A 144,179-nucleotide genomic window follows, 5' to 3' on the forward strand; every position below is an offset into this window, starting at 1 on the left:
CCTCTTTCAGCCTCTGGAACCTCTACCAGAACATTTTTCTGACATAGGCTCAAGACTTCTGCTTCTAAAGCCGCTTGTTCGAGATGAGAAGATCTTAAGGGGGTCAGTTTAAAGGTGTCCCGCGGGATCTGGGTAAATTCCAACCTAAGCCCGGTGGATATTACCTTACGCGCCCAGTCACTATTCGTAATCTGTGACCATGCCGGGAAGAAGGATGACAGTCTACCCCCTACGGGAACCGCTAGTCATTGATTTGGTTTCTTTTGATCTCTCGACGAGCGTGTAAACATATAGCCCGTACCTCGTCTCCTTCTGTCTTCCTGGGTCGATCTCTAACAGGCGAAGAGTTGCGCCTTCTCCCCTGGCCAAATCTCCTTCTACCAAATGGGCGACGGTAGGACGCTGATGAAAGGTTTGGGAACCTTTTCTTGTCGTCCCCCGCCTTTTCAAGCAGCTCATCTAGGACAGTTCCAAACAAATATTCGCCCTCACATGGAATCGCACAGAGCTTTGCTCTGGACTGGATGTCTCCCTGCCAGCACTTTAGCCACAGGGCTCTGCGAGCTGCGTTAGAGAGACCTGCTGCTCTGGCGGCCATTCTCACTGCATCCGCTGAGGCATCTGCCAGGAAGGCTGCTCCCTCTTGGATGGTCGGTAGGGCCCCAAGAATTGTCTGTCTTGATGTACCCTGTTTTAGTTGTGACTCCAACTGGTCCAACCAGACCATCATGGACCTGGCAGTGCACGTTGAAGCCACTGCTGGTCTTAAGGACCCGGCCGCCATCTCCCAGGTGTTTTTCAGGAAAGTATCAGCTTTCCTGTCTAAGGGATCTTTAAGGGATCCCATGTCCTCAAAGGGGAGCGAGGATCTTTTTGATGCCTTCGCAATGGCAGCGTCTAATTTGGGGGCTCTGTCCCAAGAACTTACTGCCGGATCGTCGAAGGGGTATCTCCTTTTGAGGGCTGGTGGTAGCGACCCTCTTTTGTCCGGTTTTTTCCACTCTCTGTGGATCAGATCCTGTATCTTTTGGTTTAACGGAAAGACTCTCCGCTTCCTCTGTTCCAGCCCACCGAACATGACATCCTGCATGGATAAATGGGGCTTAGGCTCCTCTACCTCCATTGTCCCTCTGACTGCTTTGACCAGCTTGTCTACCCGGTCAAGAGGCAGACAAAATCGCCCCGAGTCCTCTTCTCCTGAGGAGGACGAGGGAGATGAAGCCTGGGAGTCTCTGCTTTTTCTCCACTCTACCGAGGAATCAGACTCCGCCGGGACCTCGCCCCTTAGACTTTGCAGCTGAGACAAGGACTTTAGGGTTTCCCTCATTTCTACCCTGACAATGTCTCTCAAACTCGCCGCTACTGCAGGCGACTCTTCTGCCACCGTCTGCTGAATACAGGGGGGGCACAATCTTTTGAGGCACGCGTCCGGTAATGGGCATGCACAGAGTGCGCATTCCCTATGCTTATTTTTATTTGTAGCTTTTTTTCCCTAGAAAAAGAAAAACACAGAAGGGGGGTCCCGTCACTGAGTGAACTTTCACGAAGATCACTTACCAGTGCCACAATCAAGTACCGGAGAACGAGGGGGATTTCTTTTGGTCGATGCTCCTGTCTGCCTGGAGGAGCTCTTACGAGTGGACTGGTCACTTCGTCCCGCATTACTGTCACGGGACCCTTTCTTTTTCTGTTTGACCTGTCGAAGGTCATCCAGGGGCGGCAGTGATGTTTGCCGCTGCTGCCCTTGCTTCTGCCGCTGCTGCTCTCGATCGCTTTCCATTACCACTGCTGCTGCACACTGCTGCATGTAGTAATGTGGCCAAGGCAAGGAACCCTGCCCGGGTCCCGCCTAAATACCCCTCCTCCGGTCAGCAGTATCCATGCCGCGCCCCTCCCCCCCCCTTAATGGAGCTCCCTACCCCAGCTGGCGCCCGACCCCGCGCCATCGGTGTTTCCGATGGGCGCCGCCATCTTGGGATCGCCGCGCATGCGCAGTAGCGTGCTGACCCGGAAGCGCCTCCTCCGCCCGCCCCCTGACGTCACCGCTACCCCGGAAACGCCGGAAGTCCCGCGGGACGCCCGGGAGCTCCGGAGCAGCGCCCGGTCGCAGCCCCCTGCACAGCGCTGCCAATCTATCTGCGCCGCCGGAGCCGGGAATCCCCGGGGGGGGTATACTTACCGGCGGCGGCTTAATTCCGGAGACGGACATCCTCCGGACGCCGCTCCCTGCGGTCCACGCCACCGCCGTGACACCCATCCTGGGCCACCATGGCGCCTTCCAGGAAATCCGAACCAGGCCGAGGTAGGGGACCCCCTCGCTACCGGTGTCGGCTGGCCGGCCTGGGATCCAATTCTTCTGTAGGATCCCGTCCCCTCAGGAACAGGAAACCAACTGATGCGTGGGAGAGGTGCCGCCCTTTTGTATCTGTAGGTTTCCTGTTCCTATAGGGCGGATCCCCTCTCTCGTGGTGCTGTCATGGGAGTCCGAATAAAGAGGCCTTACCTGTATGTAGCATGCCTGAAGAAGGGGAGGCTGATCTATTACTAGATGTGGAGGCTGAGACTCAGTATATGGAGTCCCTGGAGTTAGCAGCATTTAACCCTGAACTATCCCACAGTCAGAGGTCGGAGCTGATGGGGATGCTCAGCAAGTTCACAGACGTCTTCACAGGGAAGCCTGGGAGGACTCACTTAGCAACTCACCATGGAGACACTGGTACCAATCCCACAGCAAGACAGACTGCATATTGTGTGTCAGCAGAGAAGGCACACGAGGGAACATGTAGAGATGTTAAACCTCAAGGTACCAGGTACGCGCTTGGGAGCTGACCTGTAAGTCAACCCCCATGCACATTCATAAGGAGGGAGGTGTAGTGAAATATGTATATGTATGGATGTATGACTGGCAGTAAATTAATATCTGTCCTTAGATTGCAGTTCTCACAAAGGTCAGGACCTATGTTATCCTGAGAAGGCAGTCTCATGGTCTCCACTCACCCCAGGGGGGGATTTCCTGATAAAACACAAAGGGGAAACATTTCACACCACCTGACTCTTTTGAAGAGAAATTTCAAATGCAGCCAAACACTATTTACTACGAGAAAGGTCACACAAATAGTGTTCAAAGAAAAATAATATATGCATTGGTAAAATAGCCAGGATTCATTCACAAACAAAGGATTAGAATATTAACATCAGAGGCTGGTCTAGAAATCTGATCTCCAGGTTAATCTATAAATTAGGCCTCTACACATAGAAACCTGGCTCACAGACTGAGGGACAGCCAAGCTGGTGTGGGCCATTCCATATTCATCCCCCCCTCAGGGAGCAGAAAGCAGACCACAAAGTTCAGATATTTCTGTAAGTTTTCTCAGTTTTATTTTTATAACTGTTTTTGCATATTTGTATGTCACTTTTTATTTCCATTTTTTTTATATCTTTTTATTCTATTCTATTAAAGATTAAAACTTTAATAAGTTTGAACCTTGTATGCTCTAAAGAATCAATATCCTTAGAGTGTGTGACCCTGGTGATTGGCAGACAGCAGTAGTAATATTTCTGGGACTCATCGCCCGTGTGTTCGGTGAGTGGTGGCAGCGTGTATGAAGCGGGGTGCGTGGTCTGTGTCGTGGTGTGATTTATACAAAGAATCGTTGCACTCTATCATGCTAAGGCATGTCAATGTGAAATATATGTAATTAGAATTGCAATACAGCTTTAGAATTATAGAAAAAAATTATGAGACACTTAGCATAAAATTTGGCCAAATATTATCTGCCCACCAGCCAACGTCAAGGCGGCTTCAAATCAGATGGGTACCTACACTGTGTGAATACCTCTCTAAGGCTGATGTCTGAATTCCTGTGTGAATGTGGACACCTCTGTCAGCAATGCCTGCATTTATGGGTAAGTAGGAACCTGCTATAATTAAAATCACCACCAGGTGGAGGGCGGAGTGCTTGGTCAGTAAGCAGTCTCATGTGGTGTGATTTATGCTCCCACTGCAGCATAGGTTGAATGCTGGACTGAGTGAGAGGAGATAGCCTTAATCTATGTGCACACGTGCAGAAATGCTGCGGAAATTTCCGGAACTCCCGCTGCGGGTAAACCGCATGCGAATTCGCCGGCCTTTTTCCAGCAAAAAAACAGCGTTTTGCGCTTGCGGAATGCTTGCGCATTCCAAGCGATTTTAAGCATCACTTGGAAATGTGATAGGATGTAAAAAATAAAAAACATTGTTATTCTCACCTTCCGACGGCCCCAGATCTGCTCCACGGAGCTCACGGCACCTTCCGGTCCCAGTAATGCTTTGCGTGAAGGACCTGAGATGACGTCACGCTTGCGAGAGCGCGACATCATCAGCGGTCATTCGCGCAAAGCATTACTGGGACCGGAAGATGCCAGGATTGTGGTGAGAGGCGGGAAGGATTTCGGGGGCTGCCGGAGGGTGATTATATCTCTCTTTATTTTTATTCTACTTTTTACAGGATTGTGGTACCCAGGGCCTGGAGGAGAGAGTCTCCTCTCCTCCAGGCCCTGGGTACCATCCGCACATAATCGGCTCACTTTGCGCATGGTGGGCATAGCCACATGCGGAAAGTAAGCGGATCAATGCATTCCTATGTGTGCGGAAACACCGCGATTCTGCAAGAAGAATGAGCCTGCTGCATATTTTTCCGCTATACGATTCCGCAGCGGAAAAATCCGCATTAGCACAGCATTGCGGTATACCATAGGATTGCATGGGATGCATTTTCTTTGCGTTTTCAGGCCATTCCGCAGCGAAAACGCAAAAAAAGCAACGTGTGCACACAGCCTTACACTTGCAGGCGCAACCCCAAGTCAGGTGCTGAGAAGTGGGTACGTGACAGTGTGCATCCATTTCAAGCCTTTTGGGGCGTGTAAGACTTCAGACCACAATAGAATTGCATCCGAGTATAGTCCAATTTACGCGGACGTAGACAATGGAGAAGATGGAGAAATTATGTTCTCAGTCTTCCCCACCTGTTCTACATACGAGAACCACAGTAATCTGAGTTCTTACAGTTTGAGCTGAGTGTCATAGGCGTCAAGCCGATTCTCCCGCAACACTTGCGTGAGCGAGCACTTACTGGGTCATTCATACGATCCCCAGTTATAGGGGACGTAGCCTACTACAGATGCAGAAGTCACTGGCAGAACTGAACTGGGTCTGCTAGGACCCAGCAGTTCTGCTAGACTGGGCAGACTGTGACCACATGATCGCCAGGTTCTATAGAAGCATCAGCAGTGTTGTTGCTTGTATACAGTTCATATAGCTCACTGAGCGTTATGTAGCCAGCAGAAACTACTGTACCTCCAGTAGTGCTGTCCGAAGGGATGTACTGTAAAATAGATTTTTTAATATCGAATACATTTTAATACATACACTGTAAAAAAACTAAATCAAAAATGTTTTTTTGTTCTTTTAGAATTAATTAAAACGTTATAGCTGTTGCGGTATTAAAAGGGTTATCAGGGCAAAAAGAGAACTTCCCCAGAGATGTAAAAACGTCATGATTGTCCGCATTGTTACTCTACACCTGTGTAAAGATGAATAATGGGGCTGTCCTTTACTCAACTCGTAACCATTACTCACCTGTTATATTGTTCTGCCACTCAGGTGAGCTCCACCAACCTTTACCTCCTTACACGGATGAAGTGATGCAGCAAATCGCTGGCCTTGAGGCCCCCATACACTTTAGACTGTACGGATAGAGAACATACTATATGCCAGGGGTCTCAAACTCGGCAGAGTAAATGGGCCGCACATAAAAAAAAAAATTTGAGCTGGCGGCATTCCTTTCAAACTTAATACACCACGTACACACGCGGCTGCGTTCCGTACACCTCGTACACACACGGCTCCGCTCCGTACACCTCGTACACACGCGGCTGCTCTCCGTACACCTCCTGCACACGCTGCTCCGCTCACATCGCAAACATGGCTCCGCTCACCTCGTACACACGCGGCTGCGTTCCGTACACCTCGTACACACACGGCTCTGCTCCGTACACCTCGTACACACACGGCTGCTCTCCGTACACCTCGTGCACACGCGGCTCCGCTCCGCACACATCGCATACATGGCTCCGCTCCGTACACCTCATACAGACACGGCTCGGCTCCATACACCTCGTACACACATGGCTCCACTTCGTACACCTCGTACACACACGGCTCCGCTCCGTACATGCACGGCACTGCTACATCCATCCTGTAAACCCATCCTGACCCCACACATAACATTACCTTATCCAGCACCATGACAACTAGCTCAGACAGCAGCGTCCTGCATACACTGAGGCCCCAATCATGTGACCCCTAACTCCTCCCCCTCCTGTGACCTCATCACAGGTCCTGTGCAGTGTGCACACAGAACAGCCAATGCCATCGCCGCTCTTGAATGCGTGCCTTCCGCCTGCCTCAGGGAGTGAGACATGTGGTGCACCGCAGGCCGCAGATGCCTGCCTCAGGGGCCGCGTGTTTGAGACCTCTGCCGTATACGATAAGCTGGATTTTAAGCCTATAACACACAATGAAGGTCATTGTCCACCTCCTGCCACAAGCACAAAAAGCAACTAAACATCGTAGATATTCCGTAGAAAACAAGCCAAGCTGTTCCACATACAGATTTCATCAGGGCCGTAAGTAATGTACTCATAAATCACCTCTGCTCTTGGAGAGAGAGATGAGAAAGGGGGATGGGGTGGCGAGGAATCTAATCAGCGCCAGAAGCATCTGTAATCAGTATGCCCTGGGCACGTGCTGTGTGAGCGTAGAGTTTTTTAAAGGAAGTCCTTCAATAAATACACAAATTGAGTCTCCAAGTCTTAATTTTATTTCACTTACAAACAACTGGCTAACCACTGTGCACGGTCAATGCCAGTATATAGTCACAGAGCAGCGAGGTTGTGCTGGAGTATATAACTCCGCGTGCACCTGATCACCCCATACACAAGGTGTGCCGGCATTCCCTTTATTGATAGAAAGGCAACAATTGCTCAATTTAAAATGCCAGTGCAGTACAGACAATGTCCTTCTAGTAGTGAACGCTCTATTTGCCAGAAAGAAGACAAGGCACTGTTAAAGAGGACCTGTTACCAGCTCTAAAGTGGCCACTTTTTGCTCATATTGCAGTGTCCTGTTTTTTTTTCATTTTAACAATCCACCACATGGCTCCAAAGATATGGGTCTTTATACTGGGAAAACCTGGTGACAGGTTCCCTTTAAATAAAAAACAGTATGGCCACCATCTTTAAGGCCTCTTTTACAGCATTATAGTATGCTGTATATATGTCCCCAACCCCCTTTTATTATACTCACCTACGGCACAGTCCGGTCTGATGGGAGTCTCTGGTCTTGATCCGGCACCTCCTCTCTTCTTGCAATGGTCATCCTCCTTCCCAGCTTCATATGGATCACACGTCCAACGTCATCCGTACAGTGCTCCTGCGCTGGCGCACTTCTCTCTGCCCTTTTGAGTGAAGAACAAAGTACTGTAACGCGTATGTGCCGTGAAAGGCCAAAGAGCGCCGATAACACATAGGCAAAGCCGGCGCATGCACACTACAATGCTTCACTCTGCCCTCAGCAGGGCAGAGAGAAGTATGCCTGCACAGGAGCTCGATGAGGAGGCACCGCGTGGATGACATAAGACATGTCATTGACATGAAGCAGGGAAGGAGGACGGCAATTGTACCATGAGAAGAAGCACGAGATCAAGACCAGCAACGCCAGTCTGACTGGACCACGCTATTGTGGGAATAATAAAAGCTCTTTTTATTATTTAAGCAATGCAGAGGAGATTGAGGACATATATACAGCATACCGGAATATGTTAATGTTGGTGGCTGTACTTTACATTGAGAAAACCTGGTGACAGGTTCCATTTAATGCAAATTTTTTAGGTGTTTACCAAGGAGGTGGTGCCCTCAATATTATCTGGGAGCGTGTCTTTAGGCTGCTGTGTATTATTACACAGCGAGTCATGCCCGCTTGGTAAAAACCATAAAAATTAGCACTTAAAGGCCCACATCTCTGGAATTGTATGGCAGATTTAGAGAAAAAAAAAAACAGGAGAACCGGGAATAAAATAAGGGAAAAAACTGGTAATTTTTAATCTGGTGAAAGGGCCCTCTATACGGTTTTCAGGAAATAATTACTTTAGAATTAGAATTTCCTCTCAATCATTATAGCATAGGATATGTCTGGGAGAATGGGGCCAGCCCCAGCAAACTTGTGGCAGTATATAAGATAAAGGCCTTGTGTGTCCAGCACATAACCGCCTCGCTCACGGTTTGTAATGTTTACAGGTTAACATCAGTCAGGATTATGTTGGCGGTGACATATATAAAGCAGGAGAACGCCCAGAGGAGAACAAACCACACCCAGCCTACTTGTTTAAAAGGAGACCGGTGCTTGTTACTACTATCTGGTCCATACACTAGGGCAGAGTCTTTGCGACTGCAGAAAACGAGAAACGCTGGAATAACATACTGGATGCCATTTCCTGCATAGGCGCCTGTGACGCTCACTAGAATTTCTAGGTGGTTTGTACAAAATGCCACAATGATAGGTGGCACCAGCGTTATGAGCGGAAACACGATACGGTCCACGAGCCAGGGATATGTGCCACCATCCCGATGAAAGAGAGTCCTCCAATTGTTTCGCAGGGTGACAGCAATGATGGGGAAATTGGTGCTGATGGTGAACACTGGGAATAATCCGAGGAAGTAGCCAATCACCGTAGGCACAAAGGGACTACATCCACTGAAGTTAAGAGTGTACATGTCCATCAGGCTCCCGGAGGAGAAGCAGAATATAGCCGTGAAGCCCAGAAGGCTGTAGAAAGACAGGACCAGTACGTAGTCCAGGAGCACGAGTCCGGTCAGGTGCGTCTTCCTGGACACAGGAGTGATTAGTGAAGGCAGAGAATGTTGGCACATGAATGAATACACGCACACCCCAAAAAGATTTCGTATTCCAGAGACATCTGCCATAGGGGGTTTACCTTCCCCTTTGCCTTCGCCGATCCGGATGAGTGCCAGCACGATCATGATGATGAAAGCTGCAGCAAAATATAAAATAAAAAAGGGGTTAAGTTATGTGAATGACCCGAGTGATCTCGGTTTTATGATCAGAGGCCTTTCTGGCATGCACCCAGAAATCATATTGAGTGCATGAAGGCAGTCAAGAGTTAAACTGTTGTCTTCACGATTTATGAGACTGACTCAGATGAGAACAAAGTGGCAGTAAAGCTGTGAAAACTCATTACCCGCTTCATAAATCACTGGGAGGAGGCCCCTGACACTAGCACCTCTCCTCCCCATAGTGCTGCGAAGGACAGAGCCCCCTCTCTACCAGTGTTAGCAATAAAGGGTTATCAGCAGGAGTTGTGTGTGGGGGGGTTTCCCGAGCATGCGTGGACCGTGTGGGTGGGGTGGTTTGTGACATTCAAACGTGATCTGGTTTATGGATTTGCTTGAGGATTTTAATCTCCATTTGCCTGCGGGCACTCAGAGCGGATGGGATGCGAGTAAATGGATTTGTATAGCACTGAAGAAGGATCGGACCGAGTATTCACAACATTGCATTGTCAATCTCAGAATGGGACAGGCAACTGCTCATCACGGCATTTTGTTTTATTTAAACTTAGGGGCTTAATTCTGAACTCAATCAAAAATGTAATGTTTGGAACTTCAATCTTAAAGGCGAGGCCACAATCGCATGGCTGAAATGGCGGCATAGTTATAGGCCACTTCAACGTTCCCATATGTAATGGCACTGAGTCAGAGAATGCAAATTTATTCAGGATTTTGTCTGGAATTCTAGCTCAATCATATTTATTTTTACACTTATTGGGTTTCCGAAAATTCAAGGCCAAATAATTTCTTGTAGAGACCAAATCAGACAAGTACCAGCTTATGCTCCAAATGACAGAAGGATTTTTCCCCTAGATTTTTACAATAAAAATGGCATACATTATTAAATCTTCGCATGTCCATGTTTCCAAGGTGTGTGGCATTCGTTTTTTTCATGGATGCAACATGTAGTCAAATAGCTCAGGAGTCCTTCATTAAGGGGCTTACACCAGAATTCTGGGGTACAAAAAACATTAAGTTGCAAATTTTTTTAGCAACTCCGCAAAGTTGAGCAAACATATTGCGACTTTTCGCTTCTACACATGAGTCTTGGCAAGTTACGCCAATACGGGCATAGCATGGACAGAGCGTGGCTTCACCTGCAGTAAAATTCATGAAAAGTTAACTTACTCAAGACATTTATTGACAGCAGCACACGTCAGTTAAAAGACCCTAATTCATTAAATGCATCATACTCCAGCATGACTGAAAGTTGCAACTTGTAATGAGCTGTGTGAGATCTCAGCAGCAGGGAAGAAGGCCACTGAGGAGCTGTTAGTCAGGTTAATTGGGCGGTGACTAGCTTAGCTTTCAAGAAGTATTCTACACAAATGCGGACATGGCTTTTCAAAGTAATTACACCAGCCTAATAAGTTCTGACAGATTTATTTAGTAATATCTGTAGAATGAATTGTGAAAACTGGAAGATCCTCACAGTATCAGATTTAACAAGATAATTAATTTAAGACTTATAAACCGGATTACGGTCCTTTATCTATACACAATTGGTGGAGAAAGGTTGACCTTGATGGATCTAGGTCTTTTTTCAACCTATTCAACTATACTATTTACAGTGGGTACGGAAAGTATTCAGACCCCTTTAAATTTTTTACTCTTTGTTTCATTGCAGCCATTTGGTAAATTCAAAAAAGTAAATTTTTTCCACTGGAAAAAAAACAAAACAGAAATGTAAAAATGTTTGCGAATTAATTAAAAGAGATCGTTGTTGTGGCTCCACAGATGCAGTAGGGAGATGGGAGAAAGTTCCACAAAGTCAACCATCACTGCAGCCCTCCACCAGTCGGGCCTTTATGGTAGAGTTGCCCGACGGAAGCCTCTTCTTCTCTGTACAAGAGATATGAAAGCCAACATAGAGTTTGCTAAAAAAAAAACCCATGAAGGACTCCCAGACTATGAGAAATAAGATTCTCTGGTCTGATGAGACGAAGATAGAACTTTTTGGTGATAATTATAAGCGATATGTGTGGAGAAACCCAGGCACTGCTCATCACCAATACAATCCCAACAGTGAAACATGGTGGCAACATCATGCTTATGGGGGGCGTTTTTCAACTGCATGGACAGGACGACTGGTTGTAATTGAATGAAACATGAACGCGGCCAAGTACAGAGATATTCCGGATGAAAACAAGACAATGACCCTAAGCACACAGCTAAAATAACAAAGGGGTGGCTTCAGAACTCTGTGACCATTCTTGACTGGCCCAGCCAGAGCCCTGACCTAAACTCAATTGAACATCTCTGGAGAGACCTGAAAATGGCTGTCCACCAACGGCTCACCATCCAACCTGACGGAACTGGAGAGGATCTGCAAGGAAGAATGGCAGAGGAACCCCAAATCCAGGTGTGAATAACTTGCATCATTCCCAAGAAGACTCATGGCTGTACTAGCTCAAAAGGGTGCTTCTACTCAATACTGAGCAAAGGGTCTGAATACTTATGGCCATGTGATATTTCAGTAAATTTGCAAAAATTTCTACATTTCTGTTTTTTTCAGTCAAGATGGGGTGCAAAGTGTACATTAATGAGAAAAAAATGAACTTTTTTGAATTTACCAAATGACTGCAATGAAACAAAGAGTGAAAAATTTAAAGGGGTCTGAATACTTTCCGTACCCACTGTATATCAATATCAAATAAAACTAAGTTGCTCCAATAAATTAAACAAGTCTGTATAACTATTCCCAGTAATCTGTCATCTATTTAGCCCATAAGCCTTGCCAGTTGCCCTTCACACACAGCGCCCTACTAGCCGCTTGGCCCTGCCAAGAGCACTCACACACCATACTTCTTTATTCCATGTGACGGGCTCTTCAATTGTAGACTTAACATTCACAACAACAATCTTATTATCGACAGCGACGATGCAAAGAAATGCCATAAATGATGACTGGTATGTTGTTTGTGTAGACAAGATTTATGTCTCATGCATAAACGAGAATATAATAATGTCACACATTAATGCTGGTTTCCACCACTTACCTAACCATCTCATAAGTGACGTCAAAATCTGCAGATATTTGGTCTTCTGCACATTAAAGAAAGTAAAAGGGCCAAGGAAAAGAGTGAATATCGCCTAGAAAGAAAAGAGTAAAACTGAAATTACATCAATGCATTAAAGAGGACTGGTCACCAGTAGTGATGAGTGAGTATACTCGTTGCTCAGGTTTTCCCGAGTATGCTGGGGTGATCTCTGAGTACTTTGGCGTGCTCGGAGATTTAGTCTGTCGACGCAGCTGCATGATTTGTGACTGCTAGACAGCCTGAATACATGTGAGAATTCCCTAACAAATAGGCAATCATCACATCTATTCAGGCTGTCTAGCAGTCGCAAATCATGCAGCTACGTCGACAGAAACTAAATCTCAGAGCACGCCATAGTACTCGGAGGTCACCCGAGAATGCTCGGGAAAACCTCAGCAATGAGTATACTTGCTCATCACTAGTCACCAGGTCAAAAGTGGCTTTTTTTTTCCTGCTGCTCCCCGGATTTCAATTTGGTTTGTTTTTGTTAACTGCCATACAGATCTGGAAATATGGTCCTTTTTTATTTAGTGGGTCCAATATGCTAATTTTTATGGTTTTGACAAGCAGATTAACTTGGGCAGAGTTTTTAATGTTTCTCTCCATAACTGTCCTGTGAACAACACCTTGTTGGCAAAGCTCATAAAAACTACAATATTGAGTGCATTAACAAAAAGTCACATATCTCTGGAGCCATATGGCAGATTAAAAAATGAAATGCTTAGAAAAATTAAAAAAAAAAACACAAGTGAGAAATAAGAATAAAATAACAGGAAAAACGAACCACTTGACCTGGTGTTAGGACCTCCTCGGACACATGGATTGCATGGCCAGGGCTCCCTACTCGGTAGCAATTTTTGCTTTTGGCTTTCGTGGACGGTTACTTATTTGAATGCACGAAATACAACACAGGGAGACAACTCCAATTCCTGGCTCAGTGATCAAAGCACCGAATCAGTCATTTCTTATTCCATATGTCTACTTTTCATTAGCTCTGTCTTGCTAAACCATTGTGTGATACACAGTTAAACAGATGAACTCCATTTGTCTGGCACACGCAGTCAGAATTGTACTTAATAAATCGTTTATGCAAAATACCTGCAGCAAAGCCAATTCTGTATGAGACCCGACTGCCAAGTGACTGCTCCATTGTACAATTCTCAAACACATATGCAAATAGTCTAACGAGAAAGAACCAAGCCGGAGATGTGGAATAGACTTATAGGGCTTGCACTCAGCTAGCTCCATCAGTCCTACTGGCCAAGAACGGAGAAAGGGGAGCATGCAGGACCCTCACTCCATTCAGGTAGGTGACTGTAGAGACTAGAAGTGCTTTTTCCACAGGACCAAACATAAAAATAGTTGTCAGGGGTCATCCAGCCACTGGGACTCCCTCGGATATAAAAAAAAAAAATGGATATTCATCTCTTTTTGCACTTTTCATAAGCCCAATTGACATGTCACAACAGAAGCATAGGAAAATCCATTTAAAGATATAATAGTAGAAAATACCTCCAATGAGAAATAAAGTATAGTTCTTCTGATTAGCCATGTCGCCTATCCCATATGCAGGGTACTGCAGTAGCTTATGAAACGATGGTTACAGCTACTAACAACAACTATACGAGTGGTTGTAGCCATGCATACCTAAGCTGCTGCAATGCCCTGCAAGAGGGGTAAGCAAAATAGCGAATCAGAAGAACTATACTACATTTCAAATTGGATAATTTGCTAATATTATTATACCTACTACACACTGGGAAAGGAGGCTCTTGGAGATGGAAATACCCCTTTAAGTCATTGGTATGAATCAAAACAACTTCACACAGGAAGGTCAATTTAGAATCACATATCGCTGAATGTCTCCAAGGATCCGAAGATCTATAATTAGGAAGAATAACTTGCCAGATAGATCCTGTAAGCATCAATCCGTCTGATGTTTCCCCAACAGGGGTCGGTGTCATTTCTTTCTCCCGCTTGAGTTCCACATGATTCATTCCCAGTAAAACTGAATAAGGATAGAAAGTAACGTGATTAACGCTCTATAGGATGACAGACAAATGCCTACGTCCACATGATGGTGTAGTGAGGGCATCAGTTCCGCTAGTCATTAGAAGGCTGGTGAGAGCGTTGTGACAAATGGCCCAGACTATGAACTGTACAGCATAGCTGTAATATATGGGGCAGAGGTAATGGAGTCAGGACATTAACCGTTCAATAGGACGCAATTTCATCTATTTTCTGATTGGAAAAAAAAAACCCTAAACACTTCTCACATAAAAGTTTATAAAGGGATTACCAGCTCCTAAGAGGATTTAAGGCCTGTGAAAATATATGGAAAATAAATGCTGTAAGCTGGATGTGCTGAGTCTAAAGTTTAATCAGCGCTATTTTGCATGGAGATGCCCGTTTACTGCACCATGAATGCAGTGAAGGTGGTGGGAAACCCTTATTATTTAACAACATTTTTTTTAATTTTTTTTTTTTTACATTTTCCCCTTTATCTTCCAAGATCCATAACTTTTTTTTTTTTTACAACACCATAACTGAATGAGAACCCAATTCTTACGAGATGAGTTGTAGTTTACCATAAAATGTACTGAGAATGTTCTGAGAACCATAACTTTTCTCTTTTTCAGTCCATGGAACTGTGTGAGGGCTTTCTTTTTTGAACTTTTAAATTAAGTTTTAAAATCATACTATTTTGTGGTACTCCTAATGTTTTTATCAGTCTTTACAGCATTTTTTAAGGGTGGGGAGAAGTGGAGGTGTTCTCCATGTTCTCACCCCTCCCTTAAAGACATGTGTATAGTTAGAAAGTATGTGGATGTGCAATGTGTTTAGTGATGTGCGTTACATCTAATATATAAAGCTCAAGTTTGTGTGTGTGTGTGTGTCCGGGATTGGCATCCGCACCGTCGCAGCTACAAAATTTGGCACAGTCACACGTCTGGACTTCGAGAGTGTCCAAGGCTATATGTTGTGAGGCAAAATTTTAACCCCGCGCATTCCAATTCACGAAACAATTTTTCCCCTATCTACATAATGGGGAAAAAGTGTGTGTGCATCAAGCCCCGCCCTTCATTATGATTGTTGCCATGGCGACGCTGATTCATCATAGGTTGCAATGGTGACAGTTATGTCATAACGGTTGCCATGGTGATGATGTCATAATGGGTATATGGGCACGGGACTATGGGATGGAGGATATGTATGATGGGTATATGGGCACTGGACTATGGGATGGAGGATATGTATGACGGGTATATGGGCACGGGCCTATGGGATGAAGGATATGTATGATGGGTATATGGTCACGGGACTATGGGATGGAGGATATGTATGACGGGTATATGGGCACGGGCCTATGGGATGAAGGATATGTATGATGGGTATATGGTCACGGGACTATGGGATGGAGGATATGTATGATGGGTATATGGGCACAGGACTATGAGATGAAGGATGTGTGATGGGTATATGGGCACTCGACTATGGGATGGAGAATATGTATGATGGGTATATGGGCATGGGACTATGGGATGGAGGATGTGTGATGGGTATATGGGCACGGAACTATGGGATAGAGGATATGTAAGATGGGTATATGGGCACGGCACTATGGGATCGTGGATATGTATGATGGGTATATGGGCACGGCACTAAGGGATGGAGGATAATTATAATTTGCTATAACTAACCACAGTTAGTTACTATGCCCGGGCAGCGCCGGGCTCTTCAGCTAGTCTAATATATAAAGCTCAAAGTGTGTATGTATGTATGTACAGTATGTATGTATGTCCGGAATAGGCATCCGCACCGTCGCAGCTACAGCCACAAAATTTGGCACAATCACATGTCTGGACCCGAGAGCGTCCTAAACCGTGTTGTGAGGCGAAATTTTAACCCCGCGCGTTCCAATTCACCAAACAATTTTGCCCCTATCTACATACTGGGGAAAAAGTGTGTGCGCGTCAAGCCCCGCCCTTCATTATGATGTCATAATGCCCCTATCTACATACTGGGGAAACAGTGTGCGTATCAAGCACCGCCCCTCATTATGATGTCACAATGGTTGCCATGGCGACACTGAGGTCATCATAGGTTGCAAGCCCTGCCGCCGCTCATTATGATGTCATAATGGTTGACTATGGGATGGAGGCTGTGTGATGGGTATATGGGCACTGGACTATGAGATGGAGGATATGTATGACGGGTATATGGGCACGGGACTATGGGATGGCGGATATGCATGACGGGTATATAGGCACGGGACTATGGGATGGAGGATATGTATGATGGGTATATGGGCATAGGACTAAGATGAAGGATGTATGATGGGTATATGGACACGCGGCTATGGGATGGTGGATATGTATGATGGGTATATGGGTATGGGACTATGGGATGGAGGATGTGTAATGGGTATATGGGCACGGGACTATGGGATGGAGGATGTGTGATGGGTATATGGGCACTGGACTATGGGATGGAGGATATGTATGATGGGTATATGGGCACGGGACTATGGGATGGAGGATATGTATGATGGGTATATGGGCATGGGACTATGGGATGGAGGATGTGTAATGGGTATATGGGCACGGGACTATGGGATGGAGGATGTGTGATGGGTGTATGGGCACTCGACTCTGGGATGGTGGATATGTATGATGGGTATATGGGCACGGGCCTATGGGATGGTGGATATGTATGATGGGTATATGGGCACGGGACTATGGGATGGAGGATAATTATAATTTGTTACAACTAACCACAGTTAGTTACTATGCCCGGGCAGCGCCGGGCTCTTCAGCTAATATATATATATATATATATATATATATATATATAAAAACGAGTGTGTGCGTGTGTGTGTGTGTGTGTGTGTGTGTGTGTGTGTGTGTGTATCAAGCCCCGACCCTCAGTATGATGTCATAATGGTTGCCATGGCGACGATGTCATAATGGTTGCCATGGTGATGATGATGTCATAATAGGTTGCCATGGCAAAGATGATGTCAGAATGGTTCCCCGCCCCACATTATGTCATAATGGTTGCCATGGCGACGCTGATGCCATAATAGGTTGCAATGGTGACGGTTATGTCATAATGGTTGCCATGGTAAGGATGATGTCGTAACAGGTTGCCATGGCGACGATGTCAGAATGGTTGACATGGCGAACATGATGTCATAATGGGTTGCCATGGCTGCAATGATGTCATAATAGGTTGCCATGTTCAAGATGATGTCATAATGGTTGCCATGGTGGCTATGATGTCATAAAAGGTGGCCATAGCGACGATGTCATCATAAACGTTGCCATGTATGATGGGTATATGGGCACGGGACTATTGGATGGAGGATATGTATGATGGGTATATGGGCACAGGACTATGGAATGGAGGATAATCATTATAATTTGTTGGGACTATGGGATGGAGGATATGTATGATAGGAATATGGGCACGGGACTATGGGATGGAGGATGTGTGATGGGAATATGGGCACGGGACTATGGGATGGAGGATATGTATGATGGGTATATGGGCACGGGACTCTGGGATGGCATAATTTGTTATAGCTAACCACAGTTAATTACTATGCCTGGGCAATGCCGGGTTCTTCAGCTAGTTAGGAATAGAGTTGTGTCCAGCCCCACCACAGGTAGATACTATGGACAGCTAGGGATAACTGTTGGTACTAGACAAAAGTGGGAGGGGCTTAAGTGAAGGGACAGAGTATTTCCTAACAGGAGGGCAGAGAGGGCCTAGCTTCTAACGGAAGCAGACCTATGGTTTGACTAATCAGCAGCGGTGCATGAAGTGGGTGTTCCCGAAGTGGGAGGAGATTGAGGGAACAGACAGCATGACCCAGAATAGAGACCAGGAAAAGTGATAGGAGTTGTGAGTGATTCTCCTGAGATGGGACCTTGGGCAGCAAGCCTACAGGGACGGTTCCGAGTTTTCACGTCGATGGTAATGGAACAAATTTTTTTTTCAGGATAACAAAAACGGATTGCTGCTGGATCCGCTCTAAGGCCGGGGTCACACTAACCGATGCAGAATACGGTCAGTATTTTACATGCGTAATACGGATGAATGGCCCCTAAACAGTGCTCCGTATGTCATCTGTAATCAAGGAGTGGTCGCGTATTTTGCGCATGAAAGCATCCGTACAGTGAGATTTTCTCGCAGGCTTGCAAAATGGACATATAATGGAGCCCTATGACAGGGTTTCTAACAGAAACCAAAGAATAGATATAGACACATAGAATGCATATATATATATATATATATATATATATATATATACATACACACACATTCTATGTATTCTATGCGTATATATCTATTCTTTCGTTTCTTTATTAAAACTGTCAGTGTGAGTTTACTGTATAGCGCACTGAATTGCCGGCTTTGCTAAAAGACACCTGGTGCGTATTTCTCGCAAGTCACATGTGTGGTCCGTGTGTAATGCGTATTTTTTGCGCACCCATAGACTTGCATTGGCGTACTACAGCCGTAGTACGCTGACAATCGCAACATGCTGCGATTGGCACGGACCGTAGAATACGGATGAGAAATATACGGCTGGTGCGAGGGACCCCATAGAGAATCATTGGTCCGTGTCTAATGCGTGCTTTTAGCGCCTCTCACTCGGCCGTATTCCTCGCCAGTGTGACCCCGGCCTTACGGATGATTACTGGACATGAGCACTTAGCCTAAGTGTGCACATGCTGCGCATTCACCTGCGGATTTTTCCATGCGGATTTAGCAAAATCCGCAGGTAAATCTGCAGGTCAAAAGACCTGTGGTTTATCTGTGGATTAGCCTGCGGTTTGACACCTCTACAATGGAGAAGGTGTGAAACCGCTGCGGATTCCGCAGAAAGAAGTGACATGCTGCGGTTTTGAAACCGCAGCAAATCTGCGCTGAAAAATCCGCAGCATGTGCACAGCATTTTTTGTTTTTCATAGGATATAATGGTACTGTACACCGCATCAAAAACTGCTGCAGATCCACAGGGCCAAAACCGCTGCGGATCCGCAGCAGAATCCGCAATGTGTGCACATAGTCTTAGAATGAGTTCACCTGAGCAGTAAACATCCGTATGAAAAGGATACAGTAGACAAATGGATCTAGCTCAGTTATTTTAGCCAGATAAAATAGTTGTTTGCGCACAACTTTTGTGTCTGGTTAAAAAAATATTATTTTTGATTGATCCATTTGTTAAATCATTCAAGAACGTGAACTCAGCCTAGAATTCTTAATGCACCAGGTTACCAACCAAACCATCATAGTGCAGATACAAAAAGAAAAAAAAAAAAACCTAGTGCTACTGGAGCCCATTCATTTTCATGATCCCCAATGATCTAAAAAGTAATGGCGTATAGTAGCGATATACCAAAGCTTTATACAATGATAACAACACTTTAAAGGTGTTACACCATGAGATTCCATTCAGCGGTATTATACCTGATCTTTCCTTACTGGTTCTATCCCTGCATGTCAGATATGGCAACAGTCAGAACCAGGTTTGGGTCACACTCTGTCTACATGAGTCAATGGGAATAAACCTGTATTCCTCATTAATACAGCAGAATGTCTGATACGAAGAAAACACGAGGACAGTTCCACCCAGGCTTCTCATTGGGAGGGTGGTCAATCACATGATTAAATTACATGGACAGTTCCACACAATTAAACCAACACTGCTCTATACTTATAAAATACATTAGCGCTAAAGCCATAAAATCAGTGCAAAGTTTTGACTAGTGGTGGGAAGTGCAATGATGGAAAACTTCTGCCAGAGGTGTAATTTTACTTTCCTTCGTCAGACCTAAAAACTAACCTGCCTAAGTTTTATGATGATTGTTACTTACCATGTGACCTGAACAAGAGACAGAGGTACAGCGGTTGCATATATAGCCAAATCCCCATACAGATATACAATGATGCACAAATAAAACAGGTTTACTCCAACTGTAAGAAAAAGAAACTTTATTTAGCAACATGATTTCCATGGCACGGACATAATAGATTGATCAGTCCTTGAAGAAGCGGTGCGAAACGTACGTTGGAGTGGGGGCTCTCCCTATTAGATGTGTCTGATCATATGTTACCATGATAGAGCATTTTATTTAGATTGATACCTCTTCCTGGTAATCACTGGTATCCCTATTAATGTAGTATTTATATAAATTTCTATCTAGCACTTGGATTACCTTTCACCATTCATACATTTCTACAATCTCACCATGTACATCTATATAATTACAATTTTTGACATTAAGCGTTCTTGAGCGATTGATAATAATATATGTTCTGTCATTAGTGATGTGTGTGTAGGTCACAAATAAAAGGTTTACTCCAACTGTAGGAAAAGAAACTTAATTTAGCAACATGATTTCCATGGCACGAATGTAATAGAGGTGATAATGCCTAGCCCAAATTCAGGGAAAAAGGAGATTTTTGTGTACTCACCGTAAAATCTCTCTTAGCCTCTAATTGGGGGACACAGGACCTTGGGTGTTATGCTTTCTGTGCACTAGGAGGCGACACTATGCTTAATCTGAAAAAGATTTGGCTCTGGCTCCTCCTCCACAGTATACACCCCTGGGCGGCATCCGCCTTACCTCAGTTTTTGTACCCAAGCAGTAGGAGATAACAAATCCAACATAACCAAGCCTATAAACAAAGGCTACTATGTACAGCTCAAGGAACAATATGAGTACCCAACATAACAGCCCGCAAGGGCAACAGGGTGGGAGCTGTGTCCCCCAATTAGAGGCTAAGAGAAAGAGATTTTACGGTGAGTACACAAAAATCTCCTTTACTCTGTCGCCTCATTGGGGGACACAGGACCTTGGGACGTCCCAAAGCAGTCCCTGGGTGGGAAGCAATGGACGAATATTGTGCGGACAGGTCCATAGACTTGGGACACTGCCGCCTGCAGTACCCGTCTACCCAGACTCGCTTCCACTGAGGACTGAGTATGCACACTGTATTGTTTTGTAAACGTGTGTAAGCTAGTCCAAGTGGCCGCTTTACACACGTGTTGTGCTGAAGTCTGGCTCGAATGGCCCAGGAGGCTCCTACCGCCCGTGTGGAATGTGCCGTGATACCGGCCGGAATAGGAGAATTGTTTAGGCGGTAGGCGTCATGGATGGTGGACCTGATCCACCTGGCAAGGGTAGCTTTTGAAGCCGGTAAACCCTTGCAAATGCCTTCTGGAAGAAGGAAAAAAAGGAATCAGACTTCCGGAAGGGTGGAGTCCTAGACACACATATACGCAATGCCCTGGCAAGGTCAAGCGTATGCAGGGCCCTCTCCACTCTATGAACCGGAGCCGGGCAAAGGGTCGGTAATGAGATGTCCTCATTGAGGTGGAAATCAGACACAACCTTTGGAAGGAAGAATGGAACTGTATGGAGAACCACCTTGTCCTGGTGGAAGAATAGGAAAGGCTGTTTGCAGGAGAGCGCTGACAGCTCAGACACCCTGCGCAGCGAGGTGATTGCCACGAGGAAGACCACCTTTTGAGATAAAACTCGAAGTGGAACTTCCTTAAGAGGTTGAAAAGGAGGTGCCTGTAGAGCAGTTAGGACCAAATTAAGGTCCTACGTATCCAGTGGATGTCTGTAAGGAGGGACCAATCTGGAGACTCCCTGAAGAAACGTCCTGACTTGTGGTTTGTTAGCAATACGCTTCTGAAAGAGCACTGAAAGAGCTGACACCTGACCCTTAAGCGATCCTAAGGATAGGCCGGCGTCCAGACCTGATTGAAGGAAACCAAGAACTTTCGGAAGAGAGTAAGGGAACGGAATTCGCCCACGAGAGTCGCACCAAGTAAAATACGTTTTCCAGGTACGATAATAAACCTTGGCGGAAGCTGGTTTCCGTGCCCTGATCATGGTTCTAATGACGTCTGGAGCAAAACCTGCCTGGGTTAAAACCCAGGTTTCAAGGGCCACGCCGTCAAATTGAGAGTCCCTAAATTCTGGTGGTAGAACGTGCCGTGAGACAGGGGATTGGGACGGTCTGGAAGACACCAAGGGGTGTCTGCTGTAAGCTGAATGATGTCGGCGTACCATGTACGTCTGGGCCAGTCCGGCGCAATTAGGATGGTCGGAACTCCTTCCTGTTTGATCTTCCTCATAACTCTGGCCATCAGGGGAAGAGGTGGGAAAATGTGTAGAAGCTGGAACTGAGTTCAGTCTTGAACCAGGGCATCCGCCCCGAGCAACCTCGGATCGCGCGTCCTTGCCATGAAATTGGAGACCTTGGCATTGAGATGGGATGCGATTAGGTCCACGTCCGGAGTCCCCCAGCGATAACAGATCCGACAAAAAGATTTCGGGATGGAGAGACCACTCCCCCCGAGTCCATATCCTGTCTGATGAGGTAGTCGGCTTCCCAGTTGTCCACACCCGGACTGTGGACCACAGAGTACTGATTTCTTGTTTTCTGCCCAGCGAAGGAGACGTGCCACTTCTTTCATTGCTTGGGCACTACGAGTCCCACCTTGGTGGTTCACATATGCCACTGCCGTGGCATTGTCCGACTGCACTCTGATGTGAGAGGCATTCAACAGATGGCAAAAAACTTTTAGCGTCAGGAAGATAGCTGGTATCTCCAGAATGTTGATGGGCATGGTCGCTTCTATTGGAGACCACTTGCCCTGTGATGTAGGTGCACTGCACCCCATCCTGTTAGACTCGCGTCGGTGGTCAGGACTTTCCATCGACTGGGAAGAAAGGATTTTCCTTTGGCCAGTACGGGTGGTTTGAGCAACCAGTACAGTGATTTCCTGGTTGACTCCGTCAGTCGGAACTCCCTTTCGAGGGAGAAAGGGTTCCTGTCCCAGGATCTGAGAATGGCTAGTTGAAGAGGTCTGAGGTGGAACTGGGCAAATGGTACCACCTCCATTGCTGCTGCCATCCTGCTAAGGAGTCTCCTGGCAAACCGAAGAGATCGGCAAGGTATGTGGATTAACATACCTTGCCGATCTCTTCGGTTGTGAAGAAAAAACGGTTGTGAAGAAAAATGTTGTGAAGAAGAAACGGAGAGTGGTGGTCATGGGGGATTCCCTGTTGAGAGGAACTGAGGCCGCTATCTGCAGACCGGATATAACTTCAAGAGAAATGTGTTGTCTTCCAGGTGCAAAAATTAAAGATGTGTCTGACAGGATATCAGGACTCTTCAGACCTACAGATGACTACCCATTCCTGCTACTACATGTGGGGACAAATGACACTGCAAGAAACGACCTGGAAACCATCTGCAGAGACTTTGAAGACTTAGGCAAGAAAGTGAAAGAACTGGGAGCGCAGGTGGTCTTCTCTTCCATCCTCCCAGTGGATGGCCATGGAACAAGGAGGTGGAATAAGATTCTGCAGGTGAACAACTGGCTACGTCGATGGTGCCGTCAGCAACGATTTGGATTTCTGGATCACGGAGTGAACTACTTATACGATGGACTACTTGCTAGAGATGGGGTGCACCTTACGAAGACTGGTAAGCATGTATTTGGAAGTCGCCTTGCTACACTTGTAAGGAGAGCTTTAAACTAGAACAACATGGGAAGGGAAGCAAAAGACCAGAAAAAGCCATACACCTGACAAATGCTATTGAGAACTCTGCTATTAGAAGTGGAAAGGAAGAACAAAGACGAAAGAATCTAATTAATAAAAATATTGGAGAAAGAGAAACCAATCACAAACGAAAATGTTTCTATACTAATGCACAAAGCATGGGCAACAAACAAGGATAATTGGAACTACTAACACAGGAAAAGAAATATGATGTCATTGGAATCACTGAAACTTGGTGGGACAATACACATGATTGGAATACAAGACTAGAAGGATACAACTTATTTGCAAGAAACAGACTTGATAAACGAGGAGGGGGTGTCGCATTGTATGTTAGAAATGCGTATATCTGCACAGAGATTGAAGCTTCAGAGACTGGGAGTTCTGTGGAAACTGTTTGGGTAAGAATACAAGGACAGAACAATGGAAAGGACACCATTGTAGGCATTTACTACAGGCCGCCTGTGCAAGCTGAAGCTATGGATGAACTCTTTATGCATCAAATGGCCAAGTTCTCCAAAAAATATGACATAGTTGTCATGGGAGATTTCAACTATCCAGACATTTGTTGGGAATCTCTCTCAGGCAAAACTAACAGGTCAAGGAAATTCTTATCCTCTCTTGCTGACAACTTTATCTTTCAAAAGGTCAGTGAGAAAACAAGGGGAACTGCTACCTTGGATCTAATCCTTATAAACAGGGAGGAAATGGTTGAGGAGGTTAAAGTGGCTGGGACCCTAGGAGGTAGCGACCATGCTATTTTAGAATTTTGGATAACTAGAGGCGGAAGACCTGTGAAGACTCAGACGTCAAGGTTAGATTTCAGAAAGGCAGATTTTAAGGGATTCAGAAAGAGAATTGGAGGGATCCAATGGCTGGATATCCTTAAAGACAAAAATGTCCAGGAAGGATGGGAAATCTTGAAAAATGAAATTCTCAAAGCACAGTTGTTAACAATTCCGAAAAGAGGGAAGAATAGGAAGCAGTTAAGGAAACCAGGATGGATGAACACAGAACTTAAGCACATGCTAAAAAGGAAGAAAAAAATTTTATAAAATGGAAAGAGGGAGGCATATCTAAAGAAGAATATAATGCTGTCTGCAGAACCTGCAGGGCACAAATCAGATTAGCTAAAGCTGAAAATGAATTGAGGCTTGCAAGAGATGTCAAAAGCAATAATAAAGGATTTTGGGGATATGTCAAAAGTAAAAGAAAAGTCAAAGATGCTATAGGATTTTTACAGGATGAAAATGATGAAATGGTAAGACAAGAAGGCTGAACTTTTAAATTCCTATTTTGCATCTGTTTTCTCTCAGAAAGGAAATGTAACATCAACTGTTATTCACTGTCCTATTAAGGGAATAGAAGAATCCAGGATATCTATAAACAGAAAGATAGTGAGGAAACACTTAGCTAGCCTAAATGAATTCAAGTCTCCAGGTCCAGATGAATTACACCCCAGAGTACTGAAGGAGATAGCAGAAGAAATTTTTGAACCCCTCTCTATAATCTTTGAAAATTCTTGGAGAACAGGAGAAGTGCCAGAAGACTGGAGAAGAGCAAATGTTGTTCCTATCTTCAAAAAGGGGAAGAAGGTGGACCCAGGCAACTATAGGCCGGTGAGTCTGACTTCTATACCAGGAAAGATCTTTGAACAAATTATTAAACAACATGTATGTCAATACCTGGGTAAGAATGAAGTGATTAAACAGAGTCAGCATGGGTTTGTAACTAATAAGTCATGTCAGACTAACTTAATTTCCTTCTATGACGGTATCACTGATTGGGTGGATCAAGGAAATGCTGTAGATATAGTATATCTTGACTTCAGCAAAGCATTTGACAAAGTCTCTCATACAATCCTTATTGAAAAAATGATTAAGTATGGAATGGACAAGGCAACTGTTAGGTGGATTCATAACTGGCTTAGTGATCGGACCCAAAGAGTGGTCGTAAATGGCTGCACATCCAGTTGGAAGAATGTCTCAAGTGGGGTACCACAGGGCTCTGTCCTGGGCCCTGTATTGTTCAACATCTTTATCAACGATTTAGATGAAGGAATTGAGGGTAAACTGATTAAATTTGCTGATGACACAAAGCTAGGAGGGATAGCTAATACTAGAGAAGAGAGAGAGAGGATTCAAAAAGATTTAAATAAACTGGCGAAGTGGGCAGCAACTAACAGAATGGTTTTTAACAGGGAGAAATGCAAAGTACTACATCTGGGCAATAAAAATGGAAAAAGCATATATAGAATGGGAGGAATAGGGCTAAGTGACAGCACATGTGAAAAAGACTTGGGTATACTAATAGATCACAGACTGAATATGAGTCAACAATGTGATGCAGCAGCAAAAAAGGCAAATACAATTCTAGGATGTATTAACAGAAGCATACAGTCTAGATCACGTGAAGTCATTATTTCCCTCTACTCCTCTTTGGTCAGACCTCATCTGGAATATTGTGTCCAGTTTTGGGCACCACATTTTAAAAAAGACATCAACAAACTGGAGCAAGTTCAGAAAAGAGCGACCAGAATGGTGACCAGTCTGCAAACCCTGTCTTATGAGGAAAGGTTGCAGGATTTGGGAATGTTTAGTTTGCAAAAGAGAAGACTGAGAGGAGACTTAATAGCTGTCTACAAATATCTAAAGGGCTGTCACATTGTAGAAGGATCAACTTTATTCTCATTTGCACAAGGAAAGACTAAAAGCAATGGGATGAAACTGAATGGGAGGAGACACAGATTAGATATTAGAAAAAACTTTTTGACAGTTAGAGTGATCAATGAGTGGAACAGGCTGCCACGAGAAGTGGTGAGTTCTCCTTCAATGGAAGTCTTCAAACAGAGGCTGGACAGACATCTGACTGGGATGATTTAGCGAATCCTGCTTTGAGCAGGGGGTTGGACCAGATGGCCCAGGAGGTCCCTTCCAACTCTACGATTCTATGATTCTCTATGATTCTTAAGTCATTATTTCCATCTACTCCTCTTTGGTCAGACCTCATCTGGAATATTGTGTCCAGTTTTGGGCACCACATTTTAAAAAAGACATCAACAAACTGGAGCAAGTTCAGAAAAGAGCAACCAGAATGGAGTCCGGTCTGCAAACCCTGTCTTATTAGGAAAGGTTGCAGGATTTTGGATTGTTTAGTTTGCAAAAGAGAACACTGAGAGGAGACTTAATAGCTGTCTACAAATATCTAAAAGGGCTGTCACATTGTAGAAGGATCAACTTTATTCTCACTTGCACAAGGAAAGACTAGAAGCAATGGGATGAAACTGAATGGGAGGAGACACAGATTAGATATTAGAAAAAACTTTTTGACAGAGTGACCAATGAGTGGAACAAGCTGCCAAGAGGAGTGGTGAGTTCTCCTTCAATGGAAGTCTTCAAACAGAGGCTGGACAGACATCTGACTGGGATGATTTAGCAAATCCTGCTTTGAGCAGGGGGTTGGACCAGATGGCCCAGGAGGTCCCTTCCAACTCTACGATTCTATGATTCTATGACATGCGAACTGCACAGCGGATAGCTTGTACCTTGTCCTTGGAAAGGTGTACCAGACCCCTGGAGGTATCGAATAGGATCCCTAGGAAGATCAGTGACTGACTCGGGAGTAGTTGACGACTTCTTAAAGTTGACTAGCCAGCCTAGACGAGTTAGTGTGTTGATCGTGATCGAGACGCTGTCTTCGCAGTCTTTGACAGTAGGTGCATTGACGAGTAGATCATCCAGATATGGGACGACCACTATGCCTCTGGAGTGTAGGACATCCATGGTGGCTGCCATAACCTTGGTGAATGTTCTGGGAGCCGTGGCTAATCCGAAAGGCAAAGCCACGAACTGGTAATGATTCTGCCCTATTGCGAACCTGAGAGATCTTTGATGAGCAGGCGCAATAGGGATGTGCAGGTATGCATCTTGTATGTCTATGGAGGCGAGATATTCTCCCTGTTCCATAGCCGCAATGATGGATCGAAGGGACTCCATGCGAAACTGCCGAACTCTTACAAACTTTTTGAGTTGCTTTAGGTCCAGGATTGGCCGAACGCTGCCTCCCTTTTTGGGAACCACGAATAGGTTGTAGTAGAGTCCTCGGAATCTCTCGTTTTCAGGAACCGGTATTATGACTCCTGCTTGAAGGAGAGAGAGACACTATTTCCTTGACCCACCTGTCTTCTGTAATAGGCAGCCAGACTTGCTGAAAGATTAAAAGTTGACCGCCTACAGGTGGGGTGTCTTCCGTATTTCGTGAGTCATGACGAGGAGAAATTCTGGAATTTCCCTCCTTTGGGCTTTGCCTGGCCTGATGTTGACCGCCAATTCTTGTCCGTCCTCTGTGCTGTCCTTTGGTTGTCCCTGTGAGGGGGAACGGTTGTAATTTTGTGAAGGACGTGAAGCGGCCTAGCCTGAGGAGTTCCGAAAGGACCGGAACCTAGCCTGGTTACGTCGCTTAAACGTACGTTTAGGTTGCGGTTGGGGAAGAAAGGTACTGTTACCCCCCGTGGCATTGGAAATCAATTTTTGGTCTAATTTTTCCCCGAAAAAAATCTCCCACTGACGTACGGGAGATCCATAAGAGACTTGTTTGAAGACGCGTCCGCTTCCCATTCTCACAGCCAGAGGATACGTCTGATTGTAATTACATTCGCTGCTATACCTGCTACGCCTCTTGCAGAATCAAAAGCTGCAAGGCGTATGTAATCTGCCACCACCGCTATCTGAACTAGTTGATCGAACATCTGAGGAGCTGACTCTTGGAGGCTCTCCTGCAATCTTTTGGCCCATTCCAGAATGGCCGTGGCTGCCCACGTTGAGGTGAACGCGGGAGCTAGGGAGGCTCCTGCAGCCTCAAAAATTGAACGAGCCATGCGCTCAACCTGCCGATCTGCTGTATCCTTCAGGGTTGAGCTATCTGGCAGTGAGAGGAGAGACTGTGCTGCAAGCCTAGAGATACGGGGATCCATTTCCGGTGGATCTGTCCACTTCTTGGTCTTTTTGAGAAAAAAGGGTATCTAGCCCTCAATATTTACGGTTGGCGAATTTTTGGGCAGGCTGCGAAAAATGCTTATCAAGGATGTCCTGAAAGCTTGGGTGATCAGAAAAAAACTTTAGGGACTTCAGGGACCCCTCAAAACAGATCTTATGTTTTGGGGGTTCTTGGGGAGCATCGGCTAAAACCAGCACCCGATGAATAGAAGTGATAATGTCCTCAACTAGCGCTGTATTGCTAGGAGGACAAGGAGCCTGAGACTCCTATGTTTCCTTATCTGATTCGGAGTCACAGATGCCCTCTGAATCCTGCGCATAGCTGAGGCGTTGCCTGGAGGGAGATCTGGACCGCCGCTTTTCCATGCCCGAAGATCTCTGTGGAGATCTGCTGCGCCCGTCTCTGGAACGAAAAAATGAAAACCTTGAGGGCACTACAAATAAGCCACAGGGAGCTGCAGTCCACACACTTGAAAAGGAATTGCAATAAAAAAGAAGAAAGAAGTGTGCAATATGGACGCAAAAAACCCAAAATAAATGCAAATAAAGTACTAATAATCAATTATTATTTTTATTGAAAACATATAGAAACGAGACGGTCTAGGAGACCTAGAATTACGGTGTCTCTGCCTAGAGCGGGACGACCGTGAGCCATGGGAGGACGTAGCTGAACGCGACCTATGGGACTGTTCACTATTAGCATTGCCAGGGACTGCCTGTCCGCTTATAGCTGGGATATGACCCTGCATAGCCTGAAGCAATGTGGAAGTCAGCGTATCTATGGACTGTGACATAGATGCGGCCCATACCAGCATATCAGTGGAGTTGAAACAGTGACAGGAGCCTCTTGGGGCACTGACCCAGCATTTTGGGAACAACTCTAGCAGTACGGGTGCATGTTGGCACTGGGAAGATTGGCTTTGCAGGCTGAACAGACTGCGTAACAGCAGATAAACCTGTTTTTTTTTGTTTGTTTTTTTTGGACCAGGAGACCGACATAGTGCACTGAGTGCCAGCAGGTTATTCTATGACCAAAAACCTTACAGGGGTGGCTATGCAGAGGAGCGCTATAGGGAACCTATAGGGAGTCTGCGTCCACAGCAGGATAATATCCTGCTGTGCCTTACCCCACCGGTGTGCTCCTAGATCCGGCGCCAGCAGAAAAACTTTGGTTCTGCGCCCCCTGGAGACTGTGCAGTGTTCTTGAGCAATATAGCAGCGCTGCTCTCTTCCCTGAGGTAAAAAGGTGGGAGGGAGGAGGGGCGGAGAGCAGAAAAAGGCGTGCAGACAGGCAAAAACCGCGCCTTCCTGGCTCGATCTGCCCCCCTGTATGACGCTCTGCAGCGTCATTATCATCATCCAGGGGGGCAGGGCGGGGGCGGTAACAAGGGCGGCGGCTTTGGCTTAGGCCGAAGCCGCGGTCTAAAGTACAAATTCCTGCCCGGGAAGGGCTCCAGAGCGGCGCGGTAGTCCGGAGGGGGGCGGAAAACGAACCAAACCCCCCCCCCCGGATGAGTGCCATATCGCCCAGACGCCCCTATATACGCAGCGCAGCCCGGTGAAGGGTCTTTTTGACCCCTTTAGAGGGCTGACGCTGCCGCAGGGACAGGAATCCCTGCATACTGTGGCCCAAATATGACAGCCCCCGGCCCCATAGCAGACCACAGCAGTGCTGGGGCTACAATAAAGTTAGCGCTGCGAACGCAGCTCCTACCTGCGGCGTCTCAACCTAACATCCCTAGAGGGGGTTAGGGAGGGCGCTTCACCGCCATCAGGAGGAATTCTTCCTCACCTCAGCCTCAACCCAAAAGGCCCAGGGCCTGGGGAAGGAGGGGGGTTCTCGACCTCGAACCATGCACCCGAAGGGCTGGGGAGGGAGCGACATGGGGAAGAGCCATCTCTACCTCAACCGGGTACCGCTAAAAAGAGGACCGAGGAGGGAGCCATGCCGGGAGTCTCAGAGAGACCCTCTTTTCTTCATTTGTGTCAAGAAGAATCTTCTTAGGTGTGCCTCCTTGCCACACTAAGCAAAAACTGAGGTAAGGCGGATGCCGCCCAGGGGTGTATACTGTGGAGGAGGAGCCAGAGCCAAATCTTTTTCAGATTAAGCATAGTGTCGCCTCCTAGTGGACAGAAAGCATAACACCCAAGGTCCTGTGTCCCCCAATGAGGCGACAGAGTAATATAAAATGCTTTCAACAGTTGGTCCTACAGAGTCTTAGGTAGTTTGAAATCCAACCTCTATCTGAAGATCAGGCTTTTTGGCCTCCTGTTCCCAATGCTTTACACTGCAGGTTTGCCTGCTGATCACATGCATAAGCTGTGCAGTAAGACCAGTGCATAGAAAGTTAATTTCTACCACAGCAAGGATTAGGTTATTATAGACTATGAACAATGTTCATTTAAAAAAAAAAAAAGTTTAGCAGGCATCAATCAAACTAAAAAGCATACTGAATTGATAATAAAGAAAAGCTAAGGAGGATCTGATAAATAAGTGTAATATACATCATAATTCACAGAAGGATGAACCAAACACAGAAAAATCTACTATCCAATTTCACTGCTCAGTAATTCAGCCCATGGTGAAATAATGCATGTAACACAGATAAGTGCTGCCTCCTTTTGGCATAAAGAAGAATTACAGCAGATAAATTGCCAATAAATTATTTACATTATAATATACTGTAATGAGGAAAATCATATCTGTACGATGCCAAATTCATACCTTTATTAAAAAACAAGGAAGCCATCTGCCCCATTTCCACCCGTTCCATGATTTCATACGGGTCGGACAAGCCACGACGCTCTGAAAGAGAAAAAGAAATGTGAGAAATAATTGTTTAGCCTCCCAAAGAGGTCCATACATTTTCCAGACGGATACTCACGCACTGAAAGGATAGGCTGGACCTCAGAATTTTCATACCCATCAGGGGACAAAGATTCATTATCAGAGTTTTCAGAGGAGTCAGCTTCCTGAAATTAACAATTTGTCAAAGACAGATGTGGGTGGATTCGGAACGTCTGTTTCATGATCTGACATTACCAGGAAAACTACACACTAACTGGATGTATCATCGTTATACATTCCATGTACATCGTATGTACGGTACATATATATTACAGTACAAAAAAGGAAGAAAATGGAGTATCAGAGGAACAAAGGAATAGGAGACAAGACCCTAGGTCAGAGAAAAAAATAAATAAACATTCCATACATTTCATTACAGACATTTTAGGAGATCACCTTGTATTAAGGTTTTTTTGTTTTTTTTACTTTTAAACTCTTGTGTATGACAGTTTAATGACAGCTTAGCCCTTTTCATCACAAATGTTCACGTTTTGTTCGGCTCATGATTATCTTATGATCACTTAGGTTTCCCAAATGTCCAAACTGATTTTCTTTACACTCTGGAAGATAGGAAACAAAAGAGAAGATTGTTAATAAAAGACAATGAAACACAGACACAGTATATTTTACAACTAGGTTACAAAACGTAGATTCTAGTGATGATTTGCTCTTTGGTAAAAAAATAAATTAAACTAATCAAAGCAAACAAGCTTAACACCACACACAATTATATTTATATACAGTATATATTACATTTTGTGTGTTATAGCCACATTATACAGTATATTATATATACACACATACATACATATCGGGGACCACAGGCCACATCTCAGTACCAATGCTTTCTCGCTGATGTTTTGGTCACTTGAATGTTGGTTGTGCTTTCACACTCGTGGTGGCATGAGACGGACTCTAAAACCCACACAAGTGGCTCAGGTAGTGCAGCTCATCCAGGATGGCACATCAATGCGAGCTGTGGCAAGAAGGTTTGCTGTGCCTGTCAGCGTAGTGTCCAGAGGCTGGAGGCGCTACCAGGAGACACGCCAGTACACCAGCAGACGTGGAGGGGGCCGTAGGAGGGCAACAACCCAGCAGCAGGACCACTACTGTAGCCTTTGTGCAAGGAAGAACAGGAGGAGCACTGCCAAAGCCCTGCAAAATGACCTCCAGCAGGCCAAAAAAGTGCATGTGTCTGCACAAACGGTTAGAAACCGACTCCATGAGGATGGTCTGAGTGCCCAACATCCACAGAAAGGGTTGTGCTCACAGCCCAACACCGTGCGATCCTCCAAAGAAATGCCACCCCACACCATTACTGACCCACTGCCAAACCGGTCATGCTGAAGGATGTTGCAGGCAGCAGATCGCTCTCCACGGCGTCTCCAGACTCTGTCAAGTCTGCCACATGTGCTCAGTGTAAACCTGCTTTCATTTGTGAAGAGCACAGGGCGCCAGTGACAAATTTCCAATCCTGGTGTTCTGTGGCAAATGCCAAGCGTCCTGCACGGTGTTGGGCTGTGAGCCAGTGGTTTTGGGGATCTGCTTTTCCTCTCTCACCAAGGTTTTTCTCCCACAATTGCTCAGTTTGGCTGGACGGCTAGGTCTAGGAAGACTTATGGGGGTCCCAAACTTCTTCCATTTAAGGATTATGGAGGCCACTGTGCTCTTAGGAACCTTGAGTACTGCAGAAATTCTTTTGTAACCTTGGCCAGATGTGTGCCTTGCCACAATTCTGTCTCTGAGCTCCTTGGCCAGTTCCTTTGACCTCATGATTCTCATTTGGTCTGACATGGACTGTGAGCTGTGAAGTCCTATATAGACAGGTGTGTGCCTTTACAAATCAAGTCCTATCAGTTTAATTAACCACAGCTGGACTCCAATGAAGGAGTAGAACCATCTCAAGGAGGATCACAAGGAAATAGACAGCATGTGACTTAAATATGAGTGCCTGAGCAAAGCGACTGAATACTTACGACCATGTGATACTTTAGTTTTTCTTTTTTAATACATTTGCAAAAGTTTCTACATTTCTGGGGGGGGTTTCCAGTCAAGATGGAGTGCAGAATGTACATTAAAGAGGAAAAAAATGAACTTTTTTGAATTTATCAAATGGATGCAATGAAAAAAAGTGAAAAATTTAAAGGGGTCTGAATGTTTTCCATAGCCACTGTAATATATATATGGCTTGAGAAAGGATTACCATATCGGAAACGTCGCCACGCCACTAGGCTATTAAACAGTTCACACCACTACTATTTTGGTGGTTTTTTTTTCCTTGCTATTATCTAAGGATATTGAGGTGTCTGGAGACACGTGCACTGCTCTAGGGTATTCTGTGCTGTTCCTACTTTTTAAACATACATACACATATATATATATATATACACATATATATATATATATATATATATATATATATATATATATATATATAAAAATCCAACAATGTAGACCAGCTCACTCCTGTGAACCACCTGGAACCTCAGCTGACCTGGTTAACTCCATTGTGCCCGGATCTGGATGTAGGAGTCCATCCATACAAATGTGAACAACGACAAAGCAAAGTCCAGCAATAACGTGAGCAATCCAGGATGCTGTTAAAAATTTTTTTCTTTTTATTCATAAATCCATTAAAATGCAATGGTCCAAGCAGTTCAAAACAGCAATAACGCAGGAAAGTCGTGCAGATAGGACAAAGGATAAAGAGGTATGGAGAGATCCTAACAGGTGCGCATCCTGAAGAAAATCCCAATATCCCATGCAATACTGCTTACCCATATTAAACTCCACCAGGACAACAAGCAGCGCCGCAACCGACGCGCGTTTCACCTCTTTCTCAAGGTGCTGTCATCCTTAAGTATGGCCCATATCCATCATAAGCACTAAGCACTTTATATTGTAATCTGTAGGACTAATAAGCAGCGGACATTATCTGATCCTTCATTTTTGTCATATATGTATGTAATTTGTCAGTACTATATGTTTAATAAATCTTGTCATTTTTTATGATATTGGACTCGTACTCCATTTCTCCCTCTGTAATATGTCCCTATATGAGGTAATAACTCTGAAACGCTTCCATGGATCCCAGTGATTCTGACACTGTTTTCTCATGACATATTGTACTTCATGTTAGTGGTAAAATTTCATTCAAATAATTTGCGTTTATTTGTGAAAAAAAACGAAAATTTGGCGAAAATTTTGAAAATTTCGCAATTTTCCAACTTTGAATTTTTATGCCCTTAAATCACAGAGATAAGGCACACAAAAAACTTAACAAGTAACATTTCCCGCATGTTTACTTTACATCAGCACAATTTTGGAACCAAAATTTTTTTTTGTTAGGAAGTTATAAGGGTTAAAAGTTGACCAGCGATTTCTCATCTTTACAACACCATTTTATTTTTACGGACCACATCACATTTGAAGTCACTTTGAGGGGTCTATATGATAAAAAATTCCCAAAAGTGACACCATTCTAAAAACTGCACCCCTTAAGGTGCTCAAAACCACATTCAAGAAGTTTATTAACCCTTCAGGTGCTTCACAGGAAATTTTTGAATGTTTAAAAAAAAAAAAAAATGAACATTAACTTTTTTACAAAAAAATTACTTCAGGTCCAATTTTTTTTATTTTACCAATGGTAACAGGAGAAATTGGACTGCAAAAGTTATTGTGCAATTTCTCCTGAGTACGCTGATACCTGATATGTGGGGGGAACCACTGTTTCGGTGCATGGCAGAGCTCAGAAGGGAAGGAGCGCCGTTTGACTTTCTCAATGCAAAATTGGCTGGAATTCAGATCGGACGCCATGTCATGTTTGGAGAGCCCCAGATGTGCCTAAACAGTGGAAACCCCCCACAAGTGACCCCATTTTGGAAACTAGACCCCCAAAGGAACTTATCTAGATGTGTGGTGAGCACTTTGAAACCCCAAAGGCTTCACAGAAGTTTATAACGCCCGGGAGTGAAAATAAAAAAAATCATATTTTTTCCACAAACATGATTTTTTTAGTCCCCAAGGGTAACAGGAGAAATTGGACTCCAAAAGTTGTTGTCCAATTTGTCCTGAATACGCTGATACCCCATATGTGGGCGAAAACTAATGTATGGGCACACGTCGAGGCTCGGAAGGGAAGTAGTGACGTTTTGGAATGTAGACTTTGATGGAATGGTCAGCGGGTATAATGTTGCCTTTGGAGAGCCCCTGATGTACCTAAACAGTGGAAACCCCCCCCCACAAGTGACCCAATTTTGGAAACTAGATCCCTTAAGGAACTTATCTAGATGTGAGGTGAGCACTTTGAACCCCCAAGTGCTTCACAGAAGTTTAACACGCCCGGGCGTGAAAATTTAAAAAAATCATTTTTTTTCCACAAAAATGATGTTTTTGCCCCCAATTTTTTATCTTCCTAAAAGTAACAGGAGAAATTGGACGGAAAAAGTTGTTTTGCAGTTTGTCCTGAGTAGGCTGATACCCCATATGTTGGGGTAAAACACTGTTTGGGCGCATAGCAGAGCTTGGAAGGGAAGGAGCACCGTTTGATTTTTTTCAATGCAGAATTGGCTGGAATTGAGATCAGACGCCATGTTGCGTTTGGAGAGGACCTGATGTGCCTAAACAGTGGAAACCCCCCCAATTCTAACTCCAACACACACCTAACCCTAATCTCAGCCCTAACCCTAACGGGAAAATGGAAATAAATACATTTTTTTAATTTTATTATTTTTCCCTAACTAAGGGGGTGATAACGGGGGGTTTGATTTACTATTTATGGCGGGTTTTTATGTTTGGCAGCTGTCATACGCTAAAAGACGCTTTTTATTGTAAAAATAGTTTTTGTATCACCACATATTGAGAGCTATAATTTTTCCATATTTTCACCCACCGAGTCATGTGAGGTCTTATTTTTTGCGGAACGAGTTGACGTTTTTATTGGTAGCATTTTTGGGCATGTGACATTTTTTGATCGCTTTTTATTACGATTTTTGGGACGCAGAATGAACAAAAACCAGCATTTCAAGAATTTCTTTTGGGGGGTGCATTTACAACGTTCAGCGTGCGGTAAAATTGATTGTTTTGGCGCTTTTATACATTAAAAACAATTTTATTGCAAAAATAATTATTTTTGCATCGCTTTATTCAATTTATTAGGGAATATTTTTTTTTTAATTTATTTAGCGATTTTTTATAAATTATTTTTACACTTTTTTTTTTTTTTTCTAACTTTATTACAATGTCCCGGGGGGACATAACTGTCATCGCTGTGACAGATCAGCGATCTTTCACAGGCAGTGCTGCAAGCTTCCTCATTCCGGCGCTTTGCAGGCATGAGGAAGCCGCCTCCCTGCGGGCCCCTCGAAGGTCCCCACCACCATTTTGGATCCGGGGACCTGCAGGGAAGGAGCCCCCCGCAGCAGCGCTGCACATTGCGCTGCTGCGGGGGTCTCAGGGAAGCACGGAGGGAGCCCCCTCCCTGCCAATGCTTCCCTAAACCCCCGGTACACTGCGATCATGTTTGATCGCAGTGTGCCAGGGGTTAACGTGTCGGGGGCGGTCCGTGACCGCCCCTGACACATAGTGCTGGGTGTCAGCTGTGATAATCAGCTGACACCCGGCCGCGATCAGCGGCACTCACCAAGTGAGCGCCGCTGATCGCTATGACATACTATCCCGTCCATGGGCATAGGGGCCCGGCTCCCATGGAAGGGATAGTACGTCAGATGTCAGAAAGGGGTTAAAATGATACCTTGGTTGATGAAATCCGTCTTGTGGCTGCTGTTTAATCTTAATTTGTAGTTTTTAGTTTATGAGATTTTCGGGCTCCAGGGCGTCCTGTGGGGGGAGGGGGGTTATGTAGTGCTCTGGGGTGGGACTATGTAAGCAGAGCACCACGTGATTATGGGATTATGACAGGTCACTGAGCCCCTTATTTTACATACTGAATATTATATGTACTGGAAAAAAAAAAAACCATATAGCAGGCAGGTTGTAGTGCCCGCGCTGTAGCATGATCGCATCTATAATATTCATTTAATTATTTTATTTAGTGATATCAGTTTCTTCGGAAATAAAAAATTCTCTCTCAAAATGGTGCCAGAAGTGCCTTCGCAGTAGCATCTATTGGTTAAGTGGATAGATACTAGATACTACTGTGTATGCGCCATTTTGATAGAGGAAAAACTGTCTCCACCAAGATGGCGCATATGGCGCCTGCACAGTAGAATCTATAGGCTCGCGACCTGCGTTTTACCTGCAGATTACCCTGCGTTTTGACACTTGGTGATGGAGCAGGTGTAAAACCGCTGCGGATTACGCACAAAGAATTGACATGTTGCGGATTTAAAACCGCAGCTAATCCGCCCGGAAAAATACGCAGCATGTGCACTGCGTTTTTCAATTTCCATAGACTATAAAGATACTGTACAACACAGCAGTAACTGCTGCAGATCCGCAGGGCCAAAACCGCTGCGGATCCGCAATAGAATCAGCAACGTGTGCACAGACACTCTATGTATCAGAGCCGATCTGGCTATGGCAGTTTCTAGTCTCCCATGGAGGATATTGAAGCATGCCAAAAGTTAAAGAAAAATGTTTTTAAAAATATAAAAATAAAAATATAAAAAGTTCAAATCACCCCCCTTTCGCCCCATTCAAAATCTATTCTATTAATTCTAAACACTGCTTTTCGGTGATCACTTTGTATCTCCGTTCATACTGCACCCACACACACAAATGATACACCATTTCAAATGGTAAACTAGCCCCCTTCAGCAAGAAAATAGCCAAACAAACCACACATCCACAATTTGATCACAAAATACAGTTTAAATATTAATTTTCATAAACCTGCACTAAGGAAAAGTGACCTGCAGGTGGCACCACAGTACCCCAGAGCTGCTTACAGACATCAAACAAATCCAAATATTTGTCTTGGGGGCTTTCCAAACTGTTTGCGAGATTATTTTAGCCAAATTGGAGGATTTTGCACACTTCACTGCAGGTGAGGTACATATGCAAACACATTTGTAAACATGCACTGCCTATTGAATTGCACACTTGCTCCTTTCATACTCCACCCACACAAACAAATGATACACCATTTGAAAGGTCAAATGACCTGCAGATGGCAGCACACTACCCCAAAGCACACTACCACAAAGCTGCTTACAGACATCACAAACAAATCCAAACATTTGCCTTGGGGTCTTTCCAGCTTGCTCAAGTGCTTGCCCAGCCTATTTCAGGCATATTGGGGGATTGCACACTTCACTGCAGGTGAGTCACATATGCAAACACATTTGTAAACATGCACTGCTTTTTCGCTGATTACTTCACCCAACACCCACACATGATACACCATTTCAAAAGGTAAACTTGCTCCCTTCAGCAAGAAAAGAGCCAAACAAACCACACATTCATTTTAACACTAAAAATACAGTTTAAACATTCAATTTCATAAACTTGCAGAAAGACACAATGACCTGCAGGTGGCACCTCAACCGGAAAACATTTTTTGGCCTCTACTTATCAAACCAATTTATTGTATTACCAATCTACATATAGAAATAGCTGTCTGTGTTCATCAGCTCATGAAATATATTTACATTTGACCAGCCTGCTTTTTCTGAAATTGCATGCGCCCCCGACGACCAATGTGCAAAAATTTCGCACTGGCCAAGCTAGTAAAACAATAAAATTAAAATCAAACATACACATATTTGGTATCGCCGCGCTCAGAATCGCCCAATCAATAAAAAAAGGATTAACCTGGTCGCTAAACGGCATAGCGAGAAAAAAAGTAAAAACACCAGAATTATGTTTTTTGGTCGCCGCAACATTGCATTAAAATGCAATAACGGGTGATCAAAAGACTGTATCTGCACCAAAGTGGTATCATTAAAAACGTCAGCTCGGGGCGCAAAAAATAAGCCCTCACCCAACCCGAGATCACGAAAAATGGAGACACTAAGGGTATTGGAAAATGGCGCAATTTTTTTTTTCCTTTTTTCAACAACGTTTGAAATTTTTTCCCGTTTTCTAGTACACAACATGTTAAAACCAATGGATTCGTTCAAAAGTACAACTTGTCCTGCAAAAAACAAGCCCTCACACGGCCATATTGACGGAAAAATAAAAGTTATGACTCTGGGAAGGAGAGGAGCGAAAAACAAAAAATGCTGCGGGGGTTAGGGGGTTAATCAGTATAACGGCACCAACCTGACACTGTCTGTTGGTTACTCAGCACAATACTGTTGACAGGTTCCCTTTAAAGGGAATCTGTCACCCCTTTTTTGAGATATCATATAATGATATCATTCAATTGTGTGTCACATAAGGATTCTCTTAGTACTTTTGCTTCCCCCTGACCCCGCACCTTTCATGCATAAATACCTTGTTTATATCGGTTCAGATGTATGTAAACTGCCGCTGTCCGGTCCGCTGGGCGGGGCTTATTCAACTGCTCCCCCCCTCCCTGTCTTGCTCTACGCATTTCTTCTTGTGTAGAGCAAGACGGGGGGGGGGAGCAGGTGAATAAGCCCCGCCCAGCGGACCGGACAGCGGCAATTTACATACATTTGAACCGATATAAAAAAGGTATTTATGCATGAAAGGTGCGGGGTCAGGGGGAAGCAGAAGTACTAAGAGAATCCTTATGTGACACACAATTGAATGATATCATTATATGATATCTCAAAAAAGGAGTGACAGATTCCCTTTACGCAGGAGCAGGCGTGGCTGATCAGGGAAGAGAGCTGGAGTGACAGAGGCTTTAGATCTTTAGCCTTGTTTATTTATCAATTCAAATCCTGATTTGTCAGTAATGGAGGAACAGACTGGCCATGTAAAGGTACTGGTGGACTTGTCTTTAACAGAGCTATAGGCGCATAGAAGTAGTTTAGAGCACAAAATTCTGCTGACAGATTCCCTTTAAGAAACAAAACATTTGATTATTTTACAGAGACTGAACTCACCACCTCTTTCTCCCATCTCTTCCAGCGCAACTGAGCATTAGCAGCAGCCATAGCTTCAACAACAAAGGTTGTTGTCATATAGCTAGAAGAGAGAAATATCACCACGTTAGCAAGAAAGAGCTAATCTAAATGTGAAAGAGCCACCATCACATAAATGGGAGAGAGACAAAGGCCATCGTTCTACAGGATTCAAAGTAAAAAAAAAAAAAATTGGTCTCAGAAACAGCGCCCCACTTGTGCATGGGACAAGTCTGGTACTGCAGTCCAGCTTGAATGAAACAAACAGGGCTGACTTACAACAACCTACACATGTGTGCTGACATTTTTTTAAACAAAATCAGCTATGTTTTTCTAATTCTGAACAATCCTCCAATGCAACAAATTCATACTAAATACTGTATTTGTAAAAAGAGAATTAGACACCGGTTGCTAAAATTAAGCAATGTTCACAGGTTCACACCTCAATAGGCCTCCTTAGGATCTCTGTAGGGTGGTGCATTCACACAAGTAACATCAAGGTAAAGCATAAGAAATTGAAAGAATTGGAGCACTCACCCAGATCCTTCTTGATGTGCAATGTTATTCCATGGTAAAACGTGACATTAAACCATATTAAAGTGCGGAGTGCAGGTAGCAGGGCAGCTATGCAGATGAGAGAGCCTGACGGACTACGGCCGTTTAGCGCTTGCTTAGTGCGCTTCTACGGGACTCGTATAAGCACACTGCATTCACATATTCATAGACTTTTAAAAAAAGGGTCCATCATGGGAGGAAATCTATTTTGGAATCTGTACCATACAAACTGCCACCCGGACTCCTGTTTATGGTGGCACAAGATAAGCATTTGACTCCATATGGTGCTGGCACCCCGTGTACTCACCTCATAAACGCTAAGAAGATGATGAGAATAAGACTTATTAACCAGCCGGCGTTGGCAAATGCCTTGGGCATTGTGAGGGCACCTGTGCCAACAATTAAGTTAAACATGTATATCAGGCCGACCTGCAGGAAAAAAATAGTTGTATTTTTAAAAATAATTTGAACAGGAAATTAATATTTCAGATGACTTCATTTTGTAATAAGGTGTGAGACTGCTTAAATACTAGTTCCCAAAAAAAAAAAAAAAGATAGCATGGCAGACAGAGGAAATCTGGATTTTTACTGGCTGCCAGGGAAAATGCAGATTATGCAGTTCCCCATATACAGTGGGGAAAATAAGTATTTGATGCACTGCCGATTTTGCAAGTTTTCCCACCTACAAAGAATGTAGAGGTCTGGTTACACTCCAACCTCTTCATCATGGCCAAGACCAAAGAGCTATCCAAGGACACAAGGGACTAAATTGTAGACCTCCACAAGAATGGGATCGGCTACATGACAATATGCAAGCAGCTTAGTGAGAAGGCTACTACTGTTGGCACAATTATTAGAAAATGGAAGAAACACAAGATGACTGTCACTCTTTCTCGGTATGGGGCTCCATGCAAGATCTTGCCTTGTGGGGCAAGGATTATGCTGAGAAAGGTCAGGAATCTTCCCATGTAGTTCTGGGCTGACCTGGTCAATGACGTGAAGAGAGCTGAGGACAGCAGTCTCAAATATTACTGTTAGTAACACACTACGCCATCATGGATTAAAATCCAGCAGGGCACCCAAGGTCATCCTGCTCAAACTAGCACATGGTCAGTCCCGTTTGAAGTTTAACCAATGACCATCTGGACAATCCAGAGGAGGAATGGGAGAAGGTCATGTGGTCAGATGAAACCAAGTAGAAATTTTTGGTATCAACCGCACTCGCCGTGTGTGGAGGAAGAAGAAGGATGAGTACAACTCCAAGAACACTATCTTAACCATGAAGCATGGTGAGGGAAACATCATACTTTGGGGGGTGCTTTTCTGCAAAGGCGACAGGATGACTGTACCGTATTGAAGGGACGATAGATGGGGTCATGTTTTCTGAGATTTCGGCCAACAATCTCCTTCCTTCAGTAAAGGGGGTTTTACACTAAGCGATATCGCTAGCAATATCGCTAAAACATCACTGGTTTTGTGACGTTATAGCGATATTGCTAGCGATATCGCTATGTGTGATACTTACCAGCGACCGGCTCCCCCGCTGTCCATCGCTGATCGCGCGAGAATGTCCGGCTCCATTTCTCGTCGGGCGCTTCCTGCTGAGACTTCCTGCTGTGACGACGAGCGACGTTGGAGGCGGGCGGGAGGACGTCAGGATCGCTGTGTGTGAAAGGTGAGTATCGTGCGCTGCGTCGCTGCTGCATCGCTGTGAATCTTTCTGTATGAAAGCTCACTAGCGATCATTTAGCGATGCACCAGCGATCCTGACCGGGCCGGATCGCTGGTCGGATCGCTGGTGCATCGCTAAATGTAAAAGGGCCTAAATAAGAGCATTGAAGATGGCTCGTGGCTGGGTCTTCCGATAGATGGGGTCATGTTTTCTGAGATTTCGGCCAACAATCTCCATCCTGCAGTAAGAGCATTGAAGATGGGTCGTGGCTGGGTCTTCCAGCATGGCAATGACCCCAAACACACAGCCAGGGTAACTATGGAGTGGCTCCATAAGAAGCATTTCAAAGGTCCTGGAGTGGCCTAGGCAGTTTCCAAACCTGAACCCAATAGAAAATCTTTGGAGGGATCTGAAACTCAATATTGCTTAGCAACAGCCCTGAAACCTGAAAGATCTGGAGAAGATCTGTATGGAGGAGTGGGCCCAAGTCCTTGCCAACAAACTTGGTCAAGAAATACAGGAATCATCTGACCCCTGTAATTGCAAACAAAGGTTTCTGTACCAAATATTTAGTTCTGTTTTTCTATTGTATCAAATACTTATTTCATGCAATAAAATGCAAATTAGTTATGTAAAAAACATTCAATGTGATTTTCTATTTTTTTTATTTTTAGATTCTGTCTCTCACAGTTGAAGAGCACCTACAATAAAAATTGCCGACCTCTCCATTCCTTGTCTTTGGGAAAACTTGCAAAATCGTTAGTGCATCCGATTCTTATTCTCCCCACTGTATCAGTATATTGCAGCTGGAATTGTGATGGTAATATGGTCTTTGGGGGTCCATAGTAGCTGGCCATGCATGATGGGTTATTATGGGTTGTAGCACATGACTATTTTACATATTTCTTATGTTTCATCACTTTTCCTCTGCCAAGTTATTGATGTCAGCAAGACCAGTGATCGTACCTCCTTAGTCAGCCGCTTTACTCAACCTCTGGCCTTAGTCATGAAGCTGAGCCAGAAAATGTCTTGACAACAGTCGCTTAATTGGGGAAGTGTACATAACACGGCGTCCCATGGTTAGTAAGCTCTGCAAAACTGCCAGACACGTGCGTTTTGTCTGAAATCAGTTTCTAAAAATGCTCCGTCAATGGTGTTTAGGAAAATATCTGAGGAGCATGTGTCACCTGATACAGATCTTTATGTGGGGACAATGGACATCTATGAAACTGCACTTAAAAGCTGGCTGACAAATGGACCGATACCCTCCAAAAACCCTTGGATGAAAGATTAACCATGTATACAAGGATGGGCACGTGAGCCCTCCTTAAGACTCCCTGAAAACATGCAGTGATTGGGTGTGGACAAAGCAACAAACACTACTTTTGGAAAAGTGTGAAAAATTAGCAGAGGATTACAGTATCGGTAAAGTGCAGGAGATTTTACCAAATCTCATTAACGCTCTTTACAACAAAAAACATCATTTTTGTGACTCTTCACCTCAGATTCTCTGAGTATGGTAACATCCACATCAAACCCACACTTAACCCTGTGAGGACATATCCTAAAGCTCTCGTGTACCAATAAGCAGAGATGAGCGAATTTGATTGGGTCAGGGCTTATTCGGCAAGTTATAGCACTTACCAAATAGCTGCATCGGAATCCCGGATATCTGGAGCGATCCCGATAATCAGCTGTTCGGCGCCGTCTGCATGTGCATGTGTCGCGGCTGTGTGACAGTCACAACACATAGGCTCTCCATACATGTTGGAGAAGCCCTAGCCTGGTCAAATTCGCTCATCTGTACTAATAAGTAGCTGGTGGGTGGTAGCCACAAAGTCAGTTTAGGCCCCTACTTTGTGTAGGTCAGTACAAAACACTGGCACATGACTTATTCCTTCCAAAGACCATACTGAGGACCAGGAGGCACTCATTACGAGTGGAAGAAAGGCGATTCTGGCAGCTAAATAGGAAAGGGTTCTTTACAGTTAGAGCAGTCAGACTGTGGAATGCCCTACCACAAGATGTAGTAGTGGCAGACACTATAACAGCTTTTAAAAAAGGGCTGGATGATTACCTTGATACACATAACATTCCAGATTATAGTTAAAATTAGTGACGAAATGCACAATTGGTGGAGAAAGGTTGAACTTGATGGATCTAGGTCTTTTTTCAACCTATGTAGCTTTGTAACTGTGTGTTTCTTGTGGTCATGGTTATACCGATACATGTGATAAAATCTTAAGGTGGAGCTCCACAGCTGCTTCCTTTTCAAGATCTTCTATGATTCTATGATCTCTGATGGTCCAAGGTGGAGCCTCAAACACTTTATTCCTAGAATTAGTGGGCGTCCCATCGAGAAGTCCTGATAAGTCCCTGGTTCTAGTTTTCCATGTATGATGCACACATATTGAGATACATAACTGAAACATGATATATTGCATAATGACAGCATTTCTCAGGATGACCAGATGGCAGGACTCTCACGGGCTATATGATCTATTGTGATTTACATCATATAGGAACAGATTGCTCATGACGTCTGTGCTACAAATGACACAAGAAAATCACTATTATTCCTATCAAATGGGGGAAATCATATGTGGTCCGTGCGTAATGTAGAAAATGGAGACACTGGACAAATTCAGAAACAAACTGAATGAAATATAAACTGTTACCATTATTCACCTACTCCATGTCACACAAGCATAACTGTAATACTTACAAATGGAGAATAGAGCTCCCCCGTATCTGTGATTTCACCTGCCATGGCTGGGGTGGGGAGGGAAAGAGTGGGGAGAAGGGGCAGGGTAACCTAGAAAAGAAGTAGAAATAACCACAGTGAATTTTACATTAATAGAGACAAGTCAGCCTGCCTTACCCTGTAAGCATGACACCATACAACTTTACAGAGTAGGAATATGTGGTCAGAAAATGCGCGCTACGAATCACTGTAATCAAGGATTAGTTCTAAAGTGGTCGTTATTCGACGCGTTTCAGAGTTTCACAGAACTCCTTCCTCAGGAAAAACCATGTGTCCTCTGATGGCATATGTCCAGAGAATGGATCAGACACACGTGTCCACCAGTGACTTAAGGCCCCCCATACAAGTTAGACTAATGCTGGCGGAACCTGCTGATATCGACAGGGTCGGCTGACAGCATAATAGGTTTGGTGGGGGGGGGGGGTTCTTGAAAAATTATTGTCAGGGGTGATATGAAAATCAAAAATGCCAGCTCCTCTTTTTAATCTGTAAGAGATAAGCCGCCACCAGAGATGTCTAACAGTAGGTCCTTTATACAGAACAAATACCCCAGGGTATGGGAGAGGTGGGTGAAATAGACCGCTATCTAGCGTGTCTGGGGGCTCTAGTCCCATCCTTATGTTCTCCCCAACAAGCATTTCTCTCACTCTGGCCACCTTTACAGCTTACTATGCTAGTATTCTATGGCTGGCACCCCCTCCCATCGCAGACAGTATGGGACTGGGAATGAGGCATGGATTTTGTAGTAGGAGATTGGGGTAATAAATGCATAATAAGCACTGCAATACACAGTAAGGGATTTCTGCAAATGAACTGCTAAATATAGAGCGGGTTGTTTGAGGGTGGAGGGCTCACCTTTGTATTCCAGATATAGCATTTTTTCAGGTTTTAGTAGTGAATTCAGATTCATTGTTGAGCTAACATTGTGAACGTGAAATATGCGGGGCGATAATAATACATTGTGATCTTCTTATTATTGCCACTCACATTCCTTTTACTATCATAACAATACCATGACTGCCTGGTAATTATCCCACATTAGGACGCATAGTTCTTGCATTATCCATCACCCGGAGCTATATCTGCAGCACAACACCCGAGCGGCTGAATGTACTCATAAGCATTTACATACTGAACACAATGGCAGTCTGGGAGCGGTGTGCAGGCCAGAGATTTTAGGAATAAGGCTGCTGCAGTCCATTAGCCATACAAGGAGCGCTCCCATTATTCATATGGGTTGTCACCTATTTACCATATGAATAAACTATTACCAGGTTACTAGATACCTGGAGGTTACAGGTATAAGCCCTCTAGGTCTGGGGATATAGGAGGTGAAGAAGCAAATGAACCCATTCCAAAAGAGCAAAGTAAACCTCACAGAACAGGGAAAAAAGGAAACACCACACATCCAAAATAATATACTGTATGTCCCTTATCCCTCACAGCCATGCCATGTACTTTCCCCCATAATCACAGCAGTGCCCTGTCACCTGTAGCTCATACCTCCAACTGGCACAGCAGGTGTCCCCCCTCTCTCATTAAAACTTTGGCCCCAACAAAATATATTTTAGGGTCACCGGCTATCTGACCCGGCTTATACTGTACTGTGGAATAAGAGGAAGGAACATCCTGACACAAAGGGAAGCTAAAGATTACCTACAGCGAACATTAATATATGGACACATTCACTCATACATTATGTGTAAATGCAGATATGTATGTGACATACAGGCAGAGAGGGGAGAGCAAGATCAGACATGTTTGCGAAGATGTCCGAGAAGATAAGTGAGACAGAATGCACAGTCTCACCAAAACTGCATGAAAAGGAAGATGGCGTCTTAGTTCTTACAAATGCTCAAGCTCTGACACACAGTGATAGAGAACCTCACAGTATTCCCTGAAGGAGCCGAGCCTCACTACAGCATAACAGTGCGCACAGGTGTACAGCTCGGGTACTTGTACCCACACAGCGAGAGAGAGCCCCACTGCATTCCCTGAAGGAGTCGAGCCTCACTACAGCATAACAGTGCGCACAGGTGTACAGCTCGGGTACTTGTACCCACACAAGGAGAGAACCCCACAGCATTCCCTGAAGGAGCCGAGCCTCAGTACAGCATAACAGTGCGCACAGGTGTACAGCTCGGGTACTTGTACCCACACAGGGAGAGAGAACCCCACAGCATTCCCTGAAGGAGCCGAGCCTCAGTACAGCATAACAGTGCGCACAGGTGTACAGCTCGGGTACTTGTACCCACACAGGGAGAGAACCCCACAGCATTCCCTGAAGGAGCCGAGCCTCAGTACAGCATAACAGTGCGCACAGGTGTACAGCTCGGGTACTTGTACCCACACAGGGAGAGAACCCCACAGCATTCCCTGAAGGAGCCGAGCCTCAGTACAGCATAACAGTGCGCACAGGTGTACAGCTCGGGTACTTGTACCCACACAGGGAGAGAACCCCACAGCATTCCCTGAAGGAGCCGAGCCTCAGTACAGCATAACAGTAAGCACAGGTGAACAGCTCGGGTACTTGTACCCACACAGGGAGAGAGAACCCCACAGCATTCCCTGAAGGAGCCGAGCCTCACTACAGCATAACAGTGCATTCAGGTGTACAGCTCGGGTACTTGTTCCCACACAGGGAGAGAGAACCCCACAGCATTCCCTGAAGGAGCCGAGCCTCACTACAGCATAACAGTGCATTCAGGTGTACAGCTCGGGTACTTGAACCCACACAGGGAGAGAGAGCCCCACAGCATTCCCTGAAGGAGTCGAGCCTCAGTACAGCATAACAGTGCGCACAGGTGTACAGCTCCGGTACTTGTACCCACACAGGGAGAGAACCCCACAGCATTCCCTGAAGGAGCCGAGCCTCACTACAGCATAACAGTGCGCTCAGGTGTACAGCTCGGGTACTTGTACCCACACAGGGAGAGAACCCCACAGCATTCCCTGAAGGAGTCGAGCCTCACTACAGCATAACAGTGCGCACAGGTTTACAGCTCGGGTACTTGTACCCACACAGCGAGAGAGAACTCCACAGCATTCCCTGAAGGAGCCGAGCCTCACTACAGCATAACAGTGCGCACAGGTGTACAGCTCGGGTACTTGTACCCACACAGGGAGAGAGAACCCCACAGCATTCCCTGAAGGAGCCGAGCCTCACTACAGCATAACAGTGCGCTCAGGTGTACAGCTCGGGTACTTGTACCCACACAGGGAGAGAGAACCTCACAGCATTCCCTGAAGGAGCCGAGCCTCACTACAGCATAACAGTGCGCTCAGGTGTACAGCTCGGGTACTTGTACCCACACAGGGAGAGAGAACCTCACAGTATTCCCTGAAGGAGCCGAGCCTCACTACAGCATAACAGTGTGCACAGGTGTACAGCTCGGGTACTTGTACCCACACAGCGAGAGAGAACCCCACAGCATTCCCTGAAGGAACCGAGCCTCAGTACAGCATAACAGTGCGCACAGGTGTACAGCTCGGGTACTTGTACCCACACAGCGAGAGAGAACCCCACAGCATTACCTGAAGGAGTCGAGCCTCACTACAGCATAACAGTGCGCACAGGTGTACAGCTTGGACACTTGTACCCACACAGGGAGAGAGAACCCCACAGCATTCCCTGAAGGAGCCGAGCCTCAGTACAGCATAACAGTGCGCACAGGTGTACAGCTCAGGTACTTGTACCCACACAGCGAGAGAACCCCACAGCATTCCCTGAAGGAGCCGAGCCTCACTACAGCATAACAGTGCGCTCAGGTGTACAGCTCCGGTACTTGTACCCACACAGGGAGAGAGAACCCACAGCATTCCCTGAAGGAGCCGAGCCGCACTACAGCATAACAGTGCGCTCAGGTGTACAGCTCGGGTACTTGTACCCACACAGCAAGAGAACCCCACAGCATTCCCTGAAGGAGCTGAGCCTCACTACAGCATAACAGTGCGCTTAGGTGTACAGCTCGGGTACTTGTACCCACACAGGGAGAGAGAACCCACAGCATTCCCTGAAGGAGCCGAGCCTCACTACAGCATAACAGTGCGCTTAGGTGTACAGCTCAGGTACTTGTACCCACACAGGGAGAGAAAACCCACAGCATTCCCTGAAGGAGCCGAGCCTCACTACAGCATAACAGTGCGCTTAGGTGTACAGCTCGGGTACTTGTACCCACACAGGGAGAGAGAACCCACAGCATTCCCTGAAGGAGCCGAGCCTCACTACAGCATAATAGTGCGCACAGGTGTACAGCTCGGGTACTTGTACCCACACAGGGAGAGAGAACCCCACAGCATTCCCTGAAGGAGCCAAGCCTCACTACAGCATAACAGTGCGCTCATGTGTACAGCTCGGGTACTTGTACCCACACAGGAGAGAGAACCCCACAGCATTCCCTGAAGGAGCCAAGCCTCACTACAGCATAACAGTGCGCTCATGTGTACAGCTCGGGTACTTGTACCCACACAGGAGAGAGAACCCCACAGCATTCCCTGAAGGAGCCAAGCCTCACTACAGCATAACAGTGCGCACAGGTGTACAGCTCGGGTACTTGTACCCACACAGGGAGAGAGAACCCCACAGCATTCCCTGAAGGAGCCGAGCCTCACTACAGCATAACAGTGCGCACAGGTGTACAGCTCGGGTACTTGTACCCACACAGGGAGAGAACCCACTGATCTACTGGAAACCTCCAAGTGCAGGTAAATTACCAACAGATATGTAACCATTACTAATTTGTTCCCAAAGCCTAACTCCATGCCATCACTGAAAATACAGCATTTTTTGGGGGGAAACGGCGTGTGATATGAGTTTAGACAAGCATCTTTAAGTTACACTTGATCACAAGCAGTTGGTGAACAGGTCTCTCTACAGGTTAATGCACTCCTATCAAAGATGTAATCCCCTAAACCTTCCTAAATTTGTATGCTATGTAGTGTAATAATAGTATTAAAATACTTACTGATTGCAGCGCTGGTCATCTTCTGACTTATGTGACCTCAACTCAGACTCATCGATCACTCAGGAACCAGAAGTCACTTACAGACCACGTGCACACTCTCAGTATTTGGTCAGTATTTTACCTCAGTATCTGTAAGCCAAGACCAGGAGTGGGGGATAAATCCAGAAGTGGTGACAGGTTTCTATTATACTTTCCTCTGATTGTTCCACTCCTGGTTTTGGCTTACAGATACTGAGGTAAAAAACTCACCAAATACTGAACGTGTGAACGTGGCCTTACAATGATAGATTTACATTCTGGTCACACATAAATCCCTGTGTGATCTGGCAAGCTGATGTCACGTGACTCAGTAGAGGACCGGAGCAGAGCTGGAAACTGGGTAACATGGCAGTAACCAGCAGAGGATATTATTTTTACAACTACACTACATTGCATACATAAGACATGGACTGTGCGACTGCTGCTGACTAGCCCGAGGTCTGTGCCAGCCTGCGTCTCCCTGCCCCGCTTCATCTGACTGACAGGTCTCTATGTATGTGACTTAATGCCGCCAGGACCTGCCTCAGACTAGTCATCCGAGAAGAAAAATTCTCAAGCGGCGTTACAAAGTCTGATCACTCTGAAACACTGCGGCGTCAGCACAGACAGGCATGAATCTGATGAAAGGTTCCCGGTAATGTGGGGGGCAGAGTGGGCTGCTGCCAGACATATCTGACAGCGTCTCATCTCCATGAGAACAAAGTCAGCCCATCTGATCCTTTGTCTCTATACGAAGCACAGCAGGTCCAGTGTAGTATAGTCTGTACACCACTATTAAATCCGCTGTGCTGCTTTTATCTGCTGCAATGAAGCAGCCATGGAGATGTATGGCGCCCTCTCTGCAGCCCTGGATGACAGGAGCATCACATCTAGGGCAGAGGAGCTCTGCACATATGGGCCCTGTAGAGGTAGTGCAGATGAGCCAGATCCCAGCAGTTACAGGATCTACAGTGATCTGATCAGTGTCTGGGAATCAGAAGTATCGGTCATCAGAGCCCTTCTGCGGCGCTGTCCCTGAGCTCTGGGATATCCGGGGGTCATCTAGTAATGGCGGCCATACTGACTGTCACCCAACTTTCCCAACAGCAGATATGGAAAGACAGCCAAGACTAAGGGGAAGGATGCAAAACATGGAAAATCACACACATTGGTCCTGCTGTTGGAGAACTACATATCCCAGCATGCACTAACAGGCCAGTGGGAGAGAAGCAACAATCAGCAGTGACAACTAATCCCCCTGCTCCGCCAGTAGTCTGCTCCAGACTGGATCCCCTCTACCACCGTGCGCCATCACAGCCTCCTACTGCGGAACACTAAGCTACAAGTCCTCCAGGCAGAGACCCCCGTTACCACTCGGCCCCTCTCCTCCAGTACCCCGTCGCCCTTGGTTACCGCTGCTCTCGGAGTGTTCCGGGTGTGTAAATCACATGCGTGGCTTGCCCGCAGATCACGTGAGGAACCAACCAATCAGATAACTCGCGTCATCACACAGCCGCTTCCGGGCTTGTCTGCCGACTGCCGAGTGGAGGAGGCGAGAGTGGGCGGGGCATGAGGGGAGGCGGTGACGTAGTAAGTAGTTACGCAATCCTGACGTCATGTGACTGACAACGTTGTTCTTGTGTCTTCGAGAGCAATGCGTGTGAACGAGGACACGGTGCTGCGGGGGCACAGGGTGCTGCTGGTGCCGTATGACCCCCACCACGTGCCCAGGTACCAGGGTGTGAGCAGCCCATACTTTTCTTGTAGTAGTGTCAGGGTGTGTGCACACGCTGCGGATTCTGCTGCGGTGCCGCAGCGGATTTGGCTGCTGCGCATGCTCAGCAGTTTTTTCTGCGGTGTACAGTACCATAATATCCTATGGATATTAAAAACCGCTGTGCAGACGGTGCAGATTTTTCCGCGCGGTTTTCCTGCGGTTTCTAAACCGCAGAAAGAATTGACATGTCAATTCTTTCTGCGGATTCCGCTGCGGTTTACCATCTCCTCCATTGTAGAGATAAAAAATCGCAGGGCAAAACCGCAGAGCAATCCGCATCTTTTGACCTGCAGATTTACCTGCGGATTTTACAAAATCTGCGCGGCCCAATCCGCACTGCAATCCGCAGCGTGTGCACGTAGCCTAAGGGTGTGTGCCCACGGTCAGGAAGTGGCAGCGCTTTGGATGCAGCACATGTCCGCTGCCAGCTATTAAACGCAGGCGATTCCGCATGTGTTCATTGACCCGTGCTGGTTCATTGTATACATTGTACAGGTGACATTTATCTTGTGGAGACTTGCACCTCTGCAAGATAAATAGACATGTTGTGGTCTGGAGAGATGCGCTGCATGTCCGTCTCTGCACAGAAGCCGTGGGCATCTGTGGACGCATAGTGGGCATAGGATTTATTGAAATCCCATCCACTATGTTGTAACATCTGGACGCCGCCCAAGTACCCAGTGTCCAACCTACAGTGTTTACTGACCGTGTGCACGACCCTAAGGCTGGAGTCACACTAACCTGCGTAAAATACGGTCAGTATTTTACATGCGTAATACGGATGACAGACCCCTAAACAGTGCTCCGTATGTCATCCGTAATCAAGGTGTGGTCGCGTATTTTGCGCATGTCAGCATCCGTATGGCATCCGTATGGTGAGATTTTCTCGCAGGCTTGCAAAATGGACATATAATGGAGCCCTATGACAGTTTTAATCAAGAAATGAAAGAATAGATATAGACACATAGAATGCATATATATATTATAATATATATATATATATATATATATATATATATATGTATTCTATGTGTCTATATCTATTCTTTCATTTCTTTATTAAAACTGTCAGTGTGAGTTTACTGTATAGCGCACTGAATTGCCGGCTTTGCTAAAAGACACCTGGTGCGTAGTTCTCGCAAGTCACATGTGTGGTCCGTGTGTAATCCGTATTTTTTGCGCACCCATAGACTTGCATTGGCGTACTACGGGCGTAGTACGCTGACAATCGCAGCATGCTGCGAGTGGCACGGAGCGTAGGATACTGAGGAGAAATATACGGCTGGTGCGAGTGACCCCATAGAGAATCATTGGTCCGTGTCTAATGCGTGCTTTTTGCGCCTCTCACGCACCCGTATTCCTCGCCAGTGTGACTCCGGCCTAAGGCCACGTTCACACATTCAGTATTTGGTCAGTATTTTACCTCAGTATTTGTAAGCCAAAACCAGGAGTGGGTGATAAATCCAGAAGTGGTGACGTGTTCCTATTATACTTACGTGTAACCAGAGCCAGTTTTAGACAAGGTGGGGCCTTGGCCAACGTTTAAAGTGGGGCCCTAAATGCTCACATATTGCTCCATCACACAGAAACATTTCTGTTGTATTTACATGCGCTGAGTTCAGGCCGTTAAATCAGTGCGATCGACAGTATCGAAGTTTTGTTGACACTTGTTCCCGAGTTTCTTTACATCGGCTGAGGAAGAGTGATAGGCACAGAGCGATTACTAGTAAATCATTCTGTCCCCGTGCAGTATCATGTTACCAGCTGCATATCTGCAGTTTTCACTGGGCGATGTGCTGCTGAGAACAATGATTTCTGTTCGGGCATCAACAATACAATCACTCGATGAATAGGCAGCATTTTGCTTGTTTAGTATAATATATCCCATAGTCCTCCATATAGTTTAATGCACACCCCATAGGCCGCCATATAGTATAATGTGTCCCATAGTCTTTGATATAGTATAATGTGTCCCATATCCCTACATATACAGTTGCGGCCAAAAGTATTGACACCCCTGCAATTCTGTCAGATAATACTCAGTTTCTTCCTGAAAGTGATTGCAAACACAAATTCTTTGGTATTATTATCTTCATTTAATTTGTCTTAAATGAAAAAACCTAAAAGAGAATGAAGCAAAAAGCAAAACATTGATCATTTCACACACAACTCCAAAAATGGGCCAGACAAAAGTATTGGCACCCTCAGCCTAATACTTGGTTGCACAACCTTTAGCCAAAATAACTGCAACCAACCGCTTCCGGTAACCATCAATGAGTTTCTTACAATGCTCTGCTGGAATTTTAGACCATTCTTCTTTGACAAACTGCTCCAGGTCCCTGATATTAGAAGAGTGCCTTCTCCAAACTGCAATTTTTAGATCTCTCCACAGGTGTTCTATGGGATTCAGGTCTGGACTCATTGCTGGCCACCTTAGAAGTCTCCAGTGCTTTCTCTCAAACCATTTTCTAGTGCTTTTTGAACTGTGTTTTGGGTCATTGTCCTGCTGGAAGACCCATGACCTCTGAGGGAGACCCAGCTTTCTCACACTGGGCCCTACATTATGCTGCAAAATTTGTTGGTAGTCTTCAGACTTCATAATGCCATGCACACGGTCAAGCAGTCCAGTGCCAGAGGCAGCAAAGCAACCCCAAGACATCCGGGAACCTCCGCCATGTTTGAATGTAGGGACCGTGTTTTTTTCTTTGAATGCCTCTTTTTTTCTCCTGTAAACTCTATGTTGATGCCTTTGCCCAAAAAGCTCTACTTTTGTCTCATCTGACCAGAGAACATTCTTCCAAAACGTTTTAGGCTTTTTCAAGTAAGTTTTGGCAAACTCCAGCCTGGCTTTTTTATGTCTCGGGGTATGAAGTGGGGTCTTCCTGGGTCTCCTACCATACAGTCCCTTTTCATTCAGATGCCGATGGATAGTACGGGTTGACACTGTTGTACCCTCGGACTGCAGGGCAGCTTGAACTTGTTTGGATGTTAGTCGAGGTTCTTTATCCAACATCCGCACAATCTTGCGTTGAAATCTCTTGTCAATTTTTCTTTTCCGTCCACATCTAGGGAGGTTAGCCACAGTGCCATGGGCTTTAAACTTCTTGATGACACTGCGCACGGTAGACACAGGAACATTCAGGTCTTTGGAGATGGACTTGTAGCCTTGAGATTACACACAAGGACACAGGACAGAGGTGGAGTCAACTTTAATCCATGTCAACTGGCTGCAAGTGTGATTTAGTTATTGCCAACACCTGTTAGGAGCCACAGGTAAGTTACAGGTGCTGTTAATTACACAAATTAGAGAAGCATCACATGATTTTTCGAACAGTGCCAATACTTTTGTCCACCCTCTTTTTTATGTTTGGTGTGGAATTATATCCAATTTGGCTTTAGGGCAATTCTTTTTGTGTTTTTTCATTTAAGACAAATTAAATGAAGATAATAATACCAAAGAATTTGTGTTTGCAATCATTTTCAGGAAGAAACTGAGTATTATCTGACAAAATTGCAGGGGTGTTAATACTTTTGGCCACAACTGTATTCTCCATCCCATAGTCCCATGCCCATATACCCATCATACATATTCGCCATCCTATAGTCGAGTGCCCATATACCCATCACACATCCTTCATATCATAGTCCCATGCCCATATACCCATCATGCATATCCTCCATCCCATAGTCTCGTGCCCATATGCCCATCACACCTCCTCCATCCCATGCCCATATACCCATCACACATCCTCCATCCCATAGTCCCATGCCCATATACCCATCATACATATTCACCATCCTATAGTCGAGTGCCCATATACCCATCACACATCTTTCATCTCATAGTCCCATGCCCATATACCCATCATACATATCCGCCATCCCATAGTCCCGTGCCCATATACCCATCATACATATCCTCCATCCCATAGTCCTGTGCCCATATACCCGTCATACATATCCTCCATCCCATAGTCCAGTGCCCATATACCCATCACAAATCCTCCATCCCATAGTCAACCATTATGACATCATAATGAGGGGCGGGGCTTGATACACACACTTTTTCCCCATTATGTAGATAGGGGCAAAATTGTTTGGAGAATTGGAACGCGCGGGGTTAAAATTTCGCCTCACAACATAGCCTAGGACGCTCTCGGGGTCCAGACATGTGACTGTGCCAAATTTTGTGGCTGTAGCTGCGACGGTGCGGATGCCAATCCCGGACATACATACATACATACATACATACACACACTTGAGCTTTATATAATAGATAGCAGTGTCTCTCTGTTTCATTAAACCTCCTCTTTGGGACAGGCAAAGCAACAAGTACTTCCACTCCTTTATTGAAATGTCAGAAGTTAAATCCTCAGCTTGTAACTTTTTAGTCACTGTAAATGGGTGATGAAGCAATTTCTTCAATTCAGCCACCTGTGTCCACTGACCTTCATGTAGTGATACCTGAGGGTTCGCCATATCTACAAGGAAGGGTTTCACCTCAAGCAACCACTCAATCATTAAATAGGTGCTACCCCACCGAGTGGCTTGATCCACAATTGCCCCTTTTCCAGCACGTCTCTTCAAGATGGAATCAATTTTATTGGTTCTGGCAGCAATAGCCAATTTCCTCACTTTTCCAATCACATTTCCAGCATGTCCTTCTTGCAGATTCTCTCTTATTCCCAGCTGCAGCGTGTGCACAACACAGCGCATGTGGTGAATAGCAAAGGGGTGTGAAGCAGCTTCAACAAGATCATCTAATTGTAAAGAATTATTTTTCTGTTCTGTAGTAATATCTGTTTGTTCCTCCATTATAGGAACAGGACTGTGGCCTTCCATCTACAACATACTGAATATGAAATGTTCTTCTAGCTGCTGTTCACCTTCATTATTCTCATTCATCAGTTTAATTGTACTTATCATGCTCAAAGAATTATCAGTTACAATAGAACCTGTTCTTTTTTGAGTTCGTAATCTTGCAGAACTTTTTCCACTAAGGCCTGGAGAAACTGGCTGCTGTGATGAGCTTTAGTATCTTTTAATGACAGCGTCTTAGTAACAATTTTTTTGTCACAAACATATCGAACGTTGATAGCAAAATAGTTCACTCTGTGATGTGTGCAGGCATCCATTTTAAGAAACACAAAGCGTCTCTTGAATCTTTTTAAGATCTTCTTTTTGGTTAAGGGCTTCTTCAATCACTAACTTTCTAATACTTTCTCTTTCCAGAGAAACACCAAGTTTGCAGGCCATTTCGCCATTAAGAGTTGTAAAAGCTGGTCGTGCAAATAATGTTAATGGTACACCGTCCTTCACAACAAGCTGTATGAGCTGTCTTTTCAACACATCTGCTGTCATTTTTACAGTAACTTTGTCACTTACAAAATATCTTGTAACTGATGTTTGAGACACTCTTTCCTCCTCCTTTGCCTGGTGGGAAGTGCTGGGCTCTGGTTTCGTGGTGCTGCTGAGGTCATTTTCAATCACAGCTTTGTAAACTTCTGGGTGGCAGCAGCGTTGTAAATGTCTTTTTAGATTGGAAGTTCTTGAAGGAGCATGTTTATCACTGCCTGAGTATGCACTGATTTTGGCATAACAGCATTTGTTTTCATCTGGGTCACTTATACAGTGACACACAAAATGTTTCTTTGTCTTGAGTTACTGTGAAATGCTCAAATACAGTTGACTTAAAAAAAGATGCTTCTTAGACATTTTGTAATTATCTAAATTCACTCTAAAAATAATTTTGTCCTGTAAAAAAAATAAGGTGTATTGAAATTCTTGCAAAAATAGGGAATCATGCACTGTATAATTTAGGATAGAAATAAAACAATCTTCACATCATATTTCTTCACAGTCCATGAAGACGGGAGGAGGAAGGGAGAATATTTGTGCAGAATCATATTCCAGAACACAAACACACAAAAAAAAGTCCTCATCGATCCTGTTACTCTATTTCCGAATTTGAGATGTTAAAAGACAGATTTTCACCTTTTATTCTATGTATAGTGTATATAAGTCTTCAGAGAATCTAATTTCTCCAAACATGAGCTAAGAGGAAACACAAACTAAAACATCAAGTATACAGAGACAACATATACTGGACTATTGATTTATGCACAGTTTATTGAAAGTTTAGATATGTTTTAAGAAGTACCTTCTTCTTCTTATAGCTGCTTTCCTGTTCACTCCAGAAGTTCCGAGATAAATGTAGGCTTTCCTTCGCTGTGTGTTTGTTATTTTTTCCCTTTATTTGTGGAGGCGGAGCTTCACTACTTATCGTGAACATAAACTGTAGCACAGATTCATCTCAGCTAAAAGTCTAGACCTTGGATCAGGAATAGGACAGACATTTCATAACTTTCCCAAATTCTCATTAAAAAAATATTCCCACAAACTGCATTGAACTACTGTACCTAATCTATATATATAAAGCTGAGTGCATGTATTTAAGTATGTTTCAAGACCCGCCCACTCCACATAGCCCTGCCCTCTGGTGGCTGGAGAGTGGGGTTGCAGAGGGAAAGTGCGAGATGCGGGTGGAGAGCGGAGCTGCGAGGGAGAGAGCGGGACACGGATGGAGAGCAGGGCTGTGGAGGGATAAAGCAGGACAGCGTGTGGAGAGAAGAGCTGTGGATGGAGAGTGGGGCTGTGGAGGGATAGAGTGGGACGGCGCATGGAGAGTGGGGCTGTGGAGGAAGAGAGCGGGGCTGTAGAGGGAGAGCAGGACACGGATGGAGAGCAAGGCTGCGGAGGGATAGAGCGGGACGGCGCATGGAGAGTGGGGCTGTGGAGGGAGAGTGTGATGGCGGTTAGAAAGCGGGGCTGTTAAGGGAGAGCCCGGGACGCGGGTGGAGAGCTGGGCTGCTGAGGGAGAGAGCGGGATTGGCCAGTGTAAAGCAGGGCTGCAGAAGGAGAGAGCAGGGCGGCCAGTGGAGAGCAGGGCTGTGGAGGGAGAGAGTGGGACAGCCAGTGGAGACAGGAACTGCTGAGGGAGAGAGCAGGGCTGTGGAGGGAGAATGCAGGACGACTATTGGATAGTGGGGCTGCGGAAGGAGAGAGTGTGACGTGAAGGGATATGGCAAAGGGAGACAGCGTGGCTGCGGAGCAAAGGCGGGGCTGCTGAGGGAGAGAGCGGGACAGCCAGTGGAGACAGGAGCTGCGGAGGGAGAGAGTGGGATGGCCAGTGGAGACGGGCTGCTGAGGGAGAGAGCGGGACAGCAGTTAGTTACTATGCCCAGACAACGCCGGGCTCGTCAGCTAGTTTATTATACAAGGTGGGCCATTTATATGGATACACCTAAATAAAATGGGAATTGTTGGTGATATCAACTTCCTGTTTGTGGCACATTAGTATATGGGATTGGGGAAACTTTTCAAGATGGGTGGTGATCATGGCGGCCATTTTGAAGTCGGCAATTTTAGATCCAATTTTATTTTTTTCAATGGGAAGAGGGTCATGTGACACATCAAACTTATTGAGAATTTCACAAGGAAAACAATATACTAATGTGCCACAAACAGGAAGTTGCATGATTATCTCACTGTGTAAACAGGCTGCCAATCACCCTAAGAACAAGCAAAACACTCCTTCATCTGGGTACAAATATGGAGAGAAAAAAAAGGATAGTCAGCTCACCTATGTATGAGCTTTTCCTCATCTGTTCCTGCACGGATGAAGGTTGAGCAGCCAGTTCAGCAATGAGGAAGAAAAGGATGGTGAATCCAGCAGTAACAATAAATATAAAAATTATTATCCTTTATGGTAAACCACGTAAAAAATATTTTTAGAGTACAGCATAGTGCACATATAGCAGCGTTTTACCTACGCGTTTTGACAAACGTCTTAATCATGGCATGCATGGAGTGAGACTGAATCCTTTTTTTATCCTGCACTCTCAATGGTTGCCACAGCTGCTTGAAATTAATTCCCTATTGGGTAACACCTTATGCATGCTGCACTAAATATATTATAAGATTAAAACAAAAATGAAAAAATACAATAAATTCATACTGAACAACAATCTAATTATTAACCCCTTTCTGTCATGTGACGTAGTATCCCATCCATGTGCCCTGGGACTTAATTCCCAGGGACAGGATAGTACGTCACAGTGATCAGTGGCTCCCACGTGGTGAGCGCCGCTGATCGCGGCCGGGTGTCAGCTGACTGATTATCACAGCTGACACCCGACACAATGTGTCAGGGGCGGTCACGGACCGCCCCCGACACGTTAACCCCTTGCACACCGCGATCAAACAGGATCGCGGTGTACCGGGGGTTAAAGGGAAGCATCGGCAGGGAGGGGGCTCCCTCCGTGCCGTGCTTCCCTGAGCACCCCACAGCAGCGCAATGTGTGCTGAGGGGGGCTCCATCCCTGCAGGTCCCCGAATCCAAGATGGCGATGGGGGCCTGCAGGGAGCTGGCTTTCTCATGCCTGCAAAGCGCAGGCAAGGAGGAAACCTTGTTCAGTGCCTGTGACAGATCACTGATCTGTCACAGCGATCTGTGATGTGACAGATCAGCGATCTGTCACGGGACAGTGATGTCCCACCTGGGACAATGTAATAAAGTTAAAAAAAAAAGAAAAAAAAAAAGTGTAAAAATAATTTTAAAAAAATCTCTAAATAAATTAAAAAAAAAAATATTCCCTAATAAATTCATTTTTTGGAAATAAAAAAAGCAAAACAATAAAAGTACACATATTTAGTATCGCCGCGTCCGTAATGACCCGCCCTATAAAGCTGTCCCATTAGTTATCCCCTTTAGCGAACGCCTTAAAAAATAAAAATAAAAAAGGAAGCAAAAAATAATGATTTATTATCATACCGCCGAACAAAAAGTGCAATAACGCGTGATCAAAAAGACGCGTATAAGTATCCATGGTACCGCTAAAAACGTCATCTTGTCCCGCAAAAAACGAGCCGCCATACAGCATCATCAGCGACAAAATAAAAAAGTTATAGCTCGCAGAATAAAGCGATGCAAAAATAATTATTTTTTATATAAAATTGTTTTCATTGCATAAAAGCGCCAAGACATAAATGAGGTATCGCTGTAACCGTACTGACCCGAAGAATAAAAGCGCTTTATCAATTTTACCGCAGTTAGAACGGTGTAAACACACCCCCCAAAAGAAATTCATGAAACGCTGGTTTTTGTTCATTCTGCGTCCCAAAAATCGAAATAAAAAGCAATCAAAAGATGTCACGTGCCCAAAAATGATACTAATGAAAACGCCAACTCGTCCCGCAAAAAATAAGACCTCACATGACTTGGTGAGTCAAAATATGGAAAAATTATAGCTCTCAATATGTGGTGATGCAAAAACTATTTTTACAATAAAAAGCGTCTTTTAACGTGCGACAGCTGCCAAAAATAAAAGCCGCCATAAATAGTAAATCAAACCCCCCGTTACCACCCCCTTAGTTGATGAAAAATAATAAAATTAAAAGTAAATGTATTTATTTCCATTTTCCCATTAGGGTTAGGGCTAGGGCTAGTTAGGGCTGAGATTAGGGTTAGAGGTGTTTTGGGGTTAGGGTTGGAGTTAGAATTGGGGGTTTTCCACTGTTTGGGCACATCAGGTGCTCTCCAAATGCAACATGGCGTCTGAGCTCAATTCCAGCCAATTCTGCGTTGAAAAAGTCAAATGTGCTCCTTCCCTTCCAAGCTCTGCCATGCGCCCAAACAGTGTTTTACCCCCACATATAGGGTATCAGCCTACTCAGGACAAATTTCAAAACAACTTTTGGGGTCCAATTTCTCCTGTTACCCTTAGGAAAATTAAAAATGGGGGCAAAAATATCATTTTTGTGGAAAAAAATGATTTTTTTATTTTCACGCCCGGGCGTTATAAACTTCTGTGAAGCACTTGGGGGTTCAAAGTGCTCACCACACATCTAGATAAGTTCTGTGGGGGGGTCTAGTTTCCAAAATGGGGTCACTTGTGGGGAGTTTCAATAGTTTAGGTACATCAGGGGCTCTCCAAACGCGACATGACACCCGCAGACCATTCCATCAAAGTCTGCATTCCAAAACGTCACTACTTCCCTTCCAAGCTCCGATGTGTGCCCATACAGTAGTTTTCTCCCACATATGAGGTATCAGCGTACTCAGGACAAATTGGACAACAACTTTTGGGGTCCAATTTCTCCTGTTACCCTTGGGAAAATAAAAAAAATTGATGACTAAAAGATCATGTTTGTGGAAAAAATACGATTTTTTTTTTTTATTTTCACGCCCGGGCGTTATAAACATCTGTGAAGCACTGGGGATTTCAAAGTGCTCACCACACATCTAGATAAGTTCCTTGGGGAATCTAGTTTCCAAAATGGTGTCATTTGTGGGGGGTTTTCACTGTTTTGGTACATCAGGGGCTCTCCAAACGCGACATGGTGTCCGATCTCAATTCCAGCCAAAAACGTCAAATGGCGCTGCTTCCCTTCCGAGCTCTGCCATGCGCCCAAATAGTGGTTTACCCCCACATGTGGGGTATCAGCGTACTCAGGACAAATTGCACAATAACTTTTAGGGTCCTGTTACCCTTGGGAAAATAAAAATTGGGGGTGAAAAGCAGGGCTGTGGAGTCGGTAAGCCAAACCTGCGACTCCGACTCCGACTCCTCAATTTCCCTTACACCGACTCCGACTCCACGACTCCGACTCCGACTCCCACACATATTGCTTATATTTAAGTGAAAAATTTATTGTAGTACAATGTGAACCTCAGACATTTAATCATTTTTATGATCCAATAATCAAGATATTTAGATAGAACAGAATATATATTGGTGTACTACCCGGTTTTCATTCTTTTTGGTACAGATACGATATGGATAGACAGATATGGATAAATGGATAGATAGAGCAGATTTCTAATCTGTTTTTGCTATTGAAAACATTATCTATGAGCTCAAAAACCTTTCAGGTGATGCAGTTTTTTAAAAAGATGATCAACTTTTGCAGCTGAAAAACGTATCCTCAAAAAACACAGGAAAAACGCTGTGTGTGAATGTAGCCTTAGATCAGGAATAGAACAGCCATTTATAGGACATTTCATAACTTTCCCAAACTCCTATGAAAAAATATTCAGCACATCCTGCATTGAACTACTGTGCCCAATTTATTATATATTTTAGGAGTCGGAGTCGGTCCATTTTATACCGACTCCAACTCCGACTCCACCAAAATGAGCTCCGACTCCACGACTCCGACTCCGACTCCACAGCCCTGGTGAAAAGATCATTTTTGTGGAAAAAATATGATTTTTTAATTGTACGGCTGTACGTTATAAACTTCTGTGAAGCCCTTGTGGGTTCAAAGTTCTCACCACATATCTAGATAAGTTCCTTGGGGGGTCTAGTTTCCAAAATGATCACTTGTGGGAGCTTTCCACTGTTTAGGTACATCAGGGTCTCTCCAAACGTGACATGGCGTCCGATCTGAATTCCAGCCAATTTTGCATTGAAAAAGTCAAACGGCGCTCCTTCCCTTCTGAGCTCTGCCATGCGCCGAAACAGTGGTTCCCCCCCACATATCAGGTATCAGCGTACTCAGGACAAATTGCACCATAACTTTTGCAGTCCAATTTCTCCTGTTACCCTTGGTAAAATAAAAAAAATTGAACCTGAAGTATTTTTTTTTGTGAAAAAAAGTTAAATGTTCATTTTTTTTAAATATTCAAAAAATTCCTGTGAAGCACCTAAAGGGTTAATAAACTTCTTGAATGTGGTTTTGAGCACCTTAAGGGGTGCAGTTTTTAGAATGGTGTCACTTTTGGGTATTTTCTATCATATAGACCCCTCAAAGTGGCTTCAAATGTGATGTGGTCCGTAAAAATAAAATGGTGTTGCAAAAATGAGAAATTGCAGGTCAACTTTTAACCCTTATAACTTCCTAACAAAAAAAAAATTTTGGTTCCAAAATTGTGCTGATGTAAAGTAAACATGTGGGAAATGTTACTTATTAAGTTTTTTGTGTGCCGTATCTCTGTGATTTAAAGGCATAAAAATTCAAAGTTAGAAAATTGCGAAATTTTCAAAATTTTTGCTAAATTTCTGTTTTTTTCACAAATAAACGCAAGTTATATGAATGAAATTTTACCACTAGCATGAAGTACAATATGTCAGGAGAAAACAATGTCAGAATCACCGGGATCTATCAAAGTGTTTCAGAGTTATTACCTCATAAAGGGACAGTGGTCAGAATTGTAAAAATTGGCCCGGTCATGAACGTGCAAACCACCCTTTGGGGTTAAGGGGTTAAAGACCTAGAGAGAGAGAAAAAATATATATATGTATCTCCAGAAGGATTCCCTATTCAATAGTTTCCTTCTGTGATCTCCACCTCTATAGGGTTTATATAGTTTTTCAATTGCACAGAATGAAAATGCCGATGTATGACCTTTGTGAACACTGGCAAAGTGTTTTGAAACGTAGGAGGATGACACAGCTGCTGGATTATCCGCATCAGACAACTGTCTTCGGATTCTTGTTTTTAAAGTGCAAGTAGTGCAACCCACATATTGTAATTTGCATGTGGTGTATTCAATTAAATACACCACATAAGTATCACTACAATTAATAAAATCTTTGATACAAAATTCTTTCAAATTATTCCTTGATTGAAATACATTCGTTTTAGAGACAAATTCACATACTAAACACCAGGGCTGTGGAGTCGGTAAGCCAAACCTGCAACTCCGACTCCGACTCCTCAATTTCTCTTACACCGACTCCAACTCCTACTCCGACTCCACGACTCCGACTCCGACTCCCACACATATTGCTTATATTTAAGTGAAAAATTTATTGTAGTACAATGTGAACCTCAGACATTTAATCATTTTTATGATCCCATAATCAAGATATTTAGATAGAACAGAATATATATTGGTGTACTACCCGGTTTTCATTCTTTTTGGTACAGATACGATATGGATAGACAGATATGGATAAATGGATAGATAGAGCAGATTTCTAATCTGCTTTTGCTATTGAAAACATTATCTATGAGCTCAAAAACCTTTCAGGTGATGCAGTTTTTTAAAAAGATGATCAGCTTTTGCAGCTGAAAAACGTATCCTCAAAAAACACAGGAAAAACGCTGTGTGTGAATGTAGCCTTAGATCAGGAATAGAACAGCCATTTATAGGACATTTCATAACTTTCCCAAATTCCTATGAAAAAATATTCAGCACATCCTGCATTGAATTACTGTACCCAATTTATTATATATTTTAGGAGTCGGAGTCGGTCCATTTTATACCGACTCCAACTCCGACTCCGACTCCACCAAAATGAACTCCGACTCCACGACTCCGACTCCGACTCCACAGCCCTGCTAAACACCATCGGGCTCCAGATTTAAAAAACCCTGTGTGAATTAACCATTTTTTTTTCCCTATTTTTGATATTGTTGTAATCTTTAAATAGGCTTGGTGACAAAATAGAGCCCAAAGTAGGAGCTTTTCTAGCTACGTATCGTATATCATTTGAAATTATATGTTTTAATTTGTTATCCTGATTCAACATCGGGATATATTTTTTAATTACTGTGTATACTCGAGTATAAGCCGAGATTTTCAGCCCATGTTTTAAGGCTGAAAGTGTCCCCTCTCAGCTTATACTCGAGTTATATACGCCGGGGAGGAGCGGGGTGTCAGATCATACTTACCCCCCTCCTGGCGCGGTCTCTGCAGCCCCTGCTTCTCCCAAAGTCTCCGGCGCCTTCCTTCATCGGTCACGTGGTACGGCTCATTAAAGTCATGAATATGCGCATATTCATGACTTTAATGAGCGGTACCACGTGACCGATGAAGGAAGGAAGAGCTTCCGGAGACCGTGGGAGAATCAGGGGTTGCAGACACTGCGCCAGGAGGGGGCAAGTATATGTGATATTCACCTGGCCCCGTTCCACCATTGCACGCCGCTCTATCCTTCGCGTCCTCTGTGACATTCAGGTCAGATGGCGCGATGACGTGGTTAGTGTGCGCCGCGCCCTCTGCCTGAACAGTCACTGAGAGGACCCGGAAGACAGCGGTGGAACAGGGACAGGTGAATATAGCAGGTGCCGGGGCTCTGAGCCAGCGGTGACACCGACACCTGTCCCCCATAGTGCGCCGGTGTCCCCGCCTGCTCAGGACAGCGGCACCCGGTCCCCAGCGAGGAGAGGTGAGCATGTCATTTTTTTTTTATTTGCAGCAGCATATGGGGCCATAACCTTTATGGAGCAGCATATGGGGCATAATCTATTGAGCATCTTTTGGTGGCAGCATATGGGGCATAATCTATGGAGCATCTTATGGGGCAGCATATGGGGCATAATATGTGGAGCATCTTATGGGGCAGCATATGGAGCATCTTATGGAGCAGCATATGGGGCATAATCTATGGAGCATCTTATGGGGGCATTATTAACCTTTGTGCAGCATTATATGGGGTGTATTTTGTATGGAGCATCTAATGAGGCCATCATGAACTGTATGGAGCATTATATGGGTCTCCTGATTCAATATGGCTCTTCAAAAACATTTAACCTACTGATGTCTCAATTCATTTTACTTTTATTAGTATCTATTTTTATTTTTGAAATTTACCAGTAGCTGCTGCATTTTCCACCCTAGGCTTATAAGTGATTCAATAAGATTTCCCAGTTTTTTGTGGAAAAACTAGGGGGGTCGGCTTATACTCGAGTATATACGGTATGTCAACTTTAGTCTTAAACTGAGTACTATAATCCATTACAAATGTAATACAAGAGGAATTTTTATTTTTGTGTCAATTATCTTGTTTAAACAAATGTGTATTTCTATCTTCTCCATTAATTCAGGCTTTTGCTCTGTTTAAAATCCAATCTGGATATCCTCTGCTTGCAAGTCTATGACAGACTTTTTCCCTGTCTTGTCGGAATGTTTCTAAAGGCCCCGTCACACTAGCGAGATCGCAGATTTTGTGACTCCACAGCGATCTCACCAGCGAGATCACTGTGTGTGACGGGGATCAGCGACCGGCCCCCCTGCCGGGTATCGCTGATCGTGCTCGATCGGCCTGGGCCATTTTTTGATCGCTGGTATCCCGCTGGCCAGCACGCATCGCTGCGTGTGGCAGCGAGAGACCAGCGACGCTGGATGCTGGTTTCTAATGTAAACAGCGGGTATCCAAGAGCCATGGCTCCTGGATACCCGCTGTTTACATTAGAAACCAGCTAGCTTGCTGGTCCTGATCGCTGGAGGGGCTGTCTAACGATGTCCCAGCGATCCCATCCATGTCGGATCGTTGGTGTGATCGCTGGGACATCGTTATGTGTAACGGGGCCTTAAGTCTGAACAGTTGCGTTAATCTGGTGAAATAATCTTTAGTGCAGCATAAAAGATCATCCTATGGCAGCTTATGTGCACTGGGCGATCTAGTATAGATCACTCAGACCAAAGCAAATCATTTGCTTTGATCTGTGTAAATAGGCATTCAAACGACTGCCGATTGGTAAAAATTTAACGATCAGCAGTTGTATCTTGTCATCGGTCAGTCCGTGTTCATGTCGCTCCTGTCCTGTAAGGCTATCATTTCACATCTGGTGTTCCTAGGTATCATGAATGGATGAAGTCAGAGGAGCTTCAGAAACTAACAGCCTCGGAGCCACTGACATTGGACCAGGAATATGACATGCAACGCAGTTGGAGAGAGGACAGTGATAGTAAGTGTCTTGCATATGCCAGGCCGTGTACAATTTCCCATTCATTATTATTGGCCTTGACAAGTCACATTGGTGTTTGAGGAGTTACACTGAAGTTGGAAGTATCTAACCAGCTTTACCTTTCAGAGTGCACCTTCATCATACTGGATAGAGAACAGTGGGATCAGGGATGTCCAGAAGATCAGTGTATGGTGGGGGATGTCAACCTCTTTCTGGTTGATCCTGAAAACCCTTCATTAGCAGAGATAGAGATCATGATTGGAGGTAATTGTAATGAGTATATACATTATTTTACCAAAGATGGAACCCAATGGTGAGTGGACTAAACTGCCACTAGAGGCAACATTGTGATTTCATGGCAGCGTTGTAAAAACCTCAGATCACCAATGCCAAGCGCTGATTGACGTTTTATAAAAGAACCAATTGTAATAATCAGTTGCATGTATCTGTCTGCATAGATAGTTCTTCAAACTTGGGCAAGCTTAGAGACAAATTACAGGCAGATGTCTAAAAATGTTTCCTGCCAGAATACACAAGGCTATAATAGTAAGGTGGATATGAAACACTTATCTGGGCTTTTTTTTCTCTCAATTACAGTTGTATTTCTAAAAGGAAATAGAGCAGTATAATGTAGAGACAGAAATACTGATTTCAGCAATGTGTCACTTACTGGGCTGCTTGCTGTAGTGTGTTGTTTTGTTTTTTTTTTTAAATCGATGATTTTTATTGATTATTTGATTTTATAGACAATTAAATACATTATAGTACAAACACAATAAACTTAATAAACAAATTTAACCCTTAAACTTTATATAGTCTTATACCTGCCAAGGTAGTCCATGCCAAACAAAGATATTAATTTTGTCCAAATTAAGGTTTTCCCAAAGACTGGTGACGTGTTATTAAATACAGGAATTATACCAAAACTAGTATTGGTTGTATGTTCACTAGGGTGACCGCAAAAAATCGATGTCGGAATTTTGTCTGTCTGGACCCCACAAAACGATTCCCCTTTCCAGATATTGAGATAGCCAAAATTTGAGCTCGATCAAACGACGTTAACCCGTGCCGCTCGTCGCTCAAAGTTTGAAAAAATCCAAATTGAGGTATTTTAAGAATTAGGTATTTTGCATAGTCTGTTAGACTATAAAGAATGTGACAACAACATTGCAGAAATAGCCCTGACCAAATTTTCGAACCATTTGTGGTATTTGAATGCAGAGTTGGTGGGATTATCGTTTTTTGATCCCACCATTACAGACAATGAAAAGTTGTTAATGGCTAATAAATTGCTCAGTAGCACAGATGAACCATCAGAGCACGCTAGGGTTGTAAATCCAAAAGTTAGGAAAGAAAAATTAAAAGAGGTAGGAAGTAACCGACTTTAACGACCTTCTGACAAAAGATGAAGAACAAAAGCAATATGTCCTGCAAGTTGTAAGCAAATGCCGAGCATTATATTCTGACGTTTCAAAAACTACTTTAACAAAAGCTCTAGAATAGATTAGATAACTATGTAAAATTATCAACTCATGTAGGTTAGCGTGCTCTGATGGTTCATTCTGAGGGTTAGCAGAGACTATTGCCCCCAAATATTTAAGCCTTTACTATTTGAATTTGTGTATGCTCCAATGAGTATTCCTCTGGAAGAGGATCAACAGGCATAAGTACCGATTTGCTCCAGTTAATTAGAAGGCCTGACCATTGCCTGTATATTTTTATTAAGTCCATTACTGGTCCTATAGAAGTGCCTAGGTACCCCAAAAAAAGAAGCATAGCATCCGCGTATAGAGAGATTTTGATCTCTATTGACCCACACTGAAAGCCAGAGATTACAGGATTATTTTGTATCAAACAGGCAAGTGGCTCTGTGGCTATTGTCATGTCCCCTTCCCAGATCAAGCGATCCCGATATATGACCATTAACCTGGAGTTTTGCCCTAGGAGAACTATATAATAACTGGATCATTGAAATAAATTTATCACCAAATATAATGCCCTTTAAACACAGCCCACAAAAAAATTCCATTTGACGCTGTCAAATACCTTGGCGCTTTCTAAGGAAAGGATTGCCCTTGTTCCCGTGGATTTTGAACTAAGCTGCATACCCATATACAATCGTCTTATATTATTGGAGGTGGATTTGTTTGGTATAAATCCAGTTTGATCATCATGTATTACCCTTGTAATCACCTTGGATATCTATTTGCAAGAATCTTTGCCAGCAATTTGGTGTTGGTTTGGAGGAGGGAGATCAGTCTATAAGAATCAGGCAGGGATGAATCCTTTCCAGGTTTTAATATCAAAACCACGACCAACTCTTTCAGACAGTGGGAACGGAAAGTATTCAGACCCCTTTAAATTTTTCACTCTGTTTCATTGCAGCCATTTGGTAAATTCGAAAAAGTTCATTTTTTTCTCATTAATTTTACACTCTGCACCCCATCTTGACTGGAAGAAAACAGAAATGTAGAAATTTTTGCAAATGTATTAAAAAAGAAAAGTGAAATATGACATGATCATAAGTATTCAGACCCTTTGCTCAGACACTCATATTTAAGTCACATGCTGTCCATTTCCTTGTGATCCTCCTTGAGATGATTCTACTTCATTGGAGTCCAGCTTTATTTAATTAAGCTGATAGGACTTGATTTGTAAAGGCACACGCCTGTCTATAGAAGATCAGTTGGTTTGTGTAGTAAATCCCTCTCTAGATTTGATAATTGTGGTAATGAAACAGTTGTGGTAATGAAAAGTTCTCTTTCTTTTGAATTGGTGACGCTTCTAGAAGAATAAATACTAGAAAAGTAATTATGCAGAGTGTGAAGAATATGTCTATCCTCCGTAACCACAACCCCATTGTCATAGACTAGTCTAGAAATGTATGAGAACCCATTTTGAGCTTTATCAATAGTTGCTAGCAAGTGGTCCGGATTTTCACCCTCTGTAAAATGTTTATTTTGCAAAAAAAAAAAAAACGTTTTTGTGCAGCTAGTGATTTTTTTTATCAGGTTTTGAGATTCTTACATATTTTCCGCAGTGCTAGCTGAGCGGTTTGATCTACATTTTGATTCTGCTAGGCCGACCTGCTCTTGTAACTTTTGGGTGTATTGTCTTGTTTTAGTTTTCCGTTTACTTACTTCACTAATATAGAGCCCTTTAACAAATGATTTCATAGCATCCCATATTATGTCGAGTCCATATTAAAGGGAATCTATCACCCTTTTTTTTGACTATTTGCTGCCGGCATCGACATCAGGGGCTTATCTACAGAATTCTGTAATGCTGTACATAAGCCCCCCCCCCATGTAACCTGAAAGATAAGAAAAACAAGTTATATTATACTCAAAAAGGGTGACAGATTCCCTTTAATGTTAATGTGTTCCCGCAATCTGTCATGTAGAAAGCCCCCAATTGTCTGATTCCAAAATGTGTTTAGACGCCATATGTTCTTGGTGAACAAGTCCTCTGTGCACAACCTCAGTTGTACCCTTATAGGGGAATGATCCGACACGCTTCTTGGTAAATATTCAACCTCCCTTACCAGAGACCTAATATTCACATTTCCAACCGCCAAGTTAATTCTGGCTAATGAAAGGTAAGACATTGAACGACAAGAGTATTGTTAGATATTGGGGTGCTTAGTGCGCCAAATATCTATCAACTCCAGCTCCGATAGAACTCTGGATAGAGAGGTCTATGAAGGTTGACTCAGACATGGTTCCTGTATGAAATTTATCCCAGTACGGGTGTAAATACATATTGAAATCCCCCATCATGAAGAAAGGCAAGTGTGGAGGAGAGAGTATTTTTTTTCAGGACCTCACGGGAGTAAGGTGGAGGGATATAAATGGCTACTATAAGGATTGGGGTGTTATGTATAGTACAAAATATAGAGACAGAGCAACCCTCTGAGTCTACCATGACTTTGTGCACGTGAACGGGATGGCTCTATGAGGCAGAAGACTCGCTCCTCTTGAGTGTGTGCTGTAGACCGAATGACATCCATGACCTATGGAATAGACGCGTCTTTTCCTTCACCATATGTGTTTCCATTAAGCATATTATTTGTGGTTGGTAAGTACGCAACCATGAAAATATTGCGCATCTCTTGGATGGGTCACCCAGTCCTCTGACATTCCGCGCTATAAAATTTACGTTTTTGGAAATTTTGGACAAAAAGTAAAGTACGGTATCTAGCATATGATATCACTGTTGTTTTCACTTGCAGAGGGAGTACACTGGCAGGTAGCTGGTCATGCACACAGTAGTTCCCTAACCTAACTACATATAAAAAAAACTAATTACCCATATAAACAACTTAATAGAAATTCCTCTTATAATAAAAGGATTGAGGCTTTGTATGTTCCTGGAGCCGTGTGACGGGCTGCCTCTATTGTTGTTATATAGCACACCATCCATTTGAATTCCTGCCACTCTGCTTATCTAAACAGGTATTAAGTGGCTACCTGCCATAGAACAGACTGACATATATTAAAAAATATTATACACAGGGAAAGGGGAAAAAAGAAGCCACAACCGTCCTCTTGTGTCAGGATCATACAGCTGTCAGGGGCGCCTGTTCCGCAGGTCTTTTTCGTTATTGTCCAGCCACACCAAAGCATCATGCGAGGTCTCAAAGATGTGTATCTCCCCTTTTACAGCTACTCGAAGTTTAGCAGGATAAAGCAAGGAGCAGGGCACTTGACTTTCTCTCGGTCTTTTTTTAATATCGAAAAATTTTGCTCGCTTTTTTGTATTTTTGCAGAAAATTCCGGGTAGATGGAAGTTTTTTCTCCTTCGTCTCATTGGGGGACACAGAGACTGTGGGTGTGTGCTTCTGCCGTCTGGAGGCCGACACTAAGTGTACAAAAAAAGAGTTAGCTCCTCCTCCGCCGCATACACCCTCGCCCCCAGACCGGGCGTAACTCAGTTTTTGCTTAGTGTCTGATGGAGGCACACGCAGTCTGGAGTTCCAGACTAGATTTTTTTTTTTTTCCCTTCCCTTTTTTCTATGAAGATAAGATAGGGGCGACGGATCCTATAGAGAGGATCCGATCTCCCCAAATCACCAACGGGCGACCACGTGTGAGTAACCCTCCACGTGTCCTCTCCCGCACCGAGGGACACATCTGGGACTTTTTTCCAGACATCTATTTTTTTAACGAAAGAGGGGCAACGCGTCCTGATTAGAGGACTCGGTTTCCCCACAACTTCATCAGGCGCGTGTGAGCAGAACCAGTGGTCAGCCTCCACGTTGGTCCTCTCCTACAACAGCAGTGTATGGAGGCCCCGTCCACCCCTTGGTTGTGAGTCCAGGGGGCTGAATCGGAGGCGCAGGTGAGAGCGCGCCCAGGAGCGGGGGATCCGGTACAGGGGGAAGAGGCCGCGAGTAAAACCGACAGAGCCCCCCCCCCCCCCGCCGCCGCACGGCGGATGGTCCTGCTCACCTTTTAATATATGGGGGATCCGCTCCTGGAGCGCACCGCAAGTTGGCGCTGGTGGTAGCGGTAGCTAGGCACCCGGGCTCCGCACGCCGCGTGTATAGGAGCGCGGCCGGAAGCCCGCCGGCGGCCGCGGCCCCGCTGCAATCGCGCGAAGCCGCGCGCCGACTTCCGGTGGTAGCCGGAAGTCCCGCCCGCTGACTTCCGGTGGTAGCCGGAAATCCCGCCCGCTGACGCGGCGGTGGCGGCGGCGAATGCGGAGACGCGCGATATAGGTTCCGGAGAGACTTCCGCCCTAACACCTCGCATCCACGCAGGGGTACTGCAGACAAGAGCCGGTGGGTGAGTATAACTCCGTTTGGAGAACCACGCTGCTTGTCAGGGAAGAGGTTACCCTCCTCCTCCTTCTACTCTGCCTTCAGCCTGGCAAGTATGTCTGCCAAAGGGAAAGCTCACTCTTTCCTTTACGCGGTTTGCGTGTCCTGTGGGGTCAGGCTGCCAAAGGCACAGGCGGGTAAATATTGTGAAGCCTGTGAGTCGGAGCGCGCCCAGGAGCCCCCCACTGTTTCTGAACCCAGGGGTCAGGACCCCCCGGAATGGGCGGTGTCCTTATCGCAGTCTATGCTGTCCCTTACAAGGGCAATTGAATCCCTTCAGGGCCCGGGCGGGAACAGGGAGGGGGGTCTGCCAGCGGAAGAGAGCTCGTCCTCGTCTCAGGACCCTCCAACCATTAGAGGTCGCTCCAGTACCAGGCAGGCTCATATCAAGAGGGTTCGTTCCCCGTCGGCCGGACCCTCCGGGGCTTCGGCGGCGGGTATTAGGGCATCCCGTTCCCCGTCACTGAGCTCTGGGAGCGATCAGGATGAAGGAGAGGAGGAAGAGGCCTGGAATCTAGAAAGTCTGGGGTTCCAGGATTCGGTGGACAGTCTCATTGAGGCAGTCAACCAGACATTAGAGATCGAGGACGATGTGCCCACAGCCTCAGGTCACAAGGTCTCTTTTAAGGAATCCAGGCGACCCCATAGAAGATTTGCCACGCATCCGGAGTTTGAGGAGCTAGTCCAGAAACATAGAGATCACCCGGATAAGCGTTTTGCAATGCAAAAAGCGCTGCAGGCAAAGTATCCGTTTCCCCCTGAGCTCCATAAGGCTTGGGTAGAGTCGCCAGTAGTGGACCCTCCGGTATCACGTTTAGCATCGAGATCGCTATTGTCGATACCCAGTGTTTCCTCTATAAAGGACCCAACTGATCGCCTCATGGACGGGCTTGCCCGCTCGGTATATGAGGCAGCAGGGTCGGCTCTGGCCCCCTCCTTTGCGGCGACTTGGGTGGCTAAGGCCATGGTTTCGTGGGGGGACGCTTTGTATAAGGCCCTCCAGGACAGGGATCTCCCCGCGGAGGTCTTAGAGGTGGCAAATCAGATGTCAGGAGCAAGTGATTATCTTGTCAGCGCCTCACTGGACGCGGCCGAGTGCTCGGCGGTGGCGGCGGCGAATGCGATCGCCATTAGGCGTGCTTTATGGCTGAGACTGTGGAAAGCGGATTCTATCTCTAAAAAATCCTTAACCTCATTGCCGTTTCAGGGCAATCGACTGTTCGGTGAGAAGCTGGATAGGCTTATCTCAGAAGCCACAGGGGGGAAAAGTAGTTTCCTTCCGCAGCAGAGAAGTTGCCCGGCATTCAGGCAAACGCAAAGGCGTTTTCGACCCTTTCGTAGCCCCTGGGGGGGGACTTCGGCCAGGGCGTACTCCTCCGCAAACGATGGCCAGAGTAGGGAAAGACAAGTCTCTTACAGGGCCAATCCGCTGGGTAGAGGCCGAGGCCATTTACCCAGAGCGAAGGGGGCCAAGCCCCAAAAGCCTCCAGCTAAATGACTGGAGGCACTCCGTACCTACGGACGACAGAGTGGGCGGACGCCTACTAAGGTTCAGCCACGTTTGGGTCGCAGTGACACGCGACACTTGGGTGGCAGAACTTGTATCGTCCGGGTACAAGATAGAGTTTGTCGGACGGCCACCTCAGCGATTCTTCCGTTCGCGACTTTCCAAAACAGATTCGCAGGCAGAGAGTTTGTTACAGGCTGTAACATCGCTACAGCACAAAGGGGTCATCGCCCCAGTGCCGCAGGGCGAAGAGTCGCAGGGGTTTTACTCCAATCTTTTTTCGGTCCCCAAAAAAGACGGGACTGTGAGGCCGGTTCTGGATCTAAAGATCCTAAACAGATTCATCAGGGTCAGGCGATTCCGGATGGAATCCCTCCGCTCGGTCATTGCAGCCATGGATCCAGGGGAATTCCTGGCCTCAATCGATGTGCAGGATGCATATCTGCATATTCCGATATTCCCCCCACACCAGAGGTTCCTGCGATTTGCGATCGGAGGACGTCACTTCCAATTCGTGGCTCTGCCCTTCGGTCTAGCCACTGCCCCCAGAGTCTTTACAAAGATAATGGCGGTGGTTATGGCCATCTTGCATGCACGGGGCATAACGGTGTTACCTTACCTGGACGACCTTTTGGTAAAGGGGCCGTCGTTTCAGGAGTGCCAGGACAATGTCAGTATTACTCTGGATACCCTGGCCCGTCTGGGCTGCCTGATCAATTGGAGCAAGTCGTCTTTGGTTCCAGCCCAAAAAATCGTGTTCCTGGGCATGATTTTCGACACCTCCCGGGGGCTGGTGATCCTCCCTCAGGACAAGGCGCTAAAAATCAAGCAAGGGATACGGAACCTTCTACAGCCGGGCTCCAGATCCATCCGGTATGGCATGAGTGTTTTGGGCAGAATGGTGGCGGCGATAGAAGCAATCCCGTTTGCCCAGTTCCATCTCCGTCCGCTTCAGCATGCGCTCTTGACAGCATGGGACCGGAGGCTGCTGTCTCTCAGTCATCGGTGCAAGTTGTCTCCGCTGGTACGGGGTTCGCTCCGGTGGTGGACTCGCAACTCGTCTCTGGTCCAGGGGAAACCCTTTCCCCCGGAACAATGGTTGGTGGTGACGACCGATGCAAGCCTGCAAGGTTGGGGAGCAGTTTTCCAGAGTCACATAGCCCAGGGGCGGTGGTCCGTTCAGGAGATAGTTCTCCCGATCAACATTCTGGAGATACGGGCAATACGATTGGCCCTACAACATTTCCAGTGTTTCCTGAGACACCGGCCGGTGCGCATCCAGACGGACAATGCTACAGCAGTAGCATATGTCAACCATCAAGGGGGCACGCGCAGCCAGGCAGCCATGCGCGAGGTCGGACTGGTACTACGTTGGGCGGAGAAGAACCGCGTGGTAATTTCAGCGGTGCACATTCCAGGAGTCGAAAACTGGGCGGCAGATTTTCTCAGCCGACAGGGGGTCGCGGCAGGGGAATGGTCCCTGCACCCCGAGATCTTTCAGCGGATCTGCCAACGGTGGGGGACACCAGACGTGGACCTTATGGCATCCAGAGAGAATGCCAAAGTACTAAGGTTTGTCGCTCGATCCCTCGATCCGCAGGCAATCGCAGCAGACGCGCTGGTGCTCCCGTGGAGCCAGTTTCGTCTCCCGTACTTGTTCCCCCCGCTGCCGCTGCTTCCAAGAGTTATCAGGAAAATAAGGAGAGAGAAGGTTCCAGCAATTCTGCTGGCCCCAGACTGGCCCCGGCGGGCCTGGTACGCAGATCTGGTCCAACTAGTGGTGGACGTACCCTGGCGTCTTCCAGATCGGCCGGACTTACTGTCCCAAGGGCCGATCTGCCATCCGAACTTAGGGGCCCTGTGTTTGACGGCGTGGCCATTGAATCTTGGCTGTTAACACAGGCAGGATTCAGACGCGATGTGGCGGCCACGATGGTGAGTGCCCGAAAGCCTTCCTCGGCGAGGGTGTATCATCGGACTTGGGAAGTTTTCTTCCGTTGGTGTAGGGATCGTGAAGTGGCTCCTCTGGTTTTTTCGATCCCCAACGCACTGGCTTTTCTACAGGCAGGGCTGGACGCAGGGTTGGCCCCGAGTTCCCTCAGAACGCAAATCTCGGCCCTGTCGGTACTTTTCCAACGAAAAGTCGCTTCCGTCTGGCAGGTTAGGACATTTATGCAGGGGGTCGCACATTTAGTACCCCCCTATAAGGCGCCGACGGAATCATGGGACCTGAACTTGGTGCTCAGAGCCCTTCAGGAGGCCCCTTTCGAACCATTGCAAGAGGTCTCCTTACCTTACCTGTCCAGAAAGGTCGTTTTTCTAGTAGCCATAACGTCTATTAGGCGGGTTTCGGAATTGGCGGCCTTATCTTGTAAACCACCGTTCCTAACCTTTTATAAGGATAAGGTAGTTTTAAGGCCAGCTCCCCCCTTCTTGCCGAAGGTTGTGTCTGCATTCCATATCAACGAAGACATCGTCTTACCCTCGTTTTGCCCGGCACCGGTGCACAGGGTAGAGAAGGCTTTGCACACCCTGGATCTGGTAAGAGCTCTTAGGAGGTATGTGACAAGGACGGCGCCATTCCGCCAGACAGACGCTCTATTCGTGGTTCCAGAGGGACGGCGGAGGGGGCTCGCTGCGTCCAGAGCGACTTTGGCCAGATGGGTTCGCCTGACGGTCCAAGAAGCTTATCAAATCAGTGGCACGCCGGTTCCGGCAGGGATCAAGGCTCACTCGGCACGGGCAGTGGGTGCCTCATGGGCACTACGACACCAGGCTTCAGCGGAGCAGGTATGCAAAGCAGCTACCTGGTCCAGTTTACATACGTTTGTCAAACATTATAACGTACATACCCAGGCATCCTCGGATGCAAGCCTGGGAAGAAAGATTCTCCAGGCAGCAGTTGCGCACCTCTAATCAGGGGCGCAAATTAGCAGGGATTGGGTGAGCTAAGATCCCGCCCAGAGGACTGCTTTAGGACGTCCCACAGTCTCTGTGTCCCCCAATGAGACGAAGGAGAAACATGGATTTTTGTGAGTACTCACCGTAAAATCCTTTTCTCCGAGACGCTCATTGGGGGACACAGCACCCACCCTATCAGCCAGTTGGCATTTACTTATTTTGAGTTTTACAAATCCTTGTACAAGGTTTAGGGTGGCCCCCTTTTTCAGACATATAGTTTCTTGCCTGAGTTTAAGGCGCGTTCTCCTACTGCTTATGCACTAAACTGAGTTACGCCCGGTCTGGGGGCGAGGGTGTATGCGGCGGAGGAGGAGCTAACTCTTTTTTTGTACACTTAGTGTCGGCCTCCAGACGGCAGAAGCACACACCCACAGTCTCTGTGTCCCCCAATGAGCGTCTCGGAGAAAAGGATTTTACGGTGAGTACTCACAAAAATCCATGTTTATCCATTAATAGAGAGATCTTTAAGTTCCCTGTTTTTTTTTTTTTTACGATAGTGTCTCTGTCATGGTAGTGCAGCATACGGATAATGACTGGACGTGGGGGAGCACCTGGTTGGAGGGTCTGCTGAGCATCCTGTGCGCTCGTTCAACTGCAAAAACTGATGAGAGCGCCTCTTTTCCTATGGTGTTATATAGCCACGTTTAAAAAAAATCCCACCAGAATCTTTCCTTCGACTTTCGGGGACCCCCACCAGCCTTATATTATTTCTGCGCATCCTGTTTTCTAAATCGTCCGTTTTATCCAACAGTAGGGAAATGTTCTGCACAGATTTCTTAACATTGCTAATGATTTGAGGCATGTTATCCTCCATGCATCCAACCCTCTCCTCCACTCTCATTTACTGTATGGAGGTCCTGTTTAATACAGTGAATATCCTCCTTCATGCTGCCCATTTGTTCACTAATCATTGCTCATTGCTAGTGTAGTGCTAGGGTGTGTGCACACGCTGCGGATTCTGCAGCGGATTTTGTCCTGCGGATCCGCAGCAGTTTCTGCTGCAGTGTACAGTACCATTATAATCAATGGAAAACAAAAACTGCAGTGCACACGGTGCGGAATTTTCCGCTCGGATTTGCTGCGGTTTCAAAACCGCAGCATGTCACTTCTTTGTGTGGATTCCGCTGCAGTTTGGCATCTGCTCCATTGTCCAGGTGTCAAACCGCAGGGGAAAACCGCAGGCTAATCCGCAGATAAACAGCAGGTCTTTCGACCTGCGGATTTTGCAAAATCCGCGCGGAAGATTCCGCAGCAGAATCCGCAGCGTGTGCACACCCCCTTAGACAAGGAGACTGCTGCAAATACATGTCTCATAGTTGGCTCAGGGACATCATCCTGTGAAGGAGCACATAGCACAGACTTGCTCCCTCTTGTCTGCAGGGATGATCTTTCCTCACATGATGTGAGTGTGTGCACCATGTTCCCAGCTTGTGACTCTTTTTCCATCCCCAGGTGCTGCTCAGTGCTATTGTGAGCATCCTCCACGCCTGATTGTGCCTCAAGCTGCAGGGGAGTCGCAGAGTTCAGCAGTCAGAGAACTGCTAGATCTGCAGCGGAGAAAAACGTTTTTTATCCCAACTGAAGTGTCCAATAAAATAAGTGCTGCATCACTGGAATCAGGGTCCCTACATTATACTTCTCTCACATGGGGTATCAGAAACCTGGTGACAAGATTCCCTTTAAGGCTCCAGTACATGTTAGCTAGCTGTTGGTCAAAAGATTGTAAGGCTGACAGCCATCTCTGCCCACCCAGACAAAGATAGCACAAGTAAACACAAAATGCAGTTTTTAAATTAAGGTCTTTATTATTAACCGCTTCACACACCCCCGTCAAGGCTGTTTGCACCTTCATGACTAGGCCAAATTTTAAAATTCTGACCAGTGTCACTTTATGAAGTGATAACTCTGGAACGCTTCAACGGATCCCACTGATTCTGAGGTTGTTTTTTCATGACATATTGTACTTTATGATAGTAGTAAAATTTCTTTGATATGAATTGCGTTTATTTGTGAAAAAAATGGAAATTTGGCAAAAATGTTGCAATTTTCAAACTTATTTTTTATACCCCTAAATCAGAGTTATATCGCGCAAAATAGTTAATAAATAACATATCCCACATGTCGACTTTACAGCAGCACAATTTTTTTAAATATAATTTTTTTTATTAAGAAGTTATAAGAGTTAAAAGTTGACCAGCGACTTCCCATTTTTCCAACAAAATTTACCAAACCATTTTTTTAGGGACCACATCACGTTTGAAGTGACTTAGATGGGTTTATATGACCGAAAATACCCAAAAGTGACATTCTAAAAACTGCACCCCATCAAAGGTACTCAAAACCACATTCAAGGAGTTTCTTAACTCTTCAGGTGCTTCACAGGGATTTTTGGAATGTGGAAGGAAAACATGAACATTGTCACAAATTTTTTTTATTTTAGACCAACATTTTTTTTATTTTTACAAGAGTAACAGTAAAAAAATGGGCCACAAAATTTGTTGTGCAATTTCTCCTGAGCATGGCGATACTCCATATGTGGAGGAAAACCACTGTCTGGGCACACGGCAGGGCTCGGAAGGGAAGGAGTGTGCGCCATGTTGCATTTAAAGAGCCATTGATGTGCCTAAACAGTGGAAACCCCCTCACAAGTGACACCATTTTGGAAACTAAGCCCCCTCAGGGAACTTATCTAGATATGTGGTGAGCACCTTGAACTCCCAGTTGCTTCACAGAAGTTTATAACATTGAGCCTTGAAAATATATAAAAATCACATTTTCCTCAAGTTTTGCATTTTTACAAGGGTAACAGGAGAAATTGCACCGTACAATTTGTTGTCCAATTTCTCTGGAGTACGCAGATACCCCATATGTGGGGGAAAACTACTGTTTGAGCGCACAGCAGGGCTTGGAAGAAAAAGGACACCATTTGATTTTTTGACTGCAAAATTTGATGGAATAATTAGCGGACGCAGTGAGAGCCCCTGATGTGTCTAAACGGTGGAAACCCCCAACTAGCAACACCATATTGAAAACTAAACTCCTCATGGAACCTATCCACATTTGTGGTGAGCACCTTGAACCCCCAGGTGCTTCACATAAGTTTATAACGTAGAGCCATGAAAATAAAAAAATCTAATTTTTCCCTCAAAAATGTTATTTTAGCCCCAATTTTTTATTATCACTAGGATAGTAGGAGAAATGGATCCCAAAATTTGTTGTGCAATTTCTCCTGAGTACGCCAATGCCCCATATATGGTTGAAAACCACTTTTGAGGCACAGTGCAAAGCTCAGAAGGGAAGAAGTGGGATATTGGAGTTCACAGTTTGATGGACTGGTTTGAAGATGCTATGTCACATTGGCAGAACCCTCGAGGTGCCAGAACAGCAGAACTCTGCACCCCCCCATAAGATACCCTATTTTACAAGCTACACCTCTCAATAAATTCATCTAAGGGCACAGTGATCATATCAGGTGGGTCACGGTATTTTATACCATTGGGCAATGAAGAAGTAAATAACTACATTTGTAACACCAAACTTAAGTTTTAGCCCCAGATTTTACATTTTCATACTGGGAAATGGGTAAAAAATTGCACCATAATTTGTCTCACAATTTCTGCTGAATGTAGAAATACCCCATATGTGGCTGTACAGTACTGCTGAGCCATTCGGCAAGACTCGGGAGGGATGGAGCACTAAGTCCCTCTTGAGTCTCGCTGTATGGCTAAGCAGTACTGTTATACAGGAGGCATATTGGAGCGTGGAATTTTCTATAATAGTTTTCGGACACCATAAATAGAGCCCATAAGTGCTAGAAGAGTAGAATCCCCCCTCAAGTTACCCCATTGGGAATTTATCTACAGGTGTCGTGACAATTTTGACTCCATGGGTGTTTTACAGAAACAAGCAGCAGTGGATGTTGCTGAATGAAAATTGCAAACTGTCGTTGTAGTGACCAGTACATTGTAGTTCCCATACATTGTGCCCAGCTCATGCTCCCTTAAATTAAGCGGGCTCTTATTGCTACAGAAATGTCAAATATGTGGACTCTGAGCTTTAGGGTCCCGTCTCACTTAGCAACGCACCAGCGATCCCGACAACGATGCAACCTGGTCAGGATCGCTGGTGTGTCGCTACATGATCGCTGGTGAGCTGTCAAACAGGGAGACTCACCAGCGATCAGGACCAGCGAGCACGCTGGTATCCAGGGTAAACAGTGGGTAACTAAGCGTGCGCAGCCTTAGTTACCCGCTGTGTTCCCTGGATACCAGCGTACTCGCGCTGGGAGCTGGTATCCAGGGTAAACAGCGGGTAACTAAGCGCCCGCAGTGCTTAGTTACCCGCTGTTTACTTAGGATACCAGCTCCCAGCGCGAGCACGCTGGTATCCAGGGTACACAGCGGGTAACTAAGCGCCGTGCACGCTTAGTTACCTGCTGTTTACCCTGGATACCAGCTCCCAGCGACTGCTTACAGCGCTGGGAGCTCGCTGATCGTTGGTCTCCCACTGCCACATGCAGCAATGCGTGCTGGCCATCTGGAGACCAACAATCAAAAAATGGCCCAGGACATTCCTGCACGATCAGCGATACCCGGCGGGGGGACCGGTTGCTGATGCGTGCCACGCACATCGAGATCGCTGGAGAGATCGCTGTTGCGTCTCAAAATCGGTGACGCATCAGCGATCTCACTTAGTGTGAATTACCCCTTAGGCACACTGGGGTTCAGAACAGAGGGAGGTATTTTGGATTTGTGAGCACAGAATTTGCGGGATTTCTTTTGGGGGGCGAGGGCCATTTCACTTTTCCAGAGCCTTTGTGCTACCAGTAACATGAAAGCCCCTATATTTCTATTAACATATGACAAACCTGAGTGGGAACTTGCTTTTATTTGGAACATTTTACATAACATTTTGGATCACATTTATCTGGCGCTCTACGCTGAGCACTTACATCAGGGTTTCCCTTTAAATCTCAGGTTGATGTAATTCAGTTGAAACCCCGAGGCATCCATTAACTATAATGCAACAGCAGAGTTACTCTGGGCTTTTTCTGGCCTCAGTTCACTGGTGTCCTTTTTTTCAGAGGTACACAAAACTGTGTCCAATGGTTCCCTTATGCACAACTAATAAAAAGACGGACACCGCCGGATCATAAGTCAGACGGTGTCCACAGTGTCCCTATCTGCCTCATTATAGGGAATCTTCCAGGGGTTCAGTCTAAATCACTATCAGAGATTTTCACACAAAACCTGTGTAAGCGCTCAGCGCAGAGCGCAGGATAAATGTGCGCCGAGCCTTACTGAAATCTTTGGGAGGCAGAATGAAAAAAAAATCAACGGCAGGTGAAAAATTTGTTCTATTTATATTTTTAAGCCGTTCCTCGTGCAGTATAAGTGATTAGACGACTTTATTCTTCCGGTCTGTGCATTTATTGCGATACCAGATTTATATAGTTTTTCTCTTTGGCTGCTGTCACACTAAACGCTTTTTATTGCAAAAATGCATTGCCATGTTTTAAGAGCTATAGCTTTTCTATATTTCTGCTGACAAAGTCATGTCATGGCTTGTTTTTTGCAGGGCGAGTTGATGTTTTTATTTGTACCATTTTCTTCCTCATCACATTTTTTGATTGCTTTCAATTCCAATAATTGGGAGGCAGAATAAACAAAAAACGATAATTCAGGAGTTGTTTGCTTGTTTTTTGTTTTTATTAAATGCCGTGTTGGTAAAATTGATAAGGCAGCTTTACTCTTCGGGTCAGTAAGATTGCAGCGATACCCCATTTATGTAGGGGTTTTTTTATGTTTTGGCAATTTTACACAATCAAAACTTTTATAGAAAAAAGAATTTTTTGAATTGCTTCATAACTTTTTTATTTTTCGGCTTATGGAGCTTTGTGGTGGCTTTTTTTTTTTGCTGAACAAGATGACTGCTTTATTCCACTTTTTGTTCGTTTGTATGATGATAAAGCATCGTTTTTTTTGCCTCGTGTGTGTTTTGTTCCCACTCTATGGGACTTTCACTTTCAGCAGTCTGATCGCAGTTATAAGGTATAGCGATGTAGGAGCCAGCTAGCAGGTATTCAGAGTTGTCATAAGGATAACAAAAAAAACAGCCCTGAAAGAAAGTGCTCTGCTCTTAGACTACACCACTTTACATGAAAGAGGGTCATTATGACGATCATAACTGTGAGCCACAGAAATGTATGGAAGTAAAAGTAATCTGTATTTTTGTGAGGAACTGACTTCACTTTATTAAGAGTGATAGATCTTGGCCCTGCCTAGTTTATTTTGTTCAGCTGTAGACCTGTCGTTTATCACACAAAACACACCCCACATCAGTTCACACTCTTATCATGTCTTGTCTCTGAATCCTTCCTAATTGGCTTTTCCTTCACCTGACCGTGCACAGGCACCAGCCTTAATAAATGTCACTGCCAGACACTTCTGCTTCACCCATCAATCTCTTGAAAAATAGTTTTACAAAGTGCGAATACGACACCAAATAGGACGCATCATCTCTGGGGTCTGTCCACATTTATCTTTTCAAGATCCTTTTATACAAAGGATGAAACACGTTCATGTGCATCTGAATTAAGAACTCCTAGAAGTTTGGTGAATGGATCTTCTGTGCACATTGATAAATGTGGAAAGGAAAAAACTGCACAATTATTAGTTCTAGAAGTCACTGGGGAGAATGTTACAGTTTTCTATTTTGTAGCCCAGTGACAACAGTTCCTAGCTTGTTCTCCATTCGACCTCTGTGATCCCTACCAAAAAATTGAGAATGACGAGGCTGCAGCGGTTGTGTAAGGCTGTGTGCACATGCTGCGGTTTTTGCTGCGGTTCCGCTGCGGTTTTGGCCACAGCAGAACTGCAGCAGTTCTGCAGACAGTGTACAGTAGCATGTTATCCTATGGGATTTACATTCTGCTGTGCACATGCTGCGGATTTTTAACTGCGGAAAAGCTGCGGTTTTGAATCCGCAGAAATAATTGACATGTCAATTCTTTTCTGAGGATCCTGCTGCGGTTTGCCATCTCCTCCATTGTAGAGATGATAAACTGCAGGGAAAACCGCAGGCCAATCCGAAGGTAAAATCGCAGGTCGTTTTACCTGCGGTTTTACCTGCGGTTCCGCAGATAAAAAATCCGCAGACCAATCCACAGCGTGTGCACTTAGCCTAAGGCTGCATCCCCTTGACTGATTTTTTTTTTTGCACTGCAAGCGCCATGGCCACTGTAAACTGCCGTAGAACCCCATACAAGTCAGTGTAGAATGGATAATGTATGGAAGGCTGCCTGCATTTCATTATAGAAACCAATGAAATCCTGACTTCCACTTTCTATCTTTGGAGTTCTGATTTCCTTTGAGTACAGGGAACTTCTAGGATAGAGGTAGCACAGAAACAAAAAATGTTTGCTGATCAGGAGGAATAACTATGGAATTGCTAAACAAAGCAATGGATGGATTGGATTCCATCTCCATGTTGGGAGTCACATTCTGATGCAAGTGCTAATACTTGTACTCATAATTGCCCAAAGTCTGGTCCTCTCCCTAATCCATTTTTCCTGGTATTGCAGAGCACAAATCTCGTCGCAGAGGGTTTGGTGAAGAGTCTGTCCAGCTTATGTTGTATTATGGTGAGTACTTCAGTTTTTACTATGTTACCACAAACTCAAGCTGGTCTTGAGCTCAAGTCTCATCTCTGTCATAGGTGCCACGACACTTGGAATTTCTACGTATCAAGCTAAAATCGGAGAAGAGAATGTAACAAGTATTCGGCTGTTTAACAGATTGCACTTCAGTACGGTGGGTGTTTGTCTGAGCAGAGTAATATAAGGTCTGTATGAGCTTTGATCACTCTGTATATCCTGTTCTCTATTACCAGGTGTCCTATAGCTCAATATTTCAGGAGATGACTCTGCACTGGGAGGTGTCAGAGACTGAAAGGCAATGGCTCTTGGATTCACTTCATTTCACTGTGGAGTCTTATAGAGCAACGAAACAGAACCGAGAAACTGATGTTCATCGTTAGATGAGGTCACGAAGTGTAAACTGGCAGACAATTTAGTTACTCAAGTTCTTTGTCATGTGTGTACAGTTTCTTGGTCAGATATTGAATTTTCTCCTTTATCTAATGTTACTTGTGAATTTATGTCACAATTATTGCAGTAGGATTTTCTTGGACAATGGACCCTGTCGCTCAAGCTACGGGAACACTAGGCTATCCCTCTCTCCCAGAATACCCTTGATGGTGGGGATGCTGGGGTCTTACACCTTGCTATACGCCTATTTCCTCACCCACCCAGGAAATAATGGGACAGAAACGTATGGAATAACATAAACCAGACAGACAGTGGAAAACATACAGAGATAAAGGAAAACCACAATCATACAAATACAGGTGGGACAAACTAAAGAAAAGAGAATAAGGAGGAACACACACAAACCAAATCCACGCAGTAAACTCCTGAAAGGTACTCCATCCCGCCTGCTCCTAACTCTGAACTCTCCTTCAACACCAAACCAGGAAGTGGCAAGCAAGAAGGAGGGTTCTTAAACCTGTCCAGAATAACCAACTCAGAACAGCTGATATAATAAGACTGAGAAGTCCATGCATCCCACTAAGTAGTTTAACTTTTGCAGAAACAAGCCAAGGAAGCCAGAACTGCTAATGGGACAGTGAAGCCGTTCTACCTACTGCTGGTGTATGTGTCACCAAATGCTTTGATCACCTGACCCCACTCTTTTATAGTATCCCCATGAAAATTTAAAGGGGTGATCCTATTTCTGTATACAAAGCTCTAATATATTTTGTGTGTCAATTTATCAATTTCTACATTGATCTATATTCCATTGCAGTCACTGAGTCGGAAACCTCATTTTATTTTAACTCTGAAAGGTGAAAATCTGTCCTGGTCAAGTGATCACAATTGTAGGAGTTGTAAAGCTGTGATACACGTACTGTAGCAATCCAGGGTTAACAAGCCAAAAATCTGTAATCGATACATATATACACTCAGCTTTATATATATGTGTGTGTATGTATCAAGCCACGCTCACTTCACATGCAAAGCCACGTCCACACGGCCCATGTTGTTAGAGCACACAGGTGGAGACACATTCACCTTGAAAGCCACCCTGCAAAACTCACCAGCTGCGACGTCCCAGCTGCTGCGAGCTACTGTCTGGGCCGCTGCCTTCAGAGTATCAGTGCGTGGCAGGCATAGGCCACATATAGTTCTGTTGTGTCTAGAATGGAGTTGCTCCTGTGAGGCATGACGTCAAGGGAAAGGGATTACACCGCTGTACTCGTAACAGGAAGTTGCTGTGTGGTGCTACAGAAGAAGTAGGATGTGTATACGATAGGCTTCATTGCAATTAGTGCAATTTCTCTCAGGATCAAATGTTTCCAATTGTATATGGAAGAGGAGTGTGAGGTGCTGCCGGAGGAGGCAACTATAAAGGAGAAAAGCTGTGCTGCAGAAAAATGCTGTGTATAAAGTAGGACTGTGAGGTGCAGGAGGAGGCTGTGTAAAAAGGAGCATGAGGTGCAGGAGGGATAAGGCCCCTTAACTGCCGCCATTAAAAGTCGTATCAGCAGTCATTAAGGGGTTAATATTGCTTCAACAAAATGACGCCAGTTGTGTTCCATGTACCAGTGTGGGAGCGTTGCTGTGTTGAACAGCAACAATTTCTTTTCCTTCTGCATGTTTCCACACTGGTCCTCAGAACGCAGTGGGCTGCGCATGTGTAGATTGAGAGCGTTGCTTGCCGATAGATGCTATTGCGCATTTGATTTTTGAAGACCACAATATTAAAGGTGCAGTATTTAAAATGGGAAGCATGTCAATGAAGGTTCAGTGACCTGTCATTTAAGCCCAGAATGATCATGATGAGACCAGAGCACCAAAAAAGATCCGCATACCGGCACGTCCTGGAGCACCAGCATCTCATTAACATAAAAATTCAAACACCAATAACTTTACGTGCCCTGTTCAAAAATTGGAACTGCCAAAAATCTGTTTATCTATGCAGTGGAAGGAAAAAACAAAAATGTTGTTTATCAAAAGGCTCTTGAATGAGCTGAAAATAAAATACTATCAATACTTGGGTAATCGTTTAGTTAATTTGTGTTGCAAATCTGTAGTGGTGAATATATGATGTGAAATGTTTTTATCTGCAATATAATCATTATAATTTGTTATAACTAACCACAGTTGGTTACTACAGTTGTGGCCAAAAGTATTGACACCCCTGCAATTCTGTCATAATACTCAGTTTCTTCCTGAAAATGATTGAAAACACAAATTCTTTGGTATTATTATCTTCATTTAATTTGTCTTAAATGAAAAAACACAAAAGAGAATGAAGCAAAAAGCAAAACATTGATCATTTCACACAAAACTCAAAAAATGGGCCAGACAAAAGTATTGGCACCCTCAGCCTAATACTTGGTTGCACAACCTTTAGCCAAAATAACTGCGACCAACCGCTTCCGGTAACCATCAATGAGTTTCTTACAATGCTCTGCTGGAATTTTAGACCGTTCTTCTTTGACAAACTGCTCCAGGTCCCTGATATTTGAAGGGTGCCTTCTCCAAACTGCCATTTTTAGATCTCTCCACAGGTGTTCTATGGGATTCAGGTCTGGACTCATTGCTGGCCACCTTAGAAGTCTCTAGTGCTTTCTCTCAAACCATTTTCTAGTGCTTTTTGAAGTGTGTTTTGGGTCAATGTCCTGCTGGAAGACCCGTGACCTCTGAGGGAGACCCAGCTTTCTCACACTGGGCCCTACATTATGCTGCAAAATTTGTTGGTAGTCTTCAGACTTCATAATGCCATGCACACGGTCAAGCAGTCCAGTGCCAGAAGCAGCAAAGCAACCCCAAAACATCAGGGAACCTCCGCCATGTTTGACTGTAGGGACCGTGTTCTTTTCTTTGAATGCCTCTTTTTTTCTCCTGTAAACTCTATGTTGATGCCTTTGCCCAAAAAGCTCTACTTTTGTCTCATCTGACCAGAGAACATTCTTCCAAAACGTTTTAGGCTTTTTCAGGTAAGTTTTGGTAAACTCCAGCCTGGCTTTTTTATGTCTCGGGGTAAGAAGTGGGATCTTCCTGGGTCTCCTACCATACAGTCCCTTTTCATTCAGACGCCGACGGATCGTACGGGTTGACACTGTTGTACCCTCGGACTGCAGTGCAGCTTGAACTTGTTTGGATGTTAGTCGAGGTTCTTTATCCAACATCTGCACAATCTTGCGTTGAAATCTCTTGTCAATTTTTCTTTTCCGTCCACATCTAGGGAGGTTAGCCACAGTGCCATGGGCTTTAAACTTCTTGATGACACTGCGCACGGTAGACACAGGAACATTCAGGTCTTTGGAGATGGACTTGTAGCCTTGAGATTGCTCATTCTTCCTCACAATTTGGTTTCTCAAGTCCTCAGACAGTTCTTTGGTCTTCTTTCTTTTCTCCAATGTGGTACACACAAGGACACAGGACAGAGGTTGAGTCAACTTTAATCCATGTCAACTGGCTGCAAGTGTGATTTAGTTATTGCCAACACCTGTTAGGTGCCACAGGTAAGTTACAGGTGCTGCTAATTACACAAATTAGAGAATCAACACATGATTTTTCGAACAGTGCCAATACTTTTGTCCACCCTCTTTTTTATGTTTGGTGTGGAATTATATCCAATTTGGCTTTAGGGCAATTCTTTTTGTGTTTTTTCATTTAGGTAAAAATTAAATGAAGATAATACCAAAGAATTTGTGTTTGCAATCATTTTCTGGAAGAAACTGAGTATTATCTGACAGAATTGCAGGGGTGTCAATACTTTTGGCCACAACTGTATGCCCAGGCAACGCTGGGCTCTTCAGCTAGTTATAGTATAAAGTAATGGATTGTCCGTTTTTTAATTAGGGTCTTCTCTTCCTCTCCCGGAATATATGTGGTTATTCATGAGACATTAGGTACCAATTGTATTTTTTTATAATATTTAAAGAGGCACAAGTTATGGAACCAAAGAGTTGCTATGCTTGGATGTACCATTTCTGGAATATGCTCTATATGTCTGAAGATACAAAGAGACGTGAAGCAGTGAAAAAGCACCATAATCCTACTTTGGGTAAATTACAGTGCGTCGTTAATAACTTGGGTCACATGATCATGTTTCATAAAACTGCGCTTCTTGTTATGATTGTGGACTGAGGTGTAGATATATTTGTTGTCAGAGGATTGTGCCCACCAGAAGTTTTCATGTAACAAGCAATAGACCCCTTGTTTAGCAGTCTTGATAAAGAAGGTCTTTAAAAGCACAGCTTTCAATGCTTATGCCTCCAGGTTTTTATTTATTATTTTTACACCCACTGAATTCCCAGGAAATATCACTGCACATGTTCTACTGTGTCTCTGTATCAGGGGCACATAGTCCATATTTCCATAACTTCCATAGACCAGTATCAAGCTACCTGCCCAATGAAGACAGACCGATATATACTACTTCCGAACACAAGGACTTGACAATGAAGATAAGACTTTTGAAATGTCTTCAATTCGCACTCCCATAATTACCAGCATGTCCAAAGTCTCCTAGTGAACATGTTGGTGAAGATGAATTTGTAGGAGAGGGGCTTGAGCATGCATGTTGCGGTTTCACCACCACTACAGTTGTTATAACCATGTATAAGTATATAAGGGGACAATACAAATATCTCTCCTAGGATCTGTTTATACCAAGGAAGGTGACGGTCACAAGGGGGCATTCTCTGTGTCGGGAGGAGAAAATGTTTTTCCACCAACATAGAAGGTGATTCTTTACTGTTAGGGCAGTGAGAATCTGGAATTCCCTGCCTGAGGAGGTGGTGATGGCGAACTCAGTCGAAGGGTTCAAGAGAGGCCTGGATGTCTTCCTGGAGCGTAACAATATTGTATCTTACAGTTATTGTTAGGTTCTTTAGAAGGACATAGATCTGGGGATTTATTCTGACAGAATTTTATAGGCTGAACTGGATGGACTAATGTCTTTTTTCAGCCTTACTAACTATGTTACTATGAGTGACAGCACATTTCTGTGAGAAAACTCCTGTGTTCTTTACAACTCTGGCACTATGTAGTTAAGGCTCTGTAATTTTACACTGCCAGAATGGTGAAGGTACATGAGATGTGCCATCACCCTCCTCAGCAAGTGGCAGCTTTATATTATAGCGGATACTGGTGCAGAAGCCTGGATCAGGGATAACTGCAATCCTGGCAACTTAACCCCTTAGATTTGTGATAATAGCGGCTGATCCATCTAAGCCAGGGGAGGGCAATTAATTTTCTCAAGGGGCCACATGAGGAACTGGGACAGTTGTGGAGGGCTGAACCAATCGGCTGAACTTAATTCAGCTCAATATTTAATTGTTTTTAAATATATGTTTTTAATTAGATGTATATTCGGGTAAGTACACATTACAATAAGCTTTATAGTAAAATCTACTAGAAGCTAGTCAACATATGTTACAGCAAAGCAAGCACATTTTCACTACTTTGTCTTTTTAACATAACATACTTTAACAAATTACTTTAAAAGGCCCTGGTCAATAGGTTGGTGCCTTTGTTACCCAGGGTTATTCTTACAGATCAAGTAGGGTCTGTCAAGGGCCGAGAGGCCAGAGATAATACGTATAAGGGCTCATGCTCACGTGCGAGAGACTTGCACAATTCTCGTGCGAGTCACTCGCATGAAAACCTGGCACTGCCGCCGGCACTGGGACCTGCGCATGCGGCTACATATATTTCTATGCAGCCGCACACTCCGGTTCGAGTGCCGGCTGCAGTGCAGGTTCTCATGCGAGAGACTTGCACGATTCTCGTGCGAGTCTCTCGCAAGTGAATATGAGCCCTAAAACTCTTCTCCTAATGGCTCGGACTAGGTCCAGATTGCCCCCTGTTGTGTTTGCTCTCGGTTGACGCGGTGAAGGCCTTCGACCAGCTCAGCTGGAGCTTCAAGTCGGCTTCCTTTCATCAATTGGGCGTGGGTGCCAAATTTATCGAGAAGATTCACTCTACATATAGGAACTTTTCAGCTAGGGTTAATAGGTTCCTGTTCTCCCCTATCCACATCAATAACGGTACACGGCAGGGATGTCCCCTGTATTGATAATGGAACATCTGGCAATAGCCATTAAAAAGAACCCCAGCATTCACGGTATTCCAGTTGGAATAGGTCAATGTAAATCAGCTTTATATGCAGATGACCTCCTCATGTTTAAATCACAGCCTCGCACTTCCTTCCCCTCCATAGTCAAAGAATTTGAGACATTTGGCCATCTTAGTCTGAATGGTTTAAGGAGATGACCAGCCTTCAAAGTATGGAGGAATTGTCCGTTGAGGTTAATGGTTCAATGGAGAAATAGCAGGTTTGGAGTCCTTGGATTTTGTATATGGACTCTCAGGATTTTCAAATCCTCTTTTCTAAGCCATAAGGAAGATAGATCGAACAATATGGGCTAGATGGACATCATTATAGGCCATTAGGCATTATATGCCCCCTTTTATATCAGGCTTCATGGTTCCCCTCCCCCTTTTTTCATTCTCTTTCCCCCCCCCCCTCCCTTTCGTGTTTACACCATTATTATTTGGAGTGACCTAGCTTCTCTGGTTTGGGTCGCTCTCTTTCAGCGGATACTTCATATATATTCATACAGTCTCCCTGGATAGGGGATTCTTACATTCGCCATGGATTTAGTTTTCTTTTCAGATTTTGTTGGACTTGATTGGAAATGACTTTTGACCTGAAAGTTCTAAATTTCTGGACTTGTTGGCTCCAGGTCTTGATATACAGTTGTAAATGAGATTTCTTTTTGTACTCAGTTATCGTTATGTTGTTGAATCCTTTGTTGCTGGATTGTTCTAAATTTCTTTTCAATAAAAACCAGATTAAACATAACATACTTTAACTAGTGATGTAACGATTGCATATTGCATACTTGCACGTGCTGTGAGGATTCAAGTCTGCAGTCACATAGTGTCTGCAGACTTGTAACCAAAAGACTGGACATCTTCTTTCCTGATGTTTTCCATTTATAAGTTTCTAGCATTTATTCTCCAGCGTTGGATTAAAATAATAAAATATGATGTTATTCACCCCAAATTTAGCGCTACCATTTCACGACTGCACTGATCTCTATTTACTGGCTGCAGTAGTGACAGCCCAACTACAGCTCACATCACTGCTTCTGCCAATCACAGAGCTCAGCAGCTCATGCTGTCTACATGGAGCGGAGTCACTGAGCTCATTGGCTGTGGAGGTGATGTCTGCTGCACTCGTCCCGTCACCACTGCACTGATCTCTATTTCCTGGCTGCAGTAGTGACAGCCCAACTACAGCTCACATCACTGCTGCTGCCAATCACAGAGCTCAGCAGCTCATGCTGTCTACATGGAGCGGAGTCGCTGAGCTCATTGGCTGTGGAGGTGATGTCTGCTGCACTCGTCCCGTCACCACTGCACTGATCTCTATTTCCTGGCTGCAGTAGTGACAGCCCAACTACAGCTCACATCACTGCTGCTGCCAATCACAGAGCTCAGCAGCTCATGCTGTCTACATGGAGCGGAGTCGCTGAGCTCATTGGCTGTGGAGGTGATGTCTGCTGCACTCGTCCCGTCACCACTGCACTGATCTCTATTTCCTGGCTGCAGTAGTGACAGCCCAACTACAGCTCACATCACTGCTGCTGCCAATCACAGAGCTCAGCAGCTCATGCTGTCTACATGGAGCGGAGTCGCTGAGCTCATTGGCTGTGCAGGTGATTTCTGCTGCACTCGTCCCATCACCACTGCACTGATCTCTATTTCCTGGCTGCAGTAGTGACAGCCCAACTACAGCTCACATTACTGCTGCTGCCAATCACAGAGCTCAGCAGCTCATGCTGCCTACATGGAGCAGAGTCGCTGAGCTCGTTGGCTGTGAAGGTGATGTCTGCTGCACTCGTCCCGTCACCACTGCACTGATCTCTATTTCCTGGCTGCAGTAGTGACAGCCCAACTTCAGCTCACATCACTGCTGCTGCCAATCACAGAGCTCAGCAGCTCATGCTGCCTACATGGAGCCGAGTCGTGGAGCTCATTGGCTGTGAAGGTGATGTCTGCTGCACTCGTCCTGTCACCACTGCAGTCAGTCACCAGAGACCATAGCAGAGGCAGAAAGGTGGCCATGGTATAGGGGAGGGTGCATAACATCTGATTTTATTGTAACCTTCTACTGGCAATTAGAGGCCAAAAACTCAATTTGAAAATATAATGAAATGATAACGTACACTTCTACTTCCTTCACTGGCACCTTTCTTCCACTCTGAGCCCCGTGTACCCATGTCATTGTCACATGAAGGCTGCCGTTATCCGCAGCCACAAGAGACACATGGTTGAGAGCATCTGAATGATGCCGGTGTATTTTTTTTCTCGTTATTTTATGCAGCTGTTTACTGACATATAGGGGCGTTTAACAGAATTGAGGTTATCCACAGTGAGCCCGAATTGTTTGGCTGCACCCTTTACAATTTTGTCAGCGCAGACATCTACCCTGACAGAATATTGATCAGCTGCAGCCATGTAACATAACTCGCAACCAACAGCAGTGCCGACATTGCTAGAACAGTGTCACTGCTGGAGGGGAGGATTCATTGTTTCCATTTTAACTAGGAACCTAAAATGATTATGGGAACCTTTCATGCCAGATAATGCTATTTACTTGCAGGTATGGGGTTAATCTGCAGGTAAATAGCTTTAGGCTATGTGCCCACAATCTGGAAGTTGCAGCACTTTGGACGCAGCGTCCAAAGTACTGCCATCTATTGAACACCGGTGAATCCGCATGTGATCACTGAACCGCATGGATTCACAGCGTTCAATACATTCTATTGGTGAAATTTCTGTTATGGAGGCAATTTGTCTCTGCAAGACAAATTGACATATTGCGGTCAGTGTCAGTGTGTGATCCAAGGGCGTCTGTGGACACATAGTAAAAATGGGATTTCTTGAAATCCCCTCCACAATGTTGTAACATGTGGCCGCTGTGGTTTTGACGCTGCACAAGTATGCAGTGTCCAACCCGCAGCTATTACTGATTGCCTTCACATACCCTTAGAAAGCCAATCAGCTGCTACACTGTCAACCCAGCAACCGGGAAGAAATATTCTTTATTCCTACCGGCAGCATCTGACTTTCAGTCAGAGATGTGGCTTCAGTCACTGCTCAGTACATGGTGAGCGGCAAATGGAAGCGGTACAGCCAGGTGAGTACTGATGCACTGTAAAGCAAGCTGTCATAGTATCGGGACATGCTTCCAGTCGCCGCTCACTATGTACTGAGCGCTGACTGTAGCCGTTTCTCAGCCTGAGGCTGCCGGGAGGATTAAAGTTCATTTCTTCCCATAGCTGAGCTTTCAATGTGGCTGCACAGCTGTAGAACACTACTAACCTGCAGAATAAACCTTTATCTGCAGGTTAATAGCGTTTACACATTATGAATGTCATTTATATACATGTGACTTAAGGTCCTGTTACATTTAGCGATGCACCAGCGATCCCGACAACGATACGACCCGGTCAGGATCGCTGGTGCATCGCTAAATGGTCGCTAGTGAGCTGCCAAACAGGCAGATCTCACCAGCGATGCAGCGGCGGTCGTCACCTGTCACACGCAGCGAGGGTGATGTCTTCCGCCCGCGTCCATGGAGTCGCTTGTTGGCGCCAGCAGGACGCCGACAACGAGAGATGGACCATCTCGTTCTCGCACGATCAGCGATATCCAGTGGGGAGCCGGGTCGGAGGTAAGTGTCAGATGTAGCGAGATCGCTACCGATATCGCTGTTACGTCACAAAATCGGAGACACTTTAGTGACATCGCTAGCAATCTCGCTACGTGTGAAGGGGGCTTTAGTTAAAGAGGTTGTCCAGGCTTGGGACTCAAGTCTGCAGTTACTCTATGTAATAGTGTATGCATTGTCAGGATTCCCTGCGAGCAGGCAGTTGTGTGACCGCAAGAACGTGATTTATCTATCTCCAACCACATTTTGGCTAGATGTGTCTGGCCTCACTCAATACACTTGCATCAAGCGAGGCCGTGCCCATCTAGTTGAAATGTGGCCGGGAGTGCGCAAATCACACACTTGCGGTCACACAACTGCCTGCTCGCTCCTGGAGAATTGCGCACACTGCGCTATTTGAGAATTCACATGTAGAATTTTGTATCACACACTAATCCCAACTCTGGACAACCCCTTTAACTTGTAATAAAAGATATAGGGCCTCATGCACATGTGGATCCGTGCACTCTACATGTCCCATGTATATGAAGTCCAATATCTTGCTCTATTCTTGCCTGGGACATGCCTTTAAAAAAACTACAGATTTGTGTAGTGGGGGTGTACTGAGGCTGGTGTACTCAGTGACAAGTCAGGATTCGGAGAAAGAGTCAAGGGCAGCGTGCTTTGGTCATCTGACCTGCGTCTCTAGGTATTTCTACGTACATCAGATGCACCTCTCTGCCTCCTCTGAATCATTATGCTGGCCGCTCTGCCTCCTCTCCGCCCCTTTCTGAATGCTTAGGGTATGTGCACACGCTGCGGATTCTGCTGCGGATCCGAAGCAGTTTTGGCCCAGTACCATAATATCCTATGGGAAATGGAAACCGCAGTGCAGACTTTTCCGCGCGGATTTGCTGCAGTTTCTAATCCGCAGAAAGATTTGACATGTCAATTCTTTCTGTAGATTCCGCTGCGGTTTACCATCTCCTCCATTGTAGAGGTGATAAACCGCAGGGCAAAACCGCAGACTAATCCGCAGATAAACTGCAGGTCTTTTGACGTGCGGATTTACCTGTGGATTTTTTGAAAATTCGCGCAGATCAATCCGCAGCGTGTGCACACACCCCTATGCTGGCCGCACCATGGCCACTCCGCCTCCTCTCCGCTCCTTTCTGAATGCTTATGCAGGCTGCACCATAGCCGCTCTGCCTCCTCTCCGCCCTCCTCAGACTCCTCACTGCATGCTCCGGAGAGCTGTGACTGCTGGAGCATTCTTTCTAGTCTGTTTGCTTGTGCCTGTTCACGGGCCGGACAAACAGAAGCAAAGGGCTGGATGTGGCCCACAGGCTGCAGTTTGCCCAGCCCTGATCTAAGCGGTTACCACACCTCCATCTCTACAACAGTCATGTCATACTGATGGGTTTCAATGACAGCTGGGTCCTATGTAACGTGTCCCGAAAATAATCTGTCATACAGTAATATTTCAAATAAAAACAAATGGTAAGAAACACTGTGGATATTTTTCGAACAACTTCAATCCGAAAAGATTTTATAGTGCGAAGTCAGGGGAGGCCCAGTATTTCCAGACCCCTCTGCAACATCTCCCTAAAGACTGGACAGACTGCTACCAAGGTGCTCTGCCTGGCATATAGTCCCACAAGATCCTGCACAAACTTTACGCAATCTGATTTATGCTGGTTGCAGAGCGGTCTACCCCACTGAACTTCCCCACTGTCCTATAGTTTAAAAACATACTATATATTGTAATGTTACTGTGGGCGCAACGGGCTCACCAGAGTTGATGTTCAAGGTCGGATTAGAGATGTTGTGATGAGCAGAAAGAGATTCCGCTTTAATGAAATGCGGGCGAGGTTTATATACAACCCTGAAAGAAAGGGCTTTATGCCAAGCTACAGAAAGTTATGTCTGTTTTTTTTCAGTTTCTCAGGCATTTGGAGTGCGTAGGGGGTTTTCTGTGTAAAATGTGCTATATGATAGATTTAGAGCATATAATGGGGACTGAGAAGACAAAATGGATTCAGATTTCCCACATAAATAAACTGTTTGATAAACCATTTTATGTGTTACAGCAGCACAATAAGCAAATAAAGCGTGTGTAAACCAACTTCATGCTGCTACTTGAACTGTGTTTTGCCCTGTTTTTGTTGAGTTTTTTTCTTTAGCAGTAAGGCCATTATTTGCAGTTAGAGACAAGCAATTAAATTTCCAGGACTCTGGGTCAGCGGCCACATCTGTAGTCTGTATCCGCCAAATGGGGGCCCTACAAACTCCCTCCTACCTGGAGGACGTCTCCAGCTCCTCATGATTAGTTGGCCCGGTATGACACTATGTTAGTATCACACCATAGTAACAACACTCCGGATTTACTTAGAACTCAAAAGTGCCGCTGGGGCTGCAAGCAGGTAGGAGGCTGTTTGTTGGGTTCCCATCTGGAGTCCCCGGACCACTGCTGGTGAAAGTCCAGTCCATGTCGATTAGTAATATAGCTTTTAGTGTCCTGTTCAAAAGCTGGACACCTCTTATCACTGTGGTGTGTAAGTTCATAAGGCACAAAGTCATAAAATGTCTAGACTGAAAAGTACAAGGCCAGCAGAGATAGGCAAGTGCGTCACACCCAGACTTTTTCTTAGGGCCCTGTCACACATAGCGAGATCGCTGCTAAGTCACAAGTTTTGTGACGTAACAGCGATCTCACCAACGAGATCGCTGTGTGCGACAGCGATCAGCGACCGGCCCCCCTGCCGGTATCGCTGATCGCTGTTGGAAAGCCCTGGACATTTTTTTGGTTGCTGGTCTCCCGCTGGCCAGCACGCATCGCTGCGTGTTACAGGCAGGAGACCAGCGATTAGCTGGTAACTAAGGTAAACACAGGGTTTCTAAGCACGGCGCTGTGCTTAGAAACCCTCTGTGTACCTTAGTTACCAGCGCGCTGATGCAGGGAGCTGGTAACTAAGGTACACATCGGGTTTCTAAGTGACGCACGTCCCTTAGAAACCCGATGTGTACCTTAGTTACCAGCTCCCTGCATCAGCGCCCTGGTAACTAAGTACACAGCGACGCCGCGTGCTCGGCGTCGCTGGTCCTGATCGCTGGTGAAGCTGTCTGACAGCTCACCAGCGATCATGTGGCGACTCACTAGCGATCCTGACACGTTGATATCATTGTCGGGATCGCTGGTGAGTCGCTATGTATGACGGGGCCCTTAGGCCTCTTTAAGAGGTCAGTGTTTCCAGTACGAGTGGTGACGCTTACACACGCAGACATACTCATGTGAATAGGTCTGTGCACACGTCAGTGTGTTTCCACGGACTGTGTCCGTGGACAAAATATGCTGACATGTCTGATTTTTAACAGCAGCATGGGACGCAAAACATCCCGCATACGTGCACACTGATGACACACAGATGAAATCCATGTTTCATCAGTGTGACAAGTACCAGTGTCTGGGAAGCAGCAGTAGTGTTAGTGCTGTTCTAGGGTGCTGAAGTCCGCTCTCATCATTCTCCCTTGCTCTGCCAGCGATCAGCGCGAGCAGGGAAGAATGTTGAGAGTTGTTTTCAACTGATAGCAATGAGAGCAGTCGGTGGCTGATGGGAGTATTCATCAGCCTCCTCCTGTGCTATAAATAAATGAAAAATCCAGTGTGGGTTCCTCTGTATTTTTGATAACTAGCCAGGCGAAACTGACAGCTGCGGGCAGCAACCCACAGCTGTCAGTGTTAGAGCTCATACTCACTTGCGAGAGACTCGCACGATTCTCTTGTGAGTCTCTCGCATGAAAACCTGGAACTGCCGCTGGCACTTGGACCTGAGCGTGGGGCTACATGTATTTTTATGCAGCCGCACGCTCTGGTCCAAGTGCCAGGTTTTCATGCGAGAGACTCGCATGAGAATCGTGCGAGTCTCTCGCAAGTGAGTATGATCCCTTAGCCTGGCTGGTTTTAATTGGTCTCCCATGACGATTAAATCGGTCTCACCACGAGAAAGGGGATCTGCCCTTCAGGGAAAGGAAACCTACAGACATAAAAGAGCGTCACCTCTCCCACGCATGAGCTGGTTTCCTGTCACTGACTGGGAACCTTATCAGACATACCTGTATGAAGATTCAAGTGAATTCCCACACCCAGCTGGACAGTTCAGGCAGTAGGGGTCCCCCGCCTCGGCCGGAGCGGGGTCCCTGGAAGCGCTAGGGTAGACCACACAACAGTGAGCGGAGCAGGGGGAGTGGTGTCTGGGGAGGATTACCAGCTCCGGATGGTCAGCGCCGGAAGACAGGTAAGTATACCCCCAGAGTAGCAGCGTGGTCTCAGTTGTCGCGCTGCCTGGAGCATTCGGCCTGAGGGCTGGTGTGTCCTAGGGCTCCGGTGACGCATTTGAGGCCATCTGGGAGGACACCGCGTAACACGCCCGGGGTGGTCTGGAGGCCGGCCGGGGGGCTGGGCTGGTGACGCGTCCTGGGCGGGCCCTATGATACGGCTGGCGAACCCTGGTGACATGGCCGAGGATGCCATGGTTATGCATCGGGGGCGAAGCCTAGGGGAGAGTCCAAGTAAGCCGCTTGTCACAGCCGGATGACGCAACCAAGGTTCGCCGGGGTAATGTGTTTGTGGCCGGAGGGGCACCTTGGTCCATTTGCGGGCTGGTGTCAAGGGCATGGGCCTGTGGAAGGGGCGGGGCGCTTTGGGTGGAGCATTATGTCCGGGGGTGTGGCAGTGATTTCTGGGGGGGGGGAAATAGCACCAAGAACCTGCTGACCCAGATATTCGGGGGGGGGGGTCTGGCGTGCCCAGTGCTTCTGGGCTTAATCCTTATTCAAGAGGATGGAGTCATGCGAGCAGTTGCATCCTGCACAGCAACAGCTCGGTCAGAAGCCCCGTGCAGCCCGACAAAAAAACCTGTGAGAATGCGGGAAGTAGCCATGCAAGCAAGAGTCAGGATTCTGCTGAGAGGTCCACCCACAGGAACTCCAGCAGAATGGATGAGTCAGCAGCGTCAGCTGAGATGCGCCCCCTCGTAATCCGGTATGTATTCGTTTGCCACATTGGTAAGTGACCTTCGTGAAAGTTCACTTGGTGATGTAGTTTTACCCTTATTTTCTCCTGATCCTGCCAGGGAAGAAGTGTGCAGGGAAGTCGAGACATAAGGAGTGTGCCCTTTGCAGGTCCCTCTTGCCGGACTCCTATCCAAAAAGAGAAAAAATGAGCAAAAACCCTGCTGTAACTAAGTAAATAAAAAGCAAAAAGTGCATTTAAATAAGAATTTTTAGTAATACCATTTTTTATTAAAAATATCATAAAAGCCATCCCACCATGACAAGGTAACTCTGATCAGGACTGTCCTACACTGTCTAATATTACAAAACTTACCATGTGTCAAAATTGACCTCAGTGTGTGACTGTCCCTATCAGAGTTACCTTGTGGTGGTGGGATGGCTTTTATGCTATTTTTGATCAAAATCGGTATTACTAAAAACTCTGTTATTTAAATGCACTTTTTGCTTTTTATTTACTTCGTTACAGCAGGGTATTGCTCATTTTTTTTCTCTTGTAGGTTTTATATGTTTTATGGCTAATGTGAACATGCTTTTATGTGCTGCATGTGTACCATCTCAAGTCAAGCTCAATTTTTGTGTTTTTTCCTATCCAAAAAGTTTGTGTCAGTCCTGTGTCCAGCAGATGGTAGCTGAGGAGACACCTAACTTCGCCACGAGCCTAAAAGAAATTATTAGGGCTGAAGTGGAGTCCATGATGTCTCTATCCCAAGGAGAGTGCCCGAAGGGGACTGGGAAAGGACGGAAGACTAGGTTCCCGGAATCAAACTCTTCTAATGACTTGATTGGGGATGAGGACTTTTCTGGATCATCTTCAGCATCGTTTTCTTTGGAAGATGGCTCTGGCCGCTTCTGTTTCCTTATAGACCGGGTGGATAAATTGGTGAAGGCGGACAGAAGCACTATGGGTATAGTAGAGCCAAAGCCTGAGCGATCTGTTCAGGACATCATGTTTGGGGGGCTAGACCAGAGGAAGTGCAGGTCCTTCCCCTTGAACGATAAAATAATAATAATCTTTATATAGCGCTAACATATTCCGCAGTGCTTTACAGTTTAACAGTTTAAAAACAGAAGTCATAAGTAACAACGTTAACAATACAATAATTAAAGCAAAATAAGACGACCCTGCTTGTGAGAGCTTACAATCTACAATAAGGTGGGGGAGATACAAAGTACAGGTGTGTATTTACAATGGTATATTTACAATGATTGTCCAGCCGTCTTGAGGGATGGATGGAGATGGTGAATGGGCTACACACGCACACTAAGGGCCCCGTCACACATAGCGACGCACCAGCGATCCCGACAACTATATGACCTTGTCAGGATCGCTGGTGTGTCGCTACATGATCGCTGGTGAGCTGCCAAACAGGCAGCTTCACCAGCGATCAGCACCAGCGACACACGGGTAACAAGCGACGCACATCACTTAGTTACCCACTGTGTACCTTAGTTACCAGTGCGCTGATGCAGGGAGCTGGTAACCAAGGTACACATTGGGTTTCTAAGCGGTGCGCGGTACTTAGAAACCCGATGTGTACCTTGGTTACCAGCTCCCTGCACCAGCGCGCTGGTAACTAAGGTACACATCGGGTTTCTAAGCGCTGTGCGCCGCTTAGAAACCCTCTGTTTACCTTAGTTACCAGCGCCAGCTCGCTGATCACTGGTCTCCCGCCTGTCACACGCAGCGATGCGTGCTGGCCAGTGGGAGACCAGCGATCAAAAAAATGTCCTGGCCATTCCAGGACGATCAGCGATAACCGGCAAGGGGGCCGGTCGCTGGTAAGTGTCACACACAGCGATCTCGCTGGTGAGATCGCTGTTGCGTCACATAACTTGTGACTCAGCAGCGATCTCGTTAGCGAGATTGCTATGTGTGACAGGGGCTTTACACATAGAATGACTTTGATTAGTGAATGTGATAGGCCCCTCTGAACAAACGTGTTTTGAGGGAACGCCTGAAACTATGCAACTTGTGGATAGTCCTAATTTCTTGGGGTAGAGCATTCCAAAGGATTGGCGCAGCGCCGGAGAAGTCTTGGAGTCGGGAGTGGGAGGTACGGATTAGTGCAGAGGTTAGTTGAAAGTCGTTTGCAGAGCGCAGCAGTCGGTTAGGCCGATAGACAGAAATGAGGGAGGAGATGTAGGGGGGTGCTGCACTGTAGAGAGCTTTGTGGGTGAGAACAAGTACTTTGAGTTGGATCCTATAATGAATGGGCAGCCAATGTAAGGACTGGCGAAGAGCGGACGCGTCCGAGTACCGATTAGCCAGATGGATGACCCTGGCTGCTGCATTAAGGATGGACTGAAGAGGGGATAGTCGAGTAACGGGGAGGCCAATTAATAGAGCGTTGCAGTAGTCCAGGCGGGAGTGTATCAATGCTACAGCGTGGGTTTTTGTTGTTTCCATAGTGAGAAAAGGGCAGATTCTAGAGATAAAAACAAAGCTGTAAAAACTTGCGCTAATATATGTACCCAAAAGATAAAAGGTATAAAACTGCACGCATGGAGCAGGGCCAGAAAAAGTGTCCCAATACAGGACTAGGCAGAGAGTGAGTTACCTTTCTGTAGTCAGAAGTAGCATGAAGGGACGGTGATCCCAAAACTGATTCCTTGTGAGCAGGGTATATGACGGTCCTTCTCATAAGTAGTCCATGACCAAACGGTTCCTGGTATCCAGGATAAAGGTGAGCAGGATTCCAATAAAAGACATCCCGGCCGGTGACTAACGCCTATCTATAGCTCTCCAGCGGCCGCCTGTGTTTGGTACAGACGCCGCGTCAGGAGACAGGCCTGCAAGGTGCAGAGGTGCTGCAGGACCTTGCGTGATGTCACAGTCACATGATGAATCACATGACAGGCTGTGGAGCGCACAGGGAGCCAAAAAGATTATCCTATGCATTTCGGAATTCTCGGATTCCTTCCTCAGGGATGGCCCCATGGAGCACAGATTGCTCTTATATATCCTGCATCACGTTATGTTAGCATTATACATTAAAGGCAAATAATTCGATTTCGCTATTCAGACCATTTGGAATCAAAGTGTCCAGTTCAACACCTTAATTAAAAAATTCTGTCAAAAAAGGTATGACATCCAGTCACTGCAAAAAACTAGGGACTTAGTAAGTAACCTACCACATGAACAGCTACTTAAACACATTAAAAAAAAACAGAAAACACCATTATGGAGGAAATCCCAATTGTGACTCAATATAATGCTAATAGTAAATTTTTTTTAAAAATTGTAAATAAATATTGGAGAATATTGAGGAACGATAAAGTTATTAGTGAGACACTACCAGTTTATCCGAGGTTTGTTTTTAGAAGGGTGAACAATTTGGGAAATATGATAGCCCCTTCCATTTAAAATCTTATAATGGCTTCCAACCACCACCTACAGCAACATCAACATGTTTTTTTTCCCTGTAGGAAATGTGCGCCCTGCAGGAAATTGAGGAATAAAAAACAGTTCTCGATCACTAATGGATCTACAGAAGTTGCAATCAAGGACTTCATCACATGTGACACGAAAGGGTGATATATTGTATAACATGTCCCTGTGGAAAATTATACGTAGGGCGAACTATACGTCCACTTCACGTTAGGATTGGGGAACATCTGCGGAATATTTGTAAAAAATTCACAGGCCAAACCCTCTCTAACCACTATTTGGTACACCATGGTGGTTCATTAAAGGACACTAAGTTTTCTGGGATTAAAGTGGTCAATAAAAGTTGGAGGAAAGGAAATTTCATACACCAAATGTCCAGGGAAGAGAGTAGATGGATATTTGAACTGGACACTTTGATTCCAAACGGTCTGAATAGCGAAATCGAATTAGCTGCCTTTAATGTATAATGCTAACATAAGGTGATGCAGGATATATAAGAGCAATCTGTGCTCCATGGGGCCATCCCTGAGGAAGGAATCCGAGAATTCCGAAACGCGTAGGATAATCTTTTTGGCTCCCTGTGCGCTCCATAGCGCTCCATAGCCTGTCACGTGATTCATCACATGACTGTGACGTCACGCAAGGTCCTGCAGCACCTCTGCACCTTGCAGGCCTGCCTCCTGACGCGGCGTCTACCAAACACAGACGGCCGCTGGAGAGCTATAGATAGGCGTTAGTCACTGGCTGGGACAACGTCTTTTATTGGAATCCTGCTCACCTCTATCCTGGATACCAGGAACCGTTTGGTCATGGACTACCTATGAGAAGAACCGTCATATACCCTGCTCACAAGGAATCAGTTTTGGGATCACCGTCCCTTCATGCTACTTCTGACTACAGAAAGGTTACTCACTCTCTGCCTAGTCCTGTATTGGGACACTTTTTCTAGCCCTGCTTCATGCGTGCAGTTTTATACCTTTTATCTTTTGGGAACATATATTAGCGCAAGTTTTTACAGCTTTGTTTTTTTCTATTTTCCTTACTGGATGAAACTAAGTGGTTTTCGTCCTAAAACTTGCCGCTTTGGACTGCATTTATCGCGCTTATCGCCGTTGGCTTTGTATTGTTTTCAGATTCTAGAGATGTTTTTTAGGTGTAAACGGCAAGAGCGGGCAAGAGATTGTATATAGGATGTGAAGGAGAGATTGATGTCAAACATAACAACCATGCATATTTCCCATAAGGGATGGGGGCATTGCTCTAGATCACTGCGTTGAGAAACATGTGATGGTGTCTCCGCAGTGTTGGATGTTGATCTCCATGAGGTCACTCATCCTTATGTTCATAGCCTTTCACTAGGCATTGCTCCTACTAGACAGTTTCCTACTCCACACTGATGAGGGGCAATACCCCGAAACAGCTGTCTGTGGATGGATACCATGTTTTGGCATAGGTGGTTTCCTTCATTGGAGACTGCCCTTCCCGTGGTTGTTCCTTCCCGGGGAAAGACCTGGCTAGTCATTGCTTGCGTTGAGAAACATGTGATGGTGTCTCCGCGGCTGTTGATTTACATGCTTTTGCATATTTCCCATAAGGGATGGGGGCATTGCTCTAGATCACTGCGTTGAGAAACATGTGATGGTGTCTCCGCAGTGTTGGATGTTGATCTCCATGAGGTCACTCATCCTTATGTTCATAAACATAACAACCAGACAGTGCGCCTGCTGCCGGGGTGTTATTATGGTGCCGCCCACGGAGAGGGAAATCTCAGATTTAGGGAGGTTAGTAGACGGCGAGAGCAGAAGTTCAGTTTTTAAGAGGTTGAGTTTCAGATAGAGAGCGGACATGATGTTGGAGACTGCGGACAGACAGTCACTGGCATTCTGTAGTACAGCAGGGGTAAGGTCGGGAGATGACGTGTATAGTTGTGTGTCATCAGCATAAAGATGGTATTGAAAGCCAAATCTGCTGATGGTTTGTCCATTTGGGGCCGTGTAGAGCGAGAAGAGAAGGGGCCAAAGACTAAGCCCTGAGGTACCCCAACAGCAAGAGGAAGAGGAGATGACATGGAGCCAGAGAACAAAACACTGAAGGAGCGGTCAGAAAGATAGAAAGAGAACCAGGAGAGAGCAGTGTCCTTAATGCCCAGTGACTGGAGCCTAGAGAGTAGGAGACAGTGGTCAACAGTGTCAAAAGCTGCAGAAAGGTCGAGAAGAATGAGCAGAGAGTGGTGACCATTACGTTTTGCTGTCAGAAGGTCATTGGTCACTTTGATGAGTGCAGTTTCAGTCGAATGTAGGGGGCGTAAGCCAGACTGTGAAGGGTCTAGGAGGGAGTTAGTGGAGAGGTAATGGGTAAGTCGGGAGTACACTAGGCGCTCCAAAAGTTTAGAGATGAAGGGAAAATTGAAGACTGGTCTGTAGTTGTTTGTGCAGGATGGATCGAGAGCGGGTTTCTTTAGTAATGGAGTAACGATGGCGTGTTTGAAGGAGGATGGGAAAATGCCCGAGGAGAGGGAGAGGTTAAAGATTGTAGCTAGGTGAGTTGTGACGACTGGGGAGAGAGACTGGAGGAGATGTGAGGGAATGGGGTCAGTAGTGCATGTAGTCAGACGAGAAGAAGAGAGGAGTCTGGAGACTTCTTCTGTGATGTGATCAAATGTGGAAAGTGAGCCATGGGAAATGTAGGGAGGGATGGGAGTCACAGCACTTGGTAGTTGGGAGCAGATTTCCAGACGGATATTATCTATTTTTTCTATAAAGTGGGAGGCCAGGTCATCAGAACAAATGTCTGTGTTAGGGGCTTGTACTTTTGGCCTGAGGAGGGAGTGTAAAGTGTCAAAAAGTTTCTTGGGGTTGTTTGCTAGTGAGGAGATCAGGGTGGTGAAGTAGGTCTGTTTGGGAGGTGAAGGGCAGCGTTATAGGTTCTTAACATAAATTTGAAGTGGATGAAGTCTTCTGGTGTGCGGGTTTTTCTCCATAGGCGTTCAGCACTCCTAGAGCATCGCTAGAGAAGTTGAGTTTGCGATGTGAGCCAGGGTTGTTTTACTCTGTGTTTGGAAGTTCTGAGGGTGAGGGTGCTTCTAAGAGTGTCGTTGTAGAGATGAACAGCCAGATCAGGACAGGAAAAAGAGGAGATTGGGGACATTGATGAGTGTAGGGAGTCTGAAAGTGTCTGAGGGTTAATGGCTTGTAAATTTCTGAATGTGTGGTAGGTAGGAGTGAGCTGGGGTGGGTGAGGTTTTGTGAGTGTGAAGGAGAGAATGTTCTGGTCAGAGAGTGGAAGTGGTGAGTTATTTAGGTGGGAGATTGAACAGAGCCGGATGAAGACCAGGTCAAGGGTGTTACCGTCTTTGTGTGTCTCAGAGGTTGAGAGCTGTGAGAGGCCTAGAGAAGTGGTTAGTGATAGAAGCTGGGATGCAGATGTGGAAGTGGGGCTGTTAATGGGGATGATAAAATCCACTCTCTAGTGCTCCAGGAGTGAAAGAGACCGGAAAAGAAAGGTTCCCTTCCTCCAGCGTTTAAAAGGAGGTATCCTTTTGATGACCCAGTAGCAAGCACCTGAGATAAGGCCCCAACACTCAATGTGGCGGTAACCAAAGCGTCGAAAAAAATCCTCATTGCCATTGAGGACCTGGGGACCTTAAAAGACCCTCTAGATAAAAAGGAGGATACATTCCTTAAGGGGCCTGGGAAATGTCGGCAGGAGCCATGAGGCCAGCGGTGGCATCTACATGTACGACCAGGTCAATGATGATCTGGCTAGATCAGCTAGAGACTGAACTAAAGGAAGGTGCCTTGAGAGAATCTATTCTAAGCTTGTTACCAGTGATACTGGGTGCCGTGGCGTTCTTATCAGATGCCTCCGCAGATTGTCAGGTTGGTGGCTAAAGCATCGGGCTTCTCAAACACGGCTCGGAGAGCATTATGGCTGAAGTGCTGGTCCGGAGATATTCAGGCCAGATCTAGACTGTGTACTATTCTGCGAGAGGGGGATTACCTTTTTGGACCGGTCCTGGATGAGCTGGAGAAGGCAGGGGATGATAAAAAGAAATTCCCCAGTCTGTCGGCTCCCTCCTACAGGTGTCCCTTCAATAGGAGGAGGTTTAATTGTCTGAAGCCTTTCAGGGACCAAGCCAGGTGGGATGAGAGAAAAAGAAAAGGTACGGGGCTCATGTTTGAGAGCGCTTCGTGAGAGCATAAGAAACTACCCCAATGACTGCCGGCCCCGGTAGGCTGTCAGCCTTCTACCCAGCCTGGTTAAAAATAACTGATAGTGACTGGGTTTGTAGCCTGATATCATCAGTGCTGAAATTAGAGTTTTCTTTGATCCCACTGGACAGGTTCACAACAGCCCCTACCCTGTCATCCTCCTAGGAACAGCGAGCCCTGGAGGCTGAGGTTCTGGAACTGTGGCGTAAGGCAGTCCTGGTGGAGATTCCTGGGCCAGAAAGGGGAAAGGGGTTTTACTCCTCTTTCTGATTCAGAAGCCGGATGGCTCCTTTAGGACGATTATTAACCTTAGAGCTCTAATCTATCCAGAGGGGTTCCCTGGGAAAATCACATAACTCAGGTGATCATCACAGACGCTAGCACTCAAAGTCCAGGGATTATGGGGAGAACAGTTAGATAGTTCTTCTAACCTGAAGGAGCTGATGGCAGTGGAGCTAACTGTAAGAAGGTTCCTTTTATCTCTACAGGGTCATCGTGTCAGGATCGTCTCCGATAACCAGGTTGTGGTAGCCTACATCAACCACCAAGGGGGAACTCGGTCCAGACCCCTAATGGATGTGGCAGAGTGGCTATTTCAAGTAGCAAATGAACATTTTTCGGTCACTGACGGCTCTGCACATAACAGGAAAAGACAACATCAGAGCACACTTTTTAAACTGTAACCAACTCAGGCAGGGAGATTGGACACTGAAAAGTTCTGTTTTCGACCCGTTTGTGCAGATGTGGGATAATCCAGTCAAAGACCTCTTCGTCGCCAGGAAGAACAAAAAAGTGAGGCAGTTCTGTTCTCTCAACCCCAGAGAAAAACCAGTGGTGGTAGATGCCTTTCTATCAGGTGGAACTTCAACCTGGCTTTTGCCTTTCCCCCCTTAGCCCTATTACCTCTAGTGGTAAGGAAGATCAGGGAAGACAGGACAAGGATTGTTGTGATTGCTCCTTTTTGGCCCAGAAGGGAGTGGTTTTCATGGCTAAGGACCATGTCAGTCACCGAGCAGTGGGTGCTACCGGAGCTCCCGCATTTACTCTCCCATGGGCCGGTCTATCATTCACGAGTGGCTAGGCTTCACCTGACGGTCTTGGATTTTGAGAGGTCGTTATTGAGGGATAAGAGATTTTCCCCTAATTTGATAGCCACTCTCCTAAAGAGTAGGAAGGTGGTCACGACCAAGATCTACGCCAGAACCTGGAAAAAGTTTTTAGCTACCTCAGATTTTATAATCGGGGGTCTCGATACGTCAGGTCCTGGAATTTCTTCAGAAAGGACTGGAAATGGGTCTTTCCACAAGCACCCTTAGGGTATGTTTCCACGTGGCGTATTTGCTGCAGATTGGACGCTGCATACAGCTGCATTGTCCAATCCGCAGCATCCAGATTTTACAGCATAGTGGATATGGGATTTTATGAAATCCCATATCCACTATGCATACAAAGACACAGGTGGCAAACCTGCGTATACGCACATGCAGCACGGCTATAGACTGCAGCATGCTCAGTCTCCTCAAGATAAATAGCACTGTTCTGTGTATAGGATGTGGTGATTCCGCATGTGTTCATCCGGAACATGGAGACATACCCTCAAGGTCCAGGTATCAGCTCTGGGGGCCTTGTTTGGCTGTGATATCGTGGGTAATTACTGGGTCGCTAGGTTTATTAAAGCATCAAGTAGACAAAATTCTTAAGGAGAGAATTATGCCGTGGGATCTGAACTTAGTTCTCTCAGCTATGACAGATCCCCCATTTGAAACCATTGAGTCAACCCCTATAAAGGTGGTCTCCCTTAAAGTAGCTCTCTTGGTCACGTTAACATCGGCCCAGAGGGTGAGTGACATCCAGGCTCCTAGGCTCCCTCCATATACCTAGTTCCTGGAAGACAGGGTTATACTTGAGCCAGATACATCTTGCCAAAAGTAGCCTCCAAATTTCATAGGTTACAGGAAGTAGTTCTCCTTCATTCCTTCCCAATCCTAGAAACCAGAAAGAGATGAAGCTTCATACACTAGATGTCAAGAGGTGCCTGTTAGAGTATTTATCTGTCAAGGATCCTTGGAAGAAGGATAATTCCTTATTTGTGCCCTTCCAGGGGGCTAGGAAGGGTCTTAGGGTGTCGAGAAGTACTATAGCTAGGTGGATTAGGGAGGATATTTCATTAGCGTATATGTCAAGTGGCAGGATGGCACCAGAGAGTCTGATTGCTTACTCCACTCGAGCCATGGCAGAGTCCTGGGTGGAAAGATTGGAGGTCTCAGTTGAACAGATATGTAAGGCAGCTACATGGTCTTCTTATTCCACCTTTTATAAACATTATAGGTTGGATATGGGTGCCTTCTCCGATCTCACATTTGGTATAAGGGTGCTGCAGACTGTAGTCCCTCTTTAAGAAAATTCTTACCTCTCTGTAATTCTCTCGTGCTGTCATGGGAGACCGAATAAAGTTTTAGTTACTTACCGGTAACAGTATTTTTCAGAGCTCATGACAGCACCCTTATATTCCCTCCCTTTACATGTTGGTGTGCACTTCTTCCACTTGTAAGTACTCCCGAGTGTGAAATTATCAGGTGTTAGGTTTTATTGTATATTTCTGCCATTAAACATGGGAGGTCCTCTCGTGCTCTGTAATCCAAATGATGCATGGGAGAGGTGACGTCCTCTATGTCTGTAGGTTTCCTGTCCGTGAAGGATGGATCCCCTCTCTCATGGTGCTGTCATGGGCTCCAAAAATACTGTTACCGGTAAGTACCATATACTCACCTAACGCCTAATACCATCGAATCCCTCGTTCTCCTGTAATAAAACAAACACCTGTCCGTCATTCTGTCCCATGCCGTAATCCATGTCTGGGGATTAATAGTTTTCATCTTGGACGGTGCCAAGATGCGATAGTCCAGGCTCAGAACCACTGAAGAATGAGCTGCCACGAGCGCAGCATCCCTAACTAGCGGGGACATCAGAGGTTAGCGCAGGTCACTGAGACTACGTTCCCAGCTGGAACTGCGATGGACCCTGTAAAATTTGTTGAATATGTAGATGGAGGACCAGGTTGCCGCACTGCAGAGATGCCGGGCGAAGGTCCTAAGTGTACCAATAGGAGGCCCCACTGCCTGGTTAGAGTGCATTAAACCCAGGAGAAGAGGCTCTGCTCTGACCGGGTATGCCTACAAACTGCCATCCAGAACCAGCGAGCAATGGTTGCCCTGGAGGCTGGAAGGCCTCAATGCGAACCCTTAGGAAAGGTTTAGAAAGAGTCCGTCAGATGCATATCGCCCTGACCAGGTCCAAACCTAAAGAGAGAACGCAGCTAAGGATGAGTCAGAGCCGGACGAAAGGGTCTCAAGCAGTACTGTACAGCCACATTTGGGGTATTTCTACATTCAGCATAAATTGTGGGACAAATTTTGGTGCCGTTTTACCCATTTCTCAGAATGAAAATGTAAAATTTTGGTGGTAAAAATGTAAATTATTTTTTTCTTCACTTCCCAATGGAATAAAATTCTGTGACATACATGTGGTGTCGATATGATCACTGCACCCCTAGATGAATTCACTGAGAGGTGTAGTTTGTAAAATGGGGGTCACTCGGGGGGGGCTCTGCCAATGTGGCATGGCACACTCAAATCAGTGCAGCAAAATCTGCACAGTAATAAGGTGTTCCTTCCCTTCTGAGCTTTGTACTGTGCCTCAAAAGTAGTTTTCCTCCACATATTGGGTATCACCAGACATCGGAGAATTTGCACAACAAATTATATGGTGCAATTTCACCTGTTATTCTTATGAAAATGCAAAATTTGGGGCTACATTTTTTTTTAAATTTTTACAGCTCAACATTATAAACTTCTAAGAAGCACGTGAGGTTTCAAGGTGTCACTTGTGGGAGGTTTCCACTGTTTAGGCACATCAAGGGCTCTCCAAAAACAACATGGCATCCGCTAATTATGCCAGCAAATTTTACATTCAAAAAGTCAAATGGCGCTTCTGCCGTGCACCCAAACAGTGATTCCCCCCCTTTGGTATCTGTGGGCTCAGGAGAAATTGCACAACAAATTGTATGGTCCATTTTCTCCTGTTTCCCTTGTGAAAGTTAAAAAAAAAATTGGGTCTAAAGGAAAATATTTGTGAAAAAAAAGTTATTTTTTCCTTCCATATTCCAGTCATTTCTGTGAAGGGCTAATAAGCTACTTGAATGTGCTTTTGAGCACCTTAAGAGGTGCAGTTTTTAGAATGGTGTCACTTTGAGGGGTCTATATGACAGAAACTCCCCCAACGTCACTTCAAATGTGAAGTGGTCCCTAAAAAAAAATGGTAAATTGTGTTGTACACTCCTTTAACCCTTAACTTCCTAATAAAAAAATTGTTTAAAAAATTGTGGTGAGGTCTACTTTACATACGATATGATACGATACGATACACTTTATTGATCCCGAGGGAAATTATGGTATTACAGCAGCGTTACAACAGCATTACAAACAAAACATTACGAACAGCATTAATACATTACATTACAAACAGCATTACTAGACACAGATCCTGCACATGACTAACCACAATACGTAACAAACAAAAAGGTACACAAGTCTCTTATCCTCTACATTAGTGCGCCAGCCCTAGGTCACAGCCATCTTTCACCCTTAGTGAATTGTTATAAATCCCCATAACAGTAGGCACAAACGATTTCCTGAATTTCTCCTTCTTGCACCTTAGTAAGATTAGACGGCTGCTGAATGTGCTCTTCAGATTAAAGAACAGCCTGTACAGTGGTTGTGTATTATTGTGCATTATAGCCCTACACGTCTTCTGAATCCTATCGTCCACTACCTCCTCAAAAGAGTCAAGATGGAGGCCAACAGCCGCGCTTGCCTTCTTGATAAGTTTGTTGAGCTTATTGGCGTCAGCTACTCGCACACTACTGCCCCAGCAAATGATAGCAAAAAAGATGGCGCTTGCTACAACGGACTGGTAGAACATTTCCAGCATTTTACTGCACACATTGAACGACCAGAGCTTCCGCAGAAAGTAGTCTGCTCATGCCCTTCTTGTGAATCTTCTCTGTATGACTCCTCCAATCAAGTTGCTGTCAAGGTGAACCCCCAAATATTTGTATGTCTCAACCATCTCCACCTCCTGGCCATGTGGGAAACGTTATTTATTAACTATTTTGTGGGTCATAGCTTTCTGAATTAAGGGCATAAAAATTAAAAGTTTGAAAATTAGAAGCTTTTCGCCAAATTTACGATTTTTTTCCACAAATAAACATAAGTCATCTAAAAAATGTTACGACTATCATGAAGTACAATATGTCCCGAAAAAAATCTCAGAATCAGTGGGATCTATTGAAGCGTTCCAGAGCTATTACCTCATAAAGTGACAGTGGTCAGAATTGAAAAAATTGGCCCGGTCAGGAAGGTGAAAAGAAGCTTTGGGGAAAAGGGGTTAATGACGAGACTGGGACTCATTACATTATTGTTTATGAGATGCATGGATAGAAGACCACCGTGATGTTATCCTGGGTCCATATGGTAAATACTGCAGCTTCCTATGAGAGAGTGGTATATAAAAATAGACTGGCTTCAGAAATTTGATAAGGTATGAGAGCCTTGGTTTGATTCTCTGTTGACTCCTATTAGTCCCCATACCTTGATTAAGGTATGTGATATTTGATGCCTGATGTGAGTGTCTTATGCTTTTGGATAATATACGCGTATTAGACCCATCGTAAGTTAATGGCACGTTTAACTTTGCCAGACAGTACTAATGAGAAATGCTTTTTGTTCTCTGATGTAACCTTATGTGATATAATCTTCAATAAAACGAGTTTAAAAGAAAAAAAAAAATGTACAAGACCAACAGATATTTTTTGAAACAATTCATGGAAGTATCTCCATGAAGTTATTTGTGGACAACATCTTAAGACTCAATAATGAATGACAAAGCATCAACAGGGTTGGTTGTAGGATTCTTGCTACAAAGTCTTGAGGCCTTTTATCTTGTTACACAATGTTGGCCCAATGCTATCGCATCGGCATGGCAGTGACATTACGATGGGGGCAGCTCTGTGGCACTGGGGGTGGCGACCCACCCTCCTCCGTGCAGTCACAGGCGGCAGGAAAGACGGTGGTTTGCGGCCTGTGCTGAAGATAGGGTGCGGCGCCCCCAAAGAAAAACGAGTGGCCATCATTACTTTAAGAAATGAAGGTCTGTCAGTCCGAAAAATTGGGAAAACTTTGAAAGTGTCCCCAAGTGCAGTGGCAAAAACCATCAAGTGCTACAAAGAAACTGGCTCTCATGAGGACCACCCCAGGAAAGGAAGACCAAGAGTCACCTCTGCTGCAGAGGATAAGTTAATCCGAGTCACCAGCCTCAGAAATCGCAGGTTAACAGCAGCTCAAATTAGAGACCAGGTCAATGCCACACAGAGTTCTAGCAGCAGACATATCTCTACAACAACTGTTAAGAGGAGACATTGTGCAGCAGGCCTTCATGGTAAAATAGCTGCTAGGAAACCACTGTTAAGGACAGGCAACAAGCAGAAGAGACTTGTTTGGGCTAAAGAACACAAAGAATGAACATTAGACCGTGGAAAGGGCTATTTGACCAAGAAGGAGTAATGGGGTGCTACGCCAGATGACCTGGCCTCCACAGTCACCAGACCTGAACCCAATTGAGATGGTTTGGGGTGAGTTAGACCGCAGAGTGAAGGCAAAAGGGCCAACATGTGCTAAGCATCTCTGGGAACTCCTTCAAGACTGTTGGAAGACCATTTCCAGTGACTACCTCTTGAAGCTCATCAAGAGAATGCCAAGAGTGTGCAAAGCAGTAATCAAAGCAAAAGGTGGCTACATTGAAGAACCTAGAATATAAGACATATTTTCAGTTGTTTCACACTTTTTTATTAATTATATAATTCCACATGTGTTAATTCATAGTTTTGATGCCTTCAGAGTGAATTTACAATTTTCAAAGTCATGAAAATAAAGAAAACTCTTTGAATGAGAAGGTGTGTCCAAACTTTTGGTCTGTACTGTATACATAAAATATATATATATATCTCTATAAATGAAAATGAATGTATGTATGTGTGTATCACCAACCAATCACGAAGCATCTTTCATTTCACTAGAGCTGTTCAAAAGAAGTTCAGCTGTGATTGGTTGCTATGAGCAAGTTTTCCTTGCAACCAATCACTAAGCATCTCTCATTTCACCAGAGCTGGTTAAATGTAGCTGAGCTGTGATTGGTTGCTATGAGCAAGTTTTCCCCTTTACAACACCTCAGCAGACACTGACATGGTGGGAGAAATCTAGCATCCCCAGGAACATAAGCTCCCAGCCATTGTCTGCCCCCCAGACAGGAGCACATGACAGAAATGAATCACCCCCTCCCATGGATCATTGGTATGCAAGTTAGGGCAAATCCACTCAGCGTTTTGGTACTGACCCCAGGCCTTTCTTAAAGGGATCTCCGGTATGGAAGGCAGGGCAAATCCATTCAGTGCTTTGGTTCTGACCCCATGCCTCTCTTAAAGGGATCTCCTGTACGGAAGTTAGGGCTAATCCCTCAGCGCTCTGATTCTGACTCCAGGGTTCTATTAAAGGGATCATTGGTATGCAAGTCAGGGCAAATCCACTCAGCGCTCTGGTTCTGATCCCAGGCTTTCTTAAAGGGATCTATGGTATGGAAGTTAGGGTAAATCCCTCAGCTCTCTGATTCTCACCCCAGGCTTCTATAAAAGGGATCATTGGTATGGAAGTCAGGGCAAATCCACTCAGAGCTCTGGTTCTGACCCCATTCCTCTCTTAAATGGATTCCCAGTATGGAAGACAGGGCAATTGCCTTCAAATGCTCTGGTACTGACCCCCAGGCTCTCTTAAAGGGATCTCCTGTACGGAAGTTAGGGCAAATCCCTCAGCGCTGTGGTTCTGACCCCAGGCCTCTCTTAAGGGGATTATTGGTATGGAAGTCAGGGCAAATCCCTTAGCCTGTGGTTCTGACCCCAGGGTCTCTTAAAGTGATCATTGGTATTGAAGTTAGGGCAATTCCACTAAGCGCTCTGGTTCTGATCCCAGGCCCTTCTTAAAGGGATCCCCGGTATGGAAGTTAGGGTAAATCCCTCAGCGCTCTGATTCTGACCCCAGTCTCTCTTAAAGGAATCATTGGTATGGAAGTTAGGGAAATTCCACTCAGCGCTCTGGTTCTGATGCCAGGCCTCTCTTAAAGGAATCCTCAGTATGGAAGTTAGGACTAGAGTTGAGCGAAACGGGTCGGTCAAATTCCTAAGTCGCCTACTTTCGCTAAAGTCGAATTTCATGAAACGAAACCCGACCATAGCGTGAGGTCGGTCATGAGGTCGGCGACCAGAGCGCCAAAGTCGCGTTTCAAATTATGCTTCCAGCGCCCTTTTTCAGCCAGTGATGGAGGACGCACACTTTGGGCAACGCGATGATATGGGCAGCGGTCACCACCATCTTTGAGAAGGGCATGCAAGTGATTGGCTTGCTTTGTGTGGCATCACAGGGGCTATAAAAGGGCGTGCACGCCAACCGACATCTTCTGCCGATCTTAGCATAGGGAGAGCTGCTGCTGCTGATTCTGTAGGGAGAGCGTTAGGCAGGGAAGAACAATAAAACTGCTTCTGCTCGTAGCGATTTTCACTGTACAACACAACTGTTTGTGTGCAGTGACAGGGGAGGCTATATTTTTGTGCATCAGCTCTGTTGGTTATTAGGCTGCCTTATAAGGCTCCCTGATAGCTGCATTGTTGTTTGCACACTGCTGTGCAAACTGCTTTTTTAAAAGCAAAAATACTTTTCTTCCTCTTTTCTGCACAGTTACCAAGCTTTCATTTTTCCACACTTTTATGTGCAGCAGTCCTGTTTATTAGGCTGCCTGCTGCCATACTTGGACTGAGAGCATCATTGTCAGCCTCCTAAAATCTCTAGGGAGATTCAAATTCTCCCCAATACTATATACACCTTGTACTTTGTCATACACCAGCCAATTTCAGCCTGTTAAATTGAGGTGTAATCTATAGTGGGCCTGAGATAAAAGTTTAGCCTCCTAAAATTTCTAGGAACATTCAAATTCTCCCCAATACTATATATACCTTGTACTTTGTCATACACCAGCCAATTTCAGCCTGTTAAATTGAGGTGTAATCTATAGTGGGCCTGAGATAATAGTTCAGCCTCCTAAAATCTCTAGGGAGATTCAAATTGTCCCCAATACTATATACTCCTTGTACCTTGTTTTACAGTACCATATAGCTGGTGGTATTTTGGGTACCTTTTCCCAAAAATGAGGAAGTATGGTGGAAGAGGCCGTGGGCGGGGGTTGCCAGCTGGTACTGATAGTGGTGGTGGTGCATCTGCTGGTAGTGGCAAAAGCACAATAGCACCTAAGGCAGGAGGTGTTGAGCCTGCGTCTTCATCTGGCTCCACAAGGCATCGAAGGCTCCCTTTTCTGGGAGTAGGTAAACCGCTTTTAAAGCCGGAGCTTCAGGAACAAGTTTTGGCTTACATTGCTGACACAGCCTCCAGCACTATCGCCTCCTCTTCTGAAGTTTCAAAAAATAAAAGCACTGAGTCGTCAGTGGAGACTCCTGGTCAGGAACAACACCTTTCCTTGGGTCTTTCACCACTACCAAAAGTGAAGGATGCGGCATGCCACATTACAGATTACTCCATGGAGCTGTTTTCACATACCATGGGTTAAGTCAAATCGTGAATTCCCCAGTCCAAGATGAATCTGACATGGAGTGCACTGATGCACAGCCACTGCTAGATTTTTCTGCTGGTACATTCACTCAGAGCACTACATTGCCCTCGCATTGTACTGAGCCAGAATCTGACCCTGATGAAACTCAGGTGCCCCTTCCCGCATACTATACCACCTTACACGGTGACACAGAGGAAGGTGCACATGAAATTGAAGAGGAGGTGATGGATGACCCAGTTGGTGACCCAGATTGGCATCCATTGGGGGAAGAGGGTGCCGCTGCCAAGAGCTCAGAAGAGGAGGAGGATCCGCAGCAGGCACCGACATCACAACAGCTGTTATCTGGCAGGCCCGTAGCAGTCCAAAAACGGGTTACAAAAACCAAAAGAGTTGCAGGACAGCTTGGCCAGATGGTCAAATTAGCACAGCGTGCAAGGCCTCAAAATGTCTTCCATAGTAGGAAGAGTGCAGTGTGGCACATTTTTGAACAAAATCCTAATGATCAGGCAAAAGTTACCTGTAAGAAGTGTGCAAAGACCTTTAGCCGAGGGAAAAATCTGAGAAATTTGAATACCAGTTGCATGCTTAGACATTTAACCACCATGCACTTGCAAGCGTGGATGGACTACCAAACCTTACGGACCACATGTGCACCTGCTCCGAATGAAGGTAGTCAGCAACTTTTATTTATTTTTTTTTTCAGAAAATTTTTTTTCAAAAAGTCCCCCCCCTTCTTTGTATACATGTGTATACTAAAAAATGTTCTGTTGTGCTAAAATTAACATTGCACAAAAAAGAAATAAAAATTTGACATGTATTTGAAAACCGCATGCATTTTGAAAAAAATTGTATCTATGTGAATTTTACTGTTGTGAATAGTTGCAACATTGAGATCTGTTATGTTTCTCTTCTATTTCAGAAGTTTGCTTCATTTTTTCATGGATAATAACAAGAGAATAATGAATAAAAATTAAGAAATAAAATAAAGATAAAATACTACTAAAGGCAATAATATTGTATCTTAATGAATCAAATTGTTATATGTAATTGTGATTGTTAGTTTTCTCTCTATTTGTTTTATATTTGTTTTAATTAATTATTTAACCGGTGTGTAGACCGGATAGAGTATATAAGATCTACCCATGGACAAAGCTGCGTATCATGATTAAGAGTGCCTGGCTTTTAAACCTCATTTCTATTGAGTGAATAAAGAATATTTTTCACTACATCGTGGAGCTGGACAAAGTTTTTTCTCATTGCCTTGGATTGTGCGCTTTGACACAGCGGTCTCGTGCTCCGATGTTGGAATGCCGTATCTGGTGAGCTGGATTTGTATCCTGATTTATTAAGTCAGCAATGCTACATCGCTTCCACCAATGTAAGCCCACTGGTTAGCACACCACCAGCAGAAAATGTTGAGGTGTCGTCGCTAGGCCAAAGCAGTCAGGGAATCACAATGTTATTGCTACGAAAGACTGAATCTAGGCCATCAGCAAGACCACCATCACCATCACCAACCCTCTCTCAGTCCGCCATGTGCACCGCTAGTTCCACCATATGCAGCTCTCAAGTCCAGCTCACCCTACCAGAGACTCTGAGAAGGACAAGAAAGTACTCATCCTCTCATCCACGTACACTGTGTTTGAACGCCCACATTGCCAAACTAATCTCGTTAGAGATGATGCCCTACTGGTTGGTTGAAAGCGAAGCTTTCCGCGAGCTCATGGCCTACGCAGTACCACGCTATTACCTACCCAGTCGGCACTACTTTTCTCGAAAAGCCATCCCAGCCCTCCACCTGCATGTGAAAGACCGCATTGTCCATGCACTCAAGCAATCAGTGAGTGGAAAGGTGCACCTCACAACAGATGCATAGTCCAGTAGACCTGGCCTGGGCCGTTACGTGTCCATCACTGTGCACTGGGTTAATGTGGTGGATGCAGGGTCCACAGGGGACAGCGGCAGTGGAACAGTGCTGCCTAGCCCACGGTATAGGAAACAGTTGGCTGTAGGCGTTCGACCCTCCTCCTCCAGAAGCGAAAGCTCATCCACAGAGCGCAGTCGCACGAGCACTCCATCCGCAGCTGCCAGTGTTGCACTTGAGGTGTCCCACTATCAAACAGCTAGTGGTAAGCGTCAGCAGGCTGTGTTGAAGATGATTGTGTTTGGGCGAAAACAGACACACCGCGGAGGTACTGGCCGACTACTTGCAGCGACAAACTGAGTCATAGCTGGGCAGTCTACATCTTGAGGCAGGCAATGTAGTTAGTGATAACGGACGGAATTTTGTGGCAGCCATAGCCCTTTCAAAACTCAGACACATACCTTGCCTGGCTCACACCTTGAACCTGGTGGTGCAGTGCTTCCACAATAATTATCTGGAGTTAACAGCCCTGCTCCATAAGGTGCGAAGACTGTGCTCGCACATCCGCCGGTCGCCCGTACACTCCAGTTGTATGCAGAAGCTGCAGCGATTGCTCCACCTTCCCAAGCACCACCTAATTATCGACGTTGTAACAAGGTGGAACTCCACCCTGCACATGGTTGAGTGTTATGAATGGGTCACCGAGGAGAAAAAGGCAAAACAAGCTAAGCCACAGAAAACCAGAGTGGTTGGTAACTATGCAGATTGCAGATCCCTGATCTTACCACACAACTAGCAGCAGCCGTGGAGCGTTCCTACGATGAACCTAGACGCTTCGTCACGGCCAGAGGACTACATAAGCCTAAAGCAAGAAAAGGCAAAACTAACTGCCCCAGAGCAGTCCCCATAGGAATAGACAGCCCCCACACATGTATTGACGGTGAAACAAGATGAAGGCACAAACACAGGCAGGAAAATAGGCTGAGCAAATGATGGGGCCCAAACTAACTAGACAGGAAAGGAAAGGGAAGACACTGTCTGCAACCTGCAAAAAACCCTACAAAAATATTGTCCAACACTTCTGATGGCAAAATTAACCCTGAAGTCACTAGACTTCTCCCACTATATCAGCACTCTGAAATATTCTGAGACAGAGCAAAAAGAGACTGAACTAGTAAGGGACAAAAAGCCAATTGGCAAAATACTGATAAATAAGAGTGGAAATTCAGCTCAGCCCCCAGCCGGGGCTGGCAGACCACACAAAAAACTGAATAGACCAACAAAATCAAGTGTGAACATTAGCAGAAAAACTTAGCTTTAGATGACTGGATCAGAGCTGAAAACCAAGAGCTGACAAGCCAGAAGGAATCACCACAACTGAATAGGGCGTCGGCTGTCTTAAATCCAATCTGAGAATTCTGAGATCCAATCGTCACCCTCATTCTCAGGTGGCAGATCTCCACCGATCAAACCAGCCACACCACCTCCCGTCACCACCAGAGGAACTCCAGAAGGGGACCTCACAACTGGTGAACCAGAGAATGAACTCACAACAGTTGAGAGGCTGTGCGAACATAGGCAGGCTGTAATGCATTTGTGGGAGGATACACGGGCAGGCAGTTTGAGGGAAGATATGGAGATGTCTGGTGTGCAGTGGTCGAAGCCGAAAGACCTCAGTAAAGTCCTTCAGTGTTTTGAAGAATGCACATGGCTGGTAACCACAGACGATGCCATCATAAGCATGAGCATCCACTTATGTGTCTGCTCATGCAAACTTTGATGCACATTAAGGAGCAGGCGACTGCAGCCCAGGAGGAAGAGGAAGAGGAGGAGGGAAGCCTTGATGACAGTCAGCCATTGTCTGCTCAGGGAACTCTCCTGGACGAGGTGGGGGAAGAAGAGGAGGAGGAGGATGATGGGGATGATTATTTAGGGGAGGAGGATGCTTCTCAGGGGGCAAAAGAAAATGTTGGTGTGGCAAGGTCAGGTACAGGGTTTGTACGTGACTAGAGGGATATGGATTTGCCAGAAAGTGCTCCTCCACCCAGCACTCGCAGTGCATCATTGACACCGGGAACATTGGCCCACATGTCAGATTATGCCTTGCAGATCCTAAAAAGGGACCCCCGCATTGCCAAAATGATGAACGATGACGACTACTGGTTGGCCAGCATCCTGGATCCACGCTATAAAGGCAAATTCCAAAACATCATGCCACAGGAGAACCTAGAGCTAATATTGGCTAACAAACAAGCAACTCTGGTAAACCGTTTGAGGCATTCCCAGCATACAGCAGCAGTGATGGTTCTCACACGAGCCGTAGGGGGCAACATGGAAGAGTTGGAGACAGGGGTTTCATGACCATGTTGTGGACTGATTTCTCAAGTACCGCTCACACGACTGGTAATACTGCATCGATTGAAAGTGACAGGAGACAGCAGTTGTCAACTATGGTTACAAACTACTCCCATATCGATGTTCTCCCTCACAGGTCATTCCCCTTTGACTATTGGGCCTGTAAACTGGACACCTGGCCTGAATTGGCACAATACAGGAGCTCTCTTGCCCTGCTGCTAGTGTGCTATCCGAAAGAGTCTTCAGTGCTGCTGGATCAATCCTGACAGAAAAAAGGACCCGTCTGTCGACCCAAAATGTTAATGATCTAACCTTCATTAAATGAACCATGCATGGGTTTCAAAGGATTTTGTCCCACCTTCCCCTGCTGACACATAGGTTGTCAGAAAAATGGCTCGCTTTTGTCCTCCTCTTCCTCGGACTTCTCTAATTCCTTCATTTGCAGCTGCTGAATGTCCAACATCAACATATGCCATTTTTCAACCTCCCTAACTGGGCTGCCTCCCCCCTCAGGGCCATGGTCACCACCTGGCGCACGCACCCGTGCGAGTGCCGTTGCCCTGGACAGGTGGGTGGGCCCACTCTTGGGCGACGGCACTGGCACAGGGTCCCTCATAGTACAATCAAGTGTCTCTGACGGTGGGGGTGAACACCCGCCGTCAAACACACCGGCGTACTATGAGGGGCCCTGTGCCAGTACTGCCTCCCACGAGTGGGCCCCCCCTGCTTGCTCAGTGCCCCAGCACTTGCAATACTTACCTCTCCCTGCTCCACCGATGTGTAGTCTGGGCTGTTAAATCCTTCCCTGGGACTGCCACTACAAATTTGGTGAACTGATAGATGATGGTTAAGACGTAGCTATACCCTGTCCTGCTGGGTTCTATCTTTAGATGATCAATGACTTCCATTTGTTATGGACGTCGACTTACAATGAGATGCAGTGGTGGTTTATCATCAGCTTTCACAGTTTTCCTACTCACAGACGTGTGACATTCCTGCCCACATTTTTAAATGTGTCCTCTCATGCCAATCCAATAGAATCGCCTACGGCCTGTGACTTCTGTCTTTTGCACTCCAAAGTTACCTGACAGATCATGATAGGCAGTGAGGACCATGTCTACATCTCTCCCTGTGATCACAATTTGATGGAGATGAGTAACGGTGATGGGATCCACGGTACTGCGATACAGCAAACCTTTCTTCACAAAGAACTGTTTTCGCTGTCTCCACAGACAAAGTAATTGAGGGTCAGCATCGCCTCTGAGAATTCTCCCGGGAGTTTTTCCCGTGATTAGTAATTCCAAAATTTCTGCAATCACTAGACTTTCCATCTGTACTTGTATCCATCTCGTTTCCTCTTGTGGAGAGTCTGGACTGTCTTACTGAGACTGAAATATATATGAAGATTTAAAAATACCCCAACAGTGTATACCGGTGTACGCTTCGAATACATTACCCTTTTTCTACTTTTTAGATTCTTGTCTAATCCATACTGAGGCTGTGTCTTTGTCGGACTCCGGAAATATACACAGAGATTTTTAATGTTTAAACTATGCTATATATACCTGTTATCCGGTGATACTGTACCCTTTCTCAGCTTTCTACAATCTTGTTGAATCCATACTGGGCCTGAGACCGTCTGAGTCTGCCTCCTGATTAGAGATGAGCGGTGTTCGAGTCGAACTGTTCGCCAAGTTCAAATTCGAGCTGTTTTGGGTGGTGTTCGAGCCGTTCGTCGAACTCGAACGCTTTGCTTAAAATTTGGCTGTTCGAGGTTCCATTCGAGAACGGTTCGTTCACCAAAAGCATAACTTTATTTTCACATTAATAATGGTTTTCAATGTTAATAGACAGTTTCATGGCATAGTAGAGGTGTCTGGTAGCCATCGGTGTAGTACGCCTGTCAAGGAGCTACACCGTGTGTGTTTCTAATAATTTTTTACCGCATCTTGTCCAGAAAATCCTTTTGGGCCTTGTAGCACTGTCTGCTATTCAGCAGAGGAGCCCACCCGTGAACCTAGCTATGCTGCCTGTTTATGAAAGAACCAGTTTTTGACTGCATTTAGTCCAGTTAATACTTTGGGCCTAGTAACTGTGTCTGCTACTCAGCAGAGGAGCCCACCCATGAACCAAGCTGTGCCGCCTGTTTATGTAATAACCATTTTTTAACTCCATTTAGCCCAGTTAAACTGTGTGCTACTCAGCAGAGGAGCCCAGCTGTTAAGCAAGCTACAGCACCTGTGGTTTGGACCCTTAATTTTTGCACATTCTTTCTGGAATGCCGGTTAGGCCTAATTCCGGAATTCCGGTTGACCTGCACTTACTGGGAAATCCTCGTTCGCGGGGAAGAATTGGAATCCCAGATCCCCATCACTAACGGGGTTCAGCGGGTTATCCGCACCTATAAGCGGCACATGCTGGTCCTTTCAGTGTAGCGCGCGTGAAGCCCCGGACATGTAAGGGCATGACAGACCTGTTATTGCTCGATCTCGCGTGCCAGAGCCTCGCGTGTCCCTCTAGTAAGCTGGACGCGGACCACGGGGGCATGCCGGAGTCTCATTCGAATTAAGCTGACAAATCGCTAGCACAACTAAAAACGGCCATGCACCACCACCCACAGAATCGAGAAAGCTTACAATCTGTCCATCCTTTCCATGGCTGGCATGGTTGAGGTTGCCCGTGTGGATTCCAATTAAGCTGCAGGCTCCACTCCTTGTAGTGGTGCCCTTCTGGACATTCCTTTAAGGTTCAGCTTTGCAACCATACTGCCCCCGAAAACCAAACACTTTGCCTTCATGGACGCTGTTCGGAGGGTCGTGGGAATAATGCCGCCCGATCGACAGTTGGCATAATTTATGGTGGGAAGTCCGACGGTATATGATCGTCTTCGATTTTAGAATTTTTTTTGTATTCTAGATTTTTATTCCAGCCTTTCTTGACTTTATAAGGGCATGACATGCCTATATCTGTGTCTCCTCCTCCTCCTTTTATTCCTCCACCTCTTTTCTATATGTAGTTGCCCTTTTCCATGTTATTTTTGTCTTCTGAGCATTTTGTCTGCTTTGGGACACCTTTTAAGGTGTTTTGTATATGTTTTCTATGTGTTTGTATGTGTTTGTGTTTGCCTGCCATTGTTTTCAATGGGGTTCGACGGTGTTCGTCGAACGTTCGATGAACACTCGACGAACTTGCCTCCTGTTAGAACCGAACCAAACTCGAACACTAGCGGGGTGGCTCAACACTACTCCTGATATATAGACGTATATTTTTTAATGTTTAAACTATGCTATATATACCTGGTATCTGGTGATACTGTACCCTTTCTGCCAGAAAGTCCTCCTCCACCCACCACTCTAAGTGTATCAGTGACACCTGGAACATTGGCCCACATATGTGATTATTTCTTGCGGATCTTCTTTTAATATTGTGGTGTGATCCAACCTGAGCGTGTGAGAGTCTGTGGGTTACTCCTGCAATTTATATGTAGATTTAAAAATTACCCCAACACTGTATACAGCTCTACGCTTGTGATACATTACCCATTTACTGTTTTTTCTATTCTGGTCTAATCCAAACTGACCAAGTGAGAGTCTGTTTCTGACTCTGGAAATAAATTCTGAGATTGACAACGACCCCTACACTGTATACAGCTGTACGCTTCAGATCCATTACAGTTTTACGGCTTTTTATATTGTGTTGTAATCCATACTGAGCCTGAGAGCGTCTATGTCTGCCTCCTGAAATATATACGGAGATTTAGAATGTTTAAACTATACTATATATACCTGCTATCTGATGATACCGTACCCTTTTTCTACTTTTTATATTCTTGTCTAATCCATACTGAGCCTGTGAGCGTCTCTGTGTGACTCATGAAATATATACGGAAATTTAGTTATCCTTTGACTGTATACAGCTGTACGCTTCTGATACAGTACCATATATCTGATGTTATTTTGGGTACATTTTCTCCAAAATTTGGAGGGATGGTGGAAGAGGCCGCGGACGTGGGCGGGCCAGCTGGTACTGATGGTGGTGGTGCATCTGCTGGTAGTGGCAAAAGCACAATAGCAGCTAAGGCAAGAGGTGCCGAGCCTGCGTCATGGTCTGGCTCCGGAAGGCCTGGAAGGCTACCTTTTCTGGGAGTAGGTTAACCGCTTTTAAAGCTGGAGCATTAGGAACTGGTTTTGGCTTACATTGCAGAAACAGACACCAGCTAATATGCCCTCCTCTTCTGAAGTTTCAAAAAAATGCAAGCACTGAGTCGTCAAGTGCTGGCTCCTGGTCAGGAAGAACCCCTTGTGTCCTTCACCCCCACCAAAAGTGAATGATGCAGCAGGCCACACTTCACATTAGTCCATGTAGCTCTTTCTCACATACCATGCCTGGGTTATCAAGTCAAATCGTGAATTCCCAAGTCCAAGATGAATCTGACATGGAGTGTAGGTCGCCAAGCAGGGCAGTGGGGTTAATCGGTACCGGGCCGGTGTCTCAGAGGGATGTGTCACGGTGGTGGTGACCCAGTCCGTGGCCCTGGGCGTCCATGCAAAGGGGTGAATAACATTTATAGGTGAATGATACGTGACGCCACCTGTGGTTTCTGATCAGATTGACCAGTGCTGCAGTGTCGCTTCTCTGGGACAGATGTTGTGGTGCAGCTAAGATGTAGAAGCCCTGCACAGATAGGGCCGTAGTCGCAGGGCAGATGAAAGAGTTGGTAGATGGTGTGCGGTGCAGGATGTAGCAGAGCCGTGCACTAGGCGCAGGAGAAAGATAACAGACACAGTCGTGCAGTTCCTTTACCTGTACTTGGTAAGTGCCGTCCAGGACCCAGAGTACAGAAGGAGGAGTTGGTCAGCCTGGAAGCAAATTAGGAATTCTCTATCTGCAGATAGGTAGTGTGACCTCCGTTCTAGCGCTTATCTGAGGTACTCGCAGTACTGAGTTCACTGAAGTTCCCCCTGTTGACTCTCTTTTGGAACTTTCTCGTATGGCAGACAGCCGTAGCCTTTTCCTTCTGGCTCACACACGTCGCTGCTGGGGCCTCCGAGCCTTAGTTGGGAACAGAGCATTTACAGCTGCTACTTCCTCCGGTTTCTGCTGCAGGACCATCAGTGTCCCTACAAACTCGGAGACCGGAATCCGGACCATGCGCTCCAGCTAGGAGTGAGCCTTAACTCTGCTCATCCTCCAGCTTCCCTTCTCACGTCCACACACTTCCCCTTCCCTTCACAGACTGCCCTAACTTCCCTCCTCCCGACCACAGAGAGCAGCTCCTCAGCAGTCAGGTTCAGAGATCTCCCTGCTGGCCTGGAGTGGGAACTGTGTTGTGTGTTGGTTTAACTGCTAGAGAGATCCTTCGTTGCTCCCAAGCATGACATCACACTCCCTAGGAGGAAGGTAATGCCACTGTGGTGACCGTACTCCTGGGGGCGCCACAAGTGCACTGATGCCCAGCCACTGCTAGATGATTCTGCTGGTACATTGACCCAGACCACTACATTCCCCTCGCACTCTACACAGCCAGAATCTGACCCTGATCAAACTCAGGTTCCCTTTCCCGCATACTATACCACCTTACACGGTGATAAAGAGGAAGGTGCAGATGACAGTGCAGGTTCCTTGAGCAGGTGGGGGGGCATACTCATGGGCGACGGCACTCATAGTACGCAAAAGTGTCTGTCGGTGGAAGGGCCCACCCGCCGTCAGACACACCACCATCAGACACACCGCCGTACTATGAGGGGCCATGTGCCAGTGCCGTCGCCGAGTGGGCCCCCCCTGCTTGCTCAGGATCACAGCACTTGCAAAGTTGAAATACTTACCTCTCCCTGCTCCACCGCCGTGACGTCTTCCGCGTTTCCTGACAGTGACATTCTGGTCAGAGAGCGCGATGACATCACATCTGTACGCCCTCTGCCTAAACAGTCCAAGTGCAGAGAGATGGAAGATGGGGACGACGACGAGTCCAGAGTACAGGGATTCCCTAGCGAGGAGACTTATTTAATTGCTTTAAAGGTTGGGAGCAATTTTTGGGGAGCACTATACTCTGGAGAATGATATATGGGGCCCACCATACACTGGAGCATTCCAAAGGTGGACATCAGACACTGGAGCAGCATTTACAGGGCCCATTATACACTGGAGCATTTGAGATGGGGCCCATTATATATGGAGTATTATTTGGACCCATAAGACACTGGAGCATCATCCATGGGACCCATCATATACTGTAGCATTGTAAATGGGGCAGATTATATATGGAGCATTATTTGGACCAATCATACACTAGAGCATCATCCGTGAGGCCCATCATATGCTGGAGCTTTCCAAATGGGGGACATCAGACACTGGAGCAGCATTTACAGGGCCCATTATACACTGGAGCATTAGAAATGGGGCCCATTATATATGAAGCATTATTTGGGCCCATAAGACAGTGGAGCTTCATCCATGGCGACCAACATATACTGTAGCATTATGTGGAGCTCATCATATACTGTATTGAACATTATATGGGACCAATGATTCTGGATGGAGAAATATATGGGCCTCATTACTCTCTATGGCGCACTATGCGGTGCCCATAATACTGTATGGAGTAATATACTGTCCGTTTTTGGAGCTATTGGAGAATTTAAAATGGATATCAGTCGTGATGTAAGAAGTGAAGTATTTTTCATTGTACTATACTGCTATTTCTCTGCCGTATCAGAGGATCATGAATTGTGGCATGTGTTAAAGGAGCCCAGTGACACTCTTTGGCCCTGGGCTCACGAAAATCTGGAGCCAACCCTACCCCCCGCCCTCAACTTTAGCCAAATAACCCCCAATTTTCAATGCCTAACTATTATAAAGTAAATTAAGGTTGACAAGTAATAAGAATTGATGTTTTTGGCATTAAAATGGGCACTGTGTTTCCTGTCCTCCACTCACTGCCGACTTTTCTTCCCCATTGACTTGCATTGGGTTTCGTGTTTCAGTCGGCCTTCGACTTTTCACGATAGTTGGCCGATTGCGTTCGACCCGACTTTTGCGAAAGTGGGGTTTCATGAAACCCGACTCGACCCGATAAAAGGCAAAGTCGCTCATCTCTAGTTAGGACCATTCCACTCAGCGCGCTGGCACTGACCCCAGGCTGACGGGATGATGTGGGATATTAGGGGTAGTAGTTCGGTGTCTCTGGCTGACGGGATGATGTGGGATATTAGGGGTAGTAGTCCGGTAGCTCTGGCTGACGGGATGATGTGGGATATTATAGTGAATGTGGCTATGCGGAGTGGGCAGGGCTGTACACTCAACTTTTTATATATATAATCATTATAATTTGTTATAACTAACCGTAGTTAGTTACTATCCCCGGGCAGCGCCGTGCTCTTCAGCTAATATATATATATATATATATATATATATATAAATATATAAAATATATACAGTACAGGCCAAAAGTTTGGACACACCTTCTCATTGAAAGAGTTTTCTTTATTTTCATGACTATGAAAATTGTAGATTCACTCTGAAGGCATCAAAACTACGAATTAGCACATGTGGAATTATATAATCTGTGTTCCAAATTATTATGCAAAAAGAGTTTAGGAGTGATAAGGTTAGAATTTTTTTGTTTGTCATTTAAACTCATTGATGGTGATGTGTGTCCGGGCTCTTTATGTCACTGAAAGCAATTGCAGATACCTGTGCAAATTAGTTTGGCAGGTGTGTCCAAATAAAGGCAAGACTACTTAAGAAGGCTGTTCCCCATTATTAAGCAGCCTACATTTTTTGCCAAAATGGGAAAGAAAAAGGATGTGTCGGCTCCTGAGAAGCAACAAATTGTGGAGTATTTAGGTCAAGGCGTGACTACAATCAACATTGCCAAGACACTTCATCGTGATCATCGCACAATCAAGAAGTATGTAGCTGATTCCCAGCACACACGTGTGCGTGCTAATAAGGAAAAATTGAGGACTCTTTCCAACAGGCAATTGCGTCAGGTTAAAAGAGCAGCTGCAAAAATGCCTCGTCATAGCAGCAGACAAGCTTTTGAAGATGCTGGTGCCTCCAACGGCCCCCGAACAACAAGATGCAGGGTCCTTCAGAGGTTTGCAGCTGTGCATAAGCCATCCTGTCGACCACCTCTATCCACTGCACACAAGCAGAAACGGCTCCAGTGGGCCAAACGATACATGAAGATTGACTTCCAAACTGTTTTGTTCACCGATGAGTGCCGTGCAACGCTCGATGGTCCAGATGGATGGAGTGGAGGATGGCTGGTTGATGGACACACCATGAAAACATGGCTAAGGCGCCAACAAGGAGGAGGTGGAGTAATGTTTTGGGCTGGAATCATGGGGAGAGAGATTGTCGGCCCCTTTAGGATCCCTGAAGGGGTAAAGATGAACTCCATAATCTATGTGGAGTTTCTAAAACAGCACTTCCGGCCATGGTTCAAGAGGAAGAACCGTGCTTTCCGCAGCAAGATCATTTTCATGCATGATAATGCACCGTCTCATGCTGCAAATAACACGTCTGCATCTCTGGCTGCTATGGGCATAAAAGAGGTCAAACTTATGGCGTGGCCACCATCTTCCCCTGACCTCAACCCCATTGAGAACCTCTGGAACATCATCAATAGGAGTGTCTATGATGTCGGGAGGCAGTTCACATCTAAGCAACAGCTCTGGGAGGGTATTCTGTCCACATGCAAAACAACTGAAGCACAAACCATCCAAAAACTGACATTCAATGGACGAGAGAGTATGTGCAAATGTAACATCACCTAGAATAAAGTTTTGACTTGAAAACTGTTTGATTTCATTTTGTAATAAGTTGATAATGCTTATAATTTCACAATTGACCATTTTTTTGTTCAAAATAAAGATAAAAAGGTTGAAAACTCTGCTGTGCGTAATAATTTGGAACATGTATTTAGAGTGTTTCTTATTTTTAAAAATATACTGTTTTCATAGGCAGTTTGTTCAAAAACATTGCAATTATACTAGAATATTAGATGACTGGAAAATAACAATGACTGCAATTCATATAGGTAATTTAGAGAAAATATGAGGAAATATTTTTTGCATAATAATTTGGAACACAGTGTAATTAACAAAAAAAAGTGTGAAACAACTGAAAATATGTCTTCTATTCTAGGTTCTTCAAAGTAGTCACCTTTTGCTTTGATTACTGCTTTGCACAGTCTTGACATTCTCTTGATGAGCTTCAAGAGGTAGCCACCGGAATTGGTTTTCACTTCACAGGTGTACCCTGTCAGGTTTAATAAGTGGGATTTCTTGCCTTATAAATGGGGTTGGGACCATCAGTTGTGTTGTGCAGAAGTCTGGTGGATACACAGCTGATAGTCCTACTGAATAGACGGTTAGAATTTGTATTATGGCAAGAAAAAAGCAGCTAAGTAAAGAAAAATGAGTGGCCATCATTACTTTAAGAAATGAAGGTCAGTCAGTCCGAAAAATGGGGAAAACTTTGAAAGTGTCCTCAAGTGCAGTGGCAAAAACCATCAAGCACTACAAAGAAAGTGGCTCACATGAGGACCGGCCCAGGAAAGGAAGACCAATAGTCACCACTGCTGCGGAGGATAAGTTCATCCGAGTCACCAGCCTCAAAAATCGCAGGTTAACTGCAGCTCAGATTAGAGACCAGGTCAATGCCACATAGAGTTCTAGCTGTTAAGAGGAGACTTTGTGCAGCAGGCCTTCATGGTAAAATAGCTGCTAGGAAACCACTGCTAAGGACAGGCAACAAGCAGAAGAGACTTGTTTTGGCTAAAGAACACAAGGAATGGACATTAGACCAGTGAAAATCTGTGCTTTGGTCTGACGAATCCAAATTTGAGATCTTTGGTTCCAACCACTGTGTTTTTGTGTGACGCAGAAAAGGTGAACAGATGGACTCTACATGTGTATATATATTTATTTATTATTGTTATTATTATAGCACCATTTATTCCGTGGCGCTTTACATGTGAGGAGGGGTATACATAAATACAAGTACAGTAATCATTGCCTTCTCCATCACCCCATCACTCCCATCATTGCATTCTCCTCATCACTCCCATCATTGCCTGCTCCATCAACCCCATCCTTGCCTGCTCCATCACCCCATCACTCCCATCTTCAGTAATCTTAAACAATACAAGTCACGACTGGTACAGGATGAGAGAGGACCCTGCCCGCGAGGGCTCACAATCTACAAGGGATGGGTGAGGATACAGTAGGCGAGGGTAGAGCTGGTGGTGCAGCGGTTTGGTGGCTCGGTGGTTGCTGCAGGTTGTAGGCTTGTCGGAAGAGGTAGGTCTTAAAGTTCTTTTTGAAGGTTTCGATGGTAGGCGAGAGTCTGATATGTTGTGGTAGAGAGTTCCTGAGTAGGGGGGGATGCACAGGAGAAATCTTGTATGCTTTGTGGCAAGAAGAGATAAGAGGGCAGTAGAGGAGATCTTGTGAGGATCTGAGGTTGCGTGCAGGTAAGTACCAGGAGACAAGGTCACAGATGTATGGAGGACTCATGTTGTGGATGGCTTTGTATGTCATGGTTAGGGTTTTGAACTGGAGTCTTTGGGTAATGGGGAGCCAATGCAGGAATTGACAGAGGGGAGAGGCTGGGGAATAGCAGGGGGACAGATGGATTAGTCGGGCAGCAGAGTTTAAAATAGATTGGAGGGGTGCGAGAGTATTAGAGGGGAGGCCACAGAGCAGGAGGTTGCAATAGTCAAGGCAGGAGATGAGGGCATGGACTAGGGTTTTTGCAGATTCTTGGTTGAGGAATGTACAGATCCGTGAAATGTTTGAGTTGAAGTCGGCAGGAAGTGGAAAAAGCTTGGATATGTGGTTTGAAAGAGAGGTCAGTGTCAAGGATAACACCAAGGCAACGAGCTTGTGTGACTGGAGAGAGTGGACAGCCGTTTACTTTAATGGATAGGTCCGTTGGGGTGGTCGTGTGAGATGGGGGAAAGATGATGAATTCTCTTTTGTCCATATAAAGTTTTAGAAATCTAGCAGAGAAGGATGAAATAGCAGACATTGAGGGATTCTGTTTAGTAGGGAGGTGATATCTGGTCCAGAGATGTAGATCTGTGTGTCATCAGCATAGAGGTGATACTGAAAGCTGTGAGATATAATATAAATATATAATTTTATAAGCATGTGTATCAAGCCACACTCACTCCACACGCAAAGCCCCGTATAATTATATATATACAGACACACACACACACATATATATACACATACACACACATACCGTATATACTCGTGTATAAGCAGACCCCCTAATTTTGCCACAAAAAACTGGGAAAACTTATTGACTCGTGTATAAGCCTAGGGTGGAAAATGCAGCAGCTACTGGTAAATTTCAAAAATAAAAAGATACCAAGAAAAGTAAAATTAATTGAGACATCAGTAGGTTAAATGTTTTTGAATATCCATATTGAATCAGGAGCCCCATATAATGCTCCATACAGTTCACGATGGCACCATAAGATGCTCCATACAAAATACGCCCCATATAATGCTGCACAAAGGTTAATAATGGCCCCATAAGATCCTCCATAGAATATGCCCCATCTGCTGCCTCATAAAATGCTCTATAGATTATGCCCCATAAGATGCTCCATACATTATGCCCCCATATTCTTCCCCATAAGATGCTCCATAGATTATGCCCCCATATGCTGCTGCTGCAAATAAAAAATTTTTTATACTCACATCTCATTGCTGAGGACCACGTGCCGGTGTCTTGAGCAGGCAGGAACACTGACGCGCTATGGGGGACAGGTGCCGGTGTCACCGCCAGCTCAGGACCCCTGCACTGGCGATATTCACCTATCCCCAGTCCATCACTGCGCGCCGCTCTGTCTTCCAGGTCCCTCTGTCAGTGGCTGTTCAGGCAGAGGGCGCGGTGCGCACTAACTACGTCATCGCGCCCCCTGATCTGATCACAGCCAGAGGACGCGGAGGACAGAGCGGCCACACCGTTGGCCTGGGGACAATTGAATATCACATATACTTACACCCTCCTGACGCGGTCTGTGCAGCCCCGCTTCTCCCACGTTCTCCGGCAGCTATTCCTTCCTTCAGCGGTCACGTGGTACCGCTAATTAAAGTCATGAATATGTGCATATTTGTGACTTTAATGAGCGGTACCACGTGAACGCTGGAGGAGGGTGCCTGAGTCCGTGGGAGAAGCAGGGGGACTGCAGAGACCGCTCTAGGGGGAGTCAGTATGATCTGACACCCCCACTCCCCCTCTGACCCCCGGTATTATGACTCGCATATAAGCCGAGAGGGGGACTTTCAGCCCCCAAAAATGGCTCTCCTTTGCTTCTCATTGATGAAATGCTTTTTTTTTTTCTACCTTTACATAACTTGACCCCTGCCTCTAGGAGCCTGTTACTAACTGTTCTTGCTGTGCACTTCACCCCAGCTGCCATTTGCCATTCCTTTTGTAGGTCACTTGATGTCATACTGCGGTTGCTGAGTGACATTCAAATAAGATGACAGTCATCCCGGTCAGTGGAGAGTAGTTTTCGCCCTCTGCTGGTCTGTAGCTTTGTTGTCTCCAATGCCTGCTGCTTGACCTTGCTGTAATAGTTTGCCGTCTTAACCCCCCGTTATACACTGCGATATCGCTAGCAATATCGCTGTAAAGTCACCGATTTTGTGCCGTAGCAGCGATATCGCTGCATGTGATACTTACCTCTGACTGGCTCCCCCGCTGGTTATCGCTGATCGTGCGAGAAGCTGCTGGACCATTCCTCGTCGGCCACTTCCTGCTGGGTTTCCTGTGGCGCCGACGAGCGACGTGTGGAGCCGGGCGGGAGGACGCAGGATCGCCTCGTCTCACAGGTGAGTAGCGATCCCCGTCCCCAGCGATGTCGCTGGCGAGATCTGCCTGTGTGGCAGCTCACTAGCGACCACCTAGCGATGCACCAGCGATCCTGATCGCGTCATATCGCTGGTCGGGATCGCTGGTGCATCGCTAGGTGTAACGGTACCCTTAGAAATTTAAGGATGGAGGCAAAATGACGCTCACTGTATCACTCTGCTAGCAAAGCCAGAATTGAGCTCACTCAAGACTTTTCTTTTCAACTGCTTTGGCATGGTTAAAAGATGGATTTTTGGTTCTTACCGTAAAATCTCTTTCTTGGAGCCTTCATTGGGGGACACAGAATACCATGGGTGTATGCTGCTGCTAGGAGGCTGACACTATGCAAAACAAGAAAATTAGCTCCTCCCTGGCAGTATACACCCACCGACAGGCGCTAGGCACCTCAGTTGGTGAAAAAGCAGTAGAAGCAACGGAACACTCTAAACATATGTAACAACCCAACAGGGGACTCAAAGACCCAACACGTTACAATTTTAAACGGGGAGGGTGCTGTGTCCCCCAATGAAGGCTCCAAGAAAGATTTTACGGTAAGCACCAAAAATCCATCTTTCTTTATCGCCTTATTGGGGGACACAGAATACCATGGGACGTTCCAAAGCAGTCCCGAGGGTGGGAACAGCAATAAGGAACGAAAGAACAGGAAGGGCTTAGGTCGGCCGATGCACCACCGCCGCCTGCAGAACCTTCCTACCAACAACTGCATCAGACGAGGCCTGGGTATGAACCCTGTAGAACCTTGCAAAAGTGTGCAAAGACGACCAGGTCGCGGCCCTGCAAAGTTGCAGAGCCGAAGCCTGGTGTCGAACGGCCCACGAAGCTGCCACAGCCCGGATGGAGTGAGCCCTCACTTCCGGAGGGGGCCGTTTGTCCTGAAGTCGGTATGCTTCCTGAATGGTAGAACGAATCCAGCAAGCGATCGTGGATTTGGATGCCGGAAGCCCTTTCCTCCGACCTTCAGAATTGACCAGCAAAGAATCGGATTGACGAAGTGAAGTGGTCCTAGCGAGGTAGACACGCAAGGCTCTAACAACATCCAGCTTGTGGAGTGACTTCTCAAGAGGGTGAGAAGGAGCCGGACAAAACGATGGAAGAACGATATCCTCGTTGATGTGAAAGGAGGAAACCACCTTTGGTAGGAAGGAAGGAACGGGCCTGAGGACAACTTTATCCTGATGGAGCACCAGATAAGGAGAACGACATGACAAGGCCGCCAACTCAGAAACTCTTCTAATGGACGTAATGGCGATCAAAAAGGTTACCTTCCATGACAGAAGTGACAAAGGAATGTCCTGGATGGGCTCAAACGGCGCCTTTTGGAGAGCGCCAAGAACGAGATTGAGATCCCACGGTTCTATTGGTGAATGATGAGGAGGAGCCACATGAGCGACCCCTTGGAGGAACGTCTTAACCTGCGGTAAGGAAGCAAGCTCTCTTTGAAAGATAGACAAGGTAGAAACCTGTCCCTTCAGGGTACTGAGAGACAGACCCGAATCTAAGCCCGACTGGAGAAAACCCAGTATGGACGGAATGGAAAAAGCCATTGGAAAAACTTTTTTATCGTCGCACCAACGGAAAAAAGCCTTCCAATACCTGTGGTAAATGCGGGAAGAGGCTGGCTTCCTGGCTTTGATCATCGTCTGAATCACCTGGTTGGAAAAACCTGATTCTCTTAGGATTGCGGCCTCAACGGCCATGCCATTAAATTCAGAGACCGAGAATTCTCGTGGTAAAGGGGGCCTTGCGAGAGAAGATCCGGACGGTCTGGAAGCCTCCAGGGAACGTCCGCGAGCATGTTCACCAGTTCCGCATACCAAGGCCTTCTCGGCCAGTCTGGAGCTATAAGAATTACTGGAATGCCTTCCGATTTTATCTTCTTGACCACTCTTGGGATCAAGGCAAGAGGTGGAAAAAGATAAGGGAGTTGAAACTGGGCCCACGAAACCACTAGGGCGTCGCAAGCGACGGCTAGAGGATCCCTGGACCTGGCTACGAAGTGTGGAACTTTGTGGTTCATCCGAGATGCCATGAGGTCGACGTCTGGATAACCCCAGCGCTGGCATATCTGATCGAAGACTGAGGGATGGAGAGACCACTCGCCTGACGCTAGGCCTTGATGACTCAAAGTCGGCTGCCCAGTTCTCCACCCCTGGAATGTGAACGGCGGAGATTGCTGGGACGTAACGTTCCGCCCAGCGCAGAATCCTGGCCACTTCTGACATGACTTGGTGGCTGCGCGTGCCGCCCTGATGGTTTATGTACGCCACAGCGGTGGCGTTGTCCGACTGAATGCGGATCGGCTTGCCGACAAGAAGGGGCTGCCAGCGCAGAAGGGCCAGAAGGATCGCTATGATCTCGAGCAGATTGATAGGAAGAAGAGCTTCCTGTGGGCTCCAGTGTCCTTGGGCCGTCCTCTGATGAAAAACCGCTCCCCAACCCAGGAGGCTGGCGGTGGTGATGACTTGCCACCGAAGCGGGAGGAAGGACCTCCCTAGGAGGACTGACGAAGACCTCGTCCACCAAGTGAGGGATTGCCTCACTTTGAGCGGAAGGAGAATCGGCCGATCTAAGGACGTCGTCGTCTTGTCCCAGAGTGAAAGGAGGGACAGCTGAAGAGGACGAAGATGAAACTGTGCAAAAGGCACTGCTTCCAAAGCAGCTACCATCTTCCCCAGAACTTTCATGCAGAATCGAAGGGGGATGGCCGTTGGCCGTTTGAGGGCTCGAATCCCCTTGGACAGAGCCGCAAATTTCTCCCTCGGAAGAAACACCCGGGCCAGGTTCGTGTCGAACTCCATGCCTAAAAAGGTCAGATGCTGAGTGGGGATGAGAACGGACTTCTCTTTGTTGACTAACCATCCAAGACGGTTGAGAGTATCCAGGGTTATCTGAAGGCTTAGGAGACAGTCCTGACGGGACGAGCCTTTGATTAAGAGATCGTCCAGATAAGGGATGATGAGAATCCCTCTGGATCGAAGAATGGCCATGACCGTTGCCATCACTTTCGTGAACACACGGGGGGCGGAGGGCTAGGCCGAAGGGAAGAGCCGTGAACTGGTAATGATTTTCTTGAATCGCAAACTTGAGATGTTTCTGATGCTGCAAGCATACAGGGATGTGAAGATAGGCATCCCGTATGTCCACAGAACAGAGAAATTCCCCGGGCTCCATTGAGGCTATGACCGAGCGAAGAGACTCCATTTTGAAGTGAAGAATCTTCACGTGGCGATTGAGCAATTTGAGGTCCAGGATTGGTCGCAGGGAGCCGTCTTTCTTTGGAACTACGAAGAGATTTGAGTAGAACCCTGAAAACCATTCGTCTGAGGGAACGGGAACAATCACTCCGGCGGAAAGAAGGGAGGAGACGGCCTGAAAGAATCCTGGAATGTGGGACCGTTGTCTTGGAGGTCGAGACAGGAAAAAACGCCTGTCTGGTGGGGAAGAAAATTCGATCTTGTAACCGGAAGCGATGATTTCCCTGACCCAAGCGTTGTCGACAACCGACAGCCAAGCGTCCACGAAAAAGGAAAGTCTGCCTCCCACCCTGGAAACACTTCCAGGTGGGGGTGCCCCGTCACTTGGAGGCAAAGCCAACAGGAACGGGCTCCTGACGACCTGGAGTATTGTCCTCTAGATCTCCATCGGGGAGCGGGCTTGTAAGAAGGTTTCTTTTGCTCACGCTCCCTGGAAGCGGACGGACGCTCTTGCTGGGCCAATCTCTCTGTGGACGAGAACGGACGAAAGGGCCTAAAGGGCCGAAAACCCTTTCTATTAAAAAAACGTTGTGGTCGAGACTGGGGGAGGGAAGTACTTTTTCCCCCCCGTGGCATCAGAAATTATTTGATCCAGCTTGGCCCCAAAGAGCCGAGAACCATGGAAGGGCAGATTGGTGAGCGACTTCTTAGAGGTGGTATCCGCATTCCAAGATTTTAACCAAAGAACTCGGCGTACAGCAACTATATTGCTGTTAGCCCTTGCTACACAACCGGCCGCATCTAAGGAGGCGGCTAAGAGGTATTTACCTGCATGATTAATCTGATCTGCTAGGTCTGCCAGCTCATCCTTGGGAGCTGCTGCTAAGATGCCCCTGCGAAGAATTTTTGCCCAAGCCGAAATGACTGTAGCCACCCAGGAGGAGGCGAAAATAAGGCAGAGGGAAGCGCCGGAGGCCTCAAAAATAGACTTCGCCAAAGATTCTAGCTGCCTGTCTGTTGGGTCCTTAAGCGATGCCCCGTCTGGAAGGGACAGAACCGTCTTAGAGGCTATGCGAGAAACGGGAGGGTCCACCTCAGGAGCTTTGGTCCATTTTGAAAGCAAATCAGCCTCAAATGGGTACAGGACATCCAAATACCTGCGGCCCGAAAAGCGTTGCTCGGGGTGCTCCCAATGTTTGGCTAGAGTCGTATCAAACTCCTTGTGGTTTGGGAAAGTCATGGGTGGCGGCCTAGATCGTTTAAATGGTATAGAACATTCCTGAGTAATGGGCCTGTCCTGCTTAATCTCCAGGGTTTGGAAGATAGCTGAAAGAAGACTATCGACCATATTTCGAGTCTTAGACATGTCGTCTGCTTCTGAGCTAGACCGATTGTGGATCGTCGTCTGACCTAAGGTCATCCTCAGAAAGAGAAGGACACCTGGGTGAAGCAGATGGGCCTAACGAACTGGAGGACGAGCCCGATAGGAGACGCTTCCTAGAAATCCTACTCGGCCTGTCCCTCTGAAGGTCGCGGTCAGGAGCGGACGACTCACCTTGAGAGGTGGTCGGCGCAGCGGTGGCTGTAGAAAGCTGAGGCAAACGTTCTAGGACCTGGACCAGGGACTGAGAGACTTTGGTCAGATCGGAAACCGACTGGGACATAGCCACGGCCCAGTCTGGGAGAGAGGACGTACCCTCATCACGGGAATCTGTGTGCTCCTGAGAGGCCGACATAGCCGAAGGACTGCAGGACTGGCAGAAAGGAGATGGCTGACCCGAAGCCCACTTTTTACAGCGCGCACAGGCGTAATGAATATCGATGGGCCTGAAACAGAGTACCCCTGCAGGGTTGGGCATAAGGAAAAGACTGCGCTGAATGGCCTGCGAAAATTGGGGAATAACTGTGGAGGAGGGCTAATATTTCTGCACAGAGCAGAGCCTACCTAGTTCCGACGAGCAGCAGAAACGCTGAAGTGTCCCCCAAGCAGCGCAGAAAGCCAGGACCGAACAACCAGGAAATGCCCGATGAGGTGGGCGGAGGGCGGAGCTTAGCGGCTGAGCCGCAATTGGATCTGACCCCACAAGCAGGGAAGAGGAGCCCTGTGATGGGCTAAAAAAGGCGCGAGAACAGCGCGCTCAGAGAGAGGAGGCGCTCTGAAAGCGGGGCCGAAAGCGAAAGTACAAAACCGGCACTGCAGCCCCGTGATGAATAGTCCCGGAAATGAAGAGAAAATCCTGAATGGAGGTACTGTGCGTAGACGCTGTGGAAAAAAACCTGCCCAGCTGTGAGGACAGGGACAGAAAACCCTGTCTTAAGCCCTTGGTATCTATGGAGAGCCGCGCGGCTGATGAGAGCAGCGCTCGTCAGGCAGGGAGGGAGGGCGGGAGATTTAAAAAAAGAGATCTGCTGTTCCTCCATCGATGTGCCTCAGGTGATGCTGCGGGCTGAAGGGGTCATACAGGCACTTACCTGCTGTCCCTGAAGAGGGTGATCACAGGGGCCCCACAAGGGTAGTGGCAAGCCGCTGTCCTCTGTACCCGCATCCTGCAGAAGACGGCATGAACCTCTTGATGGCGAGGGGAATCCTGCGATCGCCGTCTTCCTCTCAGCCCTGTCCCGAGAGAGGGGTGAGGAGGGGGATTTTGGCAAGGACCAGCCACCTGTCCACATCCCATAGCACCAGGTGGTGATATGGGAAGCAGTCATGCCAGCGTACTGAGAGTTGCGATGTGGGATCAGCCACACTGCTCGCTCAGCCGCCTGATATGGGAAAGCAGAGTGAACTTCCACCCTGTTTCCCGACTTGAATCTGCAAAACAAAAGACAAAAAAAAATTAAAAAGTTCCACTAAAACACCTAAAGGAAAGAAAGGTTAATTGCGGATCTGGGAAGATCCCGGTCCGCCTCCTACAGGCACTAAGCACAAACTGAGGTGCCTAGTGCCTGTCGGTGGGTGTATACTGCCGGGGAGGAGCTAATTTTCTTGTTTTGCATAGTGTCAGCCTCCTAGCAGCAGCAGCATACACCGATGGTATTCTGTGTCCCCCAATAAGGCGATAAAGAAAGTTATTTTTTCATTCCTATTACTTTTGGGATATTACTAGCACTTGTTTTGCCACCCAGCTTGTCCTATTGCAAGAGGATTGTGAACACCACAGCAGGGTTTTTTATACTTTCCTTCGTTAAACAACATTTGGTTCAGATGATCACCTAATCAGAAGCACATTAAGAAGAATGAGGTGTACTCTGGTTGGAATTCAACGGACACTGGAATGGAAAGGCGGTCAGATTTTTATAAAATTGTGCAGTGGTCTCAATTTGTCAGAGGTATGTGTGTATATATTATATATTTCATAGGCACATCTTCTTGACCACAAAATATTACACCGCCTGTGTTGCCCATAGTAACCCATCACTAAGCATCTTTCATCTCACCAGAGCTGTTTGAGATGAAAGCTGAGCTGTGATTGGTTGCTATGAACAGTTTTCCTTGTAGACAGTTGTGGTAACTGAGCGTATTATTCTTATCATTTCTATGGTGTTATCGTCCTAAATAACACAATTTATTACCGTGCCAACACAGACCACCCTCTGACAGACTGCAGGGGGAGCCCAGAATCAGGAACTTCTCTTTGTCTGGTATGAAGCATCCTCATTAACTTAAACTCAAACACAGATAAAAAAGAAACAAGAAGGATTTCTCAACCCAGGTATCATTTTAATCAGTGTAACAGCGCCAACCTGATATTAGGGGTTGTAGTCCGGTGGCTCTGGCTGACAGGATGATGTGGGATATTAGGGGTAGTAGTCCGGTGGCTCTGATGGGATGATGTGGGATATTAGGGGTAGTAGTCTGGCAGCTGTGACGGGATGATGTGGGATATTAAGGGTAGTTTTCCGGCGGCTGTGACGGGATGATGTGGGATATTATAGTGGTAGTTGTCCGGTGGCTCTGGCTGATGGGATGATGTGGGATATTAGCGTGAGCGTGGCTATGCGTAGTGGGCGAGGCTCTACACATGGATATATTATAGGATATATTATAAAGAATGTGTGTATATATTTTAATTTGCTATAACTAAACACAATTACTATGGCGGGGAAACACCGGGCTCTTCTGCTAGTTAAATCTAAAGTAAATTGTTTTATAGACTTGAGCAAAAAGATATACAGAAAAAGTTCTCCAATACATACATGATATCACATGAGTACTACTAATCAAAATGCCGAAAGTTAGGAAGAGGTTCACGGGCACAAACTATATGCACATGAAATGATGCCGGGTTTGCCAATTTAAAAAATATAAATGAAGGCCAGGGTTGCCTATAGAAGGTTCGAATAGTTCTGGTCATGAAGTCACAGACTACCACTGTAGCCACTGGCTTAGGGTCCTGCAAATCTTGTTGCTCAGCTTTACAGTTAAATATAATCAAAGTACATACATAATGTTTGTATTCCTTCATAGACTATGAACAATACATAGCGTAAAGGGATTGTAGGATTTTAGAAAGTTAGCCCCTATCCACAGGATTGCTGATCGTGAGGGGGTTCACAAAGTAAAGTGCTCAGCTATCTCTGGCAGTCCTGTAGAAAGGAGAGGTAGTGCATATGCTCAACCACCACTTGATTCAGTTGGGACTATATAGCCCACTTGTTTTTTTTAGATTGATGCACTTTATCAACTAACCAATTGAGAGGTAATAACGTCCTAATTTAGAACAGATGTTTTAAAGACATTCGAACACAGCAGACTTGAAGTGAATTTTCAACATTGTTACATGTGGATTTTGTCATGGACATCCCCATGCATTGCTAAAGATGAATACACAAAAAGAATTGATACGCTATGGAATTAAAAATCCTCACTGCTGATCAAGGAAAATCTCATCTACTTAGCTGGTACTGTGTTCTGCTGTAGCTTTTACAAATGCAAGTCCTCTCCAAACATCTGCAATAAATACATAATGTCTGTAATTACCATAAGAAGCCAGTTCTCAGCTATTCTCTAGAATAAAGTGAAGGAAACTGTTTAGGTAAATTATCGGTGCCGATTTAGTAAGCTAGATGTGCCAGAAATCTGGCTTTCATATCTTGTTCCATATTTATCATGTGCTATAGAAATGTTCAGCACGTTCAACGAGGAGGCGTGGATGGGTAAAGAATGGCTAAAATCACAATACTGTGGTGCTAAAATTTGGTGGAACTTGGTTGAACAAAGTAAGCCAACTAAAAGACTGTAAATGTAAATTGGGTGCATCTTTAGACTGTCTAATTTATCAAATTTGATACAT

At 45.6% G+C, this 144,179-nt stretch overlaps 2 protein-coding genes across 6 annotated transcripts; one reads left to right on the plus strand and one right to left on the minus strand.

Annotated features, from left to right (window-relative positions):
• Positions 1–6,837: 6,837 nt before the first annotated feature.
• Positions 6,838–52,165, minus strand: TMEM104 (transmembrane protein 104). 3 transcript variants are annotated; one of them, XM_073587989.1, is made up of 10 exons: positions 52,028–52,165; positions 45,594–45,683; positions 41,504–41,625; positions 40,627–40,705; positions 31,683–31,770; positions 31,523–31,603; positions 20,093–20,192; positions 14,112–14,214; positions 12,165–12,258; positions 6,838–9,089 (listed from the first exon to the last, which is right to left on the minus strand). In XM_073587989.1, exons 2-10 carry the CDS (start codon positions 45,636–45,638, stop codon positions 8,329–8,331), a joined length of 1,473 nt encoding a protein of 490 aa, XP_073444090.1. In that variant the 5' UTR covers positions 45,639–45,683; positions 52,028–52,165; the 3' UTR covers positions 6,838–8,328. The 3 variants fall into 3 exon arrangements, with proteins under 3 accessions (XP_073444090.1, XP_073444092.1, XP_073444091.1); XM_073587991.1 differs by having other exon boundaries at positions 52,010–52,032; XM_073587990.1 differs by lacking the exon at positions 52,028–52,165 and adding an exon at positions 51,986–52,024.
• On the plus strand, positions 52,111–88,495 carry NAT9 (N-acetyltransferase 9). 3 transcript variants are annotated; one of them, XM_073587993.1, is made up of 6 exons: positions 52,111–52,204; positions 67,981–68,090; positions 68,217–68,354; positions 85,962–86,021; positions 86,096–86,190; positions 86,270–88,495. In XM_073587993.1, the coding sequence occupies exons 2-6, from the start codon at positions 67,994–67,996 to the stop codon at positions 86,414–86,416; spliced, it is 537 nt and encodes a 178-aa protein (XP_073444094.1). In that variant the 5' UTR covers positions 52,111–52,204; positions 67,981–67,993; the 3' UTR covers positions 86,417–88,495. The 3 variants fall into 3 exon arrangements, with proteins under 3 accessions (XP_073444094.1, XP_073444093.1, XP_073444095.1); XM_073587992.1 differs by lacking the exon at positions 52,111–52,204 and adding an exon at positions 52,211–52,345; XM_073587994.1 differs by lacking the exons at positions 52,111–52,204; positions 68,217–68,354 and adding an exon at positions 52,211–52,345.
• Positions 88,496–144,179: the final 55,684 nt, after the last annotated feature.

This window comes from Dendrobates tinctorius, unplaced genomic scaffold (genome assembly GCF_039654945.1).
Source record: "Dendrobates tinctorius isolate UK_male_01 unplaced genomic scaffold, ASM3965494v1 ptg000103l, whole genome shotgun sequence".
Lineage (NCBI taxonomy): Eukaryota > Metazoa > Chordata > Amphibia > Anura > Dendrobatidae > Dendrobates > Dendrobates tinctorius.

What these genes read in the sequence shown, in the direction of transcription:
- TMEM104 (XM_073587989.1), bottom strand. Translation starts at nt 45,638, where the DNA reads ATGGCAGGTGAAATCACAGATACGGGGGAGCTCTATTCTCCATTT. An exon ending in TTCCTTGTTTTTTAATAAAG is followed by an intron (nt 20,193 to 31,522) that starts GTATGAATTTGG and finishes TTTTTCTTACAG; the next exon opens with TTGGAGTAAACCTGTTTTAT. An exon ending in GTCACTTATGAGATGGTTAG is followed by an intron (nt 9,090 to 12,164) that starts GTAAGTGGTGGA and finishes ATTTTGCTGCAG; the next exon opens with CTTTCATCATCATGATCGTG.
- NAT9 (XM_073587992.1), top strand. Translation starts at nt 52,269, where the DNA reads ATGCGTGTGAACGAGGACACGGTGCTGCGGGGGCACAGGGTGCTGCTG. An exon ending in GACCCCCACCACGTGCCCAG is followed by an intron (nt 52,346 to 67,980) that starts GTACCAGGGTGT and finishes TGGTGTTCCTAG; the next exon opens with GTATCATGAATGGATGAAGT. An exon ending in GATAGAGATCATGATTGGAG is followed by an intron (nt 68,355 to 85,961) that starts GTAATTGTAATG and finishes CTGGTATTGCAG; the next exon opens with AGCACAAATCTCGTCGCAGA.